This window comes from Pholcus phalangioides, unplaced genomic scaffold (genome assembly GCF_987345545.1).
Source record: "Pholcus phalangioides strain wild (caught in Gottingen) unplaced genomic scaffold, Ppha-v1.0 ptg000015l_1, whole genome shotgun sequence".
Classification (NCBI taxonomy): Eukaryota; Metazoa; Arthropoda; class Arachnida; order Araneae; family Pholcidae; genus Pholcus; species Pholcus phalangioides.
Window position 1 is genome coordinate 63,672,012 of NW_028301608.1, and position 123,586 is coordinate 63,795,597.

At 36.0% G+C, this 123,586-nt stretch overlaps 5 protein-coding genes across 6 annotated transcripts; 2 read left to right on the plus strand and 3 right to left on the minus strand.

The window, feature by feature from the left end:
* Positions 1–1,723: 1,723 nt before the first annotated feature.
* On the minus strand, positions 1,724–19,505 carry LOC149076482 (CAAX prenyl protease 1 homolog). The gene is made up of 10 exons (XM_089244053.1): positions 19,223–19,505; positions 17,549–17,695; positions 15,989–16,075; positions 15,695–15,811; positions 15,103–15,255; positions 13,075–13,216; positions 11,729–11,895; positions 9,206–9,310; positions 6,242–6,385; positions 1,724–2,232 (listed from the first exon to the last, which is right to left on the minus strand). The coding sequence occupies exons 1-10, from the start codon at positions 19,382–19,384 to the stop codon at positions 2,014–2,016; spliced, it is 1,443 nt and encodes a 480-aa protein (XP_089100179.1). The 5' UTR covers positions 19,385–19,505; the 3' UTR covers positions 1,724–2,013.
* Positions 19,506–24,372: 4,867 nt separating this feature from the next.
* Positions 24,373–69,828, plus strand: LOC149076483 (organic cation transporter protein-like). Its single transcript, XM_089244055.1, has 12 exons — positions 24,373–24,529; positions 56,699–56,946; positions 57,744–57,898; positions 58,073–58,176; positions 58,283–58,437; positions 59,845–60,013; positions 61,461–61,611; positions 61,785–61,879; positions 63,717–63,931; positions 64,193–64,374; positions 64,510–64,649; positions 67,091–69,828. The coding sequence occupies exons 2-12, from the start codon at positions 56,706–56,708 to the stop codon at positions 67,239–67,241; spliced, it is 1,758 nt and encodes a 585-aa protein (XP_089100181.1). The 5' UTR covers positions 24,373–24,529; positions 56,699–56,705; the 3' UTR covers positions 67,242–69,828.
* Positions 28,433–37,498, minus strand: LOC149076484 (uncharacterized). The gene is made up of 4 exons (XM_089242250.1): positions 37,321–37,498; positions 32,414–32,508; positions 30,150–30,476; positions 28,433–28,627 (listed from the first exon to the last, which is right to left on the minus strand). The coding sequence occupies exons 1-4, from the start codon at positions 37,496–37,498 to the stop codon at positions 28,433–28,435; spliced, it is 795 nt and encodes a 264-aa protein (XP_089098376.1).
* A 5,575-nt stretch (positions 69,829–75,403) lies between the features above and the next one.
* LOC149076485 (uncharacterized) lies at positions 75,404–89,868 on the plus strand. Its single transcript, XM_089244056.1, has 7 exons — positions 75,404–75,490; positions 75,686–75,832; positions 79,533–79,648; positions 80,133–80,416; positions 80,533–80,664; positions 84,407–85,091; positions 87,818–89,868. Exons 2-7 carry the CDS (start codon positions 75,689–75,691, stop codon positions 87,912–87,914), a joined length of 1,458 nt encoding a protein of 485 aa, XP_089100182.1. The 5' UTR covers positions 75,404–75,490; positions 75,686–75,688; the 3' UTR covers positions 87,915–89,868.
* Positions 89,869–92,306: 2,438 nt separating this feature from the next.
* LOC149076486 (cilia- and flagella-associated protein 298) lies at positions 92,307–106,907 on the minus strand. 2 transcript variants are annotated; one of them, XR_016194071.1, is made up of 7 exons: positions 106,632–106,907; positions 103,734–103,901; positions 101,916–101,983; positions 101,638–101,796; positions 95,860–96,017; positions 94,598–94,693; positions 92,307–92,512 (listed from the first exon to the last, which is right to left on the minus strand). XR_016194071.1 is itself a non-coding variant. In XM_089244057.1 (7 exons), exons 1-7 carry the CDS (start codon positions 106,768–106,770, stop codon positions 92,402–92,404), a joined length of 873 nt encoding a protein of 290 aa, XP_089100183.1. In that variant the 5' UTR covers positions 106,771–106,907; the 3' UTR covers positions 92,307–92,401. The 2 variants fall into 2 exon arrangements, 1 of the variants encoding a protein (XP_089100183.1); XM_089244057.1 differs by having other exon boundaries at positions 95,886–96,017.
* Between the last annotated feature and the right edge of the window lie 16,679 nt (positions 106,908–123,586).

Here is a 123,586-nt window from a genome sequence, read left to right on the forward strand (position 1 = left end):
ACAACACTCTGGTGTATAAGTTGCACATCCATAAAACTACTCAGAAAACTCGCAGATCTGTGTCCGCCATAAGTAATGTGGTGAAAAATAGGTAACTTAGTCATTAAAAATTTTACCATGAGCTCCACTTTTTCATTAACTGACACATATTCATTGTTTTTCTGGTTCCCAGGTAGTAGATGCAATGCATCTAAAATTAATGTTTATTTTGCAAATTAGTCTATTTAATTATGTCTATAGTTTGAATTTTTACGGAATGTTTTTTTTACATTTTTATGAAATCAACTTTATCTCTTACTTTTGATTTTGCAACAAATGGGGGCGTGTGGGTCAAATTGACGCTCAAGGAATTGATTCATGCACCGGTAGACTTTGAAAGGACTTTATTATTGGGATGGAAAGCACGCCAAAAGCCATTCATGGGGATAGTATTGACTATCATGGGTACACCCGTGATAGTGCCAGAAATAAAATGGACTATCTAAGATTTGAAAGCACACACATCATTACCTTGTGCTTCTCTTGTATAATCAAGAGATTACACAGAACAAGATTTACGATGCATGTATTCTTATTACTTCAGTTACCTCCTTGAAGTGAATATCAGTACAGTATTTTGGTTTGAGAAAGTTTTAGTCTGCCTCAATGTGAAATGCTGCTTCTCTGTTTTCAACACAAAAAGTCATGTTTGTGCGTGGAACTCTCTTGTTCAATGGAACCCAACCATCCCGTATGCCACATTTTTGCTCCTTGGAATTATTAGGATATGTGTAGCCTAGTTGGTTGTAATTTTGTGGTGTCATTGTGAATTGGTATCTACTTCGAAAAAGTTTTGTCACCATGAGCAGAACAAATATGCATTTAGCTACAAATACAGAGAAGAAAAAAAAAAGCAACTTGCCCAATGTGACAGAAAGAAATGAGAAAAAAATGCTCATAACACTCTAAGAGTAATGTTATGTACGAAGAGGCACTGTGATCAGAACATAGCTAATTACTATACATAACGAATGTGAAGTCTGCTAATTGGGACTGCTGCGGAAAATGATATAGCTTAAATAATAAGGAAATAAATGTAATATATTTTAATCTTATTCTAGTCGCAGGTCACACAAGATCACCTGATGGGCCAACTGTTGGCCACTCTTGATGTACATAATACAACCACAGTTCAACTTCTAGACATTCTCAAACCAACTATAATTCATTTGACATGAATGTCGCTCTCCACTTGTTAATACAAGATTTACAGAAGACTGGATGTTGTGAAGATATTTGTTATTTGAGATGTTAATTTTTTAAGGAAAGATATTTGTTATTTGAGATGTTAATTTTTTAAGGAACAAGTGGAGAGCGACATTCATGTCATATATATAGCCCTCTGGTGGCTCGTCGTCCATGAGCTATTAGCTGATCGGTTTCACCGTCCATTGCACGGTTCCGTTCGGCATATATACGTTCTAGCGAAGGAAAATCTCTATCTCCTCTGTAGCTTAGTGGTCAGAGCACTCGTCCGGCAATCGAGGGACCCGGGTTCGACTCCCGGTAGAGGCAGAGATGAGTTTTTTCCTTCCTTAAAAAAATTAACATCTCAAATAACAAATATCTTCACAACATCCAGTCTTCTGTAAATCTTGTATAATTCATTTTTTCGATATCTTGCAGTAATTTTAATTCCTTGAGTAATATACTGTATTTTTTATGAATAAAAAATCTGTAACTTGAATTTTCAATAATTTTTAAGGAATATTAATTTCCAAACCATGAAGTTGTGCTTTATGTGCTGTAAATTTTAAAAATAGAGAAAGGAAACGGTCATCAATTGTATACAAAAAAAATCTTTTTTTTTAATTTCAGCACACAGAACACTTGAATAAAACAAAAATTCGACAATTCACATGTAGATTAACACTGGAAACACACAAGACTTTAAAGCAATAAAACTTATGAAAAATTGAATGACTCAATAATACAAAAAATAATTCCTGCGAGTTAATCAATGAATAATGATGATCAATCGATTTTTCCCAGTGCCTTGATACGCTGAAGCAATGTTGGGTGAGAATGATTCCAGGTAGAATACAGCCAATCGTACACAGGGAAATTAAGGTTGTCCTTGTTGATTTTGATGAGAGCACTGCGAAGATCTGCAGCTCGGTTAAGCATCTTGGCATAGAAATCGGCTTGGAATTCAAAACGTCTCGATAAGTAGGTCATCAGGAATGAAATTGCCTATAGTGAGATAAACCGCTCTTTAATTCGGAAGCAAAATTAATACTGAAAAAATATACTCACAGCAATTGCTTCACATTTACTGTGAAGGCGGCACTTAAAGCTGAATTTTCAGAAGGTTTTTAAGATGACTTCCAGAAGAAAGTGCCTTCTGGGGAAACTGAGATTTATTACATAAAATTTCACAATAAAATTCCAGAAAAAATTGTATGAGAAGATAAATATACCCTGCATCATGGATAAAAAAAAATTGAGCACAGTAATTATTTCTTCACAAAAAAAATTGAAAATTTGTAAAAATAGATTTGCTGACATTTATGTTTCTGATGCATTTTTTGAGTATCAAAAATGCAAAAACATTTTAAAAATCCAAAAAAAAAAATGAATGCTCTGGTCTGAAAAGATTACATTTTCAATCATAAAGAAGAAGCAATATTTTTAAATATTGAGAAAATGTTGGCGGAAACACACTCTTCTACATTGAAGTCAATTTTATTTCATCAAGGCAAAAGAATAAGTAAAGTGAATCAGACGCACCGATCCTGAATATTATCAACTAGGTAATGAAACGTTACAGCAATTGGATACATGCGTGGATTTAGGTACTGCAATGAGCTGCATTCTGGATTTCGCTGATCATTATCATGGCATAGTCTGCAAAGCTAATAGAATTTCATATATGTTATTACGGCATACCGTGTGATGAGCATTCGTTGCCATATGCTTTCTGTGTGTACATTCGCACGACTCTGGAGTTCTGTTCGCAAGTTTGGAGCCCTTACAAAATCAAGGACATAAAGCTCCTAGAAAAGCCACAGAGGTCGTTTACTAAACAAATATCAGGCATAAGCGGTCTGTCTTATTGCCAGGGACTTCAATTTCTGGGTTTGCACTTGCTGGAATGGCGTAGAATCGCCGCAGATCTGAAGATGTGCTACAAACTAGTACTCACCAAATTGTTTTTTTTTTTTTTTTTTTAACCGAGCACAACTCAGGTCTATCGCCATAGGCAATTTTCTACCTAGTGAGTTGTGCCGGAAGTGTAATTGTGTGTACCTAACAGTCTGAGTGCATATCAAGTGTTGTGTATGATTTTTCAGTGCTGCCATCTATATCTCAGAAGTGAAGTGAGTGATGTGTCGTGACTGAATATTTGTACTGTTTGTAGGTCTGTTGCTCTCTGTGGCGAGACTTTTTAACGGGGAGATCGGCTCGCATTTGCGCCTCGAAGTTGGGAACCACAGAAAACCAACTTCAGCCGACCACCACTGTGGCGACGGTGGGGCTCGAACCCGGGTCCCCGCGATGCGAGTCCATCACTATAACCACTCAACCACCACAGCGGCACCAAATTGTTTATCTACCATCGAGAGAACCTTTCTTCGAAATCATAGACAGGTGAGTTAACCTACGGAGGATCACTTCCAAATAAGAATACCAACGGCCAGAAGGGATTGCTTTTTCTACAGATATAGATGCCGTGTGGCGAGAATATGGAACAGTCTTCCTTCAGAACTTGTATACGCCTCCTATGCAAGATTTGCTTCCACTATTGAGGATTTCAACCTAACTCTGTATGCGAAATGCCATCCTGACTATTATTTTTTTTCCAGTATAAGTGCATTTCATGCCTTCTGGAGTTATTGTAAATAAAAATGAAATAATTTTTATACAAAAATTGCCACGTTTTCAAGACAAATTCAATTGGTCAAATGGTCGGTGTGTTTCGGCTCTTCAATGGAGAGCCGTCATAAATAACATGGCAAGAAATGCTATATAGGTTTGACATTCTCCTTGTCACTAAAGGTGAGCACGCAAAAATTTTTTAGTAAGTAAAAAAAAAAAATTGAAACCATCGCTTTCAAATTCTTTAAGCCCTTTGTCTGTCTTCAACAGCATTTTTAAAATATTTTTTATCAAAACAGGTCAAGACTTTTAGACCCACTCCCTGTATATAAACCTCTCTTAAAGTTCACCCCTAAGATGATGTCACTCCTGTTTTACAGCCACATAAAAATATCCTGGCAAAAAGTCTATTTAAATAATGTATTTCAAACCCCTGCTTAACGGTCATCCTCAGATATGGTCATGTACACTGTTTTCATCATTCATTCCATTGTACTAAAAACACCAGTACGGATACCAATAGTTGCAATTTTGGTTCAAATTATGCTCACTAAATGGCAGCACACAAGTTCTAATATTTGCTTGCTTTTTTACTACTTTTCAATGAAATCTGTTAATGTTTGGCAACTCTGATGCCCCAAAGCCGAATATTTTGCCTTGTTCTGCAACATGCTGACTGGGAATGTTCTGCAGCAAAAATCCCCATAATAGTGTTTTCTACGCTTTTCTTAAAATTCTTCCATATTGTTCTCGATGTACATCAGATTTTTGCATTTTCTGCTTTGGGGCTCTGATACCAGTTTGCTGGTTGCAGTTATATATCTCACATGATTTCACGCTTTTAATATGGCTAGTTCTAATTATATATATACAGGGTGCATAGGTTACAGGGCATATGGTATTTATATTGGTGAACTTGTACATCCCAGAGACATACTTCCAATTGGAAAAAAGTATCCAAATAAAGTGTAGTACTCAGATATGCCATTCATGTTTCAAGGGGTTGCATAGTTATTAAACTAAAGATGTTAACTTTTTGTATGAACACCCTGTACTCAAGAACCCAATTGCAAAGTTGTTGCCCTGTCTTTCTTGATGCCATAAAAAAATTCCATGTTTCTAAATGCAATATTCATTGAGATGAATATTGGTTGGCATCAGGAGAGACAAAGCAAAATCTTTCTAATTGGGTTCTTGAGCACACAGGGACTGTATAAAAAGCTAATTTTCATATTTTAATAACTATACAACCCCTTGCACCATGAAAGATGAATGACTTTTTTTCCAGTATTACACATTATTTGGATCCTTTTTCTAATTGGAAGTATATCTTTAGAATCAGGTTTTGCCAGTAAAATACTATATACACCCTGCTATCTATGCACCCCATATATATTATCGTTGCTCTCCATCACTAAGAGAAGAGATTTTGAAAATAAAAAAATTTATGTTAACAAATATAGTAAAAACATAAGGTGGGCGTTTGTACTTTTGCAAATGAATTTGATGTCGGAAGGACACGTATGTTCCACTTTGAAGCAAAAGAAACATTGGCATGGAGAACGGCTAAAAATGGATATCAGGCTAGAAAAAATAAATTTCCAAAGACAGGACTTGTTATAGATGTAGTTGTGATTACGATTGCTTTGTTTCAGCAAAAATTGTGTGTTACTTGTGTTTCCGACCCGATTCTACAAGAAAAAACTCGAAAAGATGCAGAAGAATTCAGACTAATCAACTTCAAAGTTTTCAAATGGTTAGTTGGATTATTTTCATGTGCATCACTAAGTTGTATTTAAGAATTTGCGAGGCGAATCTGCTGATGTCAATGATGAAGTGTGCGAAGAATGTAGTTAAAAAATGCCAAAAATTATCAAGGGGTATTCAACTAATGATTTTTGAAGAAATGATTGCTTGGAATACTCAACAAAACCCACCCAAACACTGATTGATCAGTTTTTCCAAAAGATGTGAATTCAGTATGCAAATACTGTTAAATACTTCTTTTGCTATTTCAATTGTCTATCTACACAAAAATTGTGCCCTTTCACAAACTTGAATGCATCTTATATTGTCAGAATTTTGTTCATCTGAAAAAAATAAGTATTTCCAGCTATTGTTGTTAATACTGTATTTTACAGTTCACTGAACTTTACTGGCAAGTTACTGTATTTTACTGGTGCGGCCATCTCTCTTTTAAGGGCAAATTTTTTTGTCCTGTGAGTGTTTGCAAAAAAGAGAAGTTTTACTGTATATCCTCAGAAAATAAAATATTTTAAAAATATTTGTTAATTTCAATTCAACACGTTCTAATCATTATTAATTTTTCAGAAATCATGGAAACACTGGCTAATATGCACCAATATAATTATGTAGTACTCACCTCATTGTATGGAGTGAAAACAAACTGAAACACAATGTATAGACCAATAAGCACAGGTTGATCTCGATAAAAACCAAATGCCTGGTACAGGGTTCTGTTCTTAAATAGCATTGAGAAGACAATGAAGCAGAGAAAGAAGTTGGCCTGATAAAAGTAAAGAAAAAACAAATTTTGATAATTATCTGAAAAGAACCTAATCATGCAGACAAAAACTATTAAAAAAATCTCTGCTATTGAAATTGGGCTGGTGTTTTGAGAAGAAATTTTGAAAGATTTTAGTTTATCACTTTCTTATGAATAAATTTCACAGAAAGGGGTTGTTTTAATTAATTTTTTTTTGAAGTAATTTATCCAAGTATTGCAATGACAACATCACCTGAAAGTATAGAAAGATTTAATGAGTTATAAATAACATTACATTATTATCAGGTGCCAACCCCCCCCCCCCCCCCAATTCTATTAAAATACAATTTTCTTTTTAAGCTATGTGCATGTGCAAGGCTACATGCTTCAGCACACACACAAAATTTCTAAATACACTATATGTAACATAGTCAAACCTGATGATCAGATATTATGAAGTATTGGTTATAACTAATTTTTTTTTTCAATCCCAGTGAACCTGCAATACCAAAATAGCGTTAAAAATATCAGAATAACAAATTATCATATTTATAAATATCAGATAATGATGTTTTTGGCACAATATGATTTTTTTTCATAATTAAAAATGATAAAATCAAATTGTTTTTCAAAAACTAAACCAAGTTGTGAAGTACTACTGTACTCTATTTCATCAACTCCCAACTCATTCATTCATTCATCATATCTGTTATCACAACAAAATTTGTTAATTGCTACAGTACCAAATTGTCTAAGAAAATATAGTTATATGCTATTTGTACATTTTCTTTTTTTAAAATTTAAAACAAACAAAGTGTTCCAGACTATGACATGAAACTAGACTGAAAGAGATAATACGATAAGTCACGTGGCAAAGTTCTGGCATGCATTCATTCATGCACTAGTCAGAGAAAGGCTATGGGTGAGTGCCATCTGTATCTAGATGGTGATCTCTAGCTATAGATAGCGCTGGTTCTGCCCATTCCCAGACCCACTCAAATAAAGGGGGGGGGGGGATTGGCATAACCCAAGTTTCATTAATGTTAGCGTTTCGGTTTTTATAACACCCAGGACCACTAAAATTCTGTAACAGTTTGATGGCCCATTTATGGCAGTGGTTCTTAAATATTTGCTACTTATGGCTTTCTTGCTTCAGTTAATGTTTACCCCCAACTTCACACAATAGTCTAATAAAGAATCGTTTCAAAGCACTGAACATGCACACACCAATATTGACAGCTTGCTTCTGACATACAGAACTGTATGCAATGCATACTTTGAGAACTACTGACTTACAGTGTATGGGTCTAATATTTTATTCAAACCTTTATAAATATTGCTATTATTTTTATAACACATGTGAATAATTTTAATAAAATTTTCAAGTTCGTCTGAGGATCAGCTGTGCCATCTTTGCAGACAACCTCTAATCTGTGGACCCACAGATCGAGAAACGCTGCTTTCAAGTGGATTCCTCTCATTGAACAGAAGTATTTATAGTGCACCGGTTATAATAAATATCGGATATCGCAAATGTTTTTCATGTTCTTGAGTGCCTTTGTTATATTCGGGCTAGATTATATTAATATTCCATGAAGAGAAAAAACGGTCTGTGTAGGCAAAATAAAATTAGAGAGAACATTGTCATCATTTACAAATAAACTGAGATTTGACATAAAAGCTTATTAGATTATTTTACATACACGCTCAAGAGAAACATTTTCTATATCCGATAATTGATCACTATTATACTAACACAAGTAACATTGTTTTTTATTTTTTAATAGTGTTTGTGCAAGGTCCAAAAAATTTCACCAGGGGAATCGTTATAACAAAATGAAGTCAATGCATAAATCATAGAAAAAGAGAACTACTTCCGGGCAATAATTGCTGATGCATTTTTTTTTACAGAACAGATGGGGAATATTATATTTCTGTAGGTGCCGATTCCCAGACTTGAAAAATCTGAAATTTATCATGTGATGAAATATTTCGCACTGAATAAAACGTCAGAAAAATAAAAGGGAGAACTGGGATTTTTAGGATTGCATAATAGGGTGACTACATTACTCGTTTTTTTACCAGGATTTTGCATTTCTGTACTTTTTGCATCCAGGTTTTTTTTAACATGAAAATGTCCCTTGTGTTTTCCATATTTTCAATGAAGCCTCTGCTGAAATGAAGGACAAATTATTTTTCCAGCTTAAAATTATGACTAAATATTATATTGTATCTCACATGTCTTGATTAATGTTTTTCTATGTAGGGTACATTGTAATCCACTGTGATTTGCAGCAGTTCTTATTACCCAATACTAGCAATTTAAGCAATGATTGGCAACTTTGTTCAACTTTAGTATCATACTTGGCAGCAATTGCTGATTTCCCATATTTGGAATCCTAATTTCCTATATTTTCCTTAAAGAAACATAATCAGCCTAACATTACAAGTACTGAAGGAGTATTTTCTCTCTGGATTTTTCATTTTCTAGAAACAGAATTTGAGGATTTTTCTATAAAGAGGAAAATTGGAAGAATGTGGTTTCTAGCCGAAAGATTTTAATAAGGCTAAAAAAGGGGAAAAAAAACAAAACAGAAAGCTTCTGGATAAATCAGAGACATTGGCACCTATTAGTTCATAACGATTCATAGACAGATAAAGACCACACATTGCTCTTGGGCCAATCTACATTTGTAGATTTGCATCCCATCACAGACGATGCTAGAGAAGCTAATAATAGCAATAAATTAATAGCAATTTCACATGTGTATTATTTCAGACAACACTGATAAGAAATAAAAAAAGTTTTCAGAAATCCAAACAACAAAAAGAAAGGTGTACCTGGGCAATAATAATATTTTTAAGAACGTGGCTGAACTTCCAATGTCCAAATTCATGTGCCAGTATAGCAAGAATCTCATCGTCACTGCATCCGGTCTTTTTAACCTGAAATGTCAAGTATCATATAAATTCTGATGTGGAGAAGGCTAAAACATTAATATGCAGAACCACATACATAGTAAATTTGGGTAATATGGGATATCACTCTAATTTTTTTTATTATTCCAATTTGAAACATACCTGAAACCTGTATTTCTATAAAATTTGGTTTCTTGTCTTTGCATTGACAAGTGTATCATATATTTAAAAATTAGTATTATAACTAAGAAAAAAAGACATTTAAAAAATCATTTTATGGAATAAAGGAGTTCAAAATCAAGAAAACTAACTCGAATTGATCAAAAACAAGATTTAATGAGTCTATGACAATGAAAAACTAAAATTTCATCGTTTGTTTTCATAGTTGTTGATGATGTCATAGTCTATTTACAAGAGGCGAAATTGCAATCTCCCTATTCTGTCCCAAAACAGTTGAGGTGGACCCACAGATAACGGGACATACATCATTTCTAGACCTTTTCTATCTTAAACTTTCCACCTTGAAGAGATATTCTAGCCTGACTCAGATAATACTTATATTATTCCATATTACTCAACACTACCATCTGTGAAAAAATAGACCTCTATCTAAATGGAGAGAATTGCTGGCTAAAAATTAACACACACAATTAAAATACAACACTTGTAAGGTACACTGTGCTTAGTTTCAAATTATTGGGCACATTTCCAATAATTTAATTTAATTATTAAATTGAAAGTAAATTTCTGGAAGTTGAAAAAACAAATATTTTCCTATAGCAGCTGTAATGATAATGACAACCGAGCCACACAGACTCTATACTATCATTTGAGGATTTTGGTGTTTATCCTGTGCCACTTGGAGGCCATACCCGAAGGCAGAGAAAAAACATAGTATTCCATATTACCTGAATGAACAACCTTGAAAAAAAACCAACATTTTTTAAAATTTTCTTGTCTATTCATGGGAATTTTCTCAATATCGTCAATGTTATAGAATCTAAACACAGTGGATTCCATTTACAACATTCTCACTTGAAACAATTTCCCGCTTAGAGTAGTAGAACCTTGATTATCAGTGCGCATATTAACCATACTATGAAAATTTCATGCTCGTCTCTTTCCTATTAACGGTGGTTTTTTCTTTTTTTTCATGGATTATGCAAGATTTTGTGAAGGTTAAAATGAAAACAAACATTTCCATTTTGTAGAACTGGATTTATTCATTCTTTTATAGAACCATTGCCCCTCCCCATTCTCATATACGACCCCCATTTCAATACAATGAAATGGCAGCCCCCATGTGCACATATAAGAACCAGACATTGTTCTGGTGCAATCGGCACTTGAAGATTTACAGCCAATTACAGGAAATGCCAGGAAGTTAGTGGAAATGGATTGCTTTTTCTTTACAATTGAAAGATAAGGTACAAGAATTGGTGTAACTTTGGATGTGGACACATGGCTCATTGGCTGGATCAATGCTATTTCTTGTTTGTGGCATTCTCTTAGTATATTTTACAACTGTGCAGAATGGCTGACAAGAAAAGTATAACTGTGTTTTTTGGTTATTTGTGATCACCTAGGGCTCAGATTTTTATGCCCCTAAAGATGAAACATCATTGCTGATCGGTAAATTCAGTTTTTAGCCTTATCAGCAACAACGTTTCATCTTTAGGGCATAAAAATCTGAGCCCCAGTGATACAAAATCTTCCCCCAAAATTAGCCTAGACAATCAAGGTTCTACAGTATTTCTGCCATCAATGAAACCCAGAATATCAGTAGTGTGACTATCCTTCAATAAGTGTAATTTTTTTTATATTAATTTTTTACAACCAAGCATCAGTTTTGTGTACCTATGCCAGGAGCATAAGCGAATATAAATTCTTAGAATGAAATGGGTGGGGGGCAAGTGATAGCCCACATTCGACCTCTCGTCTATTTGCCATTATACTTTTCAAAGCAAACTACCTCCTACCCGTCAATCCTAGTATCAGACTATGATTCACAAAATCCATCATTCCAATGGATTATAATACTATCATAAATGTCCTTTCTTATCAGTTGTTCTCACCACTGGAAAAAAGCTAGATATGTACAAAAGAAAACATATTTCTGTGTTTTCTTTTACTACCATCATAGCCTTTGGGAGAGTTGTTTAAAAAATACAAGACAGGGTGAAAATGCATTGATTTAGTACAGTAAATGCAAGGATTTTTTCTTTTGGAATATAGAGTTTTGAGAAAGAGAGGTTTGACCGTATAGCAGCAAAAATAAATAGAAACCTATCCTTGCTAGTTTTTATATTCTGCAAAAGCAAAGGCACTTGATCTTCTTTTCATCATCTATTTTGATTCTTAATAAATGCTTAAAAACATTTATCTAACAAATAAAAATAAACAAATGAAAATTTTATCCATAGGTTAATATTACAAACAACTAACTTTCTGGAATGTTTTCTCTTCTTCTTCTTCTTCTGTTTCAATATCCTTTGAATCTTTTTCTGCCTCTTTAGATGCATAATCGTGAAGCAGTGTGTCAAACAGAACAATCCTTTTGTTCTTATAAAATCCATACAAATAAGCATTGCTGTGGGCAGACCTTTTAGATCCTATAAAATTTAAATATTAAAGAAGTTTCATATTTATACAGAAGTAAACAATGATATATATATATATATATATATCCTAACTTGAAGGTTACTGATACAATTTCTTTTGTGCATTAATTTATAGTTTAATTCTGTCCATCAATTTACAGAGTCGAGCCAAAAGACTAAAATCCCCTGTGCCAAATGCCTGCTTCTTGCCACAAACATATGACATGGAGGAAAGGTGGGGAGTCAGAGTTATGAAAGCTGTAAATATGGTCAGAAATATTTTTAATAATTTGTTTTGCTGCCACTTGGGGAGTGGCAACAAGGGTTAATCTGATTTTGACAAACTTGGTAGCATGTTAATCAGGGTTGGGATAGCATAGTTGACAATTTAAAGAATAAGAATTAGGGAGGTTTTCATGAGTATCAAAATTCCATACAAAAATATAAAAGGGATTTTTCATGAAAGTAAAATTGCGGGGATTTTCCATGAATGAAAGTAAAATTATAGGGATTTCTCCCCTTGGCAAAAACATGACATTGTGCAAGCTATCACCAATTAGCATGAAGTCGTCAATCATCGCCAACTAGTAGGTTAAGTCATTACTCCTCTCAAATCAAATTAGTGCCCAAAATGGGACATACAGATGCAAAAGGACGTGTGGTCAAAGCAGATACAACTCATGTTGTTGATTTCAGATGCCAAAAAGCCGAACTAACGCTGGCTGTTTGACAAACTTTGACTGGTTGTTGGTATTGCTACTTTTGTTCAAGCTATAAAAGTGCATTGCAGTGAACCTCTTTGTAAGGGGAAATGTACCGAACTAAATTTTATAAGTCAACCAATTAGCTACAATTTTTTGCAGCAAATAAATACTTGAAAGCTCATTTTTTGGCAATACTACAACGATTTAGAAAAGATGCCAACAAAAGCACAAATTTGAAAGCATGTGATGATAATGTTGCCTCTTGATAAGGCAATAATCCCTCTACAATAATATCTTTCCTGTCTGCAGAGTAACATTATTCCAAGGTTTCATTGTATATAATTTTTTGAAATAAAAAGAATTGAAAAAAAATTGAATTTTAAACTACTTTTGCTAAGTATATAAAATATATGACAAGTGTAATTGGATCATTTTAATTTTTTAAACAAAAAAATTGCTCGATTCATAACAATGTGTCAAAAAATACCTTCAATGATAAAAATCTTTTTCAGAGGAAAATGAATACTCTCAGCTAATCTCTCTATTTCTTTCTTCAGAGGTCCTTCAGCCAAGGGTGTGAACTTGTCAAACAGAGGAGCAATATAATCAGCATAAACTGTTACAAGAACCTGAAATGATTAGTTATTGCTGTTATATTTACAGATTTAAGAAAAACCCTACAAACCTACTCAGTGACAATGACAAAAATTGTCATCAAAATGGCCCGATTCATCTCAAATTCATGATCATCTTTGATTCGTAATCAAACAATATGAATGAGCCACAAAGTCCATCTTGCTCTACACAATTCTACAAAATAATCGCATAAGACAAAATCATGCACAGTGAGTTAAATTTATCATGAGTAAGATGGGGATAGGGTTTTCTTCAAGGATAAGAAAAAGCAAAAACAATTACCAGAAGCAAAAAAAAAAAAATTGGAATGAATTATCTAAATTTATAATTTAGTAAAGTATAATTTACTTTATAATTTAGTTATTTTTAAATATTATAATTTAGGATATATGAACAAATTCGATTAATATCTTGTTTCTGCTTTCACTACTTCACATTGTTTCTAGTGAGCGTAGATTTCCCCCCCCCCCACCACCACCAAAGAGCCTGATATGATAGGCTGAAAGCAATAAAGATTCAGCTGACAAGTAGCATTTTTTATCTCTTTATAAAAACTTTAGATGCAAAGCTAGAGAACTGTGAATATTCCTCGCAAATATCTGTGGTGTTTAGTCAGAACATAACTCTAAAATCAGTTTTGGGATATAAGAATTTTCATTGTCATTTAAAAATCAAAAATAAAGCATGCACACAAATACAAATGAAAATATCATACATTAGCATGTTGTTTAACTGTATGTACACATTTGTGCATTTATTTCACCTTTAATTAGTTATAATTAGCAAGACTTACTTTTAGATTAAAAAATCATGTTTTGGAGATATCATGTTCTGACCAAACACTACAGATATGACAATTCTAGATTCATTGAGATCAATTTTGATTAAAATCCTGATGGTATTGTCAATTTTGTTACCGAAAGATATTTACTCAGATCTGATGAGATGAATTTGATCGTTTCTTCCATATATGTCACATCTACATCAACAAATCCAACGGATTTTGTTATTTTAATTATATCATACTTCTAATTTGCACAAGGCCATTTCAAAACTAAAATCAAACTATAGACCAAATTTTATGGGTCATAACTTCTGAAATTAATTTTTCGAAATTGTATTATAGCAAAATCCCATAAAGTGAAAGATACCTGTACAAATAATGGAGAATGACATCTTTGTACACGGGCCAGTGGAGCAACGGATAATGCGTCTGGCTACAGATCATGAAGAATGCTATGCGTCAGCTGAATGTAGACTGCTTTATTAAATTTTTTTATCAGCTTATATAGTCCTAGTCTCTTCAGGAGAACCAAGATACACATTTACTAGAACTAGTAAATTTATCATATAATAGAAAAATTTCAGAAACACTGGAACCTGTACAAAACAGAACGTTGAGAAAAATATTTTTTTAGGTTTCCGTCTCATAAAGGTACATAACAAAGCACTCTAACCATCTTTTGATTCCATTCTAGACACGTGATTAAAAACGGACTCATACACTTTCCATCTTAGATAGGTTTCACTGTGTATGTGGCTTATTTCATTCACAGAAACTTATTTCTGCCAGGGTGTCAATTCTATTTTTTTTTTTAACCTTCTGGGAGAAACCTCATTATCATGGCAAATTCAACTAATTTTACCAATTGATTTTCAGAACAAATTAATGGTATAAGGTGAGGGGCATCTGTGATACAACCATCGCTTTTTAAGTATCATTTAATCTATCACTAGTGGAAACAATGGTTTATTTTTTACACATTCAATATCAGTCAAGGACTAAGTTTTATGCAACGTGACAATAGATGACCAAAGAAAATATGTGTATTTTAGGACAGTGGAAAACGAATTTGAACAAGTTCTGTAGAGTTCTTACCAGAGATACCACCACGCAGAAGAACCAGAGATACACGAAGAAGTATTCACCTCCAATCTTTACAATGTAAATTATGGCAGCCATGAGTGGTAGCACAATCGCTTGGGTGACAATGAATTTTTTCACTTTGTCTTTTGCATAAAATCCAGGAGTCTACGGATGGGAAAGAAAAGATGAAACTCTTATCTTAGTATCGCTGCAGTTAAAAAAAACAGTATAAACATTAAAGGGCGTGAACCATATTACTACAATTGCTCCTGATTAACATGAGATACACCACGACATGAAACGTACAACGTATTTGGTCCCATCAACGTAAAGCATTTTTCATTTTACAGCAATAAAGTAAATGTAAAAGATTTCCCTCAATTTTTTTTGATTAACACTAACAATGATTTTGTAATGATTTTGATTTTAACACTAACCAGGTTCGGCTATATTTTATAGCTTCTTTCTTGGATGAAAAATAAATTAATTATAATCAAACGATTCAGTGGAATCGAATTTGAATATATACAAATTTATGAAAGTGTTTTTAGAAAAACATGTAACTGGAAAAATCTAGTATGAACAAATCAAGATGAAAACTGACCTGTTTATTGAACCCATGTCTTTCCTCAATCACAAACGTCTCGTAAATGCTGAAGGGCAATCCAATTATCGTACTAATAACACTTCCAAGGAATGCAAACACAAGTGTGTGAGCTACCTATAGAAAATAATGAAATATTTATGATTTGAATGCAATAGACTATTTTCTTCAACGTGTAAACATTTTTTTTTTCAAAAAGATTCTTGACATCAGGATATATGGAAGGTTTTTTTTAATGAAAAAATCAAAATCTCATCAACTATAATGATCAATTGAGTGATTTTTCAAACCAACCTCATGTTCACGACCATATCCAAATTTTGCTGTGACTTTTGCACTCAGCTCCCAAAGCAAAGAGTAACCACTTGTGAACAATATGATCTACGTTGGTGGAAAAACATTGATATATTTACTTATACAAATATATTTAATATATATACTTAAAAATTATAAAAATTGATTCAATGAAATGAGATACAGTGAATCACTTTAAAAGGTTTTGTTTCCAGAATAAGGTTTCCCACCCCATATTCAAATATTCCCATTTGACGAGTTCCCCATACTTATTACATTCTTATTGCATGGTGATGATTTATCAAATGGGTTTCACTGTAGTTGCTTTATGTTATTGCAAAGCTATTCTGCTTTTATATCCATCAATGAATAAATGTTTCAGGTATGCAGCAATATATACAGTGAAACCTTGATATAAAGATAATCAGTGGTCCAAGAAAAATATCGTTGTAGAGGTGCTATTGTTATAGGGCAAGGGGGTCTTCAACCTTTCTTGAGTAGCGAGCACTGCACATCAGGGTTTAAGCTACGGTGGCATTTTTTGCAAAATGCAAAAGAAAATCTTAGAATGCAAAAGAAGTAGTAGCCACTTTTGCATCAAAAATGCGTACAGGAGGTAGGCCTATGAAACGAGTAGACATCCAATCATCAATCATTACATTAGCTTTTTAGCATTTTGCTAAAGCTTTTCCTCCCATTTTCACTTTTTTGCAAAAGGAATTTTTATCCAGCTTAAACCCTGTCTGTGAATGAGCTATGGGTAGCTTGAGTTATCTGTGAATGTATTGCGGGTCGCTTAGGTGATCTGCAAAAATATGCCAATTTGTTCCTTACTTAAGTGATCTGGAGATATGCAGTGGTTCACTTAAGTCATCTGTAAATATGACACTGATCACTTAAAAGATCTGGAAATGTACCGCACGCCACTTCAGTGAAGTCATGAAATTTTAACAACCTAAGATAAACAGTTTGAGTGTAATCACATGCCAAAGTAGCTCTGCGATCAAAATGACAGCTTCCGCTGTTCTAGTGTTAACTCAGTGTCTTCCAAACTTACTTGTCTCATCAAACCAGAGAAAACAAATAATTCTCATCAGCCTTCTGTACAAAATCAAAAATTATGATATTAGCAAATTCCATGTTGTTAATTAGCTTCAAGCATTTCTTGGTCCCTTTAAGATGTTTTTAATTAAAAATAAAATTATTGGTAATTTTAAATGACTGAAATTCAGTTTTTTATCCTAGAAATTGATCTTGACACAGCCCTTTTTAATGGAGGGGATATACAACGCACAGTAAAATATAATCGGTAAATTTTGGATTTATGGGAAAAATTTCAATTAATATAATTTTTTAAAATTAGTTTGCTGCACTTAGATTTACACAGATATTCAGCTGAATACCTCAGCATCATTCAGTCGAACCGAATATTTAGAAAGAGGGCAGAATACCGAATGGCAGTCAAATATTCGTCCTATCTCTAGTGAGCATGTATGCTTTATTTTCAAATAATACAGGAATCGACACACATAATTTAAGTAAGAAAAGCACGAAACTAACCAAATGGAGAATTTCATCAAAGAGTCCATATATTAAACCGAAGTTCATTTTGTCCAGGTGATAATGTCGGGCCTTGTTGAAAGTGACTTGATCCATGACACCAGCAAGCTCTTGTGGGACAGATGTAGTCCTCATACATAGGAAACGCTGGAAGAGTATAAACAATTAATGCATGGATAAGAATAAATCTTTCATTATTTTCAAGCGAAACAAGCATATGGTCCTGTCAAAGAAGGATATTGGAGTGAAAAACATTTTAAATACTTTGGATAACATGAAAATCTATTAATGCAAAATAATTACATAAGTCTAATTTGTTACCCGTTAACAATATTTGGCATCATCAGGTGCACATGTTCTACTGCTATTGGCATTAAGAAAAAAACATAGGCCTCCAATTCCCAGACTTGAAAAATTATGTGATAAAATATTTCAACACTGATCGGTACAAATAATTTGGTCAGAGCTGACTGATTTTGATATTACCTTTTCGCATTTTGGGCTATTGTGTTTATTTGAATATTGTGTAATTTTATGGCAGCTATATTTAATTTATAGGATTTTGATGTTTGGAAAAAAAAAAAAAATGGTAATCTTTCGTTACAGCCATACCAATTAGCGTCTTTTTTGTCTAATCAAATTTTCTTGAAGTCATGAATCACCATTTTAAATGTCTCCTGTTTCGTCATAGCCGGTTAGTGTAGTGTTTAGTCAGGTTATAGTTCCCAACTTCAAGATGACATTTGGCTATGTCCCGCCACATCATGTCAGAGGATTCTATGCTTTTCTAAGAGGAGAAGCAAATTGAAAAGAGATCAGTCTCTGATGAGCGATTCTAGATAGGCAATTGCTAACCTAAAAGAAAAGTAACTGAAATTGTCTGACATGATGTAGCCAATTTTTATCTTGTGCTTGGAGAACTATACCAGTTAAGCTCGGTTTCCCCAGGAAGGTTTTTAGCACCAAGTAAATCAAATAGGACCCTTTTTGCAATGTAATTTTATCATGCTACACAGTTGTTTTCCTAACATGGCACATTAACCATTCAGTTGTCTGCATATGCATGTATTTTTGCCATTTTGCACAAAAAACCATACTAAATAAACACAACAAAAATGCAGAGAAGATTGGCGCGAAGTAAGATGCATTTGACTCCTCCAGAACCAGTCTGCCAATCACGCCTAAAGTAAAGCGCTACCGTGAGGTGCTCTGTAGGAAACAGTCACACTGCTTTTCCTATTGGTGAGTGGACGGAGAGTTGTGCTGGGAGATTCACGTTGCAAGCAACGCAGAAAACATAGCTTTAGTTATTGTGAGCCTCCTGTTAGTGTAGTGTTATGCCTCGTATTTTTCTAAACTTAGATACTTCCAGCACGATAGAGGGGGGCCCCCATGATGCTGTTGAAACAAACTCACTGTGGCCTCCTAATTTTGAGCAAACAAAGACTGGATTCAGTGCCCGGACACCGCTGCAGCATCCAGGTCACTAGACCCACTCGTCCTTCCCTAGTTACGGTCCCGCTTTCAGCTAGAGAAAACCAAACCTACAACGATGATCTCCACACTCATGTATAATTTAAATAATAATAACATGTTATGTAAATGCAGGTAACGTCAGTTATACATCACTCGATGGAAGAGAAGGCTTCCTCGGAGATGGATCACGCTCCCTACCTGTCTCAGAGATAAGTAGGATTCCCAGATGTAGACGACAACTGTCATGAAGATGATGATCCTGAAAACATCTTGAGGCGTAGACAAAGGAACGACCGTCGACACATAATCTACGTACGGAAGGTCCGAAAGCGAAGTCCACGCTTTGATTACGCTCTCCATCTCACTAATTACGTCGTCACTTTATAAAATTTACAATTTTCTGCACTTCTTAAATATTATTATTATACCGGCAACGCTGTTATTTTTTTCCTTTTTCCTAATCAAAAACGTTCGAAACGGTAAGGGAGAAAGGAGGAACGAACCTCAAGTCTAGCTCGAGCACGTTCAAAACTCATTATTGAATACGATCATGACGTCACCAAAATGATTGGTGGTCTCATCGTGATAGACCATACGACCCGTTTTTCTTGGGAGAGTACCATATTTTAATGTAATCTTGCTCATGCCCCATCCCCCCCCCCCCCAGGCATCATGGTTGGTGAAACGGAAGGGCATGGGAAGGGAAATGCTCTCCCCTCCCCAGCGTCAATGATTGAGCCAAATGATTTAATGATGAATTGAAATCATCATCATCATCATTATTATCTTCCTGCCCTCCAGCAGAGCAGTAGCGTGCGTTTTCGGGGCCCCGGGCAGACATTTTATTGGGGGGGGGGCCCTTTAGCAGGGGGAAAAAATTATGCAAAATAAATGTTCATTATTTGCGATGCCCTGGTTGCCCCAGCCTAGTTACGGCCATACCCATCCAGCATCATCATCGTGCCCCCCCCCCGGCCTTTAAAGTCTTTCTCCACCTATGCTAAGCAGGAGCCGTCTTAAGAGCATCATGCTGCCCCCGGGCGGAGAGACTTTTATGAGTCTAGAAATGCCTCTGCCACTTGCATGCTTACTCTCAAAATTTTTAATCAGATCTCATTTTCATGAGGGCCCCCTGTGCATTTCGGGCTCCGGGCAGTGCCCCAAGTGGGGCCATGCGTTAAGACGGCACTCCCAATAGAGAGGGGTTCACAAGGCTCTAGCCCGGAGACCAATGATTTTTCTTATTATTTTTGTGGCCGTAGCCCCACGGTAAGCTTTCTTAGAGCCCCCTTGAAAGGGTAACAGTAGAAGCTCTTGACAACGGACAACCATGGGACCAAAAAAATTTTGTCCGCTAACGGGGAGTGTCTGCTAATGGGGAGGTAGGATATAAAGTGGAATTTCATTTGTACGATTTACATCTGACGTTTGACTTCGGTCGCTATTAATTCCTATGTATATGTTACTGCGTAAAAATAATACTATGTAAAATAATATGGTTATGCATAATCACCAATCGTGTCGATAAAGTTTGATTGAATTTCGCTTCATTTATCATTTTTTTACCGGCGATTATGCATAATTCCCAAATAAAGTTGGAAAGTCTGATAAATGCAAAAAAATATATAACCTTCCTTCTCTTCATTAAATCAATCAATTCTTTTTACCTGTACATGATACGTGCACTACACACATATTTGCAATAAAAGTTAGATTAAAATTAAAATTAATGTGAAGTAAAACATTCATAACAACATTATGAGTCTTGCAATGTTGGCTTTCTCGACACGTATCCACCTACAAAACCAACATTACCATTCGAATTCCCCATTCTGGACTATAGTTATATTCAGTTAATTGAGTCATTAATTGATGATGTATCATATTCACTAACATGAGCTTGGGATTAAATATAATCTCAGTTGAACATGATAAATTCTCGATTTATGATCAAAAATTAATAAATTGAGTTCAGAAAAAAAATGAAGAGTTTGCCTGATTTTACTGTCCGTTATCGAGATTATCCGCTAACGGGTAGTGAAATGCATTAAAGTCCTATTCCACGGGACCAGGGATCAGAAAAGCTTCTGTTAACTGGGACTGTCCGTTAGGGGAGGTTCCGAGGTTCACGAAATTTTCATGAAACTTTTCCATAACATGTATATTACAAAAAATGTATGCGGGGTTCCATGTTTGGTGTTATGAGTGTAACATATATGTGTGCAGTGATGAAAACGGATAGAGTGCTGCTGGATGGATGAGAGTGGGCGTTTGGTTCAGTTCTGTTTCTCCTTGGGCGGGGAGTGGCGGATGGTGGCGTTCTATGTTGGAATTTCGGAACGCAGGGATGTTTTTGCTGGTCCTGCGCGTGGGTCGGAGATCCGGTGGCGCGATGCCGGCGGGCGGTTCGCCTGTGCTCTTCGCTGACTTCCGGGAGTGTGGTTGCTGCTATCTTGGTTCGGCGTGGGTGGATCCTGCTCCCCCAAGTCAGGGATTTTCAACGGGCCTGGATGACTGGAGAGTTTTTCCAGCATGGCCCAGCCGAAAGGTGATCTGCTTATATCCCGCTAGGGACAGAGCTGGGGACCATGTTTGATATGCTGGTGTAACATATATGTGCTTATATTCCGCAAGGGTCAGATGCATGTTTGGTGTTCGTGTAACATATATGAAAAACAACAAAAGATTTGAACTTGCTTTTATTACCGAAGCCAAATTTACTCTTTTTTTTTCAGAGATAGTTATACATTATTATGCAAAACTGCCGATGTCTGGGGAGGAAGGGGGTGGGAGTTCAGTTTTATCTTTACATTCTTTTTAAATAAAATATTTGACATAAATTCCTCATTCTGAAAAGCATATTTTCTTCAAGTTACGCGAAACTCAAATGCGCTCACTCACTAGCGCGCCAAATCTTGCGGAGACGTATATTTCGGTTAAAACTTTATAAAACGCATTACTTCAATCATTTATTACCAAAAATTATATTAAAACATGTAATAATGACTCATATTTTAATTTTTCCAAAACTGGATCCAAAATGGAATCGTTAAAAACTGGGACTACGACTGAAGTTCACTAAATCGTCAATTTAATATTCTAATTTTTAATTTATAAGAAGGAAAATGAGCAAAAAAGTACTCAGTTGTGAAAGGATACTGTAAGACCAGACATGGTCCACGCTCTGTCCCAAGAGGGATGTAAGTGTTTTACCCCGAGGGGCTGGACCACGCTGGGGAGGGCCGAAAGTGTGAAAGGATACTGGTCCTCCTTTCCTAAACTGTCCAGAACATCCGAAAGCTGCGCAAGTGATGACCACTCTAATCAAAAATAAGACAGCACGTGGAGACCGTAACGCGAACAGCCATAAGGAAAGAATTGCTAGTGATATTCCCTGACCAATCTTTTGACCCGAGTCAAGTGACTCCGATCCTTCCTCCCTATTGTAACCCTTCCTCTATATACTATTATTACTCTATGGTATTTTTACAGTAGTTGATCGTACATCGTATCTTGATGTCTTTTCATGAAGTTTTGAATTCCTATGAATGAATGACGACATTACCCATGATATTGATAACTATGAGAAAGATTATGATAACGAATATGCATATGAAGGGTTGAGAATCAAAGTGGTCTAAGTCACTGGATTGCAACTTTTCATAACAAAACTTCCTTTCCTGAAAGTTCCCAAAAAATCAGTTTTCCCTCGGTAAGTTACAAGCAAAAAATTATTTCAAAGAAAACTGATTTTTTATGAGCTTTCAAGAAAGAACTCTTTGTTACGTATTTGTACGTAACTCGTATATGAAAAATTGCACTTGAGTGACTTAGACCACTTTGATTTTCAACCCCTCATATATACAGCATAAATACATTATAAAATAACGCAAATCAGTATAATACAGCCCGTGTATTAAAAATAAATTAAATGATAGTACAATATAACGAAAAATTAATAAAATGAAACAATGATTAAAAAAAGTGGAAAAAAATCAACAATTTTACCGAAACAACGGTATGGCTAGACAAAAAAATCACTTCCGTTCAAAAATTAACACATGATCGGCCCATTTTATTGGTTTGAAAATGTTTATGAAGAATGTTATCGAAAAGAATTTCTTAAACCATAAAACTTAAGATCTTGTCCAAAATTAGTCGTTACGCTGTTAGCACGAAAATTTATTAATTCAGTTGATTAAAGTTATTGGTATTGCAGTAAAACTTCCCAATTCAATGCTAAAAATTTTTCTATTAATACAAAAAAATTGAATTTTCTTCAGATTTAACGCTAACTAAAAACTGTAAGTTATCTGTTGCTTTAGTGGTTATATGTTATTTTATACCATTATATTCATATAATTTCTAAATAAATAAAAAATAAATGAAAATAAAAACATTCTCTCATGAAAATAACGAATGGGATCTATCGTTCGGCCAATGATTAATGTCCATATGTGGGAATTTATTTATCAAACGTCTACAAAACATTCTTTTCGTTTCTTATTTCTTTCACACCGAGCACAACTCGGGCCCTGTGCCGCAACTGGGGGGGGGGGGGGGGAAGCAGATGGGTCTCGTACCCCGGGTGCTAAACCCGAGGGGGGGGGCACAAATTTCATTCTGATACCTCTCTCAACATTACAAGGGGGCGTCAAAATCCGCGCTTTCCCCAGGTGACCAAGCATCTAGTTGCGGCCCTGCTCGGGCCTATCGCCATGGACAATTTACTACCGATTGAATTGCGCCGGAAGTGTGAGTGTGTGTACCTAACAGTCTGAGTGAGTATATTATGCTGTGAATGAATTTTCAGTGCTGCCATCAACATTCCAAATTGTGGGTGAAGTATAATGATTGAATATTTGCACCGTTGTAGGCCTGTTGCTCTCTGTGGCGAGACTTTTTAACGGGGAGATCGACTCGCATTCACGTCTGGAAAATGGAAACAAATTTCGTACGAAAAAAGAAATCAAAGAGAACTCCTTCACCATAAAATGATCCTTTTGGGAAGGAAGATGAATACAGGTGGCCCTTTAATGGAAAAAATTGACATTAAATCTGAAAAACTAGATAGAAGAGAAAATTTTCATAGAAGTGGTCTTACAGAGAGATTTTTTTTTAAACATCAAAGGGGTAAACGTTAAAAAAAAAAGTTGAAAGTACGGGTAAAAAAATTAATTAAATATTTAAATTAAATAATAATATGATGCTCCTTACATAAGAAAGGGGGAAAAATAATAATAATCAGAAAGGAAAAGAAAAGGAAATAAGATCTCGCCAATTCGGAAGGATTCACGGAATTTCGGCGCCAAATTCCCTCTGTTTCGCAGGTCGATAAACATTTTTTTAGAGAGGAGTGGTTTCTCCGTTCTCTCCGGCAAAAAGAAACGCATTTTCTCTCGCAACATCTTGTCATCATCATCTTGGTGTTATTCAGAACAGAAGCGACGGTGAAACATATCAGTCGAGTGGGCACGTTATCAGATTGGACAGGACAACAACGAGGTATGGTGATTCTCACTCTTTTTTTTCTTTTCATCTCAATTCCATAACAAAATAGAACTTTTTTTAAGAAGATATAAAAATTTCTTTTCCTAAATGCGCGCTTATTCTGTTTCTTTCGAAGAATTGAACAACTTCATGGAAACTAAGAAAAGTTTTTTTTCATCATTATTATGTTACTGTAAAAGTGATGAATTCGGTGATTATTCTTAATGACTTACCATTTTAGTATAAGTTCGATAAATTTTGTTTATATATAATGAGGATTTATATATCATATTTACGGATGATTATGTATATTCCTCAACTCATATTGCTAAAATTAATAAATCTCGAATGAATTACTAAAACTTACTGAAGATTTCATACGTAAGCTTTAGCTTATGATAAGGAATTCGATCAGTAATGTTAATTTTATTTGCTCATGTTGATGTAAGGGGGAAAAAACCAACATTAACAAGTCAGTAATACTTTCATGTTTTTATTTTGTGTTCAGGCTTATTTTCACTTGATTTAATTTTTTTTATTGTCAAAATTCGTGTGATGCATGCATGCATAGGGCAAACCCGGTAAAAGATTAAATGAAGGTGATATTTTCGTATTTTTCCTTACTTCTCAAATTTACCAACTTCATTTGTACATTATGAATAAATCACCGGGAAAAGTTATAAATGAAACGCAATTTATCCATCATCGAGAAGATTTTTTACTAAATGCGTATATGAGGTACAATTGCTAGATTTCATGTTTTCTAAAAAAATATTGTATTTAAAGCTGATTAAGTTAAAAATTCTTCTAAATTCTGATTCGTTCAAAATAAGGATATTTCTTTTTATTTAGAAAGTTAAAAAAATGTATAAAATTTCAAAATATATAAGCATTTAATGATGGAAGAGAATCAGCCATTTGTTGATTTTATTAACACCATATAATTTATTTCCCTCCCCCCCCCCTCTCTCATTTCATAAATTTCGTGAATTGTTATCATGTTAATGATTATAATGATTATATAGATATTTATTTTATTGTTTTTATTATCATTAGCAATGATTATTATAGATTTTTTGAAAAAAAAATTTAATGAATGTCATAACTTTTGACCTTGAATATAAATATGATAGAAAAGTGTTTTCGTAAACACGTGCACATTTATATTTTGGCGAGAGAGAGATGAATAGCGAAAATCGGCGCCGAAATGTTTGAACTCTGATAGGTTTTGGGAATATGTAGAAAGACGTACGTAGGCATGCTGATAATAACAGAGAAATTTGATTGGTAATTGGGATAGATAGATTATGATTTTTTATGTAATGTAGAAAAAAAAAGATTCGAGGCATCAATTTCGATAGAAGAAGAAACAAACAGCTACGTACTTATGTTGACCGAGATTCTCTCAGGTTTCCAAGTTGTGCGTTTTTTTATTATGTACTTTTCCTTGGGCTTTTAGCCAAAACTCGAAGAATAAACTTCGTGGGATAAACTTTAGTTGGCAAAAAAAACGGACGTAAAGACATCGTGATTGGCTTGTAAAGCCATCTGCTAGGGATATACGACGTGTTTATGTTCGCTGTTCTAAATTAAAATGCTCATGGATTATTATGTGCCGTTGATCCTTCAAGGTTCATAGAAACGAAGGTCACTTTCTCTTCGTGTTTCAAAATAACACATTATAATGAATTCAGTACTGTTTACATCAATTATTTCAGTAGAACAGCTTGAAAGAATCTGAACTGAAATATTTTTTCGTCACATTAAAAAAAAAAAATTATAAAATTACTTTCTACAAATAACTCAAAACAACCGAATCATTACTAATAATATTCATTATAAAATACTGAATATTATAAACTCAATTAAGAAAATACTTTTCCGAATGTTGTATTAGAAGATCTAAAAAAAAAATTTCGAATTTAGAAGTTACTTTTTACCGAAAGGTTTTTATTATCATTATTAAGGTTTTTTGCGTTACAACTAAGGTAGGTTCGTTGCAACTGTTTGAACGCGCGTGCGCGCGAGCGTGGTTGCACGCTGGAGTAACTTCACAGGGCTGGCGTCCGTGCCTTTTATTCACTGTGACGCAGATTTGCCAGATTTGCATACGGTTTCTTCTTCTTCCCCAGGTTACATTTGTATGCATGGTGTTCTTTTTCTCCCGATAAATTTTAACAGGAATGCCGTTTTAACGTTTGCGGAGCTGCCGTTTCGAAACGAGCTAGAGCGTTTGCGTTTCATGTTAGACTATGCATTCTTTGATGACAATTGTTTGTATTGGTGTGTACTATCACCTCTTAAAGTTTTCCCATCTTTTCTGAATCACCCTGTATAGTAATACACATATATCTTATACAAAATATATATACAGTGGAATACAAATTTTCTAGGGGAACGGAGGCGGTAGGGGCGTCAATTTCCCCTGTTCCGGAGACGTCTATGACCTGTATCTAGAGTCACACAGTAGCGTCTTAACGGGTGGGTCAAACGAGGCCTATGGATATGAGTCAAGCGTTTTTTTTCTATAAATTCTGTTACTACGAATGCCTTTTCGTCGGCAGGCCACTGCGAAAAAGCTCGCGGGCCATGTGTTGGAAACGCCTTTCGTGGAGCGTAAGCCATATACATACATCAATCCACGGCCCAAGGGCCAAATATGGCTCTCGAGATCACTTGATGTGGCCCGCCATCTCACACCTAATTTTGTATATATAAACTAAGAAACATTTAAGATCGCTCAAGTGACCAGCGGTGTATTTCCACATGACCAAAGTGAACCGCGGCACATTCCTAGTTCACTTGGGAGATCGTGACATATTCACAGATCGCTTGAGTGACCTGTTGCCGTGGCACAGTTCCGTGGCACTTAGGCCGCCCATGATATATTAATCACTTAAGTGAACCGTGGAGCATTTCCATACCACTTAAGTGATCCATGGAGCATTTCCATACCACTTAAGTGACCCGTGGAGCATTTCCATACCACTTAAGTGACCCGTGGAGCATTTCCATACCACTTAAGTGACCCGCGATTTCCAGATCACTTGAGTGACCTGCGGCACATCGCTCAGATTACCCGTAACATATTTACAGATCTCTTAAGTAATCCGCGGCGCATCTACAGATCACTTAAGTGACCTGCGGCACATGTACAGATTACGTAAATACCGTGTGCCACAGTTCGAGATCACTTAAGTGGCCCACCGCACATTTCCACGTGACATAAGTGTCACGCGGCACAGTTCCAGAGCGCTTAAGTGTCTCGGGACACATTTACAGATCACGTATGTGATACGCGACACGTTGTGAAACAAATAAAGTGGCCCACACTCTCCTAAAGGTTGAGCACCCTCGGCCTAAATACCGAAAGTTAAAGTTGGGAGTAAATAACTCTTAATAACTTGGGAGATCGCAACTCGTAGTAGAAAGAAATTTAAAAAAAAACAGAAATAAGAGCAGGGCTACAACTATAAAAACGAAAATTTACTCCGTCGGTGTAAATTTCGACGCTTCCTTTCTAGTAATTTTGATCAAAAAAAGTAAGCAGAATAACGCCCTTCCTAATGCAGTGTCCGGGGTATCGAACCTTCCCCCCCCCCCCCCCAGTTGCGCCCTGAATAAACACACCCGGATCCAAAACAATTTCATGAGAAATATACAGATGAAGAAAAAATAAATCTCATTTCCAGAGCCATAGGCTTTCAAAAATAGTTTTATTTACCACAAAACCCCTTCGAATCAATGAAAATAGCCTCGTTGATAAATTCCATTTATCGAATTTCCACAAAAGAGAAACTGAACCGAATGTGCAACATCCGACGTGGTGGAAATCATTGCCCATAAATATCTGAAGGAAAAATTGTCTGATCAGAGGCAGTGTGGGTGTGTGCCAGATGTGCTGTCTGCACGTCACATCTACGTCAGGAGCCAGTTCATGATGCCGCGTGCAGTGTCGTACCCGACTTCTTTCCAGGACTTTTCGTCGTCAGCATCTTCGGCGTTTGGCTGAGGTCCGTTCTTGTTGATCGCTTCGACCGACACCGGCAAATCTTGACCCGTCCCGACGAGGACTTTCGAATCTGCTCCGGCCTGGTTGCCTTCATCGAACGCCTATAAAAAATACATTGAAACAGACATGAGCATTCACTTAATCCAGGGCCGCATTAAGCGCATGGCCCGCTGGACAAATGTGGTTCTCGTAGACCTTTGACTCGTGGCCCGCCGACCATTTTTTTTAAGGAAATTAGCTGAAAAACACACGTTTAAAGACGATTCAATAAAAATAATAATAAATCGATGAATCGATTTCTACTCCCATTAATTAACGCTGTGGCACCTGTTACCTGGGTTACACTTTTTATAGGATCTTAATATTATTATCTGTAGAAGGAAAAGTGGTCATACAGAATGACACAATTTACAATGTTAGAAAACCCCTTGATGAAGAAACAACTTCAGAATTGCGAAAGAACAATTTCAGAATTTTTTAGGAACAGTAATTTCGAAATTGGGGACAAATGATTTCGGAACGCCTGAAAGAAATAATTTATAATTAATTAAAGAAATAATTTATAATTAATTAAAGAAATAATTTATAATTAATTAAAGAAATAATTTATAATTAATGAAAGAAATAATTTAGAATTAATGAAATGATTTCAGAATTAATGAAAAAAAATACTTTCACAATTAGAAAGATAGAAATAATTTCAGAATTAGAAATAAGAAATATTTCACAGAATTACTAATATAAAGAATAAAATAATTTCAGAATTAATTGAGGAAATAATTTCAAAATTATTTAAAGAAATGGTTTCAGAATTACTTGAAATAATTTCAGAACTATTTAAGGAAGTAATTTCAGAATTACTTGAAATAATTTCAGAATAATTTAAAGAAGTAATTTCAGAATAATTTAAGGAAGTAATTTCAGAATAATTTAAGGAAGTAATTTCAGAATAATTTAAGGAAGTAATTTCAGAATTATTTAAGGAAATAATGTTTCAGAATCAGTGACAGAAATAGTTTTAGAATTTAAAAAAAAATTTACTGAAAGAATTAATTTTTTAGAATTGGAAATAGAAATAATTTTAGCCCCAGGGAAAAAAGTAATTTCAGAATTAGTGACAGAAATAGTTTCAGAATTGAAAGAAATAATTTCGAGTTACATTGAAAAAAATAATATTAGGATTAATGAAAAAATACCAGAATTATCTAAATTAATTTCAGAATTAGTAAAAGAAATAATTAATCAAAAAAATATTTTCAGAATCGGTGAAGGAAATGATTTTTTTTTTCAAACCAAATTAAAATCTTCAATTATTTGTTCCCCCCTCCCCCTGGTTTTTACTCGGGGCCGTGTTTGGCCAATCCGTGAAGACATCACTGCACATTACATAAAGAGCCTCGCGAACCTGGATTCCATCAATTATAAACACCGCAGTGATGGCCCGCGGGCTTCAAGTCGAATTCGGCCCCATTGGTGGGAGTTCCCTGACCAAATCTATCAAGTTCAGGAGATGGATGGTGGGGGGGGGGGGGGACCTAATATACATTTTAATATGATCAGTGACAGTGATTTTAAAAAAATAGTCCAAACGGTGCTCAGAGTGATTGCAATTCATTTTCTTACCGGGTGTTTTTGGTCTGGTGTCTCCAGAACTTCAGAATCTTGCCGGTCACCGGTGTTGAACCTCGGGTACACCGGAACGGGTATCATGGTCCTGCATATATCGCACAGCACCATACTCCTGGTCGATCCTTGCACGGTCTCGCTGTAATCGGTACCTGCAACGGATGACGTGCAATCGCATTTCGAGATCTCAGAATCAACCCTGCTGCTGTTTTCATCTTCGCTGAAGGTTGAACGGTCCGTCCTCATATCAAGACCCTGGTTCAAGACGTTCATTCTCTCCTCGCGGTGAGGTGAAGTTCCACCAAAAACGACTGAAGGGTATCCCTGAATTTGAAAAAAAAATAAATAAATACAATATGGAGGATTTTTCCGATTCACTTTAAACCAGTGGGGTTCTTAACCTTTTTCCCATTCCGAACCCCCCAGTGCAATACGACTTACTTTCCTGCACCCTCCCCACACCGGATAATTGGTTTCGATTCGTTATTTTTTTAATCAATTACACTAATTATCTATATTTACAGTGGAACCTCTCCTAACGGATACCTCCCGTTAACGGACACTTCTCTGATCCCCGGTCCCGTGGTATAGGGCTTGAATGTATTTCCCTTACCGTTAGCGGACAGTAATTTCAGGCAAACTCTAATTTACTCATTTTTGGTCAGAAACCGAGAATCTGTCATATTCAATGAATATTATGTCTAATCCCAATCCCGTGTAGGTGAATGTGACACATCGTCAATTAATTACTTTATTAACTGAACATAATTCCTATCCAGGATGGTGAATTCGAATGGTCATGCTGGTTTCGTTTGTTGATACGTATGAAGAAAGCCAACATTATAAGACTGATAATGTTAGTTATGGAAACTTATTTTGATTCAAATTTTATTGCGAAATATGTGTGGTGCACGTATCATGTACTGGTAAAAATTATTAATTGTTTTAATGGTAGGTAGAAAAAGTAATAAATTTTACCATATTTATCAGACGTACCAACTTTATCTGGGAATTATGCATATTCGCCAGTGAAAGTTATAAATGTAGTGAAATTTTCTTTATCGAGACGATTGGTGAATATGCATAACTAGGGTTACCAACCGTCCTCCTTTTTGATGTCATTTCAAGCATCCTCCTACGTTTCGGAAAATCCACATTTTTTTTGTCCTCCTCTTTTTCAGGTTTCCGGAATTATTTTTCTTTTTTTACTGGGGAAAATTTTTTTTCATTTATTTTCCCCCACTTTGAAAACAGATTTCTTCATTGATATGAGAGTTTTTGTGTTTTCCCCCCCCCCTCACGCATTCATGAATAGCCACCAAAATTCAAAGAATTTTTTCTGTTTCTGCTTTTTAAGCAGTTCTGTTTTAGAGTTGGGAAAAATTATTGTTGTGGCCAGTTTTATTAGTCAGATTAGTTGTGCCATCTATTGTGAAAATTGGGATTAGTGACGTCACTATGAGTGCTAGCACAGGCGACCTCTTTCTCGGTTTTCGAATCTGGTAACCCCATGCATAACCACTGGTGTATAATTTTTACACACAGTAACATATGCATTTTAATGTTAAAATAGACTGGAGCCAAATGTCGATTACAATGTGAAAGTCGTGTAAACGAGGTTCCACTGTATATTGTGCCTCCCCATTAGCAGACACTCCCCGTTAACGGACAAAATTCTTGGTTCCATGGGTGTTCGTTATCGAGAGGTTGTACTGCACAAATTTTCATAAATGCTCTTATAAGTGTCATTTAATTCCTTTTCTTGCGGCTACTGTTAATATTTATTTTAGTTTTTTTTGTAAATAAATTAAAAAACAACTTAAAAAAAAGATGCTTCCTTTTAACATCTTTCAAAATTTAGGAAAATGTTTGAATTAATTGTTCTTCACACATTCCAGCAGATACAACAATATACAAATTGTCCTGTAAGTTCTAATGCGGTCTTTATTTCATCAACCGTTTGTTGCAAAGGTACGATTTCAATAAAATATGCTCAAAATGTGTTCAGAAATCACTCCGTACAAGTGCCGGGAGTGAAAATACACTCTGTCACAAAATAAAGAAAAAATTAACTTCTTGGATTTTATTACCCTGTTCTAAAAAAAAGTTTTCCTTTTGGGTGGGTAACCGTTTCTTCTCAAATAGCATCATTCGTGGCCAATTGTGTCGTACCATAACAAAAAAATTTAATGTGAAAATAATCACAAAAAACTGCAGTCCCTGTAAAAATATATATTCAATTGGTACCAAAATAGTCTCACCTCTTGCTGCTTCTGTGCTGCAGCAATACCCTGACTTCTGGTGAGGATTTTGCCTGTACGATAGTAGTTGAACTTGATTGTCTCTGCCCTTTTCACTGCGAAAGAAAAAAAAAGAAACTACATTAAATCAATGAAAATTAATTAAATCAATATTATTAATTTGATTCTTTAAATCAAATTTAAATATTTTAGGGCCGATATTCTAAAATATATAGAATATATTTCCCTCGAAGGAATCGTCACTACTTCTACTTAAACGCACACGTAAGCATTCCCCTGAGGAGAGAGGGAGAGAGTAAGACGGCTTTTTCTTAGCCCAATACACACATCAAGGACATAGATCTGTTCTGGATATTACGCCGAGACGAACTCGGTAATAAAAGTCATCTGGTCTCCACCGGAAATCGAACCTAGGTCCTCTTGCAAACCTGATAATTACGCCATTGCAACCCACGGTTTGCAACAGAAACCTGGTTTCGCTTCCCGGTGACCAGATGGCTTTTCTTTCCGAGTTCGACTCGGCTTTATATATATATATATATATATAAAGAAATCTTCAGTGAAATTCAAGCCGAAAAAAAAAAACTAACTAAATATAACTCTCACCCATAGGTTTTTTCTTTGTTTTCGACATCCTTCCTGCAAAATCAGCAAATCAACGACTGTGGAGTTCCTACTTGCAAAAAATGAGCAACACCAATAACAACACTGCTGTTTACTAAAAAAAATCTAGACTCTCTATCGTTGTGCTTTTCTCTTATCAATTGTTTACAGCTAAGATCACTCTCGGAACTCAACAATACATATTCAATGGATGTACATCCTTTGTTATATTTAGTCTTTTAAGAAACAAAATGTTTTAATATCTTGAGCCTGATTGCTAGGGATGGCATTTGATTCGAGAAATCTTTCACGTGGTAAATTATTAGCAGAACGTGACCCGTCCCTGAGGGCATACGCTAGGGTTCTGCAGATCAGGCGCGTTGGAGAGCGATCTTAGCTCCTAGAGGGTGTAAAATAACTTAGATGCCACTTAATTAAATTAACAAATCACTGAATGTGCTAAAATAGACCACGGGGTGCAAGTTACACTAGTGTGGTTCAAAGCAGTGATATGTAAACTGGAGAAACAATTTTTGTGGACAGGTGAGGGATAAATAAATAAAAGCAGAAACTTACGGACCAGTAAAAAAAGACAAATCATTTGTGAAGCGGCAAAAAATATGTAAACAGAAGGAATAATTTATGGACAGGTAAAAAGTACTTATATAGGAGAAACAGTCTGAGGACCAACAAAGAGAAATAATTTGTGGACCGGCCAGGAAAAAAAAATAATAATTAATGATAGAAAGAACTTGAGGAACGGTAAAAAGTACATAAAAATAGGAGAAATAAATTGCGGACGTGCAAAAAATATATAAACAGAAGCAATATGATCTGAGGACCGGCAAAAAATAAATAAATAAAACAAAAAATTTTGCTGATCAGCAAAAAATAAATTGGTGAAATGATTTGCGGATTTCTGATGGGATAAGACAGAAATTAAAAACCCAGATTACATAGACTATTTTATTTATTTAATCTAAAATTATGCGGCAGCTACAAGAATTGGGAGAAATGTTTCGTGGACCGCGGATGAAATACACTGGTCTAAAGAGTCAACCTTTCCTCTAAAGCCAATTACATAAGTAAATACAAATTTGACAAGAATGTATATTTAATGTTTTTGTTCTCACAAGCTTGCATAACTTTTCTTTTGACACCACACGGTATAAGTGTGCTTGTGCAAGAACCAGTTTGTACTTGGAATTAATTTAATTTGTTTATTGCCAAATCAATAAATAATGAGATACTGATATCAATATATAAGGGGCCGTTCAAGTATTACGTAAGCAAATTTTTAGCCATTTTTGACCCCCCCCCCCCCTGTCAGCAAAATTTCGTCATCAGCTCTGCCCCTCTGAATCCTAAATCATATTTTCATAAAGGGTGGTTGATGACGTAAGCATTATCCAAACCCCCCCCCCCCTCCAACCCTTGTCATCAGAAGTCAGCAAATCGGAACCCCCCCCCCCATCGATGATGACGTAATACTTGAACGGCCCCTAAAATGAATTAATGCACCAAATATCTTCTTTAAGACAGCTTAATGATTTCTATAAACGATTTGACGTATTACGCAGCGAAAAAATAATGATCATCACGTCCGTGATGTTATTTATATACAGAGATTTATTTAACTTCTTCAACCAAGTCGACTTCATAAATTAGTTATGTGCGAGTGCGTATACTCGCCGAATGATCATCACAAGTTTGCGAAACTTACTACGATTTATCTTGAGGTTTCGTAGCTGGAGTTGAAAGAGGGGTGGGAAAACAAATCAGACGTCCCATACCACGATTTTCTTGACAGATGGCGTTGTTAAGCGTTATTTAATTCACCCGCTCAAGAAATTTTATCCCTTCCATTTGCGTGGACGATTTCTCACATCTGTGCATAAAGTTTCATCCTCGCGGATACCGTAAATCTATCGAGTTGCACCGGACAATAACAACCGATTAACGAGCCAGCACAATTCGATTCTGAAGATTATACTGGCCGGAGAACTGCATTCGGAAAATTTCACACGTTAGATACAAATCAAAAATGGTTGTTTTAACATCATAACCATATACAACGATATTTTTCCATTACACTGCAGACATCCGTTATAACGACTAGTAGGTCGTTGTAATGGAACGGTTGTGATAACAGTATTTGTATTTCTGTCGTCTTTCAATTTAAGAAATAAGAAAAAACAATTTTTCCTAATCAAAATGGCAATCCGTGACGCAGGTGTGCTCAATCTTTTGATGAACGCTGGCCACTAGAGAGTGATTTCGTAACTATTCGAGGACCACAATTCATCTCTTTTGTACACGCAGTACTCATTTGAATACGGCGAGGATTTGGATTTGTATAATATTTTAGCCTTGCAGCCATAGGCGGAGATAGACTTGAAAGTCTGGGGGGGGGGGCACGGGCATTATTGCTGGGGGGCACGATGATGATGTCAATTCATATGTACATATATTCATTAGATCAGCCGACTCCACCTTTGATACTGGGGGGGGGGGCAATGCCCCCACGCCCCCTTCCCGTATCTTCGCCCATGCTTGCAGCTAGATGTTTCATATTTCAGCACACGTGTAGATGAAAACTTGCGGATTATTTTCCGTGTCTCTCGAACCAGTCAACTGCGAGTCGTGAGTGCGAGATGATCTCCCGCTTAAAAAAAGTCTCTCCACAGAGAGCAGACAGACTAACAACACGATACTTACATAGCATGAAAATTCACGCATTTGCCATCTTTACTTCAAAATGTGGAAGGCAGATGGCAGCCCTAGCAAGAACAAGAAATAATCACAATTCTGGCAATATGAATACGTCAGAGCCACACATACACTCCAAACACACATTCCGACATGCATCAACTCGTTAGAAATTCCTCAGAGGAATGTGTATGAGGTGCATGTACGGTTAACTTTCTTTGGTTGTTGAAATGTATCATACACCTAAGGTGTTCGGGTCAAAAATTACCTTCGGCATAATTTTCAATGTTATTGAATTATGGTTACATTTTGTCAATGTTATTGACGTAATTGTTTATTTAGCTATCGTTTATGTGCCTTTTTCTGTATTTGTATATCATTTAACGTTGTCTTACATGTAAGTTTTCGTAATCATAAGGAAGTATGTATATGCATTTAGTGAACCACTCTGTATTTGTGAAATAAAAATGCAGTAATTCTTTCACCGCTGAAAATCAGACTGTGTCAATGTCAAATCATACAATGTAGGATGTATTTTCCCTATATTTATTACATATAATTACATTTACATTCATTAGATAGAACAATATTATCAAAAGAAAAATTACGAAATAGTGACAAAATATTTCTTACATATGGGCGTTTGACAGCTAATGAAAGGAAGTAATAGAAAATTTGTTCATTCTTTCGTCAGTAAGTTGTTTCATTCATATACATTTGTTATCCACATTTGAAGCACTTTATAGAACTTTTTTGGTCAGTCTGTGGGCAAAAGCGGCATCTTCCCCCGTTTGCTAGTAATTGCTGCACTTCCAGATGCTTCAGGTCGGTGTTCCGGTTGTCCTGAGTTTCGAATACTCAGGACATACCGCCGATTGTCGGGCAGCCCTTGCTCTTGTCAAATATTTCCTTCAATATGTTGGGTAACCAGTCATGCCCAGTTTCAAAATGAAGATTCTCCTTTTATGAAATGAGTTCACATTTTCCATTTTGGATTGACCTTGATTCTGGATTGACCGTACGTATGCATTATACGTGGAAATGTCTAGGATGTTGGAGAAAACTACGATGAGCCATCTGTTTGTCTTCCTGCGACAGAAATAGTGAGAGGCAAGTTTATCTAAATTGTCTACTCCTCCTTTGGCGCTGTTATAGTCCAGAATAATTTGAGGTTTCTTTGTTTTTGTATCTGCTATATTTCTATTACGGTGAAGCGTACTCTGGAGTACTACGCACTTTCCTCTTTTCCGAATGTACGATACAAGAGCCGTAGCCTTTGTAAATACAAATGTTGACGTGTACTTTGGGGCCCCTTTTGCAACCAATTGCGGAGGAATTGTTGGCTTATTATTTCTGATTGTTCCAATCATTGTCAGTTTTTTCTTCAGAAGAAGCTGCCCAAATTCATACGACGTGAAAAAGTATTGTTGCTACGTGAAAAGTTATTGTTGGAGGAAAAAACAACATAAATGCAGAGTATTCGTCATCAATAGTAGACGTGGCGTATTTCGTAAGCCCTGGAGGCATATTCCCAAAATTTTCTGACTCACGCCTTTCACATGAGGCTTGTGATTCTGATTTTCATACAGTTTTACCATCTTTGCTAATTAGAGTCGCCGTCTGACTCGTTGACTGGTCAAATTCGTCCTCTGTGTCATTATCGGATGATAGTTCATTTTCAGAGACGTGATCGTCGATTTCTGCAACAACTTCTTCCGACAATGTAAGCAACAATTGCTTAATTTCTTCATCAGCAGGTCCATGATTAGCCATATCGCAGAATTCGGAGATTGATAACAAAACACGTAAGAAATCAATTGTGAAAAGTACAATGTCCACACTCTACGAAAGGGGGAAATAAATGCGGGAAGCCAATATAGTAACAGAAACTAGAAAATGCTGAGAACAACTATACACCACTACATATCATCGTCATTTATCGCGTCAACAGAGAAAGAAATACATACCGGAAAAGAAAGTGAGCATTAATTCGTTGTCACAGCTATAATAATTGAATAATATATTGGAAATAGCAGTTATCATCTTCCTTATGCACTGAAAATTCTACACGGGCCAATTTTGACCCGAACGACTCATGTGTAACTATTTTTACTGTAAAAAACTACCATTTCAAAAAACAAATTACACATAACTGACTATTCACTATGACAAAGAAAACAAAGTCACAAAATATTTTTTAAAAATTCCAAAGAATATAGTAGATCTACACGAAATAAAATTGAAATGGGCCAAAAAAGACCCGAACACCCCAGGAAGGTTAAGTATGTAGTAGGAGTAGTAGTAGAATAGTTTCGAAACTATCAAGGGTTCCATGGAACATCTCGCAACTAGCTACTACGGGTTCCGAAAGAACTGAAACGTTGGAAACGTCTGTTTGTCTTCAGAAATAACTTATAGTATCGGAAAAAAAAAACCCCGATAATGTCGTGAATGATCGATGATGAATTAATGATGGGAACGACAACTTCAAGTGCTTTATACGCTTATCAGATCGATGACTAATAAAGTAAACTCTATCTTTTGTCTGTCGTCGAATCGGTCGAATTTCTCTTGCACATTTTCTTGCATTGTTTACAAACTTTTCTCATGCACACCACGCACTTGTGTATGTTTATCTCATTACATTTCTGGTAATAATATCCCACACTTTGTTACTTATCTTTATAGGCCTATATGAACTTATTTATCGATAATAATTACTGCACTTTCATTTCTTTTATCGTTTCGCGATTCACTTTCAACAATTCACTGAATATCTTTTATTACACTTGAACTCTTTCCTCATCTAATACACACATACGAGTAGTGTTTATACCAGTGGTAACGGGGGGGGGGGGGGAGCAGTACAGCATTTTTGGCGGGAAAGAGAAAAACAAATGCAACATGTTAATTTTTTATTCAGGAAAATTGAGAATAACGATAAAAGTTTATTTTTTTTTTCAATTCTCAAAAAATATGAGTCGCGCATCGATCTTTTGACACCTCATCTTTCAACTTTCGCTTGCAGAAATGTGTGACGTGAAATTCTCGTTGCGAGAGTTTCTTTTCGATTAGCGATCGCACTTATTTTTCATTTCGATTGAGAAAAAATATGATTAATTTCTATAATATTTTTTGTTCACATTTGTACCTCATGTTATTAGCATGGTGATCTTAGATTTGATACTGTCGTGAGCAAGAAAAACGTCAAAAAATGTAATCAAATGCCAAACAAATATTTATGATTTGCTGTTCCGGCTGCAATCGATAAATAAAGAAGTAATTGAATCTTTCTCCGCACATTTTCGAGAATAATTTTTTTCAGTTTCGTTTTTGAATTAATTTTCAAAAAATAATAAGAAGCCAAAATTGAATATTAACCATATCTGAAAAGGGAATTAAACAACCAAAAGAATTTATAAAAAATAAAAAAATAATTTTCTTTACGATCACGGGCGTAATATTACGTCCAAACACCAGTGGAATAAATTCAAACAAGTTCTCTGTGTTTTCTTTTCTCTCTCTTCACCATCGCGAAACTTTATAGGTAGCCACCTTCTCTACGGAAGTTGCTCTTTCTTTCTATACTCCTGACTCTAAAAAAAACGCTCTCGTCTACCTTATCTGCATATTAAACCTTTTTCCTTCAAGATATACAGTCGACGCTCGTTATAACGACCCCATGTTGAAGCGACCATTTCATTACAACGACCGGTAGGAAAAGCTTCAAATGCTTTCACATAATGACTATGCTATATGTTTTTCTTTCGATATAAAGACCTCCCAATATAACGCCCGCTTTCCTCAGAACGATGGGGGATCGTTATAACGAGCCTCGACAGTATTTTTTTTTTATTATTTCTCCCCTTTTTTTCTTTTTCTAACGTGCGGTTAGGTTAGCACAAGGTTACCATATTTATCGCCAATTCTCAAATGGAGATAATCCAAATTTCTTTCCAAAACCTTGTACATGAAGCGGTTAATGTAATTATGAGGAACTAAATTTCCTAAAAGAGATAAAATGTGTTATTCAAGGAGGTGCGGGAAGATGAGTCATATTGCACTGGCATTCCGGTATGGAACAAAACGTTAAGAAGCACTGATTTATACGAACAATATCAAAGTCTGCAATCTAATTATGGAAATGCAAGTTTATTCGTAGATGTTGTCACTCTCCGCTGATCTTACATCAACATCTGGCTGATGCGAAGGTGAATTCAAGAAAGAAAATTCAACTGCCTTTCAGGGGGAATCGAACCTACGGCTTCTCACTTGCCTGGTGACCGTGCTAGACCACTACGCTACAAAGGCAACGAACCTCTCTCTCCTTAGAACTCGTGTGCACTAAACGGAACCGTACATGGTCAGTCACCCCTGATTGAGGCCAAAGCGCACAATTGCAAGCTATGGAAACCTTCATATGATCAGCGGAGAGTGACATCATCTACGGATAATCTGCCACCAGCTGGTGGAAGAGTCAGCAATTGTTAGCTTTAGTCTGAGTTTGGTCTCAGGTTCAGCGTGCACGAGCTCTTTTTTTTTACTAAGGAAAGATTGATATTCGTGCCTTTGCAGTCTAGTGATCTAGTGCGCTCACCCGGCAAGTGAGTGGACGTAGGTTCGATTTCTCTCAAAAGCAGTAGACTTTTCTTTCCTAAATTCATCTTCACATCAGCCAGCTGTTAAAACCTACGAATGAAAGTTTGGTTTGCACAAAATAAAACTGGTGATTATACTATTGCTTATATAACCGTACAAATGCTCCTCGTAAACTTTCCTCTGAAGAATTTCTAACGAATTGATTACATGCAGGAACATGTTGAATGTGTGTCTGTGTAAGCACATGCGTGGCCGTAACTAATATTTATGTTGTCAGAGTTATGCTTATTTCGTGTTATACCGGTAGTGCTATCTGTCTCCCATATTTTTAAGTGAAAATGTCGAATACTTGAATTTTTTTATGTAATGAAAGTATAGTGTTGAAGGTCTGCCCGCTCTTTGCAGAGACACTAGTGTCACTACAGTAAAACCCTCTTAACGAATAACCTTCAGATGTGGTCATCCAACGATTCCGAAAAAAACTTTGTCGTTATAACCGAGTTTCGGTTACAACGGAGGTTGACATTTTCAAGACCTTTTTTGAGGAAAATTTTCGATCAGATGCAATCAACTACAATGCGTGTGAGTTTTTTTCATTATCATTAAGGATGACTACATTTTATCGCGAAAGGGATCAAAGTTTGCTCATTACTGACATTATAGCCGAAGTGTCGTTACATCCGAGGTCGCTATAAGCGAAATTGACTGTATACGAACTAAACAAATAGCTCTGTACACGGAAAAACCAGGTGTCGGAATCTGGGGGTCTCAGGCTATTTGCGCCCCACCCCCAATTAAGAATATACAATGCAACGCAACTTTTGCGTACGCGAGTCCCGTATTTACGGACGGCTGGCATTTTTAAAAGCCCTCTCCATTCTCTTCACAATTCTTTATTCAAAAGTCGGGGTGCCTCTTTTATATATACATTCTTTCTTTATATACTGTACATACTACTGTAGGTGAAAATTCTATTTAAAAAAACATATTCGTCACGCATTGAAAGCAGCGCCTGCTTTATGTGTCCATATTCTTGACCATAAATGGCTGCTTTCGTCATTTAGTTATGGGAGAGAAAGGAGAAATCTTTACACGGTCTTTCTCAATTTTATTTCCTTAAATGAAAAGTGTCACGGGAGGTACGTATTGTGTTATCATGGAAAATAAAACACATTATTATGACAGAGCATGTCGGGTTGTCACCACGCATTTTAAAACAAAAAATCTCCATGATCCCCCAAGGTCGTAAAAAAAAAGAATTTTTATTTCATTTCTTTTCTTGCATCTGCTGATATTGCACTTTTCTTTTTTTTTCTTAAACATGATCAGAATTTGTAAGGTCTCTTTTCCGTACTCGAAAGCCTTTCAACACTATAGCAATAAAATAATTTGACACCTTACAGAGATATACACAGAGAAGCCAATTTATGTTAAAAGAAGCGTGTCAAAATATTGTATCCAAAAATAAATGAAAACGCTGTAACTATATTCAGCTAAATACAGTGCTGCACGTCGCTTAATGTGATCACATCGGGACTCGGGGTTTCTAATAACAATAACCGATTGATAAATCTATCCGAAAAAACCACGTTGTAAGAAAGATGACCATATGTTCCGTTTGGTAAAAACGGGACACAGGGGCTATGAAAACGAGACACCTCCGTTTTTCGTTCCAACACAACAGTTATCAAAATTGTAAATCGTGCATTTTTTTTTTCAATTACTCTAAAAAAAAATTTCACCCTTTAAGCTGAAAAATGCGGGCCATGACAAACATCTCCGAGGGCCAAATGTGGCCAGTTGGCCATGCGTTGAAGACTCATTCTTCTATTTCTCTGTGAAAGTCTTCTGGCCGAGGAACTATGAATATGGTCAGTTGAAAGAAAAACTTACCATGAACACATACATACCTTACACATTTCTTCACTGTAGGATAGGAAAACTTCATAAAAGCAACGCCAGGGACAGTATGAACTGAGTACGGAAATTTTTGTCAATAAGGCAGCCTTCTGACCTACATAGTCTTGCAGATTCATAATGATAACTTACAGGGAAAAATGATTCTGTGGTTTAACCTTAGCTTCAAAATATGCAAAAATGTAAAAACTTTCAACAAAAAAATGACAACATAAAAACTGAACTCCTGATAACAATAAACGAGTTTTTCCCATGTTATGATTTTGGTCCGTTCCTTATTTGAAGAAAGTGATAACTGGATCCCGGATAATATGCAAATGCATAGGTGCATATGCAATTGCATATTTTAGCACTTTTTATAGTTACCGCATATAAATGTAAAAATCACCGCCATTCTAGAGAACAAGCACATATTTTTGGAATTTTTTTCTATTTTAATCGCATTGCACTAATGTTTTCAAGATAATCAAGATTAATTTAATCAACTTTTATTTAACTTTATCAATAAAGTATTTCACATTGAGTTCATTTCAGAACAAATTTTTAGGCATTTTTAAATGCATATTTTTGCATTGCTAAATGCAGATTCTCTCATTTCTTGCGCATATTTTTCAGTTTCACTTCATGTTTTTTCTTTTCTCTTAGGACATCCTTCTGCGCTTTTAATATTAGTATTTTTTTTTCATTTTTCCGAATATTTTTTAAATTTTTGTCTATATTTTTTTTTATTTTTCTGCAATTCTTTTTGCAAAAATTTTTTATTTTTAGGTCAAATTTTTCTGCATTTTAAAAAATCTGCGGTTTTTTCCAATTTTTTTGCGCATATTTTCCCCCTTTAGGGAAGCTTCAGCACTTTTTAATGTTTTTTTTCTTTTTAATTTAACGTGTATTTTTGAATAATCCCATGGGGCATATCGAAGAATTTTTAGGCTGGGGTCAGTTAGGCTTTTATAATGTAATATAATAATATATTAGATTACAAAAGTTTTGTAAATGAACTTTTATATAAAATTTTATAGTGTAATCCTGGCTTGAGAGTATTTTTCTAATTTTATGCATATTTTGGTATTTTTAAAGGTATTTTTCAGCATATTTTAACAATTTTTATGTACTTTTTCATTTTTTGACCCTTTTAAATGCATGTATTTTTTTCATTTTTCATGTATATTTTTATATCTTTCATTTTTAGCCCCACACTTTAACATTATTAGATTTGTTACTATTCTTCGCACGCATTTTTGATTTTATGTCTTATCTCGGCATTTTTAAATGAAGGTTTATCCTACTTTTTAGTGTCACATCTCAGTTTTTCTTAGTGCATATTTTGCAACCTTTTTTAGCGCATATAATGTTGGTTCAAGTGATAACAATACCCGAATGACAACATTGTTCATGATTCTAACAAGCGGCATTTACGGTAAAAATAAACGTGAGTGTCTCACCGAGATTGACTAATATTTGTTTGTTTTCTATCCTGTGGAAATCAAGGATGCTAAGAATAAAAAAAATTTCTCAATTCCCTTGGGGAACTTGCCCCGCTGAAAACAATCTACAGACAGACCGAAAAAGTGTTCTTCAGACAGTGTGTTTGTTTACCAAGTATTTTCCTCTGGGATATTTTCTTTTTTCCCTTTTCTCTCTAAAATTAGGAAAGTAAGTCTCCGTCTGTGTTTTCAGTCTCGAGTATAACACCTTGAAGCTTCACAATATTGCAGGAAAAAAACAGTGCTTCTAAAAATATGTGTGTGGGGGTTGGGTAAATGTAATTTTCGACCGAGCAACCTCCCTCCATCCATGACGTCGCATGCCATCAGTCAAATTATTCCTTAATTATCAGATACAGTGTCCCACGATCGACTGACTGTATTCAAAATGGGATATCAAGAAAACGGTGACAGATATTAAAGTCATTCCTGCGGAATATAAATGTGGGAAGTCAGGAATTTCTGATACGTCATTCAAGTTGCAAGGGGGATGTATAGTCATTAAAATAAAAAAAAATTATTTTTTTATACCGACATCCCTTTTTATACGAGTCCAAAAACCTAATTAGAACGTTGTTGCCTTGTCTCTCCTGATACCAACAAAACAACGATTATTACCCAAATTTTCTACAATTTTTGTATTCAAATATCTCTTCGAATATTGCGCTTGAAAAAACGTGGAATTACTTCGAACATTTATATTCCACAGGAATGACTTTAATGTCTGTCACCGTTTTCTTTTTCTATCCCATTTTGGAAACCGTCAGTCGATTGTGGGACACTATGTAGTTTCGTTATTGTGTAAAAAAACAATGTGAATTCTTAGTGTAGGAATGGAAAAAAGACGAGGCACCCATTTTAGAGATATGCCATTTATTTTACTAAGGGCCGCCCGACAAATGAAAAGTAAATTGACAAGACAGTAATTGTGAAGACGTTGTTTCATAGTGTGTTAATAATGAAAATGTCGAATGTCATAATGTGTCTTTTAAATCATAAAATGTCATTTAGCCGTTCGCTCCCTTTTTCTCGATTTCTAAATGCTATTGTTTAACCCAGTGATTCTCAACGTGGGCGTTAATGCCCCCTGGGGGGAGCGATGAATGTTCCAGGGGAGCATACGGTATAACATAGGGGTTATAGTTATAAGCTATGGGTATAACATAGGATTCTATGGGTTAGATTGCCTTGGGGGCGATGGGAGAGAAAAATTTCTGAAGAAGGGGGTGATGGGACAAAAAAAATTCGGAAACTATGGTTTAACCCCTTGAACTCTGCAATTTATTTTCAGGCAGCACTGCTCAGATAGACAATTTAATTTCCTTCGTTTCAAAAGGAGGGATTGATATAGAAACACTGTTTTCTTTCTAAAATAATTTGTAATTAGTAAAAAAAGAATTTGCTTCATACATTTACATGAATGTTTCTTATATATACATAATAGAACATAATTAGTGTCGAAATATTCTTCAATAATGTTTAACAAAAGTACAGTACAGTTCTCTTCTTTTAAAGAAAAAGGTATGTGTTTCAACATAATGCTAATGAATTTGCAACAAATTCAAACAATGTGAATGTAAAAAAATGTATTTTACGATGTAAAATATCCCTGTATACAATATTCATCCTCACCTATATTCGGGTTTATTTTAAAATACTAATTTACTTCAAGTGTATGATATTTCTCAAAACGCTCCGGAAGATGCAGTGCTACTTGGCATCGTTTGCATTTTTTATGCAAATTACATTCAAACTGCTAATAGAAGCATACAAACAAGTGTACCAAAGCAATAGACTCGCTATGACTTACATATACATCTCTCATAAAAAGTTTCAACAGTCAATAATTCCTGGCGAGTGCAACTCGTCATTGTCAGTTTTCTCAAGAGCTGGACTCGTCATTTCAGTTCAAGGGGGTTAATACTATAACTGCATGTGTAAACATGTTCAATCGCTGATTTGATTCATATAATTAATTAATTAATTAATGTCAATATAAGGATGACACGTTTTCATGTTCTCGAAAATGAAACTCCAAGTATGTACAGGAACGTAAATTCAGAAGGAAAAGATAGAATTGTTATTATATAATATAGTATTTCCTGCTTTATATGACCGTCAACGTCATTGTCAAATAATCTGAATTGGAAGAAAAGAAAAAAAGACCACAGAGAAAACGAGGTGGACCTTGAAGAAGGATTTGATAAAATACCGTACATATTTCACTGCCAGAAAGATCAAGACCGTCTCGAATATCAAAACAATTAACGAGACCCCGATTTTCCGCGACCCGATTTGATAAATCAAGGACGATTGTGATGATCTTGATAAAAAAAAATGCGAACGGTATCCGATGGAATATACAGTCGACGCTCGATTTTACGAACCGACACGCTTTTACGAACTACTAGTCCTCTGGTACCAAACAATATATAATTTTTTAGTGTCTTTCCCATTAATAAAATTAATTGTTCAAGTCCATACGAGTTCGTAAAAAACCAGCGTTGACCGTATACTGTGCTGTAGTGGGTCTCAACCTGGGGGGGGGGGGCATGTAGCCCGTTTGTGGTCTGGGATATTCTAAGATGGAGTCATGAGGTTGTGTTTGGAAGGAGCACAGAGAGACGTGGAAAAAAAAGTTCACATGATAAGAAATGAACCTTTTAAGTGAAATCTGATCGGGAAAAAGTATGATTCTTGTAAATTGTATATTGTATTTATTTCCAGAATAAAGTAGAACTGTCATCATAGCACGTGGGCCCATCTAGGCATGGTCCGGGGGCTCATCTCCATAGGCAGCCTACACGACGAGATCTGGTATAGGTATTATGATTTTCGAGGGTGTGCGAGTAAAATACACTGCTGGCCACCCAAATTGCAACACCAAGAAAGACAAGAGATATCGCAACAATATTTATTTTGTAGATAACATATTGACCAAGCATCAAATGATTAAATTTATAGACTTCTGTGAAGTGTGGTTCCTGCCAAAATCAGTAGCCAGAGTAGCCGCCATTGTTGGAGATCACCGCTGCCACACGCCTCGGCATTGGTTCAAAGAGACTTTGGATGTGTTCTTGGGGTACAGCAGACCAAGCAGCTTCCACGCGTTGCCAAAGTTGATCTGGTGTGGCAGTTGGGGATGTAATCTGGGTCAATCGTTGAGCAACCATGGACCACATGTTTTCTATCGGCGAAACATCCGGAGAGCGAGCTGGCCAGGGAAGCAATTCGATCTGGCGATTGACGAAGAACCTTTGGACAATGCGTGCCACGTGTGGTCGCGCATTATCCTGTTGAAATATGGCTGTGGGCAAGCCCTGAAGGTAAGGAAGGACAACTAGCTCCAACACCTCGGAGATGTAGCGCTGGCTTTTTAAAGTACCGGCAATGCGTACTAGAGGAGTGCGAGAGTGATATCCAATACCGCCCCTTACCATAATACCCGGTGCAGGACCAGTGTGGCGGTGCATAACGCAGCTGTTCAGCATCCTCTCTCCACGGTGTCTCCAGACTCGAATCCGACCATCGTGGTGTTGCAGACAGAAGCGTGACTCGTCAGTAAAGACAATTTCATTCCATTGTGCCGTCCACATCCTTCTTTCATCGCACCATTGGCGGCGGAGACGTCTGTGGTTCTGCGTCAAGGGTAGACGAAGCAATGGACGTCTTGCGGACAGACCACTCTGCTGTAAACGGTGTCGAATGGTACGCGCAGACACTGGATGATGCGGTACAGACTAAATGTGCTGTGCTATGGTTCGTGATGTGGCTGAGCGATCCGTCACTGCCATACGCACAATACGCCTGTCATCACGTGAAGTGGTGCACTGAGGTGGATGCGATCGAACACGTCGGTCCGTCGTACCCTCCTGCATCCAACGATCACATATCCGCATTACAGTTGTTTGGTTTCGTCCAACACGACTACCGATTTCCCTGAAAGATAATCCACAATCTCGGTAGGCCACTATCCTTCCTCTGTCGAACTCGGATACTTGATCAAAAGATGATCGCTGTTTTCTACGAGGCATAATTGATCGTTTTTTTGAAAAAACCACAAGAAAAACACAATTGCCGTACTTCAAATCGTCGAAATCTCCAAGCCTTAAATAGCACTTTGAAGTGGCGCCACAGGCGCGCGTGATGTGCGTCTGCGCTGAAATTCTAATCATTTGCATATCTCACCTCCGCTAATGCATGTTGTAAATTTCATATTATTTGCATGCTTCCTTCAGGGTGTTGCATTTACGGTGGCCAGCAGTGTATTTACGCTGTTACACTTCCAGCTAAGTACGGGGGCCCCAGAACATCACTTTGCTACGGGGAGGGGGGGGGGGTAAGTTTAGATAGCCTGACATAAAACCTTTACAACATAGGCGGAGATAGACTTGAAAGTCTGGAGGAAGGAGTTCGATAATGATTGCTGGGGGGGGGGGGCATAAATAATGATGATATCAACTCATATATATATACATACATTAGATCAGTCGGATCCACCTTTGACGCTGAGGGATGTCCTCCCATGGATCACACTCATGGGTCCAGAGATCCGCCTTAGGGGCCGTTCAAGTATTACGTAAACAAATATTTTGCCATTTTTGACCCCCCCCCCCCCTTGTCAGCAAAATTTCGTCATCAGCTCTGCCCCTCTGAATCCTAACTCATATTTTCATAAAGGGTGGTTGATGACGTAAGCATTATCCAAACCCCCTCCGCCCTTGTCATCAAAAGTCAGCAAATCGGAAACCCCCTTCCCCCCCCCCCCATCGATGATGATGTAATACTTGAACGGCCCCTTATCTATAATTTATTATTCAAGAGAACATCACTTCTGGATGAGGATAAGGGCCCCTAGATAACACGGGGAGGACACGAAAAGAGTCAATGGTCCAAAGCGGGGCCATGAGAGAAAGAAGGTTAAGAAACGCTGCTGTACCATATTTAGATTTACCGTGTTTCTTGACCTTTCCGGGCCATACTTTCTTCTCGTGATAATTATCCAGGACCCTCACTCTCATCCAGGAATAAGACCCTTCCTATTTGTTGAATTAATTTGCTCAGTAAATTTAGAGTGCTGTTTTAAAATAAGGTCGGACCCCTGGGGCAAAAGTTCAGTGAGCTCTTGTCTTGGGTTTTATGCAGGGAAGTCTCACCATCATGCCCCCCTCCCTTCCCCAGACAAAGATACTTTCTTGGAGGTGGGGGTGATTAAGCTTGAAGTAATAGCTTACATATTTACATAATTTCAAAAATCGTCAGATTCCGTCGTATAGGTCCCTCCAAGAACATGGGATCCCAGGCCATGCACGATCCATGTGTTAAGATGATCCATTTGTTCCACGAGCAGTTCTGCTGGATTCAGAAAGCACAGTCACACTTCTTTCTAACGTATTTCTTGAATACCGTGCTCTATAATTGAAAGTTTTTTTTTTTCTTCACAGCTGTCTGTGGGCCTCATAAGCATGTCATGCCCCCCCCTCCACTTTCCTCAGATCTTCACCCGTGCCCCCCCCCCCCAAAAGAAAAGTGCTCAACTTCTGGGGATTGCGGACCACTCCATTGATTTGGAAACGAGTCGCGGACCACTTCATTGATTTGGAAACGAGTCGCGGGCCACTTCATTGATTTGGAAACGAGTCGCGGGCCGCTTCAGTTATCTGAAAACGTGTCTCGAGCCACTCAGGTGATATAAAAATGTGCTGTGGTGGTCTACTTGAGTCATCTGGAAATGTACCTCCGGTCACTTGAGTAACATGCAAACATACCCCGTGTCACTGGAGGATGATTTGGAGGTGTGCGACGGGTCTCAAGTGATTTGGAAATGTACTTAGGTTCGCTTTGAGTGATCTGAATATGCGCCGTTATCAGCTTATATGATCTGGAAAAAGCACCACTAGCCACTTGAGTGATTTGATAATCTTTCGTAGCCCACTCGAGTAGCTTGGTTATTTGTCCTGCGGGCCATGGTTTGAGCATGTACGCATTAAAATATCCCTGGACCACAATAGGGTTATATCGAAATTCAGTGAATATTTTGTAAGTGAATCAGAGAAATTAATATATATTATAGTTTTACGACAGAGATACAGGAAACTGGATAAGTGAGGAGATATCGATGTTTCAGGAAAGGGAAATTCATCTCTGCCCTCACGGGGGGACACGAACCCCGGTCTCTCGTTCGCCGGACGACTACTCTACCAACTATGCTATGAAGACAGATAGAATTTCCTCTCCTTGGAGCGCATGTATATGCTGAATGGCTCCGTGCAATGGACAGTGGCAACATTCTACTAATAGCTCGCAAATGACATGAGGTCCCCGTGAGGGCAGAGATGAATTTTCCTTTTTCCTGAAACATCGATATCTCCTCACTTAGCCAGTTTCCTGTATCAGTCGTATTAAAAAGGGAGAGTGACGTCTTTCATCATATTATAATTTTGTTTAATTATAATTATAGCAAAAAATAACCGTTTATTCTTTATGTTTATTATTATGTACGAGCATATGAATTTTTTTATTCCCTTCCCCTCGTCGAAATTAATTGCATTCACGAAATACATAGTAAGAAGTGACATGATTCGGAAGCCATGGCATACGAATATTACAAATCACTTTAATTAAGAACGAAACTGTTTGATATATCAGTCTGTGCTCAAATTAGTACTTAGTTACTAAATAAATCGGCTTCTACAACATCTAGAAAGTTCTCTGAACAATCTAATTCATACGTAGGATTTATTTGATTAATAAGGATGAATATTTTTAATGGGTGGGCGATCGCTCCGCATTTTGGCAGTTTGATTGCGAACTTCACTAATGTATGCTTTCTTGTGTTACTCAGCTTCGCCTCGGATTTCCGCTCGGATTAAAACGTCTCTACAGGCCTAGAAAAAGCGTTGATAAAGATCCTTCCGGATATATTGTGGATCGTGCTACCGAATAACGGAAAAATATGCCATAGACCTATATATAATTGCGCCTTCAGAAATACATTTTTTTTTCAATATACGTATGGTGATTGAAAAAAGAAATGTCTCTGAAATGCGTTTTTGGATAGTTTTGCTTGTAAGTAAGTGTCTATGTTTCAGCTCCATCGTCAGCGCTGGTAGGGCATACATACTTTTTTAGCCCATTGCCCCCTTTGGACCATATTTTTTTTTTGTCGAGGTTTTCCGCCTTACTCAGGACCCCTAACCCTCATCCCAGAGTGAGACCCTTTCTATTTATTGAAATGAATTTGGTCTAAACTGAATTTGTAATGAACAAAAAATACAAGATCAATCTCTGGAACCATGGGCCAGGCACAGATCCAGAAAGGGGGGAGGGGGTGGATAGATCATCCTTCCTAAGTGTACTGTATATGGGAAAAATAGGTCTGCGTGAAATACAAGATGATCCAACGGACCTACACAGTATATTCCCCTTTCTGGTGCATCGCCTATCCTGGGCTTAGAGTTCAGCGAGCTTCCTTCTTGTGAGAGTTCAATGCATGGTCCTCTCAGCGTCATGGGTCCTTGGTCAAAATGAGGTTCTGAGACCCCATACTTAGCTGAAAGTATTTATATACTCAACTAACATATTTACATACTTACACTCAAAAATCATAGCACCAAACCTCATCATGTCCCTCCCCCTGAACATGCGTACCCGGGTCTTGGCCTAGTGAGGACATGGGCAAAGATGTCCCTGGTTCCATGGACAGCTCTGATGGGTTCTAAAAGTGGTCGAATTTTTTTCAACATATTTCACTTAAGAACGTTATTTCTTGACAGCAGTCTGTGTCCCCCAATCTCAAACACAAAAAATCGTCATTTGTCGAGAAAGGTATGCGAAGTTGTAAATATATTCTCAAATCCCCGAAAATTGCAACTGGCGGGAAATTAAGCGTAACTGAGATCATGTAAGAGTATTCATATTTATCATATAAGGTAAGATAATTTTATTTATGTAATCAGGAAAAAAAAATTCGGGCTAAGCTGGCTTGTAAGCCCCGAAAAATAATCATCATTATATGTGTGTATTCAATATTTTTGATAATAATGAAAAAAGGAAAAGAAAAAAAAAAATCCGCATACAGGTATATATAACTTGCTATAACACCCTGCGCTAACCGGGTTTCTTCAATTACTGGGAGGGTTGAAAAAGTGGCAAACAATTACAAAGGAATAAACTATAATACTGACGGGATTAAAGAAGTTACAAACCATTGTAAAGGCATATATGCACGTCAGAAACGCATTGCTAGGGAACCACAGTAAACATTCCAAAAGTGATTGCCGATGCCCAGGAACCATTGCTGCCCGACAGTTTTTCGTCTATTTTGGGCATTTGCCCTTCTCTGACGAATTTTTCAAGTAGCCTATCGTTCAATCCAGGCCCTGTTTGGTATATATCCAAAATTTGGTGACGATTGATCTAAAATTGTAGATTTGTATAGAGAAGATATACACACACAGAGAGAGAGAGACAGAAAATTTAATATATATATAGAAGAACTACGTGGAAAAATTTGTTCATTTTTGTCGAGCTGCGGTCATTTACTGCACGCGAGAGCTAATTAGACCGAGACTTAAAATTTATTTATGACATGAATGTCGCTCTCCACTTGTCAATACAAGATATACAGAAGACTGGATGTTGTCTCCAGTCTTCTGTATATCTTGTATTAAAATTTATTGCCGATTCCGAAAGGCAGCTTCTTTTATACCACTGAGAAGTTGGTGCGCTAGCTCTTCGGTGCGGGACTTCAGCGGTAGTAATGTCTTCCCTTGGTCATGTCGCCGTTTCGATTGCACCATTGCGTCAATAAAGTTCCTGACAAGTAAGCACCGAGTAATGAACTCGCGACATCTCTAATCATTCTATGATACTTTAGGTGGGTATCTTATCGACCTGGGCTACCGCGCCCTATATGTGGCAACCAGAATGGAGTTAATTATTATTATTTTTTAAATCGCCATCTAATGACGAATGCAAGATAAAAGAAACATATTGTGATGAAATTTTACGAATTAAAAGGATTTCATTACAATATCAAACAGAGAATTTAAATCTTCTTGAGTTAACAACCACGACGTTAAATTTATACATTTAAAAAAAGAGAGATGGGCATGAAGATTTTTCAGTTATAAAATTGTGGAAGTAAAGAAAAAATTTTAGCAGCTAAATACAAGAAAAATTTATGAAAACGAGTTTCATTTCGTTTGGGTAACTGTTTAGTATGACGTCTGAATTGTGTCCCAGATTTATGTAACATCAGATTGAGATGACCACGTCCTTTATAAAACATTTCTAAGCATTTATAAACATCATATAATTATTTTATTATAATTTATATTATAATTATATTTATATTATTATAATTTATAAGTAGGGGGAAATGATTTTAATCTTTGACGTCAGTAAAGAATATAAATTCAAGTAAGCTTCGTTAAATACAAGAATAAACTAGACATTTTTATTCAAAAAAATCGGGACGGCCAAAATTATGAGGAAATAACCCAAGTGTAAAAACTAAAAATAATCCAAATTTTCAGAAAAAGTGTATTTTTGAATTGAATATCTCAAAGAAAATAAGACTGCATATTTAAGAAAATAATTTCAATTTTCGGAAAAAAGGTTCTAAAAAAACTTCAATAGAAAAGATTAAAAGAAAAGCTTCAAGATTCGGTGTTTGATCCGGATTATGCTAATTAATTGCACACTATTATTTTCTTTTTCTATCTCGTGAGAGCATTTGTGAGTTGATGGATGACACCTCTAATAGACCGCCTCGAATCATGCGTCCACGAAAAATTGCCCTACAATTAGGAACATCAAGGCCGGGTGAAAAAACAAATATTTCTGCTACGGAAAAATTATTCAGCTTATTATTTATCCAATTTAGGAATCTGCTGATGTCAACTGCTCGTCAGATGCCAATTACGAAGTCGTACATTTTCAGTTAATTGATAGCGTCTCCGAAACATACGCCGTCTTCATTAAACATCGTAAGTTCGTGCCCAATGACATTTTTTACCTCTGTTTCTTCTCTTGCCTCAAAATGGTCAGGAACTGACCTTCACTGAGATCTGTAGGCATTTACCAATTTACTACTGCAATACAGTTACTGCACTTTAACACGTTTGCATTCTTCTTAATTCCTAGAATCTAGTCTAATTAACCCCATAAGCATGAATAAGATGACTGGTGTGACGAAATAAACAAATTTGAAGTGATATGAAGACGAAATGCATAAAATAATCTACATAATTGTCTCACCGTTATATGTGGTAATCGTGCTTAAGGTATCTACATTGAAAACGTCATTTTGGAAGAAAACATCTATTTTTATTTCTTATGAAAGCGCTGTTTCTTGTGATTCTAAAACAGGCCTTGTTTTGTTTATATGACTGTAGTGTGACCTTAGAACCAAAGTTACGCTCACTTTAGTGTTGCGTTTTTAAATACGGTACAAGAAATCTGAAGATAAAAACTTTAAACGCGTTTAACGAAGAATGCTATTTTTGACATTTTACTTGAGTTTGAAACATAACTGAAAATCTATTCATTGTATCATTACGAAATTTTAATACAATATTATAATATATATTTTTGAGGGTTATGAACCAAAATCTCTAGGGTCTATCACATATATTTCTATAATTACAGTGTTTTACGATATGTAGGATGAAATTTCAAAAAATTTACACGTAAATTAACAAATTCAAGTGTAACTTTACGAGCATACCATACAATCCTCTAGGATTTGGTTGCACTATTTACTATCTGAATGTCCTGTAAAAATAACAAAACATTCCATTCATAGAATTTTTTGCAATTGTATTTCGAATATAAGACGAATTTTGCTCAAAATTCGACACCAAAAATGACTTTTTCATAGAAAATGACATAAGTAGTCTAAAATTCATTATTGTTTTTATCATTTGAGACGCTTCCTATCAAAAAATTTTATTGAAGTTCACTCCAGTGTCATTTTATAGGAAAGTGACGAGAAAAGTAGTCGGTTACCTTAAAAAACCTGTCAAATTAACAGGAATTTTTTTTTTTGTTCTCTCCCCATAACAATTTTATTTGACTTTTTTTTTAAATTTTGTTTCTTAATGGCCTTGATGAAAAATTTTTTTGCCCAAAACGAGCAATAAATGGTGAACAAAAAAGTTCACCATTTATTTCTCATTTTGGTTTCTGTCCGTAGTTAGCTTTAAACTGTAGTGCTGATTGTACCATGATCTATGTACGTGTGTCATGGTTCTTAACCTTGAGTCGTGGTCGCAGGGGCTTCCGAGGTGGGTCGTACGAATTCAGTTACAGCCTTATCTCAAATGCAATTATTGCGCCTTGGTTTCATTAATTTCGACAAACCAAACTGATCTATAAGTCGAGTAGTTGACCATGATGTTGATTTTAGGTCACAGGTTGAAAAGTGTAAGAACCCCTACTCTATGTGGTGCATGTAGAGATGTTATGTGTCAAAATTGAAAAAAGAAATTAGAAGCAAGTTATTAACGAGTCAATAAAGTCACCGAACTCAGCAGAGAAAGTTGATAATTGAGAATTTTAATTGTTCCGATTTCGCTAAATCTTTTTAAGGATACGAAATTTCACGCAAAAAAAGTTTTGGGGAATCAGTTGCTGTAAATCAAGAAACAATTCCGCAATTACTATCTTGTTCAATTGCCAAAATATTAAAGCGATAAGAAAAAACAACCATCTGTGATGCACATGAAATAGGCATTTCATTTCCTCATAGAACAAAAAAATTTTATTCGCTAATAATTTTTACAGATCTCATTGTAATTAACTTTTAGATTGTAATTTTGGTGTTCAGTCAGATAGCTGATGTAAAAGACACATTCGCGACAAAAAATTATTCTATTCGCATGATTGTGCAACCGTTTCGTCAATAGCCTTCTATACGCGTACTTACAAAACATTTTGACTTTTTTCACGAAACCACATTGCGTAAAGGTAGTATCAGCTGATCCTACTTGATCATGACATAATCATTTGATAGTAGATCGGTTGTTTCGTGCCATGTTGATATAATAGTATCTGCAAATAATTTTTTTTTCCATCCTTGGCAATGAGATTCACGGCTAAGGAAAAACGTTCACGGAGTTTGTGTGTGTACAGATGTCATAAATGATTGCTAAGAATGCTCCTTATTTGTCCTATATCGTAATTCATGTATATGTGGATTTATTAACTTTTTTTGTCCAAGTGCACTCAAGGTAACATTTGTCTGTCTATTTCGCGCTCTTTCGTCATGTTTTTAATCGAAATATGCACAAATGAATGACACGATTTTAAAAATTTGTATTTTCAAAACTATTGCACATATGCGCACATATTGTACATCTGTGATATATAAAAATAAAGAAAAACATTCAAAGTTTTTTTCAACTTCGCTAAATAGATGACAGCACTTCCGTAGAACGCAGTAACTGAACCATTCTTTTGTTTTTTCAGTTAAAAATTTCTGAATGCACGCTGCACAAAAGTTGCGGAACCAACCGTTGAATATTGTAACACACAAAAACTTTTTTCTCTCATCGTCACTATATTTAATTTCAGACACTGTATTCTACGGAACCGTTGTCATCTATTGAGCAATGTTGAAAAAAAAAACCTGAATATTTTTCTTTATTTTTATGTATCACAGATTATATTATGTGCAATAGTTTGGAAAATATATATTTAATTTTTAAAATCGCTTCGTTCATTTTGTGCAAACCCTGTATCATGGTTTGGAAAAGAAGATAATCTGAAAATTTTTTAATTTGTTTTATTTTGAACTGTAGTTTCCAACTGAGTATATGAATATGCAAGAGTAGTTTTCACAACAATCACGAATCTAACTAATGCATTCGACTTTTCCTTTGCAATAAGTTTTTCAATAGCATTTGATGCGCTTGTTATTTTGACGAGAAGTTTATAAGTACTGTATATATATATTTTTTTTTGATAGTTAGACGATGGCAGTGAAGAAGTTGGACGAAAAACATAAACAGGTAACGGATTTCACTGACGTGATCGGTGGGAACGGACCATGGCAGAGGACGATATTCTGGATGATATTTTTCTCTGGATTTCCTTGCGCCTGGAATACGCTCCTCATGTCGTTTCTAGCACCCAACACCGATCACTGGTGCGCAAAACCTTCGAAATATGATAACATATCGGATGAAGATTGGAAGTTACACGGAATTCCGTCAGGTTAGATCAGAAAAAATTCAGTTTCGATTTTCTTCATATCTTTCTTTTTTTGTTTTGCAAACTTCAGTATAAAAATGCAAGTAAAACAAATCAAATCTTTAAAAAATGGACTGTCACTATTGTTATAAAATATAGTAAAACTTCTACACTTTTGCAGAATAACGAACAACATTGAGCCTTATTTGTTATTTAACTTTGCTGATACCTTCCTTTTATCATTCAATTTTTAGACAAAATGTTTAGATGCTTTTTTAGGTTAAAAATTTTAATACGCTTTTTAAATTTAAAATTTTAATATGTTTTTTAAATTTAAAATTTTAATATGCTTTTTAAATTTAAAATTTTAATATGATTTTTAAATTTAAAATTTTAATATGATTTTTAAATTTAAAATTTTAATATGCTTTTTAAATTTAAAATTTTTAAGACGCTTTTCAGACAAAATTTGAAGGCGCTTTTTTTAGATTGAAAATCTTTAGACACTTTTGTAGATTAAAATTTTTAAGACACTTTTTTTAGATTAAAATTTTTAAGATTCTAAATTTTTTTTTTAGATTTAAAATTTTGGATTTAGAATTTTTAGATTTAAAAATTTTGGATGATTTTTTAGGCTCTTTCAATTTTATATACTTATGTAACAAGTTCAAATTAGGAATGCTTTTTTTCTCCATTTACATACATGTAAAATATTTCTATTCAGAATTTGCTGTTCAAAATTTTCTTACTAACTATTTCTGATCACGTGGCTTCATAGTAGGTGTGTTTCTGATAAGTATTTTCTCCCATATATGTATTAGATAGTATCAATGAAGACAGACATTGTAAAATGTACCAATTCGTCAACACGAGCCAAGGCAACGTTAGCTCGATTCCGTCGAATATGAACAACTTAGTGGGTTGTGATAGATGGGAGTACGACGATTCAGTATACAAAAGTACTCTGATCAGTCAAGTATGTAATTTCGAGACATTTCTAATAGTTTTCAACATTACTTTATCACAATCCTTTTTTTCTTTTTACAAATTTAATTTGTGAAAAGATATTTTTTTGATATAAGTTCATTTCTTGAGCTGGAGAAAAAAAAAATCACTTCTTTTCAATTTTTTTTTCTTTTCTTTCCAACAGTGGAATCTAGTGTGTGATCAGGCTTGGACCATCTCGATGACAAATTCTGTCATGATGATTGGGTCACTTGTATCTGCCATCGTCATAGGTCAATTTTCTGACAGGTGTGTACTATGATGAAGAAAAAAAACATATTTATGTTTTTGGATTCATTTATTCCGAAGAATGGATATTCATCTCACAAAATTCTTTTTTTTTTTGGTAAGACAGATTAGGACGAAAACCGGCTCTAATGGCTACCGTGTTGATCTTAGTTATCGGTGGCATCGGTAGTGCGTTGTCCACTTCCTACATAACATTTGCCATTTCACGTTTCTTCGCCTCACTCGGTAGTGGCGGATTGTTCGTCACTGGATTCATAATACGTAAGTGTAGCAATACTGGGTGATTTTCTTTTATTATTTGAAAGAAAAGAAGCAAACAATGTATCATATGTACAGTCACGACGTTATATCCCGTATGTAGAAGAAACAACTGAAAATCTTATTAATACAGTCCACGCCGCTTAGTATGATCACATCAGAACCTCAGGGTTTCTGGAAACAATAACTGAATGATAACTATATCCGAAAAAGTACCGTTTTTAGTGCGGTGACCATAGAGGTGCAAATGAAAGGCGATCTCCCCGTTAAAACGTCTCACCACAAAGAGCAACAGACCTAGAACGGTACAATTATTCAATCATTACACGTCAAGCATGCATAGTAAGAAAATTTGATTGTAGCACTACACATTACACAGAAACAAACTTCCCAATATGCCTACAACAAATGCACAATTCGTGAGAAGTTCAGAGAGGAATATGGACGAGGTGTATGTGTGGTTTAGTAGTACGGTGACTACACATCCCGTTCGACCAAACGTATGGTAAACGGGTATTGGTAAAAAGGGACACACTTTTTCCCCCACGTATTGGTTGCAAAATGTTCAATCGTTTCCATTTTTTATTCTATTCTAAGACGGGACCTCCTTTTTTCCTTAAAGCAAAAATTCTGCATTTTTATTATTCAGCCACTATGAGGCGTTAGAATGGAACTGTCTAATGTATATCACACACCAATCAAATTTTTTTAATGTACACAATATGTTTCACAGATCCTTTGGGAAACTCTCTTAGGAAAAGAAATTTGAATCTGGTCAACCGAAAGAAACTGATCAAAAACTGGAGGAAAGCAGTTTTTTTCCCGTCAAACATTTGACTTCACCATAGGAAGGTGATTGCAAAAGCAGCTCCACAGTGAATACTATAGACTGATTACGACATCAAGCACAGAAATGTTCGTCACCAAGGGGAGGAAGGGAGAGAACACCTTCCAGCCTCTTACATAGTCTTGCAGCTTGATAACGATAGCTTGCAGGAGAAAAATATTTAATAATTAAGTTTTTGGTTAAGCCTTAGAGCTTCAGACAGCGCAAAAAACAAACACCTTTCGACTGAAAAAAATTTATAGTATTATTTTATGTTATAGTATTATAGTTATGATATTTATTCGTTCCGTTCCTTGCAAAAGTGATAACAATACCCGAATGACAGCATTTTCTGTGATTCTAATAAGTAGCGTCGACTGCAATATTTTAAAATTTTCTTTCTTTCAAATTTTAAATATCTGTGATATATATTTTCGCATAAAGACATATTGATGAAAATGTTTCTTTTAAAACTTTTCACATTTAAACGGTTTAAAATGTTCTTCGCTCATTTCAGAGCTTCTAAACTTTTCTCATCTAATTATAATATTATATAATTAATAATTTTCAATATTTATAACCAGTGATGGAAGTGGTTGGACGTGAGTACAGGTCCCTTTACGGTCTTTCTATGGAATTCGGTTGGTGCACCGGCTACGTGTTGCTCCCACTAGTTGCTTGGCTCATAAGAGACGCTTTCTGGATTCAAGTGGTTGTCATATTTCCTGGTTTGGGACTTCTACTTATGTGGTGGTAAGGAGAAAAATAAATTCTTTTCTTCCTGTTTATTCAAGGTATCCGAATATGTTGAAAACGTCATTTTTGAAGAAAATATCAAGTTTTTTGATTTTTTTTTTTTTTTTTTTTGTGATTCCAAAACAGACCATGTTTTGTATGCACCATGCTCAGAACCGAAGTTATGTCTACTTTAGTGTTGCGTTTTTACATACAAGTTATCCGTGAAGAAAAACTTTAAACGCGTTTAATGAAGAATGAATAATTTTGACATTTTACTTGAGTTTGAAACATGAATTCTAAAAATCTATTTATTGTATCATTAAGAAATTTTAATATAATATTTTGCTACATATTGTTAAGGTTATGAACTAAAATCTCAACTCTATCGCATATACAGTATTTGTCTGATTACAATGTTTTATAGACGATATGTGGAATGAAATTTCAAAAACTTCACACTCAGATTAACAGATTTGGGTGTAACTTATGCGCATATCATACAATCATTTAAATGTATAATATCATAACCTGCAGTAATTTATACCAATAATATAGTAGAACTTACAGTAATAATTTATAGCAGAATTCATAACAAAATAATAGCAGAATTTATAAAAAAAAATTTGTATCATCAGTTCAAATTCAAAAGAAAAAAAAGTAATTTTGAAACTCACAATAGCAGAAAAATTAGATTTCCAGGTTTTGGTTTGAAAAGTACTAGTTTTTGAGCATGTAAATTTTAAAAAGTTTTCACGTACATTAACAGATTTGAATCTAACTGTATGAGCATTAATTGTAATTGTATGAGCATTCCATACAACCCTTCAAATTTTGGTTCACAACGTTTGGTTCATCACACACTAAACGTACTGTAAAAATTACAAAACATTTCATTCATAGAAGTTTTCTCAATCGTGTCTCAAATATTACGTGAATTTTGCTTACGATTTGATATAGAAATGAATTTTTTCATAGAAAATGACTTGGGTATTCCAAAATGTATTATTGTTTTCATCATTTTGGGACATTTTCTATCAAAAAATATCATTAAAGTTCACTTCAGTACCATTTTATAGAAAAGTGCTCTCGAACGTAGTCGAATACTTTAAAAAGATATCATTTCACTTTAGAAATCAAGTTATTCAAAAGAAATTATAAAACCTCATATTTTTCTAATTCGATTAATACTCGCAAGATGAAATTGTCGTACCAAAATCTGGAGGGGAAAAAAACGCCCATAATTCACTGCTGTGATATTTTGTGCAAAAAAAATTAGAAAGCTGAATTTTTTTTTTTATCATTTAAAGTAAAATAGAATCAGAATGATTACGCGAATATATATATATATATATATATATATATATATATATATATATTAAGTCACTTGTGAATACAAAAATGAATATGTAAAATACTGTAGTTTCTTTCAATCTGTGTGAGCCTCTCTCTTCTCTGATCACAGGTTTGTTCCGGAGTCTCCACGTTGGCTCCTGACTCAAAACAGTTTCGAGAAAGCCGAAGTTATCCTATCAAAAGCCGCAAAGAAGAATAAGCGAGACTTGGAGGAAGTGAACACGGCCATCGAAAAATTATACAAGTCTGTTGACAATACAGTGGGTGAAAAAAATTAGTCTTTCGCGTACTTTTTTAAATTGATAATTAGGTATTTTACAGTGTAATTGTTATTGCTAATGTTCGAAATTTAGTCACTATACGTTTTTTTTTGTATGTTTTACAAATGAAAAGTTCATTCTTTGTGTGTTTAATTGATGTTTAACATTCGTAGGATGAACCCGAGGGAAATAAAGGCAGGGGATATATCATCCATCTTTTCACAACTCCTGGTCTCTGGCAGAAGACTTTGAATCTCATCTTCAATTGGTGAGGACTTTTTCTCCCCCCCCCCCCTCGTTCATGCATACAATAATTACAAAATAATACAAAAAGTGAATAAAGAAAGCCGGATATTGAATTTATTATAAATTAAACTAGCCGCGTGAATGTGAGTGCTAAGATAAGGATAAGAAAACACGTGTGAATTATATTATGCACCGCTAAAACGTGAAGCGATAAGATACATGAAATAAAGATTGGAGATATTGTTTATAATCGCTATAAATAATTTTATCATCAGTTATTATAAATAGTTTTATAATTATTCAATAAAGCAAATCAATAAATAAAAATGTAATTCAAATGAAAATTTCTGAAATTTTATGATAAGATAGCTTTTGAAGATAAATAACCTCCGAAGCTGCCTTATCATCAAGCAATTGCATATCAGTCATCAATTTCACCAATCCGGCATCTTTTTTTTTTAAACGACTAAAATTCCGTGCTTCAGAGCCACAAAGAATTGAAAGATTTTCACTTATGTTAGGAGTTTTCCTCAAAGTAAAGCGGAACTTGGCATTATCGAGTAGTTAATTAGCTTTCTAAGGCCGTTAGAAAGTATACTTCCCACCTACTTGCTCTTATACCTATTCTTAAAGACTTCATTAGAAAGAGCATATTGCACTATAATAGTTTGGGCTTGCCATTTTATGAGTCAAATATATTCAATAAAAAAAAATTGTTTCATTTACTGGCTATCTGAAAACAATAATAAATCACAAAAAAAAAAAATTAAAAATGTGAAGAAAAAAAAAGCTCACTGTAGGGTTAACTCCAAGATCGGTAGGAGTTACTAACATCCAATGTTTTCTGTTGCCCAAAATACAGCAGTCTTGATAGTCCGACGTAAACGAGACCGAGACTACCTCGGATTATCCAAAAAAATCGGCTTTTGGGGAGAATCCCTTACACTTAGGCATGGGGGGGGGGGGGGGGACGTGCGCTTAGACTTATGTATTATTACTTACCCTTTACTCTCACCCATTTTTTTCTTAATTTAATGGCTTAGTTCAGTGGTTATCGAACTTTTTCCACCCACGGTTCACGAGAATAGTCTGGAAAAGAATCCCTTCAAATCACTGGACAGGCACAAATCACTACATCAGGGGTCTTCAACGTATGGCCCGCGGGATAATTGTGTCCCGCCGAGCTCTTTGATAACATATGTGTAGTATAGCTTAGTGACCCGCGGGTCTGGCCGAAACTGAAAATGCGGCCTAACTTCTCACGATGCCCCTGCCAGAGGTTGGAGACGCTCCTAGGAGCCACAACGCACACTTTGAGAACCACTAGCTTGGTTCGGTAAGATTATATCTGTCCAGACCAATGGCCTCTTTATAAGAGAGGTTGGCAAGAACCCTTCATATCCCTAGGCCCCGATATGAATGTTATTATATTTTTACATTATAAATTTATCATAGAAAGGCCTGTGGAAAATTCTGGCATGGAAGTCCACTGAAGATCCCGGCCTAGGGATTGAGACCCCTTAAAACTGAAATTATTCGCATTCGTTGAAAGAATCAAACAAAAGAAATACGTAAACCGCTTTAAGAAGGAATTTCAAAAAATTCTAGCATACCCCAGATTACTCGGAACCTCCAAGTTTGGAGACTCTACTGTACTGATATTTGGACTAAATGTATCATATCACTGATAAAACACAGAAAAAATAAACAATTTAAAGAAAAACACTGTATAAAAGAACGCAAAAACTATAGTTCATTTGGCTCTGAGGCACAGAATCCAAAAGGAAAAGAAGCTGTTGATAATTAATTGTTGAAGACTATATTACCAGTATTTGAACTTTAATATGGCTATTTTGCAGGATGGTAATCTCTTTCGTATACTACGGCCTTTCTTTCAACACCAACGATCTCGCCGGCGACCCGTTCATTAATTTTGCCATCGCAGGAGCTGTGGAATTTCCGGCATATTTGATATCACTCTTCGTTATACAGTCTCTGGGTAGAAGATTTCCTCTGATGGCGACTATGGTTTTGGGAGGATTGGCGTGTTTAGTAACCATATTCCTCACAGGAGGTGAGTCCGAAATGTACATCTAACGGCAGTTAGTAATATCCAGACAAATCTTGCTTGGCTTCTCATCTTGTTGAATATAGCAAATTTTCATTATAACCTTAAAACGCATCTCATGGCTAACTTCATAGTTTACGCATTCTATAATTTTTATTAATAACAGATAATTATTTATCTTCTTCATATAAAATACGTTATTTTTATGATGGTGTGTGTCCCCATAAAAATTATTTGTATATTTTTATTTCTTTTTGTTAAATATAGATCTAGCCTGGATCAGCATGCCTCTAGCAATGATAGGAAAGTTCTGTATCACTGCAGCTTTCGGTATAGTCTACGTGTATACAGCAGAACTATTTCCAACGGTTGTGAGGAATACAGGAGTTGGAACATGCTCAATGTGCGGCAGAGCTGCCTCCGTATTGGCCCCGTTCGTTAAAGAGCTGGTGAATAAATCTTTATTCTTTGATTTATTAATAACTTGGATTTTATTATAAATCTTTGATTTTTTTTTGGCGATAAAAATTACATTAAAAAAAAAGTAAATTATATATATATATTTCTTTGTTATATATATTCAGGGGCATGCAACACATCCTGCAGTTCCTTTAGCCTGTTTCGGAGGTCTGTCGATAGTCAGCGGCTTTCTTATACTCATTCTTCCTGAAACCAATCTCTGTACAGTTCCAGATACTCTCCAGGAAGCTGCTGATTTCGGCAGGTAAGACCACCATATCTCAAAAGACTTATACCTGGGATCACTCGTTAGCTCTGTATGTTTCACGACACTTTTTCTCGAAAGACTATCATTATTAGCTGTAAGAGTTACTAAAAGAGAATACAATGATACCTCGGCTATCGAACGCCTCGACTTACGAATGTTTCGGCTGACGAAGATTTTTTCGTGATTTTTCTGCCTCGGCAGACGAATACGGATTCGGCTAACGAACATTTTTTCAGGAATGGATGCACGTGCTAACATAAAACAGCCGCTCGTGCTCTGAATTTTAACGTCAACCGTCATCAGAATTACTATTACTACTACTATACTCTAGCCTGAATAACTCTTGTTCCACTCGAAATCTTCTTCCAAATACCTCCACTTCTATTTCTGAAATTCGTGCATCTATTTCATGTAAAATGAAAGATTCAGATTATAGAAAATGCATTGGAAAAAAAAGTAGCCTTTGTTCTCAGAGCACGCGTTCTTCCAGTGCAAGATTCTTAGCATCAAACTGAACAATCTGGACACATTCTAGGAGCTTGTCTTTTCTTTCTACATGTATCAGAGACAGAAATGAGCTGACAAATCACAAATGAATGAGAATGCCCTACGAACTCGACTGGGTTGTGGCAACGCCAACTTTAGTGGACTGAAGCTGGTGTAAAATAAAGAAATCTTAAGTATCTCCTATGTTCCTGTAGATTCTCATTTATCCAATTTTGAAGGTGTTCGTTTTAGCCTTCTGTCAGTTTTTGTATTTTTCATAGCGTTTTCATAGCGTTCCTGGGTATTTTAAAAAACTTATCTTTAAACTTTCGGCAAAACTTAGAACGAATCAAACGACTTTCTATAGAAACCTATGGAAAATCACGTTTTGGCTAACGAACGTGGTTCCGGAACGAATCCCCTTCGTTAGCCGAAGTATCACTGTGCTTATTTCTTTTAGAATATTAGTCATCACACCTTTTTTTGAATTATGTTAGGTACTTTGAATTTCATTGGTTGCTCCTCTTTAATTAATTTCGATTGCATTTAAATATAAAACTTTCAATTTCTTTTTTCTTTTTTTTTAGTTATTTATTAGTTATTATTAACACTTATTTTTTAGTTATTATTAACACATTCCTTGTGTTAATATTGTAATTTCTTTCCTTCTTGTTACAAATAAAAATATGTTATTTCATTAGAGAAAAAATAATACTGAATATTAATATAACCGCTCAATTTGGTTTCCAACATCAAAGAATTTTTCCCACAATTCCACTCAATCAAGAAAGTAGAATAACTTCTTTTTATCAATACACATGGTTTCTTAACTGGGGGTCCATGGTCCTTTTGGGGGTCGGGTCCGTGAGCTTGATTGAGAGAAAATTCAACTAAGTACATTTTTTCATACACTGAATGAAATTAAGTGTATTCATAATTTCATTGAGGAATCGACACGTATGCAGTTGGATGAAATTACAAACATCTCTCAATATTGCCGATTTTTGTTTTTGCCCGCTATGTGCATGTTGAAGTCGTCAAAGAAGAATTCTTATTTTGTGAGTATTTTTCGGAAACTGCAAAGGCTATCAATGTTTTCGAAATGATGAAAACATTTTTGCACAGATAAAATTTTGATTAGAAAGAGAAACTTCATTCAATTTGCATTGATCGAGCTCCTACGATGCTTGGTAATGCATTTGGTTTCGCTACCTTTGGTGAAAAAAAGAAGCTCTTCAAAAGTCATGTTTCTCTATTATTGATTTTTTCACAGATATGTACTGTCAACAGAAACCTTTCCATCAACTTTGAAAAAAAAATTCAATATCCATAAAAGTTGTTAACTTTATCAAAAGCAGATCTTTGAACCATGGAATTTTTAAAAGATTTTGTTTATGTAAAAAAAAAATTATATAAGCGGAAAGTGTTTAAAATACACATTTAACGTGGATTTAATTTTATTCTATCTCTCGGACGCACACATTTTTTGTTCTTCCAGAAACATCTGATGTCTTCACAATAATTTTAATCCAAGAACTGTCACCACTGATTTTGATTCATAAACAAACTTTGAAAATTCGAAACATGTCCAACTTTGAAAATATACCCGGCCCCTTGCGATTCTGCTTTAGTTCAGTGTTACACTATAAAAGTTTTGTAAAAATCTGTTATCAAACTTTTATGGTTTGAAAAAAAAAAAATTTCATGTTTCTAAATGCAATATTCACAGAAATATTCGAATATCTCTGTGAATATTGCACTTGGAAACATGTAACTTTTTTTTGTTGGCATCAAGAGAGACAGGGCAACAACTTTTTAATTGAAAATTAGGAAATAAAAATTAGTTAAAAGAATTTTATTCGGAAATTAGATAAAATTTTATCTGTTGAATATGTCATATTCTCGAAAGTATTTTAATTTATTCATTTGTTTTCTTTCTAACTGGGGTTTAGGAAGAAATTGAAAGTTCGAACATCGGGAGACCAAATCTCTCGCCTCGTCGATTGCGAGACAGGTAGTGAAGTCAGCAAAAGTACAACATCCGACAGAGGTATGACGATGCATGATGATGATGACGACGACGATTTATCAAAAAGGCTTTAGTCAGTCTTCAGAAACTGCATATTCGACAAGTCGATCGTTGTAAAGGGGGGAAAAAACTGCATTTTTTGCTGCTTCGAAACTATGAACCAAGGACATAAAATGATATGCGACATGTTATTCCGTACGCAATAAGTAATAAGCGTACATGAACCGTTCCGCGGGGTGCGATTTTTCAAAACATTCTCTCTATGTTGCCGTATCGTATTTGAGGTGACTTTCGACTGATTTTCTTGTATTAATCTCGGATTCGAGCAAGCGCAATCAGAAGCACTACTGTGATGAAAAATATATTTGCCTATTACTTATAATATTTCTTTTGAAATCAATTCACTCAAAAAAAGGATTATTTTACTGAAGCGAATCAACAGTTTTTCAAGCGTTTGCGTACGATGAGTTATTTGTACAGATATTTTTCAAACAGTATTCATTTGTGCTATATAAGTACAAAAAAATATGGTGCCACATAAATATGTATAGAGAATGTACTTTCTGTGATCTAGAAAGGAAGCGGAAAAAATAGAAAAAAATAGAAAAAAAATGGGAGGGAGGGTACGAGGAATTATATGTTGCAAACCCAGACGTGATTTTCTCTTGTTAAGTGGATCATAAAAAACAATATCACGACTGACTAGTGAGCTATTTCCCCTAATGAAAGTATTATATGGATCCGAATATGAAAAATTTAAATCCGACAACTGTGCCTTACTGAAACAGATATTGCTGTACATCTATTGCTGCTGCTAAACCGCACACGCACCTTGTGAACATTCTTCTTATGAATCGGTGCCGGTCGGGAACTTTTGCGTGTGTGTGTTCCTAACTTGTTTATGATTGTCTGAGGAGTGCGTGTTGTGATTGAAGTGCTGCCATCCATCGTCCAAATTGAAAGCGAAAGTCATTGTTGCCTAGATAATGTGTTGGGGGAGGGGTTTGCCTGAACTCTGTGAGAAAGAGACTTTTTCAAATGAAAGACCGACTTGTATTCATGCCTTGAAGTTGGAAAACTGCAATAGAGTCAAGACTTGATTGTCAAGTTGAACCGACGTTACTGTGTACCCAGTGGGATTAAACCCGGACTTTCGCAATATGGAGCCATCACAACCAGACGGATGCCATATTATATTCACTAAAAAACTGAGAGTTGCTAGTTTTTTTTTTTATTGAGATGAACACCATAGAAATTTAATTTTATAAGTGAAACTTTTATGATGAATCAGGAAAATTGCCACTTTTTTTTCTTTCCTCGTCAATTGTTAAATTGATGTTTTTTGTGGCAGTACTTTTTCAACAACAAAAAACTTCACCCTAGTCTCTGATTAAGTTAGAGCTAGGGCCGACCATCGTTCCACTGATCAGAATTTCTAGGGCTCTACAACTTGGTTTTTTTCAAAAGTTGTGAAAAATTAAAAAAGTATATACCCACACGTATTATACAATTACGAATTGACGGTTTATAGCAGGAGTGCGCAACCTCAGGCCTGCAAGCCAAATGCTGCCCGCCAAGGGTTTATATCCCGCCCGCGAGAGGTTTTTCGGCAGAAAAGTATCAGTAGTGAAAGGCTCACCATATTTCCTTTATTAAAAAAAAAATACAAGAAATTAAGATCCATATGGGACATCGCTAATTGTTGCCAAAAACTTATGAAAGGCAAGTAAAGTATCCAACCATCGCTAAATTTGCTGAAAAATCGCGATAATTAGAAGGCTATAGCAAGTTGCAATTGATTAAAATGTAATTCACTAAAAATAGTGATACTTACCAAATGTTTAGGATTGATAGGGTGGTCAAATGATGCGTTTCCTGGGACATTACTGCAGTTTTCCACAGTTTTGGAATCCGGCCTTTTTGTAAAATGCCCTTATTCTTCCCTATACTTACCTAGTTAAATTTTTATTCTCTTTAGATGAAATCAAGGATTAAAATTATTTCCCCAACTTATGAATTGTGTTATGATAATTATGACAGTGAATATGAATATGCATCTCACATGCTTGCATGTTACAGGGTTTTTATTGAACTCATTGCTATCCACTTCGATTTACAGCAGTGCTTCATTTCCCACCATTGGCAGTTTTTTTAATGATTTTAGCAGTAATTGTCAACTTTGCCTAGTTTTGGCATCATTATTGGTAACAAATGGCGATTAAAAAGTTTACAAAAGCCATGGATGACCGAAAGCACGGGAAAGCCCAGTGAAATGGGGCACGCGGACTGTGAAAGGTTGCGCACCCCCTGATTTATAGCAAATGTCCGTGCACGAATTTCAGGAAGATACTCCAAAGTTGTTGATCTATGACGTGAATATCCATCAGCTATTTTAATTAATGCTACCAGATCCATCCAATTCTCGTTACCTTTCTTGGAATGTCATTCGAATGAAACGGCCTTTAATTCGTTGCTGTTGATAAACGCTTATATGTTTGCTTACTTGCAAAAAATTAGTTTATTTTATTAATTCTATTTTCTATTTGCATTCGTACATCATTTGCATATCAACGTCCTTATACACATTTAATAAAGCAAAAATATGTACTAGTATTTTTTTAATGTATAATAAAAAAAATAAAATATCTTTTGTATCTGGTCATTGGAAAAAATATGTTATTGAAAATCTATGCTTGTCAAAATTAATTACGCCAAAAAGACAGCCGAAGTGTGAAATTTGGCCGCTCCTTAGTTCTCTCATGGGGTAGGATGACAGGGCTTCATTCTAAATCTTATTAGCACATTTTCGTTTTCTTCTTTTACTCTTCGAAACTGTACAAGCTAGGCCCCTCCTCCTGGAAAAAATTCTGACCTGGGAACCTGATTCCATAATGTCTGATCATGGACCACTGTTACCAGACTACTGCTACTTTAACTGTACACGCACCTCGTCAGAGGCGTACACGAGGGGGGGGGGGGACATAAGGAGTCATGCTCTGAAGCCGACCAATAGTTGGTGGGGGGAGAGTTAATATTTCGGGAAGAAAATATACCCCTTATGTGCTATTTTAAGGTTACGTTGAAAACGTCATTTTGGAAGAAAATGTCAATTTTTTCATTTTTTTTAGAAAACACTGTGTATTGTGATTCCAAAACAGGCCTTGTTTTGTTTATACGACGCTGAGAATCGAAGTTACGTCCACTTCAGTGTTGCATTTTTACACACAAGTAATAAGTGAATAAAAACTTCACAATTTCGGGTTTTTAACCAATCAGCATTTTCACGCTGCACACAGCGCAGAAATTCTACTCCTAGGAAAACCCGGCTTTAGGGACAGTTTGTTAAGCCGGGTTTTCCTAGGAGTAGAATTTCTACGCCGTGCAGCGTGAAAACGCTGATTGGTTAAAAACCGAAAATTCGGGGTTTTTTTTTTGACCAATCAGCGTTTTCACGCTGCACGCGCTGTAGTAACCTGCTCCTAGGAAAACCTGGCTTTACATCGATGATAGTCTGTATCACTAATGCAGTCAAGAACATTCAGTCAGTGCATGGCTGCATTTAACAAGCGCGTCTGCATTATTTGTTGACATCACTTTACTTATAGCTCAGTGGTTGACATATGTAAAAATTTCGACGGCTTTGACCAATAGGAAAAAATATCATATAACGAGTTTGCTGCCATCTGCGGTTTAAAAATGGTACTAGTCAAATACTACTTTTTTTGTTTGCTTTCTAAATAATAGATAGCAGCACGGGTTAAATTTTTCTGTTTGTGATTCATTGACGAAGTTCTCAAATTTTGGGACAGATGACGGCAAGAGTTGCAATATTTTGACGTGGAGTTTAAATTGCATCAGTGCTGGATGACCAGGGCCGCAACAAGTATCTAGTTGCTGGTACTTTTTGACAGGGAACTGAAATATCATCCGGGGCAAGCCCCTTGTAATGTAGAAGAAGCAGTTTAAAAAAAGGTGAATTCGGGGCCCACCTTCTGGTTCAGCGCCCGAGGCACCGGACCGCCCGCCCCCCCCCCTAGTTGCGGTCCTGGGGATGACAATACAGGGCCGCAACTACATGCTTGGTCACCCGCGGCAAGTGTGAATTTTAGCGCCCCCCTGAAGGTAAGGTTTGAGAATGAAATTTGCGCCCCCACTGATCTAGCGCCCGGGGCAGGAGATCCGTCTGCTCCCCCCCAGTTGCGGCCCAGTGACCATATTTACCTAGGAAACAGGTCTCGGAAAAACACGAGTCAATTGTCTCAGCCGGTCCTGGGGGCTCCGCTGAAGAGTACAAAATGGGACCCTCCCCTGGCACTTTGGTGGTCCAATGGCCATATAGTAACAGACGTGCATCGCGAGGACCCGGGTTTGAACCCCCACCGGCGTCACTGGGGTGGTTGGCAAAAAATTTTCTGGGGTTCCCAACTTCCATTAAAAATTCTCACCACAGAGAGCAACAGGGTTGAAGTGGTATAAATATTCAATCACTACATTTCATTTCACTCACGATTTGAAATGCAGACAGTAGTGTTAAAAAAGCAGACACTGGATTGGCACCCAGACTGTTCGGTCATACTCACTTTGCTCCAGATTCCACCACCAGGGCCGTAACTGGGCTGGGGCAACCGGGCACTGTCCCGGAGTCCCCGAGCCAAATGGGGGGCCTCACAAAAAAATTTACACTTATTATGCATAATTTTTCTCTTTTAATGGGGCTCCTCAAGAAAATAGCTGCCCCGGGGCCTCGAGAAGGTACGCTACACCCCCGTCCGCCACAAAGCTGGAATAGATCTCCGCAACGGAATGTCCGGTGCTAGAATTCTCGCTTTCATTCAGTCCAGAGAGCAGAGACCTTACTGCAGGATGTGGGATAGAGATTTCTTTATGGGGTCATTCAAGTATTACGTCAGCATCGATGGGAAAGGGGGGTTTCCGATTTGCTGACTTTTCATGACAAGGGGGAGGGGAGGTTTGGATGATGCTTACGTCATCAACCATGTTAATAACCATTAAGAATATTATGAAATATTCTTAATGGCATCTTATGCGCCCAAAACGGAAAAAAAAAACTTTCGATAGTTATTGGGCACCTGGACTAACAAGTGCTCTACAGAGCCACTTTAATGAACTCTAAATGTTTCACGGATCCTTCAAGTGCTCTGGAAATGTTTCCGGGCCGCTTAAGTACTCTGGAGCTGTGCCACGCACCACTCAAGTGATCCGTAATTATACCAAGGATCACTTAAGTAATCTGGGAATGTTTCGTGGTTAATTTGAGCGATGTAGAACCACACTGGGGGGGGGGGCGCTTAAGTGCTCTAAAACTGCGCCCCATTGCCACATGCCACTTAAGCGATCTGTAAATGTGCCAGTTACTTCATTTTTACAAAAGTGGGTTTGAGGGGTAGGTGACTTACCACATCAGGTAACTGTGAGGGCCACATTTGGTCCGCATGACAAGGGTTTATCATATATGGCTTAGAGGGTCTTTAAATGTGCCGCGAATCGTTTAAGTGCTGCTGTAACTATGTCGCGTGTCAATTAGGTGATCTTTGAATGTGAAAGTGATCTTTGAGGCCTACTTCAGTGATCTGAAAATGGGCCACGGGCCACTTAAATGCTCTGGAATTGTGCCACGGATCATTTAAGCGATTTGTAAATGTGCCGCTTAATTCATTTTTACAAAATTACGTTTGAGGGAGGAGGGGTAAGCCATATCAGATAACCTTCAGGGCGACATTTGGTCTGCGGGTCAAAGATTTACCATATACGGCTTAGAAGGTGGGTCACAATGAACTTCTTAAAGAGAAATTTTGAGTTCTTACCTTTCAAATAGCATTTAAATTAACAGAAATCAATTATAATAACATATAAAGATATACAAAAGACTAGATGTTGTGAAGATATTTATTATTTCAGATGTTAATTTTTTTTTTTTAAGGAAGGAAAAAAACTCATCTCTGCCTCGAGTCCCTCGATTGCCGGACGAGTGCTCTGATCACTAAGCTACAGAGGAGATAGAGATTTTCCTTCGCTAGAGCGTATATATGCCAAATGGAACCGTGCAATGGACGGTGAAACCGATCAGCTAATAGCTCATGGACGACGAGCCACAAGAGGGCTATATATATGGCATGAATGTCGCTCTCTACTTGTTAATACAAGATATACAGAAGACGAGTACAGAAGTAGTTCTTCTGTATATCTTGTATTAACAAGTGGAGAGCGACATTCATGTCATATATAAAGATATTTTCTTTCGAAATTATAATTTTTTTTTTAAATATTTTTTTTTTTGTATGGGGGGGGGGAGTGGGGAGGCGCACGAGCTCCCTATGCCCTCTACCGCGTACTAGAACTCCTTTTATATATGAAGTCGTCTTACCCACGGAGGAAAGAATAACAGGAGGTGACATCAGGCACGAAAATTGAAGCCGTTGTGGCAACCCCATGGGCTGACAAGACAAGTAAGCCCAAACAAACCGCTCTTTTCCGTATACTTAACATGTGTTTTGCCGGATCGAATTCTCTTAAAATATTAATATCTAAATAAATTTAAGCACCATGACTGTTTAATGCGTCTTCAGGTAATCTACATGATCCAATAATGGGGAAAGATGAAAGTTTATCCTTGTATAAGGGGTTTTTATATTTTTAATTTATTTTTGAAAGGGGAAGATCATTTTTCGCTCTCAACTCGTCATAAGTTTTCAGTTCAGTGCCTTCAATTTATTTTAAAAATTCCATGTATCACATTAATGTCTATGGAAATATGATTAATTAAAATAATATGAAGCTCCAATAAAATTCAATTTTCATAACTTTTTCTTTTAACTGTTTATTTTGCCTTTTTGTTTCGTTCATCATTATCATAGATCTGGGACATTTCGAAAGTGTTTGAGGCCCGTGGGCGCTCGTCCCAAGCTCTACATGAGGAATTTTGATTTCTGAATCAATCCTGAGGTGCTCGAGCACCTTCTGACAGGGCCGTAGCTAGGATTTTTGCCATCCGGGGCAAAGAGCATTTTGCCGTCCCCGTGCCTCAAAGTACTGGAAGTGCTCGAGCGTCCTCCACCACTGTGTATTTATGGTTTTGCTGCCTGTAGGCTGTACAAATTTCGCCACCCTTCTTCCGTTCCACTCTCATATTCTTGGATACGTATGATTGAAATATATGCCGCCCATCCGAACCTTCCGCTATGTAGATGTAGTATTGAGAAAAAAATACCAAAAATAAAAAACTTTTTTTACGAGCCGCGATAAGTCATCTCTCCGGCCTATAGTATTTCGGAAAATAATTACTTGGGCTGTTTTTTCCCCCGTCTTCATTTTGTACCTATTACTTTGCTTTTAAAGTGGTATGTGTGCGAAAATTTGAAAAAAAAAATTTCAAATTGAATTTGAAATCTAAAATTGTCTGTGCTCGAGTTTTTGTTGTTCTACCTGGACTGGAAGTATTTCTACAATATTTTAATATAAACAGCTGAAAGGCATTATATATTATATATGCTAATGTTTTGCATATATAATGTTTTTCGCAAAAAAAAGTCAGATTTTTTCAAACACCGCTTGTTCAAGTGTCTTTAAACATTGTGTGTCTCTCAGCACTGAGGTATTACATGCTTTGGCATAATTTTTTTTTAATTAAAATGCCGAGAAGGAATTTTGGGGCACAAGACATGGGTAAATTTTGGTTATTTTTGCAAAAGGTTCCATGTTGTTGAAGTTAATATTGGAAAACAAATAACAACTAAAATTGTAAAAGCTCTCGTTCAATTGTGTAAATATATCCACAGAATTTGAGGGAAAAAAAATCGAGTTCCTAAAGTGAATAGTAAATTTTTAAAAGATTTTTAAAAACGGGGATGTTTCTCATAGGAAAGCATGTTAAGCCACGGTTTGTTTGATTCTTTCCTCCATGCGTCTTACCGCGTACGTTTTTGATCCCACCAATATGAGTTAGGCTTAGGAGGTAGGGGGGCAGTGATGACGAAATTTTGCTGACGGGGGGGGGAGAGTTTTGCTGACGTGCTGACAAGGGGTCAGAAATGGCTAAAAATTTGCATACATACGTAATACTTGAACGGCCCCTATATATTGTGTAATACAAGATTACGAAAACCTATAATGACCTATATATGTTTTTTTAACATATATTAATGTGCGTCACCCTCATCAAAAAAGTTTCGATATCCGTCGTCAGATGTCACTGTCACTCACCCAAATCTGGCAACATTGTTTCTCAACAACTGAAGCAAAAGTTTTAAAATGGCTAATGCCGTAGCATGCCGGTTATTGTTATTGTAGAATTGTCAGCGTAGAGGTTAGTTTGTTTATTTCTCTTACCCGTACTCCCCCCGCGATAATTTAATAATTTCATCGAAATTTCGTGATTAAATTACGATGGTTAGGAATTAATTTTTTATTTTCCCCGCGGTGACTCCAATTTGGCTTCTATTTGACGCGCATTGTGTTGTTTATTTATACAGTATACTTTTATTTGTTGGCTGGTTTTTAGAATATGAGGCGTAAACAAAGAGGAGAGGAGACGATGGTGGAAGAGATGACGGAAGAAGCCATCGTGAACAGAATCTACGATGAATTGAAATCCAGGTCCTTCGTGGAGCAGTTGAGACTGGAATGCATCGTCGACGTCAAGAAAAAGGTAATTCCCATCAGCAGCCATATGTCTTATTGCAATACATGTCGATGAATGGAGTTGGGTGAATGATGACCTAAATTAACGATGTAATCAACAGTAGGGGAAACTTGAGAAGCTATGCAATAACTTCTCAATAGAAAACTTCTCTTGATAGAAAGAAGAAATACGATAAATATGTTAGGGTGAATGGAGGTGCTGTCCATACTTAACAATAAGACAATCATAAATACTTTTTATGGGCATTGTATAATATCATGTATACATAGTTTTTATAATTAGATTTTTAATTGGGGGGTTGCTGTATTTGAGAAATATGACATCCATATTTGTTATTGGTATCTTTTTCCTCATCCACCTCGTTGGGTATTTTGCCTATTGTAGCCTTGTATTTGTATTTATTTGTACTGGTGTAATAACTCATTTATTCATTCATTGGTGTAATAACTAATTAATGTTCTGTAGTCATCGTCGTACATCATGCAGCTGGCCATAGATGCCAGAACCTGTCTTTTGTAAAAAGGGCCAAGACCCCATTACTTAATGAATATAAAATGCAATGCACCCCCCCCCCCTGGAACAGTTGTCGTATGGTCTGCCAGTTTGTGACTTTTGGCACCAAACATGTCTGTTGACCTAACGTAAAGTCGCCAAGGCCGTCGCACACTACGGACGCCAAAAAAAAAAAAAAAATCAGTGTGCAAAACAACCAAGCATAAAAATAGGGAAATATCAGTTAAAAAAAATTACACCTGGACCATGTTTTAAATAATAAACAGATTGGAGCATAAGGAATTCCGGACATGAAAGTTTCTCTGGATTCTTGTCAATAAAAACTGGTTGAATAAATAAATATTCTATGCACAGTTGAATCCCGTTTTAACGAATACTGTTATAGAGAAAATCTCATTTTAACTAACACTTTTCTAATCCCTCAAATAAGGTTACATAGGAACAATGCTAGTTAATCTGGAATTCCTTTATAACGAAATTTCGTTTTAACAAAGTGGTCTCTTGGTGTTCGTTATAACGGGATTCGACTGTATTAAAAACTAAAACCCGGACCCTTTTTTTAAAATAATAAACGGATTGGGCATGAAAAATTCTCTAGATTCATTTTAATAAACCCATAAGACAGAAGGCATGACAATGGATGAATAATAAATATAACGAAATAATAAAACGGTATGATAGGGCCTACAACCTGACCAGTAGATAATAATCCAAATGACGCGAGTTACAGAAGGGAGGAATAAAATATCCAAGATATGTGCTGGAAATGGAACAACCGCCGTTTTTAATTTTTTTTAAAACACGGTGAATGAAAGAAAAATCTTGTTTGGCAAAACTAGCGCCACCTGGTATCACCCAGGAGGGGAAACTGGAAAGATGTTATAAAAAAGGAAACCCAGAGCCCCATTATGACAGTCGTGGGGGACCAGGCTGCATCTGTTCCGCTTGAACCCCCGTCATTCCCTTGACAACTTTTTTTCTGACAGCCTGACAATAAGTTGCCAAGCACAGCATGATGGCACTGGGTTGTTGTTTCTACTCTTGATCTCTAGAATTTCTATACAGACATATGTGTGCAGGTGGTGTTATTTCTGCAGGGTTTTCAAACAGTTCGAACAGCTGCTGTATAATCCAGAGATAGTCGTTTTTTTGGTAACTTTTTTCAGCTCCAAACATGTCCGACTGCCCGGGCGAGAGTCGCCAAGGTTAAACAGGTGTCACCGTCACCAAAAAACTAATTGCCAGCATTTGGCCCGAGCCCTGTAGGTTCCAGTGTCACTGAGGTGCTGTATTTAATGAACCTTGAATTAAAGTTTAAAAAAAAAATTTGATTATTTTTTATTGTACTATTATGTTGTCCCCACCCATGGCAAAGCTGAACATTCATTGCTACTGACGAGCGTTAAGCTAATGTTGGCATGTCTGTGTATTACAATTTGTACTTTGACTATGAAAAGATTCCGATTTTGAGAATGGTACACCTTGATCCATAGGTTGGACAACATAATTGGTATCAAGTGGTACACATTCTCGATGCACCTGCAGCTGAACAATGTCAAAATAGGCACTAAAATATCATAGAAAAAATGGAGAAAAACAGAATATTCAAAACTTTTGTTTTGAAAATTTGTTTAACAACTTGGTCAAATAGAACAAAGTTTGACTTTTAGAATTTTTCCAAATTAAATTTGCTGACACAAAAATCAATTTTTTTTCTTCTAACGTCGAATTAAACAAGAAATTTTAACATTAAATTCGACAGGAAAGTTCATAAAAGTTCAAATTATCCAAAATTTGAATTAAGTTCGAATTAACCAAGTTCTACAGTATTGTATTTAAATAGTACTTAAAGAATCAATTTTTTCAACGCTTCTCACATTTTAAATCTAATAAAAAAATGTCAACTATTATTTACTCTAAATTAGTGATGCATCATAAAATTTACGACTTATTTTCGTATTTTTCCTTTTTAAATGTGCTTTGCCCTTTTGCCTCTTTCAGTAGCTTAATGTGTTTCTAGGTACATCCTTCAGTTAATGAACTTGTGTAATTCATACTTCCATTTTATTGCAGTAGGATTCTATTCTCAGTTTCATGTTTTCTTTATCCTAGAAATTCACCCTGACATAGCCTCTGTTACACAAAACACCACACAATAAAATATAATCAGCAAATTTTTCATTTCTGCAAAAAATTCCAATTAATATAGTTTTTAAAAATTAGTTTGTTGCGCTTAAATTCATAGATATTCGGCAGAATACCTGAGCATTATTTGGCTGGATATTCGTCCCATCTCTAGTAATAATAATTAGTAATATCATGTTGCTGTGTATTTTAAGCAAAACATTTGCGACTTTGGGAAAATTGTTGCAAATAATGTCCTGATATTTCTTTACGTCACTGAAAACAGAAGCCATCACAAAAAAGGGGCAGAAGTTACGAAAAATAATAAGAATAGAACAATAATAATAAACATCAGGTTTTTTTTTAACCAATCCATAACAGCATGGACTTGCAGAATCGGAAACCAGCTGGACTGTGTTCGCACCCCTAGTCAGGTTTCACTGTGTTCATAGTCTATGCTTGTCATAGCGACAATTCCATTACAATGACTGGTGGAATAAATCACAAATGTTTTCATAATATAACGACTATCCTATGTTTTCCTTTTGATACAGTAATCGTCCAATATAATGTTTTTTGCAGAACGATGGGGGGGGGGGGGGTTGTTACAACTAGTGTAGACTTCATCAGTTTCAGAATTAAATTTTTTTTTATTCGATTAGAATTACAATTACTTATAAATTATAAGTCTGTCTATGGTTGAGGGGACTCTTACATGTATGGAAAACAGTTGGGTCCAGCACGTAGCTGGAAAGTCTCTCACATTTTCCAGAAGAATCTCAAATTTGTACTTCATTCTCTCAACTCCCAAAAAATTTGGAAAATCTTCCAAATTTTCCCAGTGATTGAAAAAAATTGTTCCCAAAGAATTTACCCGATCTTGTTAATGAGAAATAAAGTTTATGTCAATCTTATTTGTATAGTGTGGGAATATATTTTTTTTATAATGTAATTCAACTTACCATATAGTTCTCGCGAAAAAATGTTTAAAATGTGAATTTTGAAATAGAATTCTTAATGTTTTGCTCTGAAAGCATTTTTTTCCCTTCCATTCTATTCCTTTCTTCAGGAAACTTATATGAAACTGCAGGACAGAATAAAAGAATATTTGACAAAAAAGATGTCGAATGATTCGTGGATGGATGACGATTTCAATGCTGATGCTTTCCGGGGTCAAATTGTAGAGTATGTGTTACATTTAATATGTCCTAATAACTTTGCCTTAGACTAGCAAAGATCGAAAGACAATGTGTAATAGGCAAATAGTAAATATAACATACATGTGTTGACATGTTTTTTATGGAATACAGAACCCTTTTGTTTTTGCCTTGAAAACTGCACCCAGGAGTTACAAGATATATGTCAGTGTATTTTTTTAATTTATTATTTGCCTATTACACTTTGTCTTTTTGTCTTTTGCCATGTTTTTCATGGTAACATAGAAAATCTCAATTATGTTAATAGTTCGTGTATCATATTTCCGAGAGAACAATTGCTGTTCTCTCGGTTGGTGAGGTTATCTGTGTGCTACACCATTCTACTCTAACTTTAAAGTTTAACCTAGAAAATATGTAGGAATATCTGTTTCTTAATTTTTTACAAATTGCAGGAATATCTGTAAAACTTTATTAGGTAGTTCTAAATATACGTTTGTTTCTTTTGAATCTAGGTGCGGAGTTCTTGCTATTACAGTGGAGCGTATAGTAGATGCTGTGGTCACAAGAAAGCTTCATGAGGAATTGAAGCCAATGATAACAAAAATGGTGAAGGATTTCTGTCATTCCAATCTGTCAAGAACAAGGCAGCAGAGGGCCATGAAGAAAATTGAAAGGAGTCCCAAGAACGAAGGAGCTTGTTTTGAGGAAACTGCAAGTTTTGTTCGGAAAATTTGTGAAGACACTCAGAGAGACTCTAAAAAGTTGTTTGAAGATAGTTTCATCTCCAAGAGTTTAGGTAGATATGTGTGAAATTTTTACCTTTCTATCAATCAATTTTCTGGTCTGCAGAGTTCTGAAATAGATTTGCTTATCATATTCATAACTTACATTTGATTATATATATTTTTCCAGCCCATGTTTTCAATTCGTCTTTACAAGACTCTGGTGATGACGGAGAAGTCAGTGACATGTCTTCAAATGATGGAGATAATTTGCAAAAGGAAGATGGACATAATATGTCAAACAAAAGAAAACGGAAAAAAAGTAAGACTTGTATTAGAGTTTCTTTTTTATATAATTCTACTTTATTTTTGAGGCATCCCTAGATTGTCATTCCAATTGCCTGGAGGACTGGGTGTATCACCATTCTTAATGAAAATCTAGTCCTTATCTTTTTTTGTAGTACTGTTGAATAGATTCTAATGACTGTGCTTGAATTTTTAGCACGGTTGGCAGGTTTCTGACACATGTCAGTTTTTGACGATTTAAACTATTGCATCAAAAACCTCGGATATTGTTTTTAAATATAAAAATTCTCATAGAAAATAATATTGATTGCATATAATATTTAAGGTGACTGTTATACAAAGAATAAATATTTAATGATTGTAAAATAATTTTCTACTCTACAGAATTAATTTGCACAATATATCAGTGTTGGGGTTTTAGACAGAATAAGTGTAGATTTTGCTGTACTTGACTGTCCAAAATTTCAAAAAACCAACATATAACATGGACACCAATAGATTTTTCTAAATGAAAATAACATGTTGAAAACTAATTAATTAAAAATTTAAAAAATTATCAAAATCCAAATTTGACTCACAAAAAGAAAAAAAAGAATGAGTAAAAGCTTAAAAAAAAAAAAACTGTCCTTAACTGTCACAAACTTAGTTAAAACATGTATTTTACCAAAATATAGCATGAAAACAAATACTTTCTTTTGATCACACTTCTCAACACTGATTTGTTCCGAAAGATATTTCAGTGATTTTGGGGCACTAAATCCAAATCTGGAATTCAATTTTCATTTTATTTCTAAAACCTATGGTAATACGTCAGCAGCATAAAAATCACATTGAAACTGTGCAAAATGTAAATCAGTGACAAACTTAATATCGATACATATAGACCAGTGGTGTCTGATGGTGATACAAATGAAATAATGTACTGAATGGAATAGGTAAATAAATAGAAAATTAAAAGTAAAAATTTGTCAAAAATTATATAGTGGCCTCAAACTATATTGAAATAGTGAGAACATGCATTATTTCAAAAATTAGAGCCAATCCAGTACCGCCCAAGTAACACTAGTTTTGAAATCAGCAGCCTAAATTTTTCCCTAAAGCAGTTTTGGGGAACCCCTACTATTTTTTTAATAGTGTTACACTAAAACACTATAGATACTGCCTTGTTCTTTTGGGACTCTTTAGCAATCCAATCTAAAATTTGAAAGTTGTTGGCAAGGTTTTTGACAGCAGTGTTCTTTTGCAGGCTATAGTGACCCCCACACTCCTCTATTTTGTGTCATACTTTGCTCATATGATTTCCTCAAGTTTTTGTTGCCTTCAGACTACAATTTAGTAACTATTATTTACACACAAAAATTTTAGGTACCAATACAAATTTTCTAATCGACCTGGTGTATAGGATTTGGGGATGGGGCTTAATTTAAGTAAATTAACAGATATTTGCACAGATATTTTAATGTATATTGCTGATAGGGATTTGTATTGCCGTTCCATGTTTTTCCTTTTTTTTTCTTCCTTTTTTGTGATTGCAAATCTTCATCATGCACTACAGTAAAACCTTGATGACTCGTCACCTCATGTTAAAATCCTTTAAAAAAATATGACTGTGGTGTTATCGAAAAATTATGACTGTGTAAGTGGAGTGACTTAAGATGTTACCTTTTTAGAGCTTTTATTACTTATTGTGTTAAAATATACTGGTACTGTTTGGTTTATACTAATAACTTTTTTAATTTATACTAATCATAGCAACTTTCTTTCAAACCGAGCACAACTCAGGTCTATCACCATCCATGGATGATTTACTACCTAGTGAGTTGTGCCGGAAGTGTAATTGTGTGTAACAGTCTGAGTGCGTATGTAGTGTTGTTTGATTTTTCAATGCTGCCATCTATATTTCAAATGTGAAGTGAGTGATTTGTTATGATTGAATTACATTTGTACTGTTGCTCTGTGTTTTTTTAAAGGGGAGATCGGCTCTCATTCACGCCTTGAAGTTGGGCACCACTTTCCAATCAGAGCAACTGCTAGATTAGTTAGCTTTTTTCACTACTGCACATTAATTTTACATACACATGAAATTTAATCTTAGTGTTTTAATTCTTTATCATTAGTTCATGTAACAACTACAAGATAATCTTAGTAAAATTTATCAAGGCAATCTTTCACATGCTAACTACAAGTTAATCTCGAACACAGGGTCTACTTTGAGGGACGTGTGGAGAGCATGGGGTAGGCAAAAGCACACATTAGAAAACCTCAACTTTGGAAAAAAATGTCTGGTTTTTCAACAAATATAATTTGTTCGAAAAACCCTAAATTATTGAAGCCCATGCAAAAACCAGGTCTAGCTTGAACAGTCCTCTAATGATTCAAAAACTTTAGTTGGCAAATGAACTTCCGCAGCGTAACTTTTGTTACTCGAACTGTTTCTGTTTCGGAACATAAGGCTTTTATGGTGACTTTTAAGCACCGGCAGTGTTAACAAGCTATTTTTTTTAAAGGAATCCATAGAAATTATCTGTTCCTCTCTCTCAAACTTTTTCATGGTGACTAGTTAACCCAAATTAGTGATGAGTGAACAAGGGTTTAATAACATTGTCTATGAAAGCTGGAAAGGCCTGAAGAAAAACTACTTAAACCGGCGTGACGACTTATTAGGGTGACAACTTAACGATGTTTTACTGTATTTTATTTAATTCTTCATTAATGAAGTGCTGTTTTTTTCGCTGTGTAATCTGTAAAGTCACTGTGAGAATCAAGTTTACTTTGTTTTCGATTTCAAGCTATAAAACCCTGGGTATCCCTTCACTTTGCGTGATTTCGTTATAACACAATTTTTAAAAGTTCATTTTAGGAATTCCAACCCACAAAATTTGGCTTGGAGTTTAACTTTAGCCCTGGAAATGGGCTTGCAAATTGAAGTTATATATATACACAAACACATATAACGCACAAACCATAGTTAAATCCTTTGACAACAAAATATGTTGGATTTGATGATGTAGCCGAGAGAAATTGTCGGATACAGCTTACCAAATCTGACTGATGAACAATGGTAAGCATTTATTATGCCATGAGAAGTTTAATCGACAAAAGCTGTTTCAGTGAAACTAGAATTTTCATATTTGTGAGAAATATGCAGAATTCTCTGGCTTTGCTACTAAAGTTTTTATAAGCAGATGAAAAATCCTGATTCATTAAAAAGAAAGTCTGCCATACCAGGCTCTTCAGGAAAGAAGAGCAAGGTTAGAAACATTCGCACTCACTAGAATCAATTGGAAGTAGTGAAGGCAGAAAAATATTTAAATTCATTCATATTGCCTGAATTCACTGGATTTATTCATAATTTTGAATAATTAATTTTAAAAAAAGGGTCCTTTGCTGTTGGGTTCAATTTTTTTAATCCTCCTGAAGAAAATCAGTCCCTTATCCTTATTCTTCCCATATTAAATTCAAATCACTTTACACAATTTCATCTTATGAGACTATTTTGCTGAACCAATTAATCGTGTAGAGTGAGGAGCACCTGTATAGTAAAACCCTTTCTTTTGTAGCACTGGCGGGACAAAAAGTTTCTCATGAAAGATCAGTGATGGCAAAGAAAAGGTTCTTAGTGAAGCCTTTAAAATATAATTTTTTATTGGTGTTGATCATTAAGAAAGGTTTTCACTGTATATGTGTATCTTTATTGAATCAGATGCCTTAGCCCTTAGTGCCCTATTGCAAATATCTTTATTTCATTTTCTTCACAGGTTCCACTCCCAAAAAGGATGATGCAGAACCAGAACAAGTTGTTCGTGTTAGACGGGAAAGGAAATTCAATCCCAAGTATTCACCTAGTCTGTATCAAACCTCAATGTTATCATCCAGTGTGTTCAACGGACATACAACACCACCTTCTCCTAGCAACAAAAATGGTCATTCTTCAGAGAATCATAATGTGGCTCAAAAAACTGCTGTGTCTAAACCTAAATCATGTGCGGCAAGCGAGACAAAGTTACCTACAACAAACAGTGTTAAGTTGCATGACCGGACCAGTGAAATGAAGCTAGGCAACGTTCATGTCAAGAAGGAGGTAGTAAACAGTGATAATACGCCTGCTGAGGACACCACAATTTATTTTGCTAGGAAATCTTCACCAAAACTGCAAGCGGTAAATTCTGTAAAGGTCACTCCGAGTAATCGCAGGCATCCAGTCACCATGGAACCTCTTCGAAAGTCGAGTAATGTTGAAGATGTGAATGGCTTTGTGAGAAAGAGCTGTAGACCCAGAAAATTAAACTCTATGATCTTTTCAGACACTTTTCAGGGTTCTTCTGTGATGATGGACAATGTATTAGCTCCAAAATCTCCAGATGCTGTGGAAATCAAAGTGTCTGTAAAGGTGGAAGCAGAGAATCCAGAGAAAAACGATTCAAGTCTGAATCCAGAAACAAAGTAATATGTTTGAGATGGTTCTTTTAAAATCATGATTTAAAATTCTGTAAATTGGAAATAGTAGTTATTGTGCATTAGTAGCCATAAACTTGTCCAAATGGCTTCAATCGAAGTCTCGGTGGCTATAGGGTTAACTTTATATCGTTGATGTTTATTACTTTGCATGTGCACACTGCTGCTGCTGAAGAAAAGTTGCATATTCTAACTTAATACAGTGATCTCTCACTCATACGCTCTATCACTTATAACGTTTCTCTCAGTTATAAAACAATTTTCTGCACTCTTGAGAAAAGATATAGTATGACAATGTTACTCACCTACTCGTCACTTGTTAGTCTTTTTCCCTTGTTAACCTTGCACTGTTGCACTACTAGTGAGGGATCTCTGTACTTTGTTGGACCTTTAGCATGAACTACAGCAGAATTTTATCATGGCACTTCCTTTATTACGTCATGCAATAAATGTGCCACTTATTCTTATACTCCCCAAAGCAGACTATCAAAATCTAGAAAAATTTTAAGAAAAGCGTAGAAAACACTATTATGGGAATTTTTACAGCAGAACATTTCCAGTCAACCAAGGGCCTATTGCAGAACAATGTAAAACATTCTGCTTTGGGGTTTATACCTAATTCACACATTATTTCACCAAGGTCCTTGGTGGGGTTGGGGAAGAAATGAGTGACTTCTCAGATTAACCTCTAATGATGTCTATACTAATACCAAGGGGTGTGTCATAAGCAAAAACATGCTCTTCGAACTGGGGTGCTGCTTAGTCTTCATCTCCCTATAAGTTGCGCAGCCTCCAGTTGTGCTAAAGGTGTTCGTAAAATGGGAAAAGTATCAACCCACGCAGCACAATAAGTACAACATGTTTTCAAACTGGTACCATCTCGCATGAATCTGGCTAACTGAAAAAAAAAGGTGTACTATATATCAGTGTTTCTCCTCAATTTATCTTATGCGATGATGGCATAGGTAGACTTGATAATTCATTTGTTGTAATTCATATTAGTAATATCCTTACAGGTTCAAATGAAAATTGACCATGCATAAAATAACCATATCTAATTGGGAAAAATGTGGCAATCAGTACTGGGTATCATTAAACATAGCCAAAAAATGTAATTTATGGCAATTATCACTGAAGGATGGACAAGTAAAGGGCTAGACCGAATCAAAATTGCTATAGAAATGAAAATTTTTACGAATTGGAGTTTGAATCAAAATTCGAAATGAAATTGCTGAAAAATTACCTTATATATATATGGAAAATGAAGGGCTACTGGATCATTGATCATGTTTGGGGCACCATTTACCACACGGTTTGGTGCTCTAACCACCCAGTGTGGGATTCCATGCAGTAGCAATTGTTTTTTCTACATCAGAAAAGTTTCTGCGTATTGAACTCCCGACACCTAAACATCCTTTGGTACTTTAAGCAAGTATCTCTGATCGACCTGAGCATCTGCACCCCGAGAGCTACTGGACGTTGTAGTGAGCTGAAGGAAATAACATTAAAGAAGACAAATATGCAAGGTGAATTATAAGTAATAAAAATGATCTTCATTCCTGATTTTAGTAAAACTCAAATGAGGTTTGTCAAAAAAAGAATGGGGACAGTATGAAAAAGTTGGAATGGCCAAAAATAAAGGAAGGTCATGTAAAATACTAGCAATTGCTGTGTTATGTCTTTTATTCTTACGTTTAAATGTTCTGTATTTTACTGGTCATATTGTCACGCAACTCAAGCTGCAAGTTAGTGGTCCTTGACATTATTTCAGATATTTTACTGGTCTTTTGTGTTCAGACAGGTACACTGCTATATATATCATGTAAAAATAAAAATGTAACTGGTAGCATAATTTTGCATGCCATCAAGCCTACAATCGACCATTGGCATTCGAGCTGCAGGACTAACTGAAAGAAAGAGGTCTTGCTCTTCCGATTGCACATATTACACAGTTGTCTCGCACAAACATATTTTTTATTACGAGAGAGTGAACCAGAGTGCCCTCCCTCATTGTCAAGTTCCATTGCTCATGCTTTTACTTGTTCACATCATTGTTATAATTTCACGACTGCTTTTGGTCATTGCGATCTTTCACTTTGGGACATTTTTAATGACCATTGTGATGCATCTCACATTTTTAAATTCATCAAAGGCGCCCCCCCCCCCTCTCCATTGGTTTTTACAATACATTATAGTTCCTTACAATATACGCCATTGTTTTATGTTTCACGCAATTTTTTTTTTTTCATGCACACTTTTACTTTCTTGACACGACAAGAACAAATTTTATCCTATTTTCAATTGGTCATTTCTTTTGGCGCAGTATGACCTAATTGGTTCTTGTGCCAATAAAATCAAATCATAATTTTGCACATATTCCTTGTGGAATACGCACATAATTATATAAGTGTTACTAGGGGGTTGATATGGCATCGAAAGCATCATTGCATGCTGTTAAGGTGAGCTGTTTTTGTATTACACTAATTTGCGCAGGTCTTGTTAGAATTCATAAGATTAAGTGCTCCAACATGCCATATATATATAACAGTATTATGTTTTAACAAGTATTTTCAAATCGTTTTTGCGAGATATCTTTGTTTGGTCTGCTTTGACAAGACTATTTTTGTTTATACTAATAATTGCATTCTATACTGTTTTTTATTTATTTGTTTTCAAAGTATTTTCTTAAATTTATATAATGCATTATTTTCTAGGCCAGAAACTCATTCCTCAAAACGATATGATGAGTCGGACCTGTACAAACCTCGTCCTATCATACACTCGTCTGGGAACAGATTGAGGCGTGCCTAGAAAAGAGGATACTTCTATATGGATCTTTTTTTGCTCTTTGTGTTCATTTATTGTTTGTTATTTTGTAAGAAAATGGCCAAAGAAAGTAATTATTTTTTTGGGGGGGGGATGTATCGCATATTTTTTTAAACCTAGTACGTCTTCAGGTTATCGACGTTCCAAGCAATTGTAAAATCAGATGTGTATATGTGCGTGTATGTGATGCTTTTATTTTCAGCTTAAAAAAAGTGTTTTCCAAAGGGGTCGATAGAATGGTTCGGGCGGGGGGGGGGGGGGTAGAAGCTACGGGTATCCTATGGGTTGGCTTCAGTTTGGGAGGGGAGCGATGAGGATGAGAGAGAAAACATTTATGAAGGGGTGAGATGGAACAAAAAGTTTGGGGAAACTCTGGTTTATAATGATTTTTATAAACTCTGTTACTTGTTTTAATTTCTTTCATACCTTACTGCTGTCAGATGTCATTGTTCAGTTTATCAGAAAGCTGCTGAGTATTTGTTCTTTATTTTTAGAAACGGAATGACTGGAAATCATTTTCATGCCATATTCTTACATTGTCAGTATGTGTTTTGTGATATTCTTTCAAAAACTGTGTTATCAGTGTTTTGATTTGGCATGGGTCCAATTTTTATTTTTTTTTTTTACAGTCCCTCCCTTTTCCCCGTATATTTACAAAAATGTTATTTGTTATTTTGAGTTTGCGAGCATGGTTTTTTCTTTGCTTGCATGATGGGATTTTTTTTTAAATTTTCAAATATGACTGGACACGATGAATTTACCAAAACTAGCAATTGGCATGGAAAATCTTAGATTTGGACTTGTCCGTACATTTCTAGACTGTTAATTCAGACAAGAAATCAATTTTGTAAATTAGTCTGTGCACATTTCTTTCAAGTAATCATGTTGTTTCTAATGATAACTGATGAAATTCAGCTTTGGTTACTTAGTAAATGTTGGTACTTGTATACCAATTGGTTTTTTATTTTTTTATGGTAGAACAATCATTATGGTGAATTTTTATTTTGACCATGATACTCCAATCAACTATTGACCACACATATGTAATATTTGAGAATGAATTATACATTTGGTTCCTTTTTCCTCCCTCCTGAAGCGAGTGGCATGTTATTTTATAAAAGAATGTTGGCTCGGTTTTGATGAGTTGAATTTGCTGTAGGTTCAGAATGTTATCCTTATAGAACAGGGAATGGCCAACCTTTCTCCAAGCTGTGTCACAATCAAGATTATTTTCAATGCTCGACAAATTTTAACGTGCAAACCATACGAGCATTTTCTGTTTCCGTAAAAATTTTGTCACTGTTGAGTTCTAAATTGTTTTTATTTTTGTCATAAATTTAATTATTGCAATGTAGGTTATGGATGTTAGTGTATTGATAATTTTATCTCTACATCATATTGGGCATAGACACTGGAACCTGGGGACTCAGGGTATTTGCGGTGTCTTCCCCCCTCCCAAGACGTGATATACAGTGTAGTTGTATTTCATACAATGCATGCCCCCCCCCCCCCCATATATGGATGATCCTGAATCTCGTACACGTGGGATGTCCAGCAACTATGCCCAAAGATGAAAAACCAAACAAACGCATTGAATAGAAAGTCATCATATAGTTATTTTAAAAGTGTCTGTTAAAAACAGGTTTGGCAGCCTGCAAGATCATTCATAATAAAAAGATTGTTTAAAAGGTGGAGAAAATTTCCTTAATTGAGAAATGTAATAGAATTTATTTTATTTTTGAAAAATGTTCATGTGTCACTTGGCACGTATCTACAAGGAGTTGGCCGCCCTTGCTATATAACTTTTTTTTTCTTACTATGGACGATGAACCTTTATGTAAACATTTCTAAGTTTGTTAATCTCAGGGCTTGACAAATCACAAAAAAATTTAGTTGCTAGATATTTTTTTTTATGAGTCAAACATTCCCCCCCCCCCCCCCACCCCAAGAAAAACAGGTCCAAACATAATGTTTCTCTCTCTCTCTCTCTTTCCTGATGCTTTCTTTCAGTGAGGAAAGGACTGGAATAGCTTTCATGAATTTTGGCTATGTTTTTGCCTACAATTTATGATGCGACTAATTTTTTATCCAACCAAGACTTGACGTGAAAATGATAAAATAAAATTTCAAAAATAAAATAAACTATACTCACAATAATTGTGAGTATAGTTTCAAGTTTTTGAAGGTCTCAAACATTCTTTGGTCAAGCGAGTTGATTTTCCAAACATGTAGTAGATACTTTGCCGATTTTTATCATGCTAAGCTGTAACATTTGATTATGTATTTCTTGTACATCTCTCAAGGCAGTTTCTAAACCGAGAGCTTTTGTCTAGGTTTTGTCATCTTAAATCAAATTCTCACGATAACAAAATCTAGACAACAGGCAGCAGTTTCAGATATTTTCATCCATCAAGCCCATAAAACTTAGCATCACATCCAGATTTATCTCAAAAGTTACAATAGCCAGAGTGCTTCTGTAATTTAATCACATAATTTTCTATTGACTCACCTTTAACTTTTCCAAAAACATAGCAACCCCCCTTTCCACGTTGGCAAGATATGCTGGCATGAATTCCAAAAATTGTCCTGATCTGAATTTATAAAATATAGAAATTCTGTCACCTTGGCAACCAAAGATTTGGCAAGCCCCTGCTTTATCCATAAGATTTATTGTCATTTGCGACAACATGATAGTAGTGTGCCTAGATGCATGATTAAGCATCAAAATTCAATTTCACTTCAAATTTTGTTGAGGAGTGAAAAAAAAAAATATTCCTTTAAGTTTTAGGTAATTTTTTTTCTAATGGCTTTTTTTTTAATCAGTGAGAAATTACTTTCTTTTTACAAAAAAATCTTCCTTAAAATTTTGAAGAGGAGTAACTTTTCAAAATTGTATTTTCAGATAATATCCCATGGAAAATACTTTTCATGGTCCCCCACAGTTCATAAAAAAAGGTTATTTATTAACATTATTGAGAGAATTTCATAAATTTTTGTTTCGTTTTTGAATGTTTAATGCAAAGCAATGTCTGCAATCACAGTTCCTAGATAAGATTATTATATACTGATTTTGGTATTGGCTGAAGTTATCCAAAATGTAGAACCAATGGTATGTGTTCCCTTTATGAAGTGACAATGTTTTTAAATTTTGTTTGAAAATATAAAAAGCTATAGTGATGAAATAGCACAATTTTTCAAAACTTTTTTTTCAAACATCCTGTTTTCATTTCCCGAATAACTGATTTTGAGAATATTTCCATGCCATTTAGAAAGAATGGTTTTTTCCCCTCTTCAATATAAAGATTGATTCAATAATAGTAATGAAGATATTGTTGTTGCATATGGAAGACTTATTTTGTAAATATTCAATGCCATTGTTTGTATAGTGCATGTGTTGAGTTGAATATATTTCTGTAGTCAATAAAAGTTGTACACAAGTTATTTCATGAATAAAGTTATTTTTCCCTTTTTGCTTATTTATCAAGTTTTGTGAAAATATGTTGATTTAATTAAAACAATTTTTCTGATATCAATGCTGGGATGAACTTTTATTGGGTTATAAAAGAAATAGTTCTCCCTGTGTAACATTCTTGTCAATTTCGAGAGGACTACTTGACCACACAAGCACTGTAGAAACATTCTTCTGGGGAATTTCTAATGAATTAGTAGAACGCAGAACATGTTTTGCATTGCACTAATGAAGTATGCACTTAAAGTATTTGTTGCCAGTTATGCTTGTTTCATGCTATATTGGTGCTGTTATATAACTTTCATATTTTGAAGTGAAAATTACTTACTTGCATAACATGAAAACTCGGACATTAGTATTGTGTGGAAGTTTGAAAAATATCTGCCTAGAGACATTTTCAACTTGTATTATCCTCACAACAATGACCACTTGTCAGCCCTGGTATAACTTTTCTTTCCCAAGTTTGTCTCGGTCTTAAATATATCTTGGAATTCTCTTTTCAATGTGTTTTGTGCTGAGCAAATAACATTGCTCTCTATATCAATTTAATTTTACAAGATGTAAATTCAGTGAAAATGTTAGCACATTTATCCTCTTGTTTAATGCTATCATGACTGAAGTCAAATGATATTGAAGTAGTTTCCATGAGTAATATGTTGATTATAGTTTTGGCACATAGACTGCTAGAGGAAATAGTTTCTTTACAAAACGGTTTCTTTGCAAGAGGAATAGTTGCAGCTATTCAATTTGAGGTCATTCAAATTTAATGTAACTACGTGTATAAGTGATTAAAAAAAAGACGTGCATAGTCAATATTTATTTCAAAATTCAAACATTCGTTGTAAAACTACAAATTGAACATTAAAACTATATCCACGGAATTCTGATAACCAATTCAAAATGGAAAGTTGTATTTTCTGGAATACTTTTTAATACTTCTGAACAGCAAAAATAGAAGAATCACTTGTAAGATCATGCAGTTCCACGGAAGCATTCCAGAATGTCATTGGAAATTGAATTTGATGTTCGCAAGTCCTTGAAACGATTTCTGGAGTTTCCTATTGTCAGCCCATGTTGAATTCAAATAGCTGTCATCATCCTCTGCTTCAAGCCTCTTAAACAAAATAATAAAGCATCAACATTCCTTGAAACAATCAAATTATAAAATTAATATATGATGAAACAATATTCTACATATAACAAGTCTTTAAATAGTGATGTTTTTGAAGATTTTATTTAACATTGTATTTAAAAGCACTTTTAATCTCTTCTCAATACAGAAGAGTTGATAATCTGAGGTGGATGGGACCAAGGCCATCTCAGATTATGTAAAATGTTGGTTTTGTTGTGTATATATATATATATATATATTAGACTTGCTAATCTGGCACATATCGGACCAGGGTGAGTCAGATTACTGGAAGTCAATTGAGAAGCCCATTTTAAGTAATATAACCACCTGCACAATGACACATTTTTACTTTCAAATGCTCGAGGAAAACCCGCCTAAAAACACTGGATTATCAAGAGTACTGTGTCTATGGACAACTTTTATATAAAAGGAACAAATCACCATTAATATTTACTTAAATGAACCTGTCTTGTGAATGGCTAGTTTTCGTCTGAAAATGGTTTATTCCTCCCTAGTTTAATAGCATGAACTGAGCCAGTTGATTTTCTTTCCCCTAGTTTCCATCTTCCTATTAGTGATAACTTTTTCAATTCTTTGGTCCCTTTGAAGTCATCCTTCTGCATTTGTGACACAATTTTTTTCTTCTTTTTTGCAATATCCTTCCATCACCTGAACATAATTCTCCAAAGTGTATAGTTGTTGGCTTTTTAGGGCAGATTCTACATCACCGTAATCAGAATCGTTTGGAACATAACTGCCCTGGAATGAAGTACTTCAATATCAGATTTCCGCATTTCAAGGTCATCATACAATGACATCAAACATCATGAGCAAATTTTTTGTTTTGGTTCTGACCAACCCCCACATGAGTCAGACCATAAAATATACAAGATCTGTCGCATTCCTTCCAACATGATTAAGAATGTGTTCTCGCAAGCAGAACCCTCATCCTGCAGTCCCCTCTACCCAAATATAAAAGAAACTTTTGCTTTCTTTTCCAGAGTGGATTCCCAGTATTATACACCCATATTTGCCTTTTGTAATAAATAACATTTGTTGAGATTCTAGGTAGGGGCAATGTTTTCTCCATAACAAAGTTTCCAGGTGTTTATTTTCGTTTGCAGTTCTCAGGTCATAATTCATTGCTCTAACTGATGCATATTTAAACATCTTTCTCTCATGTCAGCAATGTTGTGATTTTTCTTCATATTAGCATGAAAAAACTTGCATTTATTGCCAGTATTTTTCTTCAGGTTCTTTCTTTTGATATCAAAATGTGTGTGAAGTATCATCCTATAGCAACTAAAACTTACTTGCCATTTTTTATTTTCTAGTACGAGTTATACATTTTTGATTCTGTTGACATATTCCATTTCACCACTCTCTCTCTCCAACAATAGTGGAGTTTATATTGGGAAAAACATAATTAATGTGATCCTTTACTTTCTGAATTTCGTCTGGGGAAATTCTAGGTTGCCCTTTCCTACAAGTTCCTCTCATGTAAGTTTTCTGTAAACTAATGGCCAAAGATAACTCAGTTCTGTTTAAATAAAATAATTATGAAAACTCAGTTTGGCAGTTGGTTCAAGTGCACACAGATGAGACAGCCTAGATGTCACTTGGTTCCATTTAAAGAGAAAAAATCTGCCTCTGCCTGCGGAAACTATCGCCGAGTGTTTTACATTTGGAGCTAAGCAACCACTGGTGTGAGCATATACTATTTCCCTTTCAGGGACAAGGGGCAATAAAAATTCATAAAATGTTCTGCTTGTGTAAAATGGATTAACCTCTATAGTTCTTTTTTACACCAGGATGTCATTATTTCACACCACCTGCCCCAAGTGTTAATTTTGTCAAAAATACAGAGAAATTATAATGCTGTTAATGTAATCACTCTATTTAGGCTTAAAAAATAATTTTTTTGTTCTTTACTATGTTACTTCTATCTTTAATGATATGAAATTGTTGAATCCATGGATATTTTAAGCAAATTATCAATAACAAAAAAATTTTCATGAAATTCACATTTCTTGCGCAAAGTGATTGAAATCATAACACAAGTTGTACCTTCAGCTCTTCTTGCCGCCTGTACTGTGCCATCATCAACTCTTTCTGCTGCTCTGCCGTCATGATCGGTTCCAACGAAGGAGCCCCTTCTCCTTTCTAAAATTAAAGTTTACCGCAAGCATAGATCAATAAATGCTGGAGATGATGAATGTGGGTACATAGAAACATTTATAAATGTATGTGAACGTGTCCTAATTAATGGCATAGTTAAGTTTTGATACTTACTGGTATGAATTGAAATGAAGTACATGTGCTAAATCTTGAATAAAATTCAATTAATGTAGAAGGAAAGCATGGTTTTCAGTTAAAAATAACAAAAATATACAATCAATGACAATTACAGTGGTACCTCAGCTAATAAAGATAATTGAGGAGCTTGTTTTCAAAAGGGAGCATTTCTACTTTTGCTAAATTTACAGTAGAAGTAACAAAACATATTCCGGTAGAATGTTTGCTTTACAAAAGTAGAAAATAGCCCAACAGGTTGCAATATGGAAATGGTATAAGAATATTTAAATACTATGTTTCTCTTGATCAACGTTCAAGGCATAATAGAAACAAGTTATCGACATTTGTATTTTATAAATGTTCTGTTTTGAAAGAAAAATTAGCGGAAATGTTACCTTTTGATTAAAATTAGAGCTAGTCAAGTCTGAAAATTTTGAAATTTCTATGTCATCCATTGATTTCAGAAGGTTTTGCATTCGGATAAAGGAGAATTTACAGGAAGATGAGATACTGAAAAGAGATCTTATTTTTTACTATGTGCACAACCAACAAAGCTTTAGTCTACTAAAGCTGTAGTAGGGTAGAACAACCTAGTCGAGTTCATAGGTCTCCATCCATTTGTGATTGGGTCAGCTCATTCCTGTGTCTGATACATGCAGATGGAAAATATCACCTCAGAATGTCCAGACCACCCGGTTCGATGTTGAGTCTTGCTCTAAAAACATAGGCTCCTTTTTTTTCAGTGCCTTTTCTATTGGTGTGTGTTCAAAACTTTGTGAAAGAGACGTAGAGGCACATCTGGAAATATATTCTGAGGTGGACATAATTTCGATGGTGTGATTGGTGTAAAAATCTAGCTCGTGACTTGGCTGTTCTATGTTTGTGCATGCATTACATATCAATGAAAAGGTTTGTTGGTTAAGCAGATGTGTGTGCGGAGAGAGATGCAGTTTTTAGGCATACATAAATATGACAAAAAAAGACTATTAATGACTCAACTAAATGCAGGTAAAAAAAAAAATAAGAACTATTACTTTTTATCAGAAGAGGCAGGCAGTACCTTTTGCAACTTGACAACGATTTTAGTCTTCTCATTTTTGCCTATATATTCACTGAGTTTCTTGTCATGTTTCAACTGCTTCCCAGCCCACCACAATTCAGAACTTGACACTTCAAGGACCTCTTTGCCAGCCTTAAAAGGAAATAATAATCATTTAGAGGAAACAAATACAATAATTGATTCTTGTCATCAGGAACTAATAAATTGGGTTTTTTTTTGTATGTCAAATAATTATGTTTCAAAAATCTTCAAATGTGAGACAAAGAAAAACTAAGTACCGCAACTTGATGACAAATGATTTCTTTTGGACTAAAAGTACTATTTTGAAAGAAAAAGAATAGACAATCATAGCAAAGTTCGTAATGCTATGCATTCACTCCCCCCCCCCCCATTCTAAATATCAATATGCATTGCTTCTCAGCATCTTCACAACTGTTAAATATATAAATACAGATTTAGTGGATTTGAACCTTGGATACCTTCTGGGCAGCTGCATAAATATATAGGCATGGCATTGGCTTATATGGTAACAAAACATTTGCTAAAAGTTTTGATTAGTTCCAATGATATTCTAAGAAAGCAAGTGCAAGCGGCACTAATTTAAAAATATTAATAATACAGCCTATTAAAAGGTACTCAAGGGACCAGAGAAGCATATCGCTATACAGGAGTTATCGTTACCGATGGGAAATACAGTTGATGCTCATGTTTTTTTGAACCTGTACAGACTTGATAATTATCCAAGGATGATGCCTCTCTCCGCTATCCATATGAAGGTTTTTAACAGCTGACTGATGCGAAGACATATTTAGGAAAGAGAGAAAATTAAACTGCCCTTACTGGAATCAAACCCACATCCTTTAACTTTCCAGGTGAACGCCCTAGATCACTAAACAACAAAGGCAATGAATATCTCAATCTTTTCTGATTACTTTACAGGACCGTCCCATCAGTGTACACAAGCCCCAAGGAAAGATTGAGATACTCATTGCCTTTGTAGTCAAGTGCATTCACCCGGAAAGTGAAAGGACGTGGGTTCGATTCCCCACAAGGGCAGTTGAATTTTCTCTTTCCTAAATATATCTTCGCATCAGCCAGCTGTTAAAAATCTTTGTACTTGATAATTAATTTGTAAATGAGAAAGACAATGAAAAAGTGTGGGAAATAAAAAATGAGTTGATCATTATCACCGTTATTGATGATTTCCATAAAAATCCCCTATTTTTGTTTGCTACATCGCAACATTTGGTGAATAAAAGATTCCATGGAATTTTTTTAGGATAATATTTCACACGAATCTCGCTTCTCAGAAATATTTCCAGGATGGTGGAACACTGCTGGAACCACTTGCCATAGAAACGATCTTTCGCTGATCTTTGATTAGAAGACTCAGTATAATTTTATGAATCCTATACCTTTTGGCAATTTCTGTCTTTGTAAAAGAGTTCGCATATTAATTTTTTTTTCATCCATGGTCAAGCACAATGTTTTTCAGTTTTTTGAAATTATGAGGAGATAAGTAGATTAACAGCAGTTAACTGAAATAGAGTTTGACTGATCCCGACTTAGAAATGGCCTATCAATAACTAATGCATCGTATCCTTTTTGAAGCCACTAGTTTAGCCAATCATGATGCACGAAAAGTGAAGTACATTGTTAATGCATTTTCAATTCATGGTCACCCCCATGCCAACAATCCAACCCACCTTCCTGGCACACATTTATACAAATACAAATACAACGCCACAACAGGCAAAATGCCCAACGAGGTGGCTGATAAAAAGATGCCCATAAAAATATGGTTGTCATATGTTTCAAAAATACAGCAACCCCATTAAAAATGCAATTAACACAAATTACAAACAATATATACACATGATAAAATATTATACAATGCCCATAAAGAATACTTATGGTTGTCTTATTCTAAGAATGGATAGCTTCTCGATTTACCCCAACATGTTTATCGTATTTCTTTTTAAACGTGTCAATTGTGTTACAATTTACTACCTCCGGGGGTAAGCTATTCCATTTATTAACAACCCTATTGGAGAAAAATTCCCTGCGACACCATAACCTTGCATTGTCCCTCACCAATCGATACTGGTGTCCCCTTGTAAAAGCAGTCGATTGGCGGTGTACTAAAAGTTCATGGTCCATCCTATCCATCCCATTGAAAATTTTGAACACTTCGATCATATCTCCTCGACACCTGCGTTCATCCAATGTAAACATATTCAAAAAATGAAGTCTTTCTTCATAACTCAAGCCCTGTGTGCCAATAAGGACACGCGTAGCTCTTCTCTGCACCCCTTCAACCAAGTCTATGTCCCTCTGTAGGTATGGTCTCCAAAACCTTACAGCATACTCCAGTCCAGGACGAACTAAGCCTCGAAAAAGCGGAAGAATGACTTTAGGAGAACGCGAAGAGACCTTTTTGAAAATGAGACCAAGCATTCTATTCGATTTTTTGACAACCGCTGAACAATGTTCAGAAAACTTAAGTCGGTCGTCAATGAGAATTCCCAAATCGGTGACTCTAGTTGCATCCGGGATAGTGACACCATTCAACTCGTAAGAGAACCGTGGGTTGTTCGAACCAAAATGAGCGACCATGCACTTATCTACGCTAAACGTCATGCTCCATTCATTTGCCCATGCTGCAATCTTGTTTAAGTTGGTCTGGAGCAACTCCCTATCGCTTTCATTTCCGATTACCCCCATTAGCTTCACATCATCTGCGAATTTGCTAGTAATTCCATCGATACCCTGATCGAGTTTGTCGATAAAAAGTGAAAAAAGTATGGGGCCAAGGACACTTCCCTGAGGAACTCCACTTGTGACGTCTGTCCAACCAGAGAATTCCCCGTTCACCATAACTCGTTGCGACCTATCTCTTAACCACGATTCTATCCAATTCAGCAAGTTGCCCCCTATTCCAATCTCGTGTAAACGCTTCAAGAGTTTGCCATGTTGGACCCGTTCGAATGCCTTCTGGAAATCAAGGTAAACAACGTCGACATTTTTGCTCTTACCCAAAGCCTTAGTCACGTAATCATAGAAGCAAAGGAGGTTAGTTACACATGACTTCCCCTTCCTGAACCCATGCTGATTATCCGACAATACATTATTCTCGTCTATCCACTTCACAAACTGCCTTTTGATGATAATTTCCAAAATTTTCGAGAGGGAGCTCGTCAAACTCACTGGACGATAATTAGACACCACTTCTCTACTACCCTTCTTAAATATCGGAACAACGTTAGCCAGTTTCCAATCTCTCGGGACGATACCCTCAGCAACACTACTCCTGTATATCTGTGCGACTGGCCCCAACAATTCATTAGCACCTTCCCTGAGAACCCTGGGATAGATATCATCTGGTCCTGGTGCTTTGCTTGCACATACATTTCTTAGAAGATTTAGGACCTCCACGTCTTCCACTTGAATATCGTTGAGCGTTTTATTACCCCATGCAACACCCGTATATCGAATATCATTATCTCCATTAAAAACCGACGCGAAAAAGTCATTGAAAGCACTACACATGCCTACATTGCTCTCTACTTTTGAGCCTCCTATCGAGAGGGGGCCAACTGTCCCCTTACATCCATTATTGACGTATCGAAAAAATGATTTTGGGTCAGAGCCAATGTTATCTGCCAACCTAGATTCAACTTGCTTTTTACTATCCCTTATCGCTTTCTTCAACAGTCTTCTTTTATCAGTAAACAATGATAGGTCACCTCGTCCACTTTTATACTCTCTGAATGCTCTTTTCTTTTCAAGATAAAGGTTCCGCACGCTATCCGTGAACCATAGAGGGTGTGATGTACAAACACGCTTTTTTCGAACAAAGGGTATGACGTCGTGCAAAACAGAGGACAGCTTCGTACTAAATTCTTCCCATTGACTTACCACCCCTACTGATTCCAACCGGTCTTTGAAAACTTCCGCTAACCTTCTTCGCAAAACATCAAAGTTAGTTCTCCGAAAACAAGGAACCAGTCTTTTGTTATCAACCTTACCCGAGGAAAAGTTACAGTGAAATCTGACGATACGATGATCACTGGAAGAAAACTCTTTCCCCACCGAAACATGTTCAACTAGATCCTCAGAACTAGTAAGAACTAAATCCAAAATAGCAGTACCCCTAGTGGCTTCTGATACATGCTGATACAAAAAATTTTCGAGCACCAACTTAAGAAAGTCTCTTTCATACTGATTTCCAGATGAAAGGTTCTCCCAATCAATACCCGGGTAATTGAAATCCCCTAGTATGAGAACCCTCTTTCGCTTACACATGTAGGAAATTTCATCATGCATTTTGGCGATATAGTTTTGATCCCTATTCGGTGGATTGTAACAAACCCCAACAATAAGCTTATGACGTCTTTTGTTCTCAAGTTCAACCCATATGGTTTCAATATCACTTCTCTGCACGTTACACTCTCTAGCCTTCAAACATGACTTCACGTATATCAACACTCCACTCCCTTTCCTATCAGATCTATTTCTCAAAAAAGTATCGTATCCGGAGATGTGTAAGAAAGATTCATCCCCATTGTTTGCCCAAGATTCTGTAATGGCTATAAGATCCAAGTCCTCCACAACTATCATAGTTTCTAAAAAATCTTTCTTATTACCCAAGCTCCTGGCATTTATTAACACACATTTTAATTTGCCCGGTGGTTTGTTGTCAATCGAGAAGCCATCCAAGTCAGAGGTGGGTAATTCCCCGTCAGTACTGTTGTGATTATCATTAACTAACCCGCATTCCCGACTACGTGGTCTGGGAGTAAAAAACCTGACCTAAGACTATCGTAAACCTCCCAGACCCCTCTCTTATTTAGATGGATCCCATCCGAACGAAGCCACCTATCGGTAAATGCGGGAAGCTCCAAGAACGTGACCCCAAGTGAGGAGCAAATGTCCTTCAGGCCTATATTGAATTGGTGGATCCTACTCCTATATCCCCTACTACCCCTTGGCAGCACTGGAATCACTGCCACATCTGAACCCCCCTCCCTAGCGGATAATAGTGAATCCCGGTATTCTGACAGAGACTCACTAATATTCGCTCCTACCTGATTTGTTCCCACCCACAGAATCACCCGCAAGGGCAACTTTCGGCGATGAAAAACGTCTCGAACGTTGCCGATCTTCCCCCCAGGAAGACAACAGCGCTCGAAACCCCGAAAATCCCTACACACTCGGTTCCCAAGTTCCCTAACCATAGAATCGCCGATGATTAAACCCCTATCACTATCCCCCTCTACCTCATCCACGACCACCCATTCGCCCTCTAAAATGTCGTTGTTCGTGGAGATTGCTTCTTCATCAGCATCATTTGCAAAACACTTGCATGTTTGGGATGAATAATTGAACATTTCTGTATATCTCCTCTCTATATTTTCTCTTAAGACAGGTAGTATGTCTGAATTAAAGTTTATTTTTGATTACAACAAACTCTGAGGTGGCGAGAATAAAATAACTAAAAAAATTTAAAGAATAGCGGAAGAAAAATGATGAGTAAAATAGACATTTAATAGAAATCAGAGTTTGTAAAATAGGGCAGCTTTTAACAGTAGCTCAATGGCATGCTGTTCGGGATGGAACACCAGTTTGTAAAATCGAACATCAACTGTATAAACACTATGAAACATACTTCGGGACCAGAGAATAATATATAAGAATTTTCACAGCACACATTTGAGAAAAACTAAACAAAATTAGAAGTCTGTAATCGTACTTGTGTACCAGAAAGATCCTCTTTGTTTTCCAGTTCTTGCTGAACAGTGTCATATGATGGCAAACCCATTGGATAGGCAATCATGACTGCTCCTTTCAACATGTCCAGAGCATCCTGAACATCAATGTATTGCAGGTTGATGTTTGAATCAACTAATTTCTGTGTGGTGAAGAAAAGAAATGAAACAACTTTGCTTTTAGTATTCAAAACAGTCCATACTGAACACACAATTTTGTGAATTTCTCTCGTCAAAAAAAAATTGTACTCATAACACTTGCCTTGGAAACTTTTATTTTTACTTCAGCTGCAGTTTTTGTTAGAACATCAGCGAACTTCTGAAGAGGAGCTGAAAATAAAATAACCACAGAAAATTATGGTCGGGTGATTATTCCTCTGCAAATCATATTGACATTAAAAGACAGAATGGTTACAACACAGTGGCAATAAAATAATTCAACTGCAATTGGTAAACAGATGGGCTTTTAAGCAACATTCCCTAAGGCATAATTAATCTTTTAAGCATGTTTTCCAAATTTTCTTACTTTGCATTATAACTGCTGCAGTGGAAATCACTGAAACTTCTGCAAAATGCCACATATTTTTTTCAAGACCATTTTTTCTAATTTTGTGCAGATGATAATTGTTCTCCTAACACAGAGAATAATACTAATTAAAAAAACCAAGGAAGAGAAATACGCTATCATTTTCTATTCTTTATACTGAAAGGACTACCCTGAAGCAAAGGGGGGAAAAAAACCACTCTTCTTCTGTTATCAAACTTTGAACAAAGGCTTATTACTCTGCCCAATGGAGGTTGATGTGACAGGTTGAAAGGATAGAAAACATGTTTGCGAAGAAAGCCGTCTGTACAGAGCTAGTTGGACTTGGCAATGACAAAATAAAAGGGTTCCAAGGACACAAAGATATTCCGTAATTTCCAAAATACAAGGCATCAAGTTAGGCAAGATGTCTCGTCATTGCTAATGTAAGGTTTAATATTGCTTGAGCAGATCAGTGAATGGCTTTGTCATTGCATCGAAGCTCATTTATATTATAGAGGAGTATATTTAGATATTATAGAATAGGGTGGCTATGGGCCATGCGACCCATGTGGCAGCACAGGGTACTAAATCGGAGGTGAATGGGTGAAAAAATTTAACAGACCAAAAAAAAAAAAAAATTAAGGAATATGATTTCCATCTGCTCTAGAGGGACACCAAATCCTCCGTCTAACCAGATCATGGCCTGCTGATCTGTCTCAATGGAGAGATTTAAGCAAGGTGGTCAAAGAAGACCCGGCCATGCTGGCAGCAGTGCATGTACATGTTGTGAGCCTAACATGAAATTTGTTTCTGTGTAATGCTTGTTCTGTGTAGTGTGCTGCCATCAATTTTTCTAACTATGAGTGAGTGAAGTGTAGTGTAGTGATTGAATAACTGTATCATTGTAGGCCTGTTGCTCACTGTGGCAAAACTTTTCAACAGGGAGATCTGCTTGCATTCACACCTCAAAGTTGGGAACCACCAGAAAACCATCTTTAGCCAACCGCCACGGTGGCAAAGGTGGAGTGTGAAGAGGGGATAGATGGAAGGAGGGTGCATGTGTAAACAGTGGGGGTATATAAAAGAACAAAAATACATTCCTTAGTTTTTTCCCTTAGGAATTGTTGGGATAAATTGTGAGAGAGAGGGTAGGCCAAAAATAAGTTCCGATATAGTAGAGATTTTGTCTTGAGTCCTACCGCAATATATTACATTCTTGTTTTGGGTATCGTGGTCCCACACCCTGCCTGTTCCCTCATGTTTTCTCAACATTTCCGTCATTTAGGTACAGCTCAAAAAGCATGATGTCATGTGAATTGTTACTGTCACAAATTTGTCTAACTAAAGCCTACGCTGCCTCCTGAGTGAAACGCACACCTCCTTGTTACATAACAATGGTGCCCCTGTATAAAACAAAAGGATAAATACTTATAGATTTGACAGTTATTATTTTCATATATATAAATAATCATTTATGAAAATGATGTTGAAAAACTTGAGAAACAAAGTAAAAATAAATGGAAAGCAACAGAATAACAAGCAATTTAGAGAAACCTTTGCCATTCCTTTTCCCAAAAGTATCAGGGTTATCCACGTGATTATCTCCCTTGATATGATCTCTGGTCCAGCTATCGACCAGTTTCAAGTCAATCACTTGATCCCGCGTAAGACCTTGCATAGTCGGAGGAAGGCATGCTCCATGTTCAGCCAAATCTTCAAGTTCTGCAATATTACAAAATTGACAAAAACAATAAATTAATCATGTTAAGAACACGAGATAACATAATTTTTTGCACTTTGAGTTTCTTTTCTTTTGAAAAAGAATGCAATAACTTATCAATACAGAGTCAAGACAATGAACATAGTATCACCTATTTTATTGTCTTTAAAAACCTTAAGACCCATTTACACACATCAAGTGATAAAGTTGATAAGGTGTCAAACACGAAATACAGCAGTACCTTGGCTAATGAAGATAATTTGTTCTAGAATCATGTTTATTAGCCAAAATGTGATTTTCCATAGGTTTCTACAGAAAGTCATTTAATTTGTTCCAGGTATTGCCCAAAATTTAAAGATAACTAAGGAATAATATTTAAAAAATAGAAAAACTGACCAACAGCTAAAATAAACAGCTTAAAAAATGGATAAATGAGAATTTTTAGGAAGATGAGATACTGAAGATCTCTTTATTTTACACTATGTACACAACCAACAGCAGCGCGAAGTGCTAGAGCCAGGGATGCTCAAGCACCCATGGTGACTTATGGCATGGGTCTGAGCATCCCAGAATTGATTCAGAGAAATCAAAATTTCCTACATAAGCTCAAGGCGAGTACCCACAGCTTTGAAACACTTCTGATGTCAGCTTTAGTTCAATAAAGCTGGTGTTGATAACACCCAGTCCGGATCGTAGGTGTCCCCCATCCATTTGTGATTTTCATCAGCTCATTCCTGTGTCCGAAACATGTAGATGAAAAAAACAATCTCTTAAAATGTGTCCAGACTGTTCAGTTTGATGCTAAAAGTTTTGCATCGAAAGAACGCGTGCTCTGAAAACATGGGCCCATTGTTTTTTTTCAATGAATTTTCTATTCGCCACATCTTTCATTTTACATGAAATGGTTCAAAAACTTTCAGAAAGATAAGTGATGGTACATCTGGAAAAAATATTTTGAGGTGGATATAAGTTAATCAAGCTTAAGTGACTGTAATTCTGGTGATGATTGGCACTAAAATTCAGCTCACAACGTGGATGTTTTATGTTAGCATATATGTCAATATTTGTTAGCGGAGAGAGAAAAATTACATAAAAAAACTACATTAACCGAAAAATTTGTAAGGAGGCTAGATATTAACTGAGATATCGCTGTACTGTTCTAATGTATGTCAGGGTTTAAGCTAGATAAAAAATTCCTTTCGCAAAAAAGCGAAAATGGGGAGATATGCTTTAAAAAATTCTACAATGCTAATGTAGCATTTTGCTAATGATTGATGGTTGGATGTCTACTCGTTCCATACCATCTGTACACATATTTGCAAAAGTGACTACCATTTTTTTGCATTTTGCAAAAAATGCAACCATAGCTTAAACTCTGTGATGTACGTAGTACTGTCTCATCAAGTACTGAATGATCATTAGATAATATGAGGCTGTGCTCGCTAACACATGCACATAGGACAGCTTGCTCAACCAAAAAATAAAAAATAAACTAAATTCTATCTACTTGACAACTTAACAGCCCTCAATGTCTGCATACATTTAAAAGTACTTGAACTACTAAATTACTTGACACATGTAACCGGTCCTTCAATAGTAAATCTTATTATAGATTGGACCCTGGAAATGCCTGGGTGAGCCTATAAATTGAGACAGACTTGACTAAGCGGAATAAAAGGAGCTCACAACAGCCTTACAAATCAAAAAAATTTAGGCAAAAGACACATTTCTTAGGAGGCAAAATCTGTCCTACGTAAGTAATCAAGTAATTTATGATCATTGGATTATACAAGGTGAAATGTCTGGAGCAAAAAGTGTCAGGAGTGAAACCTCAGGGAAGAGAGAAACACCCAGGGGTAAAAAGTACCAGGAGCAAAATGTCGGGGTGAAATGTTGGGGGAGAGGAGAGACGTTCAGGTTGAAAAGTGTTGGGAGCAAAACGTCAGGGAGAGGAGAAATGTCTGGGGGAAAAGTGACAGGAACGAAACAACAGGGCAAAATGTCGGGGGAGAAGAGAGATGTCCAGGGGAAGAAATGTGTCAGGAGTGAAATATCAGAACAATATAGTAAAAATGTATTCACTCAATAACTGCCAAAATTTCTTTTTTCTTTAAAGAGAGTAGTTTTACTCTAATTTTTAGAGAATTTTGTTTCGAAAGAAAGTACCTTGTATGATGATTAGTCTCTTTAGAAATAATCCAAATTTCTCTACATCAAATTGTGCGCCAAAGGTATGACATTTCTACGTCGAACGATATCGGGAACGGTATCAAAATCTCTAAGTCGTTTTATGGTGCTGCTGGGGTTTAAAACGGTTTTCTTTGTTCCCACCTACAACTGCCAACCCCTAAATTTTTCCATCCAGGGAAGAAAAAATCAGTAGTCCGTCCAGAAGCGAAAAGTGTCAGAGGTGAAACGTCAGGGCAAAATGTTGGGGGAAGAATTGTATTGAATCGAATTGAAGAAGGGAAACGTGCAGGGTAAAAAGGGTCAAAAAAGCAAAACATCAGGGGAGAAGATAAACGTCTGAAGAGGGGGGGGGCGGGAAAGTGTCAGGGCAACATGTCGGGAAGGAGAAGAGGAAACTGAGAACGAAATGTTGGAGACGAATTTCCCAGATCAGACTCGACGAAAGGGGGTGTGGGGGCGAATGCCGATGAGGAAAATTTTTTCAGAGGAGGGGCGATGAGACTCGGCCTCCCCCCCCCCCCTCGTCCTCAAAGTAAATTTACCTTGGCAAATCCTGTCGATTTTCAGCCTGCCGTTTTGTATGCGGACAATCTCCGATAGGAGATTCGACACGGGATCGTTGACGGTCGCCTCGTACAGAAACAAACTGTCGTTCCCTCGCTTCACGTGAAGCACAACCATCTTCTTCAAAGCTTCGCGGAAAAACAAATAGTAATAACAATACGAAAATCAAATTTATACTCGTGTGCTATGACGACCCTGAGGGACGAAAATCCACGAGAAAATACAAACGAAAACCATAGAAACAGACGATAAACTTGGAATTGGCCTTTGTAACGGCTGCTTTTTGATCAAATCAACTGATATACCTTTTATTTGCTCACATTTTATGTCCGCCTGAGTCTCATACATCATATATTAATATAAATTTCAATTTTCTACATTTTTTTTTCTCGAAAAATCATTTAATATCGAAATCTTTATAAATCACAGGCATTAAAATTCTACCATAGAACGTATACTGTCATCTAGTGACGAATTGATACACTCGAGTCTTCCCAGCGCGCTAATAGATGGCAGCATGTGTATGAATCTGATTGGAGAAGCGCGCTAATTTTAAACTGTCTTCGCGTCAATCAACGAAACTGTGTGTGAGTTAGATCGATAATTTTCCAACCGGTCCATGGACAATTTTGAAGGTAAGGGGCGGGGAGAGTCCGTAAAAAAAAAAAGTGTCTGAGAAAAAAATTATTTCAGTATTATACTGCATTCGAAATATTATTTTGAAAAGGAGTATTAAAAATTTTATTGGCGCAACCTTAGAGGAAAAATTGTATTGTATTATATTTCTTCTCGATGGGCGCAACGGTGGGTTCGTGGCCTTTATTTTACAGCATTTTACAGTACAAGCAGTGTTACTCGAACAAATAATTTTGAAGAGTAATTTCAGTGCTCTCCAAAACTTTAAGGGCTAGTTTTGGGAAAAGAGGAGTATTTTTTTTTTTTTTCAAATGAAAAAAAAACAGGGAGACACACACACACACATAAGTATTTAAATAAAATCCTGAAATTTGAAGTATTTGGACTCCTCAATAAAATTGAATTTGATGCTCGTGAACAGGGCCGCAACTAAGATTTTCGACGCCTGGAGCAAACATGATTTTTCCGCTTCCGAATCGCTCCACAACTTTAAAATTCAATAATTTCCCCAGTAGCATAACGATATCGTACCGATACCGGTCCGACGTTGAATGAAAATTGAACGTCGAAAAGTGGTCGAAAATTTTTCCGTGTCCGATGTCGAACGATATAGTAAGAATGTATTCACTCAAACACCAAAATATCTTTTTTCCCTAAAGTAATTTTACTCTAATTTTTACAGCATTTCGTTTCGAAGGATATTCTCGACATTGTGCGACAAATGTATGCCGTTTCTACGTCGAACGGTTTCGAAATCTCCACGTCGTTCTATGGTGCTGCTGGGGTTTAAAACGGTTTTCTCTATTCCCACCTAAAACTGCCAACCCCTAAATTTTTCCATCTAGCTAATTTTTCCTTTCAGCAGTTGCCGAAAGAAAGAATACCTTTGGAAAGAAAATACCTTTATACAGGGTGTTCCGTTAATGGACCGACAAACTCAGAGAGTTGTTAGTAGGCATCAAGAGGAACAAAAATTGCAATTGAACACGGTGTCGCAAATTACGTTGAGAGGGTGAAAATCTCGAAAAACGCATGCAGGTTTCGATGTCACGCTGGAACGACAAAAAGTAACATAATAACTACAAAATGATTTATTTGATTAATTATTACAAGAGTTGTTGGAAGTGGCGGCCACTGACGTCATTGCACAGTCTACAACGACGTAAAAACGATTCCCGGACGCGCTCTCAGATACTGGGTATGCTTTTGATGTCTGCCGCAGCGCGACAATCCGCGCTATGAGATCCTCCGGTGTGTCCACAGGCGTCGTATAAATGGTGATAACGTCGTCAGATATGGTGAGCGAACCCACGAACGCATTCAGCGATCAACTGGCATCCACCTTTCGTCTCCTCTGGACTCAGAGCCTGCTTGCGTTTTTCGCGATTTTCACCCTCTCAACATGGTTTGTAACACCATGTTCCATTGCAATTTTTGTTCCTCTTGATGCCTACTAACAACTCTCTGAGTTTGTCGGTCCATTAACAGAACACCCTGTACACTGTATGTTCTCTTTATGAATTTCTGTTAATTTAAAATGCTTTTTTGAAAGTTAGTAGATCAGAATTGCTGTGGGAGAAATTCCTTGTGTTCTCCAAACCCACTATGCACCTGTACAGGTACGCAAATGCTCATGACCAGGGTGCAGTGTATTGTAATGCGGTAGGTCTTCTCATGCAACTTGAGTAACGTAAAATCTACCTACCAACAGTCATTGTACCGCAACAGTTATTGATGACAGATGACAACACCGCATATAACAAGCATTACACAGAAATGAACTTCACGTTAAGTTCACAACACATATACGCACATTCCAACATATACCAATTCGTTAGAAGTTCCGCAGAGGAATATAGACGAAGTGCACGCATGGTTTAGTAGTCATTGTACCGCTTGATCATTGTTTAACGCAGCATAATCTTGATCATAAACCTTTTGACAAAGTTTGGCACAATGGGCAACTGCTCAAGATGATTCGTATGAAGATACCGTGTAACATCATTAAATTTGTGAGTAATTATCTCTACGCGCGTTCTTTCCGAGTACAGAGAGATAAATGACCCAAGATCTAACTCTAGACCATAGTTTCTCAACTTTTTTTGTCCCATATGAATGACTTCTCAGTTGCCCCTAAGGGCTTTACGGCTCTCTATGCCGATGATAGTGCTCTTTGTTGCACAGATAAGGACCCTAGCACGACCCTTTCAAACTTACAAGAAATGGTGAGATTGGTTGAACGCTGGTGTGTTCGAACCCGTGTTGAGCTGAACGCTGATAAAACCAAATTCATGTGGTTCACAAATAAGACTTCTTTACCTCATTATGCACATATTGATGTACAGGGTGTTCTTGTCTACCCAGTCACACACACTAAATATTAGGGTGTGATAGTGGATAAGAGGTTCAATTTTTCCCGGCAATGTGTGGTGATGCCATTCACAGGGCAACTGTGGCCTCAATCATGCTCAACAGACTAAGCCATAAGCATTCAAGCTTTTTAATTCGCAAAAAAAATTATTCTCTACAAAATGGCCATCAGGCCGGTACTGCTGTATAGCGCACCTGTGTGGTTGTTTCCAAATAAAATGAACATTATCGCTCTTGAGAGATTTCAAAACAAGATTCTAAGACGGTACACTGGTCTTCCGTGGTTCGTAAGGAATGTTAATATTAGACGGGATTCTGGTGTGCTTGACATTACGTCCTATACCGAGAAACTGGCGAAAAAGTTATTTGACAAATCAACCGATTCTGAATTTCAACATCTTGCTGAGACAGTAAAAATTGTAATTTTCATATTCAACATTTAAAACTTTCTTTCTTAATGAAGTATATTTTTATTCACAGCAGCGCAGTGCTTCTCAATTAATACTTATCTGAGAGAACATCTTAGAACTGACGAAACCATGAACTCCCTGAGCTATGCGCCGAAGCGAAAATTAGAGTGAATTGAATATATCGAGCGAATATATTTGTTCTGAAACACATCCCGCTGAACCCTTGACAACTTCTTGCGAGGGCCCCCAGAAGTGCGCGTACTCCTCTTTCAGAAACCTCTGCTCTGAAGTGCTATTTTCAGTGATATTAAAACATTAGTATGTCTACCACTAATTCTCTCTCCCAATCGGGTTGATTACAATGCAATAAAAGTATTACAAGCGAGTAAGTGCAAGAGGAGTATTTCAGAAATAAAGGTCGTTGCGAAAGAGTAGTAATAACAAAATGTCCAATCGAAAGTCACCAGCAGGCTTTTTGTAAATTCAGGTACCACCGATATCTCGACGTATACAGACAGGAGCAAATTTTGCTAGTCTACGTTTTGTAGATTGGGAGCAGTAAAAAATTGTAATTTTCATATTTCTCCCAATTATTATTCACGATTGTCGTGTCTAATCGTGCGCAGACACTTTATTGCACCGTCATATAAGATGAATATCTGTGACTCTTCGTTCGTAAGTTATTTTCAGCCCAAAGGAGTTTCCTGTACACCCTGTATAGAGCGCATACATTACTGTCACCTCTAATGCAGTTAATAACAATTCACCAAACAATGACTATATTTTTTTTACAAGATATACAGAAGACTGGATGTTGTGAAGATATTTATTATTTGAGATGTTAATTTTTTTTTTTTTTTTTTTTTTTTAAAGGAAGGAAAAAACTCATCTCTGCCTCTACCGGGATGAGTTTTTTCCTTCCTTAAAAAATTAACATCTCAAATAATAAATATCTTCACAACATCCAGTCTTCTGTATATCTTGTATTAACAAGTGGAGAGCGACATTCATGTCATATATTTTTTTTCTTATTCTTGATGACTGTATACAATATTTTCAACAGTGATGTGACGATAATACACACATTCATGTGTTCCATATTTTAACAATCAGAATATTTCCGCGAAAACTGTGATTCACTGATCAACATAAATCTTTGATTTTGATTCGAGAAAATACAGAGAGATACCTAATCGGAAGCAACGCCTTCAAAATCTTTAAAATTAATGACAAAAAGGTTAGAGAAAGTCCACCCCGAAGTGGAAACAAACACCTCAATTTCAGTGATTCACAACCCTTGTCTTGGGAACATAGTACACACTCACTCGGTATACATTGGGGGGAAAACCCTTATCTCCTGTTTCACCCCCGCTTCCTGGCGGATATATGGCGACACCCTCTGTCATCAGGATTCACCCCTTGATCTAAAAACCACACGATGTGGTTTCAACACAGCGGATGGGGTTTTATAAAAACGAGAATTTCGCTGGGTAGGGCTATCTACCAAGTTTGTGTAGTTAGTGGGTGTTTTTTCCTCTACACTTGGTTGTATAATTAGGGATTTCTGAAGTCGTGAAAGACTTATTCATCAAATATTTCCAGAAAAAGAAGACGATCTAACCATTCATTTGGAGCTATTATTAGGCACAAGTGCTATTACTGCAAATAATTAACTCTAATTTGTGCAATCGGAATCAATTCTGAGAACTAAGATTTCTAGGAGACAAGGGTTTTTTTTTCAAGGACAGAGGACACCATATAGGAAATATCTATTCATATGACACTCGTAGAAATTTTTTTCCTTAATAGACGGAGATAAGCCAAAAATACATTTGTTTGACACATTTGGGGATTCGTAGAAATCGGTGACAATACCCGTGTGATAAATTAACATTTTCGTAGATCTAGGGTATTCAACAAACATTGCGGGCTAAGAAAAAAAATTCCCCTGAAGTCTGAGGGCCAACAAGTACACTGCGGTATCCAGATTCACACAATGGTGACTTAACGGGTCGGATCATTGAGACCCAGGGTTCCGTGTCAAACAAGTGGCCCAATATAATTGCGGAATTTCATTTATTCTGAGACTAAATAGGAGTTTCCAATTTTTCTGAAATTATTTTTACCATTAAATATGAATTTCTGTTATAATTCTGAATTTTTTTTAATATGAATTTCCACATCAATACTGAAAATATTTTTTTTCAATTACTATGGAAATATTTTTCTTTAATTATGAATTTTCATGAATTGTGAATATTCTCATTGAATCTGAAATTGTTTCTCTCATTGTTTAAACAAAGAAATGTTTTCTAAAAGTAATTTTGAAATTACTTATTTCACAATTGGAAGAAATAATTGTGGAATGCATTTCATTGAGGCTTTTTTTTTCCAGCATTTCCCTAAATTCTGTATTATGTAAGCTCTTTCATCGGCGGGCCACTGCGAAAGCTTCGAGAGAGATGCGTTGAGGCTTCAAGACCGTTGATGCAGATGCTACGAAATTTAATGGGCCTTGAGGATGGCCATGAAGACAAAATGTGAAGGTTACATTTATATATTTGTTTGTTGACATGAGGGTAATATCAACAAACTTCATAACGATGGGAAAATAGAATCCATATCACAACCGCATTAACTACTAAATGCTTTTAATATTAAATCGTTCAACATGACAAGTTGATCTGCAGTGTAGTCTTCATTCAAGGAGATGAGCGAAAGTAACGGAATACGCCGCCAATAGTCACAGATACTCTCGATTAAAGGGGAGAGATGCTTCCTACATTCCATTTGAAAGCCGAGGTTTTTTTTTACGAGAAACCCATTATGTTCCGAAACATTATAACAAAAATTATATTAAGGAAAAGAAAAAGACGGATTTCTAATTTGTCTCTTCTTTCTCCTTTCTAATGACAGTGAGAAATGTGGCATCCGTTTACCACGCGTGGGACTTTCAAGAAGAGTGCCTTAAGACTTGCTGGGTCGTGCTCTAGGAATAGTCAACGGATAAGTCCGATTTAAATTCTGGTCATTCCTTTTGGTTCTTTTCTTTAAGAAATTCAGAGTGTGAGTGTTTTTTATTTCTCGTACCCATTGTTCATCTAGTAGCTGAACAAGAATCTCGTAGTTGCAACCTTGTTACGCAAGTCTGTGTGGCTGGACATTTTCAACGCCTTCTTGCCCTATATTTTTTCCTTCGTTTGATGACTTTTTCTTGAGAAATTTGCTTGTTTGAGCAGCTAATGATATCGGAATTTTGAAGTATAGCGTATATGATTAGTCTGGTTTGAAGAATCCTCCTTCGTTAGTCATTGAAATACGACTCTATTTTTAAATGGTAATAACTTTTTTTTATTTACAGTGGGCATCAATTATATTCACTACTTCTCGTATTAATGAATTTGGAAGCTGCTAAAATTAAGGGCCTTTAATTCGATTCACCTACCCGAATTCTCAACCCTTTCTTCTAGGGCCTGTTTCTCATAACAGGTCCCAAGCAAATACGAATTTTCGGGGCTCTTTATATATAGTATATAATGCTCTTTAAGGGCAAAGGCGTCGGAGAGGGGTTCGTGCCTCTCGTACAAAAAGCAGCCAATTTCAGGGCCCGGAAAATTTGTAGGGCCTGGGTGCGTGTCCCATTTTCCCATGCAAGAAACGGGTCCCCGCTTTCCTCGGCGTAGTAGAAATCACAAAATCCTTCCTCCTATAAAATAATAAATTTGTCTTAAGGAAGTAGACTTTTTTCCGATTTTCAGCAAGTGCAAAGTAAAAGGTACAGGGAAAAGTGCTTCAGAAATCCGCTGTGAGTGATCGAGAGAAATCCCCTGCACAATATGTCTGATCTCACAAAGTACGAATGACTTGATACTAAACGGAGATGAAGCTCAGAAAGAAAATTCACATGCCTCCCCGGAGAATCGAATCACCAATCTCTTGAAAAACTGCAGAAAACCAACTTCAATTGACAACCACTCTGCCTCCAACAGGGTTCGAACCTGCATCGTCACGACTAGAGTCCAGCGTGATGCCACACGACCACACAGCGGCACTCGCCTGGACTGCGAGAGATTGGTTAGTTGTTCGATTCCATGTGGAAGCATATGAATTTTTTTTCCGATCAGATCTTCATCTCCGCTTGGTATATCCAGTCTTTCGCATTTTTTTATGAATATTGGAGAGAGACATCGCGTTTCTCTGTATATCTGGGCTTGTCAATGTTAAAATAAGAAGCTTTTAAGGAGGCGAAAGACTTCGTCAGTGTATATGACTAGGGTCAAGTAATATTTGCATACTGAAAACTATGAAAAAGAATGAGCTATTTTTAACCCGGGCAGGTGGCTGAACAATATGACTATTTCGGGGGGGGGGGGGGGGGTAAGAGTCTTGACCTTGATCTTCATCTGATGAAGCCACCCTCGTAGCTTCCTGTTCCCCTGCTACCATGGAAGTCGACAAGAAAGCATCCTCTCACGCACGATGCTTCCTGTCAAAATTAGTTGCTTTTGCTGAGTCATTTTCTGATCAACGATGCGTTAAACGAACCCAAAAGAAACGTAACATCATATTGTACGCGGCATTTTGTTCGTATTCATATTCTATTTTTTTTCCGAACCAAAGCCAAGGTTCCTTCACAAGCCTGCGTGTCTTTCGAGTAGAAAAGCTTAATTCGAAGGTCATTTTCATTCATGAATTCGCCAATGAGAATCTCAAATTTTCACTAATTGAGTCAAGCTCTAAAATCAATAAACGAGTTAAGTTTGAAAAAAGTGTAACGAAAAATTATAATCTAAAAAAAATTTGATTTTAAATACATGCACCAAGTACTATCTAATTAATTAAAACTTCAAATTGAATAATGCGGTTCATTGAAATTCGTCTCATTGCGTCCGTGGGAACTTTTTCTACGCCTTTAAAAATATGCACTTTGGTCTTAAAATTCTGAATTCCTTTTCCATATGTTAACCCCTTTACAACGATTTTTAAGTCGTTTAAATGTTTCAATTATAGAGAAAGAATCGAGCAGCACCAGTCATTAGAATTATATACAGGTTGTCCAGTAAGTGGTAGCACGGCATGTATCTCATCAACCGTCCGTAGTAGGGTATGATTCCAGTTTAAAAAATGTTCAACAGGTGATCTAAAGCTACCAATTTTACGAGTGATAATATAGTATGTAACAAAATAAAAAATCTACATTTTTTTATACAGTCCCCTTTTCCTCTAACTTCCAATTAAAAAGTTAGTGCTACGTCATGTCTCTCCTGAGGCTAACAAAACATTTCCTGAATCTAAGTGTAATATTCAGAGAAATATTCTAATTTGAAAAACGGAGGAAAGTTGGGGAAAAACAGCTCTAAATGTGGAAAAACCGTTTTACCAATTTTCGCAATCGTTTACAAATTTTTTCCGTTTAACGAATTCCAATATCTCTGTGAGTATAACACTTAGAAGCATGGAATTTTTTTTATTGGCACCAAGAGAGGCAGGGTAAGAACTTTCTAACTGGAAGTTAGAGCGGGGGGGGGCGTATAAAAATTTAGATTTTTTTTATTTTGTGACACGCTATATTTTCACTCTGAAAACTGGTGCAGGGTAATTTTTGAACGCCTGTTGATCAGTTTTTAAACTGGAATCGTACCTCTACGACGAACAGTTGATGAGATAAGACCGTGCTAGCACTTACAGGACACCCTGTATATATGTATGTATATGTGTGTACGTAAATATATATATGAAGAAATTTTTTTTGTTGTTGGATGCCTTCGTTTGTATCAGGGCCCTCGACCCGGGTCCCATTAAGTCTCCACTGAGCTTATTTTTTGTACAGTGGTAGCTTAATATACAATTGAGTCTCTTGTTGCGAGATTACAAATGCAAACTCCCAACAACAACAGGCAAACCACTCTACAGGCTGGCTGGAAAAAAAAAGAAGAACAAAAGTCTCATATTGCATATTTGATTTCAACTACACCTAATTCAATCAAAATATACTGAAAGGAGAAATGCATCTACTTGCGAGTGAATATTCATTTAACGATTTAACGAGCGTGAAACGCAGAATCACATTTAAAGGAATGCCAAACGGACTATATAGCCAAAGGAAGCAAGTTCGGATAGGCGGCAAATTTGGGTAGTGGATGGGTGGTCAAGAATATCATATTAGAACAAGAGAGGGAGGCAAAACCATAAATCCACCCCTGGTAAAACCTACGAGGAAAAAAAAGCACTCATTTAATATTTCGTTCAACTATGTGTGAGCTCTCATCTCAGTGAAAAAAAAAAGCATGGATGTAGTTAGCAATCGGCTTCAAGTGGTAGGTCCCGATATAATTAACCATTGTTCACATGAAATTACCTTGGTGCGGGTGCGACTACACTGAGAAGAAAAGGCAAGAAATCATTGTACAATAATGCACAGATACAGAAACGAGAAATATCTGAATGATCAAACATCTCTGAGTGATACAGAAACATTTTGTAATTTTTCCTGGAATGACCCTATAACTTCATTTTGCAAATGTTTGAAATATTTTAGGCTTTTTCTTAGCAATAAATATCATTATTGAACACGGGGAAAATTGAAATATTCTTCATAAATGAAAGAAAACAACAACTTTAATCAAAGGCGCCGACATGAAGAATGGGGGGGGGGACTGAAAGTTTCTGGTTGTCCTGTATATACGGGACTCAAGCGCGTACGCAGGAGATAGAATGAGCATTGCATTGCTTTTTCAGAAATTATTGGAGGCCCTCAGCTCCTTAAAAAATTTATCTGAGGGGGGGGGGGGGCTCAAAGGGCCTCAGTCCCCAGGTTTCGGCGCCAATGGCTTTAATGCAGTATCAGACACGAGAGGACTCGTAAGTTGATACCTCTGTTCTGCACAAAGAAAAATTTCCATATCGAAAGAAATGTGAAACATAATAAACAAAACAATGCATATAGTATATATACTTGGGCTGGGAATCGATTAAAATTTTTAACTGGTTAATCAAAAATGTTAATAGATTAATTGACCGATTAATCGAATTTTAATCGAATATTTTTTGTGACCGTATAATATTAATAGATGCTATAAAATATGTTTTATTCATTTCACTCACCTATTCAATAGCTGTAAACAGGGATAGATGTATAGGGATTTAGGTTAATAAATTAAGAATGCCCGCTTCAAGCAATTTAATATGCTAAACATGATTGCCAAAACCTGCAATTTCTTCACTGGGATCCCAGTCATCTTTACTAGGTTTCCCAGAAACTCCTCTCGAATGGTATTTGTCAGCAGATGAGCCAATGCTTCCAAGAATACGAAAAACTACTGTTCATAGTGGAGACAATAAATTTTGGTATTGTATTCGTAAACTTTGATCAAACTCAATTTGAAATTAAAATCATCAGTTATCATTGAATCTAATTTGATCAAAATATTGAATCTAATTTGATCAAAATATTGAATCTAATTTGATCAAAATATTGAATCTAATTTGATCAAAATATTGAATCTAATTTGATCAAAATATTGAATCTAATTTGATCAAAATATTGAATCTAATTTGATCAAAATATTGAATCTAATTTGATCAAAATATTGATTCAAATATTTTTAAATATAGTCACTTATCCAAAATGTTCTGTACAGAACATGATTTTAGACATCTAATCGGTATTTCAAAAAAAAAAAAAAAAATCAAGTTAATTCACATACTTTTAATAAAAATTTTAATCGAATTGATCGAGTCGATTAACTGAACTAAAATTTTTAACTGCGATTAACAATTGATACATTAACCGACCCAATTAATCGATAAATCGGACCAGCCATAATATATACGTTTATGGTTTTTATTTTATTTTATTCTTACACGAAAATTCAATCAATATCACTTTCAAGTGGTAACATTAACACTTTCTAAACTTTTTTTTTCCCTCGAGTGTGACGCTTTACCAATTCATGAGTAAGTCTATGCTCGATTATTCACTATTTCCACTGAATGTGACTATATACGATACGGAATAATATACATATATACATACGAACGTACATCTCGTATATCACCGAATCATCATTATCGAAGAAAGGCACACACTTACGTAAAAAAACAAAACCACGAAATTTTCAGTGTCGTAATCCACTCTTTAACGAGTTCAATGACACATCATTCCTGGCCTCGACCTAGCTTTTTTGTGTATTTCTGATATAAAATCCTTCTTCTCGTTTTCAGGGAACTCTTGAGGAAGGATGAGGATGGAAGAGAGTCATAGATCCGTTGCGAGTTCCCTCGTGACGTCATCGTATATCACTCGATCCCACCCGTTACGACAATAGACACCACTGATGACAAGGTCTGTTACATAAGCAGTAGGCCATGTGGTCACTGGTGCCAGAGCAATGCACCCCCCCCCCCCCCAATACGTATTCATGACTTCTGGTTTTGTCGACTGTCTAAATTCTGACCGAGAATAATAACCTCTGAATACAGGATGCAAAAAAAAAAAAAAGAAGAAGAAGAATATCAACTGGCAAATAAACAGTATGGTCTTTCAGACGGATAGTTCTAAATGTCCTTTTACATCACCCTTGCCCATAGATAGAGACATATTTGCCACAAAAGTGGTAATAATAATGACTCTGCCAGCACCAGCAGTGAAGGCCATAGCCTTTCATTTTGACAAGACTTTCCCGGATGAGTAAGATACATTTGAGTACATGCAAGTTGTCATTTACTTCTCATTCATGGGAAAAATGCTCATCTTGGATATGCTTGAATGTGAAAAAAATAACTAGATATTAGGGTGGGGTTATATATATTGCTATAGCTAGAATTATCATTGATCTAAGCCCAACCCTTAGAAGTAAGATCCAAGGGGGCATTTAAGAGAAGGAGAAAGAAGAAGTCATTTAAATGTTATATCCTCTCGCTTTGATTTGGTTTGCCCAGCATCCAATTTAGGGAACAGGTTTAAGCTAGACATCCTTTGATTGACTATTGCTTTTCAACTAGTTGCACGTGACTTTGCACGCCTCACCCCGCCCCGATTATATAATTTGATAGCCAGGAGAGAAGTAGAGTGATGAGCGTGCCAAGTTTAGATGCGTTCTCTGTCCCAGAATAGCCCCTCATCGCCGATAGGCAGAATGACCAAAGACAGAGAGACGACATCTAAGACACTGAAACATGAATATTAACGACTGATGTTTAGAGATATGTAGTTTTCGTTTTTTCAAAATGAATGTTATAAATGCGAAATCTGGCATTTTTGGTGAATGAATGCGAAAGTTTGACCTTTACCACTTTTCCGTGAAATCTTGATAATTCATCTTTTTAAAGCTGAAATTAGTAATAATTTTGCTGAGCACTTGAATTCTAGGATAGTAGAGTACTTTAATAATAATTGGCTTCTTAATTTCAATTGCAAAAAAAGGATATTGTGTCGTTAGTTTAGTTCGTTTTTGCAAATGAATGCAAAATTTTTGATTTGAAAATATTTCTGCGGATGAATGTAAAATCCCTGATTCAAAAAAAAAAAATTTTTTTTTGCAGATGAATGCCAAACTCTAAAGGTGAAAATTTTTAGTTTCTTTTCTATTTTTACGAATAAATGTGAAATTTCTGATTTTGATTTTTTATTTACGAAATTCACATATCTTTACCGATGTTGTTACCGTTGTCTTTTGAGAGTATCAGGGTAATGAGCATTAAGTTAAAATGCGTAATGTATTGTGTCCTAGAATAGTCATAATGCCGATAGATAGAATGACCAGAATGATGACATCTAAAACACAGAAACACTGACAGTAGCTACCAATATAGTTGCCACCGGTTTTATGTCATTGTTGCGGCCGTCAATATGTTGCAACCAACATATTGACAGAGGTGTTGCCTTCTGAGAGGAGCAGAGGAATGAGTGTCAAGTTTAGATGCTTAAAGACTTTTGTCCCAGAATAGACATAATTCCGACAGATAGAATAACCAAGATGGACAGAATGAAATCTAAGACACCGGAACATAGACAGTAACGATGGATATTGCTGCCGTCAATTTTATGTCGATGCCTTGACTGTCAATATTTTTGTTGTCGAAACGCCATTATCGTTGTCCTATGACAGTAGCAGCGAAATGAGTGTTAAGTTTGCATGAGTAATGGTTCTTATGATCAGAATAGTCATAATGCCGATAGAGAAAAAGAACTTGAAAGACAGTAGAAGAACTCTAAGACACTAGAACATTGGACAGTAGCGACCGATGTTGTTACAGTTGATCTTGCGTTCGTGTCTCGACCGTCAATGTTCTAGTTGTCGAAATTTTGGTGTGCTTAAAAAAAGAAGGTAATGAACGGGAAGTTAGAATGCGTGATGGGCTGTGCCTCAGGATATTCATAGTTTGAAAAATTAATGACAGCATTAAAAAAATCCTCGTACAACACTAGATATCCACTCAATCTATTAGGTACAAATGCACACTTTTCCGGAACAACTCATTCGGTGGTCAATTCCCCATGGTGATAGATCGGAGTTGTGCTCGATTCGAGAGAAAGAATAGTCTAAGACCGATAAATAGAATGACAGAGAAAGACAGAATGACAACATTTGAGACACCAAAACATTGACAGTGACGTCCGATATTGTTGCTGTCGGTCGATGTTTCGACTGCCAATATTTTAGGTGATAAAATTTTCCTTTGAGAGTTAACGAAGTAATGAGTGTCAAATTGAAGTGGATGAGGGATTTTGGTTTTGTTCCAGAATATTCACATCGTAGATAGGTAGAATGACCAAAAAGGACAGAATCAGATCTTAGACATTATAACATTACGGTAACGACGGATATTGTTGCTGTGTCTTATGCCCATTTTTATTATTTCCCTTTGAGAATAACAGGGACAGGTTAAAATGCGTGATGGCTTATGTCCCAGAATAGTCATAATGCCAGGAGACAGAATGGCCAAGAAAGACCGAATTGTGACATCTATGATACCGGAACATTGACAGTAACGGCCGATATTGTTGTCGGTGTTGCGACTGTCAATATTTTGACTGTCGAAATGTCGTCGTTGTTGTTCTTTTCAGTGTTATGTCAATCGACTTGCCGACAGTTGCCAGACAGAATCCCAGCGTACTGTTCGAGATAGTTCGTTACCGTTCCTCTCTCGGATATAAATATCTCCGCAAATGCTGTTGATATTGAGGCATCAGCGTTTCGGTTGCAAACATATACATTACTTAATTACACCGTGATTTTTTGGCAGTGTGTCGTAAATTAAAATCACGCATCTCTTAAAATAAAGCGATTCCTTTTTGTTTTTGTTTTCCCCTTTTTTCAAAAGAACGTTTAATGCGAATTACTGGGTGTAAATTAGATGATACTGTCTCCAGGACTTTATTTTGTTTACTTTTTTTTTATCTTGAAACTTCTCGTAAAAGAGAGAGAGAGAGAGAGAGAGGAAGGAGTGAAAATAAAAGCCTCAAATGTTTTTCTCCAGTTTCCAAGCAAGTCTCACTTGCACGATTTCCAAGTGAATGGCTGAGGGCGGAAACGGAAAGTTATGACATCCGCTTCCGCATGTACATAGGAAAAAAAATGTTTTTATTAGTTTGTTCAGATTTTATTTTATTCCTACGTTGGAGACTGCTTGGCGTTTTTCTGAATAAAATCAAACCACAAACAACAGATTCTGTATTTGGAAAGATAATTGATTCGAAGAAAAATAGAAAATTGTTTTCTCCCTAAAGACTTGCCTCTTTTTTTTTTCATGTACAGTTTGAATTCAGAAATTAGAATTAAAAGCTTTTATACGCTCGCTAATTTTGATTATACTGTATGAAGACCGATCAAACGAAACCTGTTAGAATGGATTTAGAATGGATCAGTGGTTCCCAACCTTTTTTCCTTCACGGATTCCCCCCCCCCCAGAGCAATGCGACTTACCTTCTCGTACACCCCCTTGGATAATACGTTTCTTATCTGTTAGAAAATTCAGATTTTTTCTGTAATTGAATTTCATTAATTATACGAATACAAATACAACGCCACAACAGGCAAATTGCCCAACGAGGTGGCTGACTTAAGAACATCATGGATCCCCGAGCCATTTTTCTTTTGGAGGCCCTACCTACTACTGCTACACCACACATGCACCCCGCCCACACCCTCTCATACCCCAACTCATACTATGCAGTTTCACTTGTTTTAAATTAAAAAAAATAAATCAATGTATGAAACGCTATAAAAAATAACTTTATTTACGTCCTATTTCTGAATGATTTTTTTAACGTGAGTGGCAAATATGAAATTTCATTCCATGCAGAAATGGTGCAAGTCATTTTCCACAGGAAATTTTTCTTCAAAAGTGATGTAAATAAATTTAGTATGGAATAATTCATCTACTTCTCTGAACGAGTGCAACTGAAATGTGCTTAAATAATCTGAATTTTCTTGTTACTGGCACTTACATGAAGTTTTCATTGTGATGTTGACATTGGTGGATAAAGCACTATTGGCGAAGTTGTTTTACCTCAGTCACGAATCACCGGCTGAAGCCTTACGAACGTTTCAGATATGTATTAAGGGAGTGAAGACAAGTTCACACAGAGAAGGAATTATACGATTTTCTTTCGTGCAGCGCCTTCTATCGCCACAAATTTGAACTACTTTTTTCCATAATAAAAAAAAAAAATCTTTCGTGGGAATAACTTTTTCTGAAACTGCATTTAAATGTTCGAATTCCTTCAATTTTTAAACTTTTTATGAATTTATGGGACACCCTGTGCTTTTTCGTCTCTATAAATGCACTGGAACTGGATCACAATTATTGGAAAAACTTGAAATCGGCATTCTACAAAAACAAAAAATTTGAATGATGTAAATGATATAATCTGAGATATTCGTCTAATACCAGTTATTTTTTGATAAACTCTGAATTCCATACTCAAATTTCGGGGGGGGGGGGGATATAGAGATAAAGAAATGTATGAACATCTGTTGTGTTAGAGCAGTAGAAAAAAAAAATTAGACGTATTTTATAACCATGAAAATTGCGTTATTTTTTCTTTTTCTTGTTTCCGAAAGGAAAAGTAACTGGAAATGCGCGTGGGTACATCAGACACTAAAGATAAGAAGCAAAAAAGAAAGATGAAGACTTTCTTTTTCTTTTTTTTGATGACCAACATGTTGTATTTGGTAAGCGGAGACAGTGTTTTGGCATCAAGATGTCTTCAATTTCACGGCCATGCTGTTTTAAATAACGCTCGACGAGGAAAAAAAAAACTTCGTCCGAGCGTAAAATCGCTATGGATTCGTTTCTTTTATGCAAAATGACACCCACGTCGTCGTGGACGCTTTCTTCACGAGCTAATTCTGACGTATTTTTGACCTGACGTCATCGATATCAAGGCGACTTTGACAGATCGTCGCCACCGTCCTCCCCGCCCGAAATTTCACTCTCTTACAACAAAAACAACAACAACCCGTTTTTGTCAATATTTATTTTCCTTTATCTGCAGAATTATCACGAGTGAT

Coding starts and splice junctions, on each gene's coding strand:
- LOC149076482 (XM_089244053.1), bottom strand. CDS start 19,384: ATGGAGAGCGTAATCAAAGCGTGGACTTCGCTTTCGGACCTTCCGTAC. Junction 16,076..17,548: donor TTGATGAAATTCTCCATTTG/GTTAGTTTCGTG, acceptor CCACCAACGTAG/ATCATATTGTTCACAAGTGG. Junction 2,233..6,241: donor TTTTCACTCCATACAATGAG/GTGAGTACTACA, acceptor ATCTCACTATAG/GCAATTTCATTCCTGATGAC.
- LOC149076484 (XM_089242250.1), bottom strand. CDS start 37,498: ATGGCTAATCATGGACCTGCTGATGAAGAAATTAAGCAATTGTTGCTT. Junction 32,509..37,320: donor GACTCTAATTAGCAAAGATG/GTAAAACTGTAT, acceptor TTTCTTTCGCAG/TGAAAAGGGCAGAGACAATC. Junction 28,628..30,149: donor CACCAGACCAAAAACACCCG/GTAAGAAAATGA, acceptor TATTTTTTATAG/GCGTTCGATGAAGGCAACCA.
- LOC149076483 (XM_089244055.1), top strand. CDS start 56,706: ATGGCAGTGAAGAAGTTGGACGAAAAACATAAACAGGTAACGGATTTC. Junction 58,177..58,282: donor ATAGGTCAATTTTCTGACAG/GTGTGTACTATG, acceptor TTGGTAAGACAG/ATTAGGACGAAAACCGGCTC. Junction 60,014..61,460: donor GGACTTCTACTTATGTGGTG/GTAAGGAGAAAA, acceptor CTCTGATCACAG/GTTTGTTCCGGAGTCTCCAC.
- LOC149076485 (XM_089244056.1), top strand. CDS start 75,689: ATGAGGCGTAAACAAAGAGGAGAGGAGACGATGGTGGAAGAGATGACG. Junction 79,649..80,132: donor TTCCGGGGTCAAATTGTAGA/GTATGTGTTACA, acceptor TTTTGAATCTAG/GTGCGGAGTTCTTGCTATTA. Junction 80,417..80,532: donor TTTCATCTCCAAGAGTTTAG/GTAGATATGTGT, acceptor ATATTTTTCCAG/CCCATGTTTTCAATTCGTCT.
- LOC149076486 (XM_089244057.1), bottom strand. CDS start 106,770: ATGGTTGTGCTTCACGTGAAGCGAGGGAACGACAGTTTGTTTCTGTAC. Junction 96,018..101,637: donor AGGATCTTTCTGGTACACAA/GTACGATTACAG, acceptor TTTCCTTTTAAG/GCTGGCAAAGAGGTCCTTGA. Junction 92,513..94,597: donor GGCGGCAAGAAGAGCTGAAG/GTACAACTTGTG, acceptor ATTTTGTTTAAG/AGGCTTGAAGCAGAGGATGA.